Genomic DNA, 143,086 nt, shown 5'->3' with positions numbered 1-143,086 from the left:
GTGTATGCGGTCGAACAAGACGTAGTAAGAGGAAGAAGATACAGGCCATTCTCACTCTGGCCTTGACATAGGATCTGGTACGTCCGAGTGTCCTTGATCGAAAAGGAAGAAGAACAAAAATCAAACTAGACATTATTATCAGATGCAAAATGTGAGATGGACAAAAGGTTGCAATGAATGGCAAGAACACACAAAATAGTAGATAAAAGAAATTGATGACCAGCGGAGAGCAAAGTAGCAGAACCAACAGAGGAAATGTGTAAGGAACTACCATTACCTACAACCACATGTTCTGAGCCAGAGTATGGCTCACACAGGGCAAGATTTGATAAATCTACTATGATGTGGTTATTAGAACAACTATCAATAATCTATCGGCCAGGGCGAGAAAAGAAAGAAGAAATAGCAGAAGCACAAAAGGAATTAGCCAAGAAGGTGAGATTGAAACGCTGAGGGCACTGAGATGCAATGCGCCCCTTCAGACGATAAATTTGACAAGAATCACGTGGTGAGTTCATGAAGGATGGAGAAGCATTCGGCTGACCAGGGGGAGAAGACGGTTGACTAGAATAGCCAGAATTTCCACCACCACCACGGAAGCCAGAACTAGAGGAGCCACCACCACTACGATACCCAGAACCAGAAGAATGATCAGGATTCTGAGAGTAGCGACGATCAGAATTCTATGAATACCTACGATCAAAATACTGATATCTTCATGATTCCAGTTTAAAGATCGCCGATAGTTGCCATTCCGTGAACAGGAAGAGCGAGATCGATCAGAGCCTCAAGTAGCAGAGACATTGGCCGTCAAGATTCCACTCACAGTAGCAGTGGAAGATGACGACAGATACAATTCTTGACTTAACAGCAAACCAGAATGATCCAGAAAAGGAGATCGGCTCAGCTCAGATGCGAATCGATGTCGCAAAGTCCTGGTAGTCATCACCAAGGCCACGAAGAATAGCCAAGAAAGATCCTCATCAGGAACGGGATTGTCAATGGCAGTGAGAGCATTAGCCATCGATCGCACAGCAAGCAAGAACTCAACAACAGACGAAGATCCTTTCTGCACACAAAGAAGTCGATCTTTAAGATCCATAACCCTAGATCGAGAACTTGGGGTAAAGACGCGATTCAAAGTAATCCAGGCATCGAGAGATGTCCTGGCGCAGATCACATGCGGCAAAGTTTCCTCAGAAAGAGAGGAAATTAACCAGTTGAGGATCAACTGATCTTGACGCTCCCACAAAGCAGAGAGAGCAGGATCCGAAGGTTGGGGAAAACTCCCATCGACGTAGCCAAGTAAGTCATGGTCTCGTAGCAAAGGCAAGAACTGAGCTCGCCACAGAAGGAAGTTCGTGGAGGAGAGTTTAAGTGGTAGGGAAGGGTGGATATTCAGAGAAATCAAAGAAGAAGATGAGGAGGCAGAGGCGGTAGTAGAAGGCGAACAGTGAGATCGGAAGCCATTAAAGCACAAGGAAAGAAACTCGTAAGAGTAAAAAGAAGCTCTGTATACCATGAAGAAATTCTAAACTTCCAAATCACTTTATTGACTTTAGGTGTATTTATAATACAAGTAACAGAAGCTGCTAGAGCTTTAGATAGACAATGACGTGATGTGTAATTAACTAGAATACATAGCATACTATACACGATGACACACAGGATCACTTCTCCTTTACAGGAACTGCTTTATAACAAAACCCTAACTCGTTGAAGGTGTTTTCACGTTTGGAGGAGAAGAATGGGAATAAAGGGTAAAGTGGGACTTAAAATAAGTCACTAAACTATAAGGGTAAAATGATATTTTTACTTGAAAACTAACAAGTCACTAACACCATGAGCCATCAGGGATTTATACGAAAAATATGAAACTAGGGGGTGTTCTATTATTGTTACAAACACCAGGGGTGCATGTAATTTGCTCATAAATTTATGAACGCCCTTATCAGCTAATCTTGGTGTTCTGATGATGCACCAAGTGACTTTAGATAAATTCATAAAAGCAGGGGCTTTGCCTCAAGACCTGCATTTTTTAAAGAAACTAAATATAAGAAACCCTGGTACTGAGCAAGGATTGAGATATCGATATATCGATACCAATCTGATATCGATCTGGATTAGCTGGTATCAGCCTGGATCGGACAATTTTATCTTTACTTTTCATTAAAATTTGAGTTTTTGACAATTCTACCCCTGATTCGATACCAATTTTTGATTCATGATCAGTCCGGTATTGGATCGGCCTTGACCAATACTGATATGATCCGACCAATCCAACACTGATACCTCAATCCATGGTTTTGAATCTTTAAACCGAGCTTGTTTTGGGGAGTCCAGATCCTCTCCCCATGTAGGGAGAGGAGTTACCTTTTCCTTTACCTCTTTAAGCAACATGTGTTTGATTGTTAACAAGAAACTTTCATTTTCAAATCACCTTTGTGTTTTTTAAGGGTTGGTCGGCGTTCTCTATGAGAAGCGGTGCATGCACAAGGCCAATGAGAACGTACGTTTTGGCATTATGGAGGCATTTTGCTCCCCTTTGTGTCTGGACGTGGGTGGCGATACACTGTACGCTCTCTCTCATAAAGAATTTTTATTTTTTAAATGCCATAAATAGTAAGACCCACATCTTCTTCCACTTGAATCCATTCCGCTTTCCTTATCCAACTTTCTCATGCTGCACCACCGTGTCTTTTTCCTTTTCCATGTCTAGCTTTCATGAAGCGTTTGCTTCTCTGCTGAGCCCAACTAGTCCCTCAGAGTCCTGGTCATCGTTGACGAAGAAGCCATGGCTACAGCTAAGGCTTACGGAACTGGTCAATCAGTAGAGCTTTCTCCCCCACTATTTAATTATACGTTTCCCTTTTCTTTTCTTTTCTTCGGTAATTTCAAATTGTAAAAATTAATTAGAGCTTGAATTTCCCAATTAAACCCTAAATCGCACATATTGGGTTCTCCTCCAGCCGTGGTGTGAGTTGGAGGATACAACCCAACAAAAATAGGAGGGTTTTGGTCATTTCATAGGGAAGGCCCCCTAGCCCTATGAAATGATGCCTCCCCTATGAAATGACCAAATCCCCCCTGTTTTTGTTGGGTTGGATTCTCCAGCTGTTGGGTTGGATTCTCCAGCTCATGCCACGGTCGGAGGAGAGCCAAGTCCGAATCGCACTCTTTAGTCATCACACTTCACTCCTCAATGAAGGAATCAGGAATGAAAAAGCAAAGCAACCGAACGAGGCAATCAAGAAAGGAAAAGGAGAAACCTACTTCCAAGATTGAGATCAGCAACAAGAAGGGTTTGGACTCTAGAGCATGGAATGAGGTATCGGATTGGCCAGATTGTATCGATGTTGATGTCAATACCTAGCCGATTCTAGATCGGATATTAGATCAAGGGTAAAATTGGAAGAAAAACTTGATTTTTAATGAAAATTAAGGCTAAAATTGACCGATCCGCACTGATATCGGATCGGTGTCCATGGAGACCGATATCGTAATCACTGCTATGGAGTATTCTATACGCCAATGGTAGATGATGTAGGTCCTACCACTTGTGATATTAAAAGAAGGGATAGACATTCTCTATCCGGGAGTATGACCCCTACACTAGTGGGTTCAATGGGAATAAGGGTGTCATCCAGGTGCAGTTCTGGTTATTTGGTTCAGTTGCGGTGCGGTTTTGTAGACACTAATTTTTGTCACCACCTTTGGCAAGGATGACAACGGGACACGGATAATGGGCGATGAGTTTTCCCCTTTGTGGACCCCAAATTACCTAGCCCATAAGCCCAGACACCTCCTAGAACCCAAAATTGGCCCATTTGGGCCCAAAACTTGAAATGAGGGGGACCACACTATCCACGGTGCCGTGGATAGTGTCCCACGGCATTGTGGAGGGGTCCCACAACTAAGGTGTACTTTTTCACGCCGCCAGGAGGACTTTCGACGTCAGTAGGCTGACGTCGCCTATGGCGCCGTGGAGGGCTTTTCTGGCCCAAGGGTGGGGCAGCCCTCCCCTATAAATAGGAGGGTCCCCCTACCCTCTAGAGGCAGTTCTCTCGGGTAAGGAGACCCTCCAGAGTTGGTTTTCATCCCCTATTGCCTCCTTTTCCGCTGTTTTCTCACCGTAAGTGCATGTTCAAGTGAGGTTTCCATGCGTGGGTAGATCCTTCGATTACTCACCCCCTTCCCTTATTCAGTTTCGTTACTTTGGCCGTGCATGGGTTATGAGTAAAATCCCCTGTATCACAGTTATTCTGTCTGTTTGTCAGTAGTAAAAACCACCAAAGAGAGCCGTTATTCTGCCCAAGGAAATCGGCGTCAGCCCATTCGTCCATCTCCCCTGAGCCAAGGGAACATATTCACACAGGTATAATTATTGCATTTTTATCGATTCAAGGTAGTTTTTCATTATTTGGTCGTTTCAATGCACATATCATTTAACATATATATAATGTAGTCCCGTCGTAATAAAAGGGGAGTGAATATTTGTCATTTGGTAGCATCTATAACGGAGAGACCGGCTTCGGCCGGGCAAGGTGGGTGCCTAACACCTTCCCACACTTGTAACCTGACCCCTTATCTGAGTCTCTGGTCAGACTATATGGAGTCACGTAGCCCGATTCCGTTCACAACGGACAAGGCTACACTTAATGGGTCCTAGGCCCTAACCCTAGGTGGCGACTTCACACTTCTTTTAATACATTTTAATGTATGACCCCAAATCCCCTGATGTCATTCTCGTACATTGGCAATATTATCCATACTATCATATGTCGCCAAAGAGGTTGTGGAAAACCCTCGTCAACGGTGAGGACCACGGTACTTACAGGTTTACATTTTGATAAGGTGAAATCAAAACCGAACTGGATAGGAATTAGTCAAAATCAGAATTGTTTTACATACGGTTCGATTTTACCAGTTTACATGTGGTTTGTGTAGTGTCTGTTTTTGTGAAACAGTGACGAAGACCACCTCGGTTTTCAAAGCTGGTATATTCCTGTGTTTCCCCATTCTCTTCTCGTCTACCTCTCTCATCATATTTCCATGTCTATGTGATTGAAAAGAAAACTTCCCATCTTCACCAGTCCTTTTCCTTTCCACTTCTTTGTTTTTCCATTTTTTTTCTTCTCCACTCTCATATGATAAACAAACTATTTCTTCTATTAGCAAGTAGGTTTTGTTAATCCATTTTAACATCATCCAACATTTTCAATTCGTATTTGAACAAATATAATATATAGTTAACTCAAGATATTTTACTTATTTTATGTTTCAACTATAATGCAATAATCATTGCTTATTAAATTAAGGGGAAATATCATCCCCCTCCCCTCTATGTATTCATAATATCAAACCCCATCCCCAAGTTTTGAATAATGATAATGCCCTCCCCTACTTTTGAAAGATTCTATCAACCGTACCCTAATTGTTAAAAAGCGCCATTAAGTGATGACATGGAGATTTTCAAAATTTTTAAAACCCCATAATACCCTTAATGTATTTTTATTCCAATTTTGCCATTTTTAACTCAAAATGCCTTTTGCGTCTTCTTCCCCCAAAAAACCCCTTTTGCGTTTCTTTCATCTTCTTCCTCGCATGCCCCACCCCTTAATGTTTTTACTGGGTTGTTGTTAGCGTTATCATCTAGAACCATCGAATCTGTTGCAGTGGTGGTTGTCTTTTTAACAACGGCGATGATGTTTTCACCGTCGATGATGGCTCTGTAAACGATGCAATAGCTTCCTTTACCAAGAAAGATCGCAGGGAGAAGTTAATGAGTTGAAGGATAAAATTCGATGGGAGAGCGTCTCTCTTGGAGGTCTGAAAGCATAAAACAATGTCCACTCTCGCTCGTTGTTAGCTCGTCTCCAGGGAGGCGTGCGCCCATGGTGCTGCCACGGGGCATCCAACGGTTGAGCTGTGTTGCGCACATCTCGATGCATGCCTAGGGATGTGTGCGGCACAACCCAACAACTGGCAGTGCCCTGGGCGGTCCTACATTTTTTTCTCGTTCTGTCTGCGGGTTTTAAGCTTCTTTAATTACTGATTGATGACACACGTCCATTTACTTTCAGAAACCCTGGATTAAAGAATTAAAAATCCATCGAAGAAAATCTTGACAACGTCGTCGTTGGTTCTGACTTCTAAGTGGCAGGGAACGATCAGTTTTTTTTTTTTTAAATTTAAAATCAGTCTTCTTTTATTTGAACCTGAAGCTCCATTCATGGATTCACTGAGATGGTCATTCAAGTCACACAGCTTGTACCGGAAAATGTCCCCGGGAGGAATAGGGCCTGAATTGCCTTATGAAAAGCAACCAATCCTTTCAATTCCTGATCACGAAGATCAAATGTTAGATTTAAAATATATTTAATATATATTTTATTTTATTTTAAGTTTCAAAATATTTTGATTGTTTTGTTATGGTGTGGGACCCATGTGATGAAAGAAGTAATTCCAAAGGTTGTAACATTCTATGGGTACCCTAAAGTCTATTCATGATCACTATCATGAGTGGGAATGTGGGTCAAGGCTATTGAATGAGATTAATTTCTCAATTCATGGCCATAGGTGATGTCTCTCCCTTTATGGGGTATTAAGGTTTTTATGGTCCTTAGTGAAGAATGACCATTTATGGGATTTTAAGGCCTTTATGGTCTTAGTGGAGAATGAATGAATTTTAAGGTCATTCATGACCCTTAGTGGAGAATGACCATGAATTTGGAATTAACCTCCAATTCATGTCCATAAATCTTATTCTTCAATTTGATCATAAGTGGATGGTTATTCTTGGGAATTCCAAAGGGAGTGCAATGATTGGTCTTGGGCCTATATAAACCCAACCAATTGCATTGTAAGATATATCTTTGGATACATGTTCATGCCCATACTTAGCAATCACTAAGAGTATTATTCTCTTTGTCTCTCTTTTCTTCTAAGTGTGTTAGAAGGTTGTTGTGTTGAAGCTCTTGGCTCCTTCAAGGGACTAGAAGGACTACTTCATCTTATAGTTGGAGGTTGTTTTATCTTGGGGTAGTGGTGCAGAACATTCCTTGGCAGTAGGAGGCATCAATTACCTTAAAGGCATCACCACAAGTGTGACTCAACCTCAAGCTTGTTCAAGTTGTTGCGGGTGTGGTTCTACATCAAATCCAAGCTTTGGTCTTCTTGTTTTAGCCAAAGGTCAAGCCTAGTTTCTACTGCTTAATCTATTGTATTGCAATTCGTGTTGTTTCAATTATTTGTAAGGAATTGTAATACAATTACCCAACATCAAATCACCAAATTCGCCGACCATGGCCACCGGGGAGAGTTCGTCGTCAAGATCGATGGTAACAATGAGAGTGATAGCAAGAACAGCAATGTCGAGCAAGTTGTGGAGTCAAGCGAGAGTAAGATTTAGAGGGAATCCAGTTACTACTTCAGGATAGATGGCGGTGTGGTGGGCAGAGATGGAGGCAATGTGGCGCAAAATGGTGGTGGCAGCGTGTCTGGGAGTAGCCTCACTCAGTCCGGCGCTGCACATGCAGCCCGGGCAAAGTGCTGGACAGGATCCCCTACTTTTGAAAGATTCTATCTCCTTTCCTTTTCTTTGTTGTGCTTTTTCCTATTTTGCCATTAACCTTTGAACAAACTAAGCAAAGGTCTTCAATTCACGGTCATGGGAGTCTCGGTCGGTTGAGAGAGAGGAGGAGGAGAAGCAGAAGAAGAAGAAGAAGGGGTGGGTCCCACTCCAGAAGTCTTTTTTTAACTCCAATTAAAGGGTAATATCATCTTTTGAACTGTTGTTTTAACCCCGTTAGCCACATAGAATCTTTCAAAAGTAGGGGAAGGCATTATCATTATTCAAAACTTGGGGGTGGGGTTTGATATTATGGATACTTAGAGGGGAGGGGGATGATATTTCCACTTAAATTAATTATTATTTTATTAATTAATCCAATTAATGCATGGGCTCGCATTCGGGTAAGAGGTACTGGTTTCTGTTCGATTTTGCGATGCAAATCAAACCAAACCGGAAAGAGAACATATAAAACCAAAACCGGATTCGATCGTAAACGATCGGTTTCTATTCAAATATTCGATTTCGGTTCAATTTTGACACCCTTAAATGGGAACATGTGGAAGCATTTGTCTGGGCAGCATTTCTGTCTTTCTTGGGGTGGAGAGGTCATTTTGCCTCCTTTGTTTGGGCACGGGGCACACTATCAGGCAGAGGTTTTTTTTTCCCCCTAAAAAATGACACTTTGGAGGAAAAAATTACCGATGAATTATTAGACACATGTCACTTAAAGAGATAATGAGGAGGGTAACTCCTCTCCTTACATGGGGGAGGGAATCCATACTCATTTTTTGTAGCCTACTCCAAATTCCAAAACTCCCATTGCTATAGGCTAATCTTGGTGGAATTTAGCTCGTCTCTAGGGAGCCAAGCACACCCAGGATGCTGCCAGCCGTTGGGCTGTGCCACACACATCCCTAGGTCGTGCACCGAGATGTGTACGGCACAGCTCAACCGCTGAATGCCCCCTGGCAGCACCCTTGGCACTGGGCTCCCCGGTTCCGAATCTAACTTATACTACTTTTTCATAAGGGTGTCAATCGGTACGGTTTCGGTATGGTACAAAAAATAGGTACCTAATACCGTTATCATACCGTACCGTTTAGGAATCCTATTTTCAATACCGTTATCGTACCACTATGGTACGGTTTGTACGGTATATAAATGGTATACAAAACAGTATGAAATCGATTTTCACGAAAATGGTATTAAAAAAGGTCTAAATATGGGATCTTTAAAACAAATAATGCCATATTTTTTTAGTAAATCAAAGAATGCCATATTAGCATTAGTATTAATGTATCACCATATGGTGTATACTCTTTTATTTTTCATTTTTACATGTTTATACCCCAAAATGGTACGATTATGGTACAAATTCGATAAAATGTTACAGTTATGGTACAAATTCGATAAAACGGTACTATTTTGGTACATATCGATGCTATGAACGTAAAAACCATTACTATACCATGGTCAATACCATTTGACCATACCGTACCATACCGTGTCATTCCGTTTTTGCAATAGTGCGATTTGATATGGTTTTACGTGGGCGGTTTTAATTTCAGTATACGATTTCGGTTCCGGATTGATACCCTTACTTTTTCATATCACAGATTAAAGATAAAGTCTTGTTTGGGCGTTGAGCAAATTTCACACGGAATTTTCAATTTTCTAAAATAGTTTAACATTAGTATGGGTTGAACAGACCATCGACCTACTTCGTTTAATTAACGAGGTGGCAACTAGTTAGGTAGACAAACTAGTCAAAGGGTTTCGTACCGGAAGAAGAACAGAATTGGAAAGCAAGCTGGTCCAGCTGGATCTTGGTAGGAAAGGACCAAAAAGTGGACGTTCGTTCTATTTATAGTCTTTGCTCCACATGTAACTATGTAAGCGATGGAGTCAGCTTTCCTGTCTTTATCAGTATCATCATCTGTTCCTGTCTATATATATCGCTCTCTCTCTCCTCACCTTAAGAAAAGTCATCTTTATTCCTTATTGTGGGAGAAGAGATGGACATAAGAAAATGTTAGCATACAGAAACATGGTCGGACAATGAACGCATCCTTTTTTTTTTTTTTTTGGGAAAGACATCTTTGCCTCGGCATGTGACCAATGAGAGCACATGCAAAAACATTAACATAAATGAGATTTTTTATTTTAACGGATGGTAATTCTTTTGTGTGTTCTTGTATATGAGTGTAGGGACACGTAATTAGGTTTTTTTTTTTCTTTTGAGAAAAAATTCCCTCGAAGGTAGTGTGACTTGTGCCATCACTGAGGCCAGTGTAAGTGTCCACAAAAGCATCAACAAGTAAGGGTATCAATTTAGGATCAAAATCGAGAACCGAAAACCGAAACCAAACCACCCAATAGTTTATTCGGACGAATTTAATCCTAGTGATATACTATTGGTCTGGGTCTCCCAACGATTTTAAAACAAATTGAATGGGAAATTAAAAATCTAAAACCCTAAAAGTGTTTAAACCCTAACTTATTAATAGTATTACATTGCTTAGGACTTTTAACTAGCATTCTTTTTGGGCAGGCAGAGCACCTCTCCTGCTGAAAAATAACTAAAAAAACAGAGCATCGTGGTGTGAAGGAGATTTGAAACCACATGAAATATTCTTGTTGGATCGCCTTCAAACTTGTATCGAGTGGGTCCTCTGCAAATGCTTATACGAGCAAAATAATTGAAAATAAAAAAATGATTTATATTGAAACTTTCAAATTTGCTAGGGTTTTAACTTTAAGCCTTTTTAAGGTAAGTTCTTAATTTATTGCTTGTATTGAGAGTTTGAGATAAGTAATAATTGATGATCTTGTGAGAAATCTCTGAGATTCGATTGAACTGATTGGCCTCTGATGGATTTCTTAGATTCTTTGATCTGGAATTTGATGAATTTTGTACTGTTCATTAAATTTTCCTAAAAATTAGGAATTGGAATAGATTTAAAACAGAGAGAACGATGGGTTATTTAGTGAATTTGTAATTCCGCTTTAACAACATAAAACATAGTGAATGATGGTTTGTCACTTACTGTCGCTGAAATAAATAAAAACAAATCAGAGGCGGTTTTGGTTGTGCAGTGCAAGGATCGTCGGAGATTGACAGAGTCTGACGCATTATGGCTGATCGCCAACCTATCACCACCCTTTGCCGGGATTATTGGGCTGCCGTCACAGTGTTTTGGCCGCCATTCGTGGCTTTCCCTTGAGGCAAAACCCTAAGGGTTTTACTGTTTTTTGATTTGTCTTTCCGTTGATTTAGGGAAGAGGGAATATTCCCCTATGATTCCCCTCATCCTTGGATCCACATCCTCTACTTCAAAGGTTGTACTTCTATCCTACTTCTATGAGCTCCCAATGTGCCACTTAGGTTTGACATACATCTAACGGTTGAGATTAAAAAAATTCAAAATTTTTTGAAACCCTCGTGACATCCTGTTTGAATCACTTTAGACCCCAAAACAAACCCACCCACCGGTTCAAACTCACCCAACCCAAACCCATCAACACATCTGAGAACCCAACGTCCCAACCTCTCCATCGAACAGACCTTCCCTTCTTTCTTCTTCTCTACTTCCACCAGAACTGCCGACGACGATACACCGGCTCAGATGTTGGGTGTATACCCAGAAGCTTAAACTTAGAGTTTTGAGGTTGAATTGAGGGGACCCAGCTCATTAAAAGTTGGAAGAAAAAGAAGAAGACCCCTTAGATTGAAAATAAAACTTCTGGGTTTCTATCGTGGGAACGAAATAGTTAAAGGGTTTGAAGAAATTAAGCTTTTATGGGTTTTGAAGTGAAGTTTGTGGGTTTGTGGTTGAAGGTTCTTAGTTGCAGAAACCATTAGAGAGGGAGAGGAAAAAGGGGGGTTGTGGAAGAAATGGAGCAGTGAGACAGTATATAAGATCTAAGGTGCCTCCAAGAAGATTAACGATCCCCTTTTCATCTTTTCTTTTTATTTCTTTCCTCCTCTGCTTTCATATACAGAGAACCAGTTTTGGTGCCGAAAATTTCCATTGAGAAAGTGGATTTTGTAGATTAAAGTTTTAACAGGAATGGAAAATGGCAGATCTGTTTTCTATGGCAGATCTGTTTTCTGTGTAAATCTCTTTGCTTTTCTATTGGCATCAGTGAGGAAAGTGCAAGAACAACTTACAAATGGATCTCCTCATTAATGTCCCTCATTTCTGCAATTCTGCATATAAGCATGGGGTTCAACATTTGGTGAGTTATACGCTATTGGTGACAATTAAAAACTAATTTTGGTTTTTTAGGAGCAATTGATCATGGAATTTGAGACGTAACAGCTCAGATTGAATCACAAAACAGATTCAGGTATTACTCCCCATTTACTCTCTCTCTCTCTCTTACATCGAACCCCTCTGAACATCGAACCTCTCTGCCCTCTGAGCCGGTGTATCGTCGGCAGTTCTGTTGGAAATAAAGATTGGAAGTAGAGAAGAAGGGAACGATGGTTTTGGATTTGGGAATTTTCTAAACGATATGAAACCCTTAGGTAGATGAGAAGTTTGGGTTTAGTTTGAGTGAAATGGGTTTGGGTTGATTAATCGAACTGGTGGGTGGGTTTGTTTTGGGGTCTAAAGTGGTTCAAAGAGGATGTCATGAGGTTTTCAAAAAATTTTGAAATTTTTTAATCTCAACCATTAGATGCATGTCAGGCTGGGTGGCATAGTGGGACCTCATGGAAGTAGGATGGAAGTACAATCTTTGGAAGTAGAGGATGTGGATCCCTCATCTTTATATATTAAAAAAAAAATTGGGGTTTTTAAATCCAAGGGTAAAAAAATAACTCTACATTAGTCAAGTGTAGTTTAAAATTTTAAATTTATTCAATTGAATGACATCATCATTTAACAGCATAAAACTATCGATATGGACTAATTTATCATATTAGGATCTAATACAAGAGTGAGTTGAGTATATTCAAAAACCAGAGGTGACATATAATTTACCCACTTTTTTAATTCGTTAGGGGTTGAGTAGTGATTTCGTATGGTCGTACTTCTAAATTTTGAAGAACCTCAGTGAGCGGTTAGCGTTATTTTTCCTATTTATATTTTTTATCCATTTCTTATAGCCCGAATTTTTTATATCCAGGTGTCATCAAATTTGACCTTTTATTGGATCCCCCCGTTCGGATATGATTGGGAATTTGGGGGGCCTTTTGCTCTCTTTGGCTTCTCGGAAGCCCCATATAAAAAGTCACATGCGAATGACAATCATTTCCATTCCCGATGCGCCGAAAGAGAGCCTTCGTCCATGACGTAAGCGATGAAGTCAAGCGTACTTTCCCTTTGGATCGCTGGACCCCACTATCGCACTAAAACTACATATACAGACCCCACGTTTCATTTCTCACGTGCCAGACGAATCATTCAGAAAACCGCAAAATAACTTCCCCAACCCCGCGTTTGAACTGTGTTGACCTGGCTGCCACGTAGACCTATTCCGTACTCTCTCTATCCCTGCAATACGCGTAGCAAACTATAAAACGCCCAACCTAGACGCCACTCTTCCCTCCGTGCAGTCCACCTTCGACTCTTCGCAACAACAACACTCCATCTTCTCTCTCTCTTTCTCCCAATTTCTCCTGCAATTTAACGAACAGAGAATAATTGATGACTGAAGAAATGGAGCTAACATCGAAAAAGGTCAAACAGGAATTCGGACCTAAATTCTCTCTCTCATTGCCTTTCACCAGCGAATTAGAATCCTCCATCATCGTCTCCGCTCTCAAGCACGTCATCTCCGGTGGAACCTGCAGTGACGGCGAAGACATTGTTCAACAATTCCTTCTTCCACCATTGGTCAACTCATCCGCCACTACATCTTCTTCCCCTATCATCATTAAATCAAGCCTTGAACTTGATCAAGAACAGAGTATACCTCTGCCGCTCCCAGAATCTGATAAGTGTGGATTATGCAAGATAGACGGCTGCTTAGGTTGCAATCTCTTCGGAGTTTCACAACCTCAGAAGAAGACTCGCAAGAAGAATACGAAGAAGAACTATCGGGGTGTTCGACAGAGGCCATGGGGCAAATGGGCGGCGGAGATTAGAGACCCTCATCGCGCTGTTCGTGTTTGGCTTGGAACCTTCGATACTGCGGAAGAAGCTGCCATGGCTTACGATAAAGCCGCCATTAAGTTCCGCGGTGCCCGTGCGAAGCTCAATTTCTCATTCTCTGATTATCAGAACTCAGAACCCCAAAACCAATCGCCGCTGCATCAGCAGGAAGAACCCAGGTCAGTAGTGGAGGAACAGCAGAAGCCGGTGGCGGGAACTACAAGCGGGAGTAAAAGGGATAGGGATTTATGGGAAATGCTGGAATTTGAAGACGACAACGCATTACAGAGTTGGATGATGACGACGACGACCAATGTCTCCGGCGAATTGCCCACTTCAACTGAACCTTTACCGCCGGCGACGTTTGATTTTTCCAAATTAGCTTATTATCCTCCATGATTTTTACAATTCAATTTAGACTATTAATCTCTCTTTTTATATTTTCTTTAAAAGAGAGACAGAGACTGTATTATTAGTTGATTTAATCATTCTTTACTTTTCAAGTCTGTACTACACTTGATCTTAGCCAAAAGGCCCAGAAAGGTATTTTAAGTGAAATATAAATATTAATTCTACCACGTGTCACTGTTAGGTATAGCGTAATTTTGGATTGAAAAAAAGGCTTATTAAAAAAAAATTAGGAGCCGCGTTTTGCACGTGAGGATTTAAGGGTGTGACAGTTGGAGTAGTTTTATTAGTTAGTTATAGTGGATTTATGATTCCTTTCTTGCTTCAGTTTTAGTTCGTAACCAAGTCAGCAAGTAGATCGGTGAAGTAGACTGGTCTCACTCACCGCGTTTCAGTTTTGTGGGACCCATCTCTCGGTAGAATGGCGGCTTCCTCGTGAATTCCTCGGTGATTTAAAAAAACAAAAACGTAATTGTGTTCGTACACGTGGGCCGGTGATGCTGGATAAGCTGATAGCACTCTGGCAACACACACGACAGATGAGTGATAGACACATGGCATTGGATGTGGGACCTGTGAAAAGACCAAAAAGAGTCCAACGCGGCCCAAGCCCTCAGAATGAATATCCTGGTTAGTTTGGAAGATAGTGGAATAGAGTCAAGATTTTTATTTTTTTGATAAGAGCAAATTTTATTGAAGAGAAAGGCACCGGTTGATCCTAATTACACATGTCAAGGATCCAACTATTGGAAGGAGGTCAAACTATCTTCCTTGCCAAAGATAGCAATTTCTTGGTTAGAGAATGAGTGACCCTATTCGCCTCTCTAGGGATCCAATGAAAAGAAGTGACAATGACTGTCATGGACCAGCCTGGCGTCTGGAAGGACGGTCTGCTCTGGTCTGAGAAGTGGGAACTCGCTTCCAAATTGAACCATTGGTATCAAGGGCCCCACACGATTCACTCCTATTACTAGTCTCTCCATTTGTGATTACAGCTTGGATCCCCTTATTATTATATATATATATATATATATATTATTTTTTTTTGAATTTAAGACATTTAAATCACGTTTTCTGATTTAATACAAATTGTTAACTGTCTAATGTTGAATTGACATGTTTCAATAATTCTCCAAAACCCCGCGTAATGACAATGGCATAGTTTTTTTATAACTATGACAACCCTCAAACCAAGATATATAGTAGTATTAATAACCCTTTTTTATCCTAAAAGAGACACTAGTGTTGTTGTTGCTGTTGTTTACCCCCACACACACACACAAAAAAACATAAAAAACTAGTCTTATTGAAGTCAAACCCCTGGAGAAGGTCAAACAAAGATGTAATATTTATTATATTCTATTATACTTTTATAGAAAATGATTTACATACTGTGGGTAGTATATGCTCTCTCTCTCTCCTTTATTATGTGGACCCTTCTTATATATATATAGGGGTGTTGTTCTCTGTGTCAGAGCGCATGCTACACCCAGGCACATGGGCAGCCTGTGTAGGGAGGCAAGGTGATCATTGTTCTCACCTCCATGTGAATATGTATTTTCTTCCATATATGTATTGGTTTGGCATGAAAGATGCCAATATATGCGGTTCATTCCTATCATATCATATTTAGGAGAACTAGGAGTGCAGATCAGGTTCTCGTACAAGAACCATGAGAATTCTCTCCCAATTTTTAAACCCTTTTTTTTTGTTGGGTAAGAGTTTCAAATCATCATTCTTAAATTTATTATTTTCCCCAAACTTTTTCATGAGATTAGTTTTTCAAGGTAGTTTGGTAGGAGAGGTTCTCCACGTCATATCTATTTCTACAATGAGACAAGTTTAATGTAGATGAAATTTTGTTGTCATGTAAAAACTAAGGTCTTTTGTTCATATGTCAAGTTTCAATTCAATCGGAATTGATTATATTACAAAATATAAGCTTTTCAAAATCCAAATTTTCCATTACAAATCATGCCTTGGAGAGGGTCAAACGACTCAAACCATGATGTAGTATTACTATACCTTTTGAAAAATGATGTATAAGTCTGTCCTCTCTCTCCTCCCTAACTATGTGATCTCCTTGTAAACGAATCATTAGGCACTCCCCTCTCTTGTGCCTATCGGTTTGGTGTGGGAAATGCTAATACATGTGGGTAACATGTAGACCCTCTCCTATACCTATTATACTAAGAAGAACTAATGTCATTGAAATCACGATATGTGGATTCCTCCCTTAATTTTAGATCAATATTCTTATTCCCCCCCCCCCCCCCTTTCTTTTCAATAGATTAATTTTTCAGGGCAGCGTGTCACGAGAGGTTTCCTTCATAGTACCTCTATTTCTACCACATGAAATGTCCAATGTAGCTAGAATTTTGTGGACGGATAGAACCCAACATTCTTTGCTCATATGTCAAGTTTCAACCCAAGCAGAGTTGACCACATGGCAAAATAAACTTTCTAAAATACAATAAAAAAAAAAGGTGAATCAAAAGATAAGGGAATATACCCAATGAATGGAAAGATATATGGTTGAATTTGAGTCTGAAATGTTACATGGTTGATCCATACCATTTTCTAGATATTTGCCATATCACTCATCCATGTGGCAAAACTAGATGATTGGTCAAGAGAACAATCCAAAAGAAACTCTTTACATCCTTAATATTTTATTAATTTTTCAAAAATCTACAAGTTTATATAATATCTCACATTTAAATCTCGTCTACTTCTATTCCCTATCCCCACTCTATTGCATGACTTGAAGGAAGTATTGTTGAACATCCTCCATATATATATATATATTTTTTGCAATCATAAAAGTTATATAAAATCTTATGAAGAAAGAAGACTGACAAACTAACAACAGCTGCCTAGCACAATTGGTGAGCTATGGTGCACTTCATGCCCATGCTCACTAGGGGGTCTCGAGTTCGAGTCTCCTGGCTATTACCTTCCCCCTCCTCCCCCCCTTAAAAAAGAAGACTGAAAAACTACGGTGATTGCGCCCTATCACCCAGACAGGCAGACACAAGAAGGGCTTATTTAAGCATATCTGCATATGTTTAGTTATTTTAAGGTGTTGTTTGGTCATTTAAGATAAATGTTGTTCCAGTATTTAAAGTGTTATTTGGTTATTTGAAACCTTGTTTGGTTATTAATAATGGTTTTTTTTTGGCAGTTTATATAATGCTTGAAACATAAGTAATGCTTATTTTGTGTTCTTGTAATCATATTAAATGTCAATTAATTTATTTGGTTTTGAATCGTCACGAGGAACTCTATTATGTGGAATAAGGACCTTTGAATTCATGACAATACACAATGTCACGAGGCACTAATTTATTTATTTTTTTGATGAAAAACATAACCATATATTAAAGCCCATGGGAGGGGGGGGGGGGGAGGAGTTTGTACAGATGTTTGGGGGTATGACACCACTTAAAAGTTAGTACTAAAGTTCTTTGTGAGTTCAGCAAGTTCCAAAAAACTAGTTAAAGTATTTCAGAGGATTATGGGGAGGGGGGGGGGGGGGGTTAGTTGTAAGAAGGTCAAAAAGTTGTTTGTTACAGCACCATATCTCCTTTAAGATGATATGTTCCGCAACCGTTCTCTTCCATCCTTGAAGAATACCACATAGCTCTGCTTCCATTTCATCTGTGGATGCCGTCCGATCGGTTCTGGTTAATGTTCTTTGTCCATTAATGAACATGGAAAATGTCCACCTGGCTCTCTTCCATTTCACGAGGCACTATTTGTTTCCCTAATATTTGTAAGAATTCAAATTGTAACAGAATTCCACATATTGTTGCTTAATTTAGACTGATTCCGACATCTTTTATTTAAAAAAAATAAAAATCATGGAGTCTAAATGTCGTGTATTTACAAGATTGTCATGAGAGGGATTAAAATTGTCACATTATTATCATTAATTAAATCCCATAAAAGCTATATCACAAGTAATTCTCTAAATACGAGAAAAGACATCATAAAATTGCAACTAATGTATAATTAAAATGATACTATTCTCTACAGAGAAGTGGCTATTTTTGTGTTCATGTAAATTGAAATGAGATAAGAGTGATAAACACCAAGATAGATTTAAGCTCACATGCAAGTTTATCTTGACATGATGCATTCTAGTCTTATCATTAAAGTCTCAGACCATTGTTATTTATAACTTTAACCCACAAGGTAAGTTATAATAAACCTAGGTTTGACACTAGAATTAGACTTGACTATTTTTTCATTATAAAGTTTCAAACAATGGCAACTTGAAGCTTTTGCCCGCATGCAACTTTGTTTTGTCACGAAACAGTAACGTGGGATACTTTTATTATAAAGTTTTAGCATGTTATAGTAATTATGTTTATATTTATTTGTTTTTGCAGTCTTGTTAGATAATTAATTTTTATTCTCTATCTTGAATGGAAACAACTACTTGGAATGGAAGAAGAAGGTTTCCCTTACCCTTGGGGTGCATGAACCTCAACTAGGCAATCTATGGTGAAGAGCCTTATGCTCTTACAGACTCAAGTACACCAGCCGAAGTTTGTTATGAAAAATGGGAGCAATCTATCCGCATAAGCTCGGAAAATTATATGAGAAAGAGTATAAGATGAAAAAGATCCTGTCAATCCGGGCAGCGTGCAACCATGTGCAGCACTTGAGTAAGGCGGTGCACATTGACCGCCTTACCCTTGCTCGGGCAAGACGTTTGGGTAGGGGTAAGGCAGTAAATGTACACCACCTCATCTCAGGTGCTGCACATGCAGCACTGCTATCCGGATTGACAGGAGCCGAGTCTGAGTATAAGAGGGTCGATACAAAAAGTGATAGAAGTATGTCCAACATATAATTTAACATTGGGTATTAAACACCCCCCCCACCCCACCCCACCCCACCCACGGTTTTAGTGTATGGTATCAGAACGTGTATCAGTCAACCTAGAAACCAATATGGTTTAGGATCGGTCATATCGGACAAATTTGCCCTTGATTCTCTTTTAAAAACAGTTTTTTTAGATCATTTGACCCCTTGATTGTATTGTATCCATGATACGGTATCAAGATCGATCATTTGCAAAACCAATACATATCACCCGATATCATACTAATACCTCAAACCATGACCCAACCCAACCCAAAATATTATGTGGGCCAAGATCGGGCTCAGTTCATCTCATAGTTCGAGAAGAACTATGTACATAGCAAGCACCAGTATCGTGTCCTTGTACAAGTACCCTCGAGGGCCATTCACATGAAATCCACTCATCCTGTAGGTCGGAAACGTCAGTATGTCACCCTTAGTTAGTAAATACGCGTACCCGAATTTTTTAACGTATAATACTCCCATCCCTATATTTTCTCATATTTTTATAAAAAAAACGTGTTTTTTAATCGATCGAGTATTATACTCGTATAATACGTGTAGTATACGGTTTTTTTTTTTAAAAAAAAAATACCCAAAAGATTAGAATTTAGGAAAATGATTTCACTTTCCCTTTCGTCCCTTTCGATTTGCGTTGAACATCCAACCGTAGCAGGCAACACTGTTGCCGCAACAGTAGCCGCCCTCCATCGCCAATCATCCTCCCCATCTCCGTTCAACAAAGCGGCACTTAAGTCTTGTACTCTCCTCTTGTTTCTCTGGTCTTTGAACTTTGATGGTGGTAGTGAAGTAAATGAATCTGGTGTGATATTGGCGAGAACGGTTCAATCTCTATTCTATTTTATTCTTATTTTTCTGTCTCTTGTAGCTAATGTGTACATTGGAGATCCATATCTGGAACTCTCCCTCTTGTCTTGTGTTGGTTAATTAGTGGGAACTCATCCCCCTTCACAAGAACACATCTGGTTAAAAATATATGATTATCTCATTGTAGATAGAAAGAAATGTAATGTTGCAAGAATGATTTAATGATAAGGTAATCAACTTGCTCATCTCATTTTCAGACAATCTACATTCATTTCTTGTAGATTATTGATATTTTGGTATGTTAAATGATAATCTTAGAGATGTTATATAGCATATTATATTATTGTGTTTATTTTAATTCATAAAATCATGATATTATTTTGTTTATTAGGTGATGAATGTATGTTATATAATGAATATATGTCCGTTTTTTTAAAAATATTATTGCTGTCTATGTCGTATTATACCTGTTGCGTGTGAAAACCTCCGATGCTCGGTTTGCCCACGGATGAACCTACAAAAACCAAGCAATGAGCACAAGAGAACTGGTATGGCCCCGGCCTAGGACTCTCCGATGCTCAAGTCAGGTCTCCAATACAACAGCGTAACTGCGTAGTAAAAAGCCAGCTCCCCGATGGTGTTCCATACCTGGGTTTTTATAGAGTGAGGAGGAGATGAGGCGATTGGGAGAATCCTAGTATGGTAGGAGTCCTTCTTTCGGAAGGTTCTCCCGCGTATAGCGGAGTGGAGAGCTATTTTTGGGGTCGGACTCTTATTAAGGTAAGAGTCCATGTAGAGTGCGATTCCGTGTTGTGCTGGGATCGTGGCTCGATCCCTATCCCGTGATTCTCGGGATGTGCTGACGTGGCCCGGAGGTCCCCGGTGGGGTGCTATGGCAGCTTCAGTGGAGGAGGGCTTCATCCTCGGAGGTCGACCCTGGGGGTCAACAGAGGAGGTCGGCAAGGGAGGTCGGCCCGAGAGGTTGGTCTCGGCCGTAAGCTCGGCCAGGAGTCTATGGCTGACCTGTATGAGCTCGGCCTCAGTCACCGGCTGGCTCGCTGGAGTCTGGCTCTGTCGGGTGACTTATCGGAGATGGGGTCAGCCTGGTCTCCTGGTCGGCCCAACTAGGTTCTCGGACTGAGGTCGGGTTGGCCATGTGGCAGCCTTTGATAGGAGGGGTGTTTTATGCCTCATCACAGGCCCCCCCACTCATCAGGAGTTGGCTCAGCACTGATGAGTGAAATTTCCTGGTCTGCTTGTCTGAAAAATTTTTGTCGTCGAGCCAAGCTTACTTTTTACCGCGGATTTGACGTTACACGTTCCGACGGTTGGGTGTCAGTGCCACATCAGCAGAGTCATTATGGCAGGCTCGGGAATTCGAAACGTCCTTTCATCTGGGCCGTTGAACCATGCTGAGCTCTGATTGGCCGTGGGATCATTAAAACCCAAGGATTATGAATAGGCAACTCCTAACTATTCATTCCTCACTGCTCTAAGTTATTGACTTCTCGGCAAGCTTGGATTCTTCAGCTCGGTAGTGCTCGGTGTTTACTTGTTCGTGATCAGCTCGGCCTTTGCTTCGTTCGCGCTCAGCTCACCATTAGCTCATCTTCAACCAGTAAGTCTTCTGCGCTCAGTATGTCAGTTGGTAGTAGTCCTATGGGCGAGCTGTTCGCCGGGGCCGCAGAGGGCGTGAGTCTGAGCCGAGAGCTCCCCGCTCGCTCTCCCACCATAGACCTGTTGGGCTCGACCTCGGATGAGCTCGATATAATGGAGCTTCGTCAGGCCGAGGTGGCCGAGCCTCCGTTACTCTTGGAGTTTGACCACGCGGCCCACCCAATCACCACAAACCGAGCCGAGAACCCTGGGTCGTCCTCATCCGATGAGGAATCAAATGAGGGAGATTCGTCCGAGGTAGGGGTTGGCTGGGTCAGCTCGTCCGCTGATGCCCCTGAGCCCGAGGAAGTTAGTGTCGGCACCGTTCCGAGCACGATCACGGAGGCCGACCTCGACTATCTGAGGACGACCTATGCCATCCCTGAGAACATTCAGCTCCGAGTTCCCAACCCCGGGGAGATGGCCTGCTTCATCAGGCCCAGCGAGGTGGCTTTGTACGAGACGCCCTTCAAGTATGCGTTCAGGCTCCCTGTTCTCGACCTGGTGGACCAGATCTTGGACCACTTCCACCTGTCTCCTGGTCAGCTAGTGCCGAACTCTTGGCTGGCCATCTATGGCTTCTACGCCTTATTCTGCGAGATGGGCCGAGGTGCGACCGTGGCGCTTTTCTCGCGGCTCTTCTTCTTGAAGAAGTCTCCCGAGAAGGGGTGGTACTATTTCTGCCGCCGATCAGGGAAGAGTGCTGCTCTGGGCGGCCACAAATTTCTGGTCGGCACGCCGACTTTTAATAAGTATTGGAAGCCTCATTTTTTCTTTGCTTCCATTCCCAACAGCCCTCTCCCAACCGAGTGGAAGGAGATGAACCTGAATTACGTCAATAGGGTACTACCCCTGATAGAGAACGAGATGACCTCGCTTGACCTGATCCTCCAGCGTCCGCCCTTCGATGTCCTCCAGCTTCAGGACGAGGGGTTTCTTCAGAGGTGGCATATGACCCCTGGTAGGAGCCCGACCCGAGCCCGTCTCTGTGGTCCAAGCTGACCCCTTGACTTAGTCTTCTTTCCTGTTTCTACTAATTTTTTATGTTCTTGATTTCTCTTGCAGTGGTTGGCCACATTCCCCCTATGGATATAGCTCGGCTAAGGGCCGAGACCCTGGCAGATCGAAGGAAGAAGAATATTGAGAAGAAGTCCCGGGGCGAGTCTTCCAAGGCCCCCAAGGGCAAGGTCGTGATGCCGAGGCCATCGGACGCTGTGGTCTGCCTTGAGGCCGAGAAGAATACGGGCCAGCGGGGTCCCCGAGGAAGATGAAAGGCCGAAAAGGCGAGAGGAGCCCGCCGAGAGACATCAAGCGTCAGAAGCTCTCAGTCAATCTGACGACTGGTGGTCTTCCGTCCGTGGCTTCGCCCACCAACATCTCCCGATACGTCTTGGGGAGGGCCTCGGCCAGCAACGTTCCTGTGAGGCCGACCTGGCACCTCTTTCCTGGGGACTCGGCATTGACGTCGGCCGCACATGCCAAAGAATGGCTGGATGCAGGTCGGCTTCCAACCGACAAGGAGAAGCTCGAGGCGCTGTCTGACCCCGAGCTCCTCTCCACTCTGTTCCAAGATTTTAACATGGTAAGTTTCCTGGTTGGCTCTTGCGATTAGATATGATCTGTGTAGCCTGTCTTGATTTTTGTTCTCATGCTTTTTTGTAGGGCTTCGCCAAGGCGGTGGAGACCATGCTTCGCTTTAAGCGGCTCCTGACCGAGAACCATTCCTTGGGCGTTCAATGCAAGAAGGCCTATCAGGATGCCCAGGATGCCATTCAGAGGCGTCGAGAGACCCAAGAGAAGCTCACTGCTCCTGAGGCCGAGGTGGAGAGTTCTCAAGCCGAGGTGGTCAGGCAGAGAGAGAAGGTCCGAGCTCTGCAGGCTCAGCTTGCCGAGGTTAGGGAGAAGGCCAAGGAAGATCTGGCCACGGCTCGGGTTGAGGCGGTCAGCGACTATCTCCAATCAGAGGAGTATGCTGACGTGTGCCATGAGATCAGGAAGCCTCCCTACGCCGAAGGTTTTGAGGCAGGCCAAGCTGAGCTTTTTGGCCGAGATCAAGGCGACATACCCTGATCTCAATCTCTCCCGGTTTGATGATGACGCGACTACCTTCGCCGGGGAGTTGGGAGATGAAGAGGGAGCCAAGGTCACCCAGGCTCTGCCCTTTGAGGAGCCTATTCAGGCCGACATCTTCCCTCTGGATGCTGGATCAAAAGACCCTCCTGCCGAGCCTACTGCCGTGGACACCGCCGAGGTCGCCTCCAAGTCCAACGCCGAGGAGATTGAGATGTAAAAATTTTTTTTTTTTTTTTTTTTTTTTTTTTTTGGCCGGACTACCCATCTTGTAACCATGCCGATCAGTTGGCTTACAATGAATGAAAAAATTTATTTTTGCCAAAATTTGTCTAAGTGTTTTAGCTCGGCGCTCTTGACCTTCTTTTCCTTGTGTATTCTGTTCTATTTGTGGGCGAACTGCCGAGTCATTTTGCTAGCCGAGCTTAGGAACTTGTCTCTTTTTTGCCCATGCCTCACGTGGTCAGCGGCTCTGCCATGCCATGCCCGAGGTCAATGTGATCCTCGCCTTAGTTGGTTAATTCATCGTTCCCTTTGGTCCGATTGGACAGGCTATCATACAAACGAATGCGTGACCGAGCATCCTTCCTGGCCGAGCTTTATGCCTTAGCTTAGTTTTGAACTTTGTTAGGCTCGGCCAAAAAGGGGGATGTTTGCTCTTGAGAGGTCGGCCGGGTCTATGAGGGCCGGTCTTACAACTTAGCTGCCGACCTATGAGGGTCGGTCTTTGAGGTCGGCCAGGTTTATGAGAACCGGTCTTACGACTTGGCTGCCGACCTAGGAGGGTCGGTCTTTGAGGTCAGCCAAGTTTATGAGAACCGATCTTACGACTTGGCTGTCGACCTATGAGGGTCGATCTTTGAGGTAGGCCAGGTTTATGAGAACCGATCTTACGACTTTAATTTAGGAGCTTACAAGTACGTTAAGTGGTGGAGAAAGACTTTATTGAATCAAATGTCGGAGTTGAAGCCGAATATAAGCATTATCAGTTATTGGAAAAACTTCTTCAAATTTTCCGAGTTCCAAGATCTCGGTACCTTCTTGCCCCCTGGAGTCTGCAAGCGATACGTGCCAGGGCGAATTTGCTTAGAGACTATCTACGGGCCTTCCCAATTTGGTGCTAACTTTCCTTGCTGCCTCGGCTGGGATGCACTAAGCTTTCTGAGAACAAGGTCCCCTTGACGGAAGTGCCGCTCTTTTACTCTTGAGTTATAGTACTTTGCCGTCCTCTGTTGGTATGCCGCGTTCTGGAATAGGGCATTTTCTCAAACTTCATCGAGGAAGTCAAGGTTGGCTCTCAGTCCATCTTCATAGGTCTTCTCATCGAAGTTGAGCACTCGATATGATGAGGCCATAATTTCAACCGGGGCGAGGGCTTCGGTCCCATAAGCGAGGCGAAAAGGACTCTCCCCGATTGGAGTTCTTACTGTCGTCCGATATGCCCATAGGACACTTGGGAGTTCTTCCACCCATCTCCCTTTGGCCTCATCTAACCTTCTCTTAATGCCGGCGAGTAATGTTCGGTTGGACACTTCTACTTGTCCATTTGCTTGCGGATGAGCTACTAAGACGGGTCAGAAGTCAATGTAGAAGTGTTCGCAGAACTCTCGAAAGGCCGGGTTGTTGAATTGGGTGCCATTCTCAGTGATGAGCACTTTCGGTAATCCGAACTGGTAGATGACCTTGTCTTGGAAGAATTTCTTCATGTTCTTCTCGGTGATGGTGGCAAGGGGCTCAGCCTCGACCCACTTGATGAAGTAATCGATCGCCACTACCACATACTTTCTGTTCCCCGATGCCGGGGTGAAATCTCCGAGAATGTCCATTCCCCACATAGCGAATGGGATTGGGCTCAGCATTGAAGTCAACTTTGTTGCTGGTCGGCTTGGGATTGGTGCGAACAGTTGATAATTCTCGCACGTCTTCACATACCTCATGGCCTCTTCTTGCATTCTTGGCCAATAGAATCCCTGTCGAAGTATCTTATATGCAAGAGCTCGGCCACCCATGTGACTCCCGCATATTCCCTCATGCACCTCGGCCAATGCGTACTCGGCCCCCTTTGGTCCAAGGCATCGGAGAAGAGGGGCCGAGATTACTCTTTTGTAGAGCACTCCATCGATCATGGCGTACTTGGCAGCTCGGATCTTGACCTTTCTCGCTTCGTCTCGGTTCTCCGGGAGCAGGTTATTCTCCAAGTAGTTGATAATGGGGTCCAACCAGGTCGGCCCGTCCTCTTCAATGTGCTTTACGCTTTCTTCTTGTAAGGAGGGCTTCTCCGAGATTTCTATGTACACTGACCGGTTCAGATATTGGAGGTCGGCCTCGGCCAACCTGGAAAGGGAGTCAGCTACGGCATTTTCTTTTCTCGGTATTCGAGTCATCTCAAAGTGCTCGAGTTCGGAAATCAGATCTCGGGCTCGGCTCAGGTAAGTTATCATCCTTTCGTCTTTCGCTTCATAGTCTCCATTGACCTGGTTGACCACGAGTTGGGAGTCTCCTCACACCTTCAACCGCTTTATGCCCATTGCTTTGCTGACTAGAAGCCCAGCTAGAAGGGCTTCATACTCAGCCTCGTTGCTCGAGGCGGGAAACTTGAACCTTAGGGCATATTGGATCAGAAACCCTTCGGGGTTTACCAGTATCAGGCCGGCCCCGCTTCCTCCAGAGTTACTTGAGCCGTCGACATTCACGGTCCAAGTCGGGTCGGCTGTGGCCCCAACCTCTTCTACTGTCTTTTCCTCCCCAACCTCAAGGTCGGGCCCTGTGCATTCGGCGATGAAGTCGGCAAGGGCTTGTCCTTTTATCGCCGTCCTCGGACGATAGCTTATATCGTATTCACTTAGCTCGACCACCTAGGTAATCAACCGTCCCGAAACGTCGGGTTTGTGCAATACCTTCTTGAGTGGCTGGTCGGTCAGTACCGCGATCGGATGAGCTTGGAAGTACAGCCTTAGTTTCCTTGCGGCTGTAACAAGAGCAAACGGTACTTTCTCGAACCTGGAGTACCTTGTCTTGGCATCGACAAGAACGTGGCTGATGTAGTATATGGGTCTTTGAGTTCGACTCTCTTCCCTGATCAACACCGCGCTGACCGCTACAGGGGTAGTGGCTAAGTAGACTTGGAGCTCCTCTTTTGGTTCGGGTCGGCTGAGAAGAGGCGGGTTCTCCAAATATTCCTTCAGCTCTTCAAAAGCTTTCTGGCATTCGTCCGACCAAATGAAGTCCTTTGGGTTCCGGATATTCTTAAGGGCCTTAAAGAATGGTAGGCACTTGTCTCCCGATCTCGACATGAATCGTGCCAACGCCGCCACTCGTCCGTTTAGCCTCTGTACTTCTCGGATCGTCCTTGGCGGGCTCATCTCTTGGATGGCCCTAATTTTTGTTGGATTGGCTTCGATGCCTCTGACAGAGACCATAAAGCCGAGAAACTTTCCCGAAGTCACGCCGAATGCACATTTGGCGGGGTTCAGTTTCATTTGGTTCTTCCTCAATACGCCAAAGGCTTCTTCCAAGTCGGCCAAGTGGTGTTCGGTCTTCAAACTTTTTACCAACATGTCATCCACGTAGACTTCCATGTTCCTTCCGATCTGCCCGCGGAATATATAGCTCACGAGGCACTGGTATGTCGCTCCGACGTTCTTCAATCCAAACGACATGACCTTGTAGCAGAAATTTTCTTGGTCAGTTCGGAATGCCGTGTATGACTCGTCTTCCTCATGCATCATGATTTGGTTGTAGCCGGAGTACGCGTCCATGAAACTCAGCATCTCGTGACTTGTCGTGGTGTCGATCAAGAGGTCAATCCGAGGTAGTGGGTACTCATCTTTTGGACAAGCCTTGTTGAGATCGGTGTAGTCGACACACATTCTCCACTTCCCGTTCGGTTTGGGAACCATGACGACGTTAGCTAACCAGGTCAGGAATTTTTCTTCTCGGATGAACCCTGATTGGCGAAGCTTCTCCACCTCTTCTTTGATCGCGGTTTGTCGATCAAGTGCGTAGTTCCTTCTCTTCTGCCGGATTGGTTTTCGACCCGGATCTACGTGGAGTCGGTGCTCAGCTATATGTCTGGGTATGCCCGTCATGTCGGCAGTCGACTAGGCAAAGACATTAGTGTTCGCCTTCAAGAAAACTCTGAGCTGATTCCTTTGATTTTCATTTAGTAAAGATCCGAGCTGGAACGCCTTTGCCGGGTCATCTTCGCTGAGATGAAATGGGGTCAGGTCTTCCACGGGTCGTCCTCTCCTCTCGATAAGCTCATCCCGCTGATCCTCGGGGAGATGCTCGACGCACATTGTCATTCCTCGGACATTACCCTTATTTTGCTTGACGAAAGTAGCGTAGCACTCCCGGGCCTTCTTCTGGTCGCCTCGGATCTCACCGATACCGTTCTCAGTGGGGAACTTCATCTTCAAGTGTGTCGGGGAGATGATGGCTTGGAGAGCGGTCAATGAAGGACGGCTGAGTATGGCGTTGAAAGCCACTACCGACCGTACCACCATGAATTTGACTTGAATCGTCGCCTGGCATGGAGCTTGCCCCCTCGTGACCAGCAGGTCGATTGAGCCTTTGATGGTTGCGGCAGCTCCCGAGAACCCGTGAAGTGAGGTGCCTTCTGGCTTGAGCGCTTCGTCGCCGAAGCCAAATTGTCGGTACGCTTCTAGTGACATAAGGTCCACGGATGCGCCAGTATCAACCAATACACGGTGGACGGGTCTGTTTGCAATTTCTACCTACTCCACTAACGCATCATCATGAGGTAAACTTATACCTTCGAGGTCGGCTTCAGTGAAGGAGATCGTCGCCACTGATTTGAGTCTCTTGGTGGGCATCTCGGCTACTCCAATGAACCGCGCATTTGCCTTAGCCTTTCGAGTAGTCTCTTGCCCGGGCCCCCCGAGGATAGTGTATATGGGAGCCCCCTTGTCACTGCTCGGCCCGGATCCGTCCTCTTTCTTCTCGGCTCGGACTTTATCATCATCTCGTTCGACTCGCCTGTTTTCAGCCCTAGGCTCGGCTCTTCTTTGATCTCGTTCTTCAGGCCGCCGACCTCCACGCTCTTCTCGGCCTCCTTTGACATATCGTTTCAAATGGCCAGCTTTTATCAGCTCTTCGATTTCTCTTTTCAGCTGATAACAATCCTCGGTGTTGTGACCGGTGTCCTTGTGGAACTGATAATATTTGTTGGGATTCCGAGATGACCCCGTTTGCATCGGTCGGGGTCGGCGGATGTACCCCCCGTCCTGTATTTGCATCAAGATCTCCTTGCGCGAGGTGTTCAGTGGGGTGTAGTCGGGGCTCCGAGCTCGGTCCGACCTATCAGCTCGGCGATCCATCCTGGGCCATTTGTCTTTCCTACGATCTTCTGTTGTCGGCCTTTTCTTGTCGGGCCGGCCTTCGTTTCCCTTCTGGGCCTGGAGGACCTCGGCCATATTTGCAAATTCATTGCATCTTTCTAAGAGCTCGGCCAGGTTTCTGGTCGGCTTCCGGGCCAAGTCCTTGATGAGGTCCATGTCGGCCAATCCATTGCTCATAGCCATATGGGCCGTGGCCTCATCCAAATCCTTGATATCTAAGGATTCCTTGTTGAAGCGGGAGACGAATGCTCGGATCGATTCGTCGGGCCTTTGCTTCACGCTGAGGAGGTTGACCGTGGTCTTCTTGTGTTTCATACTGCTCTGGAAGCGCGTGAAGAATGCTCGACAGAGTTGAGCGAAGCTTTTTATTGAGTTCGGCGGCAACCAGGAGAACCATGAGGTCGCCGCACCCTTGAGGGATGCGGGGAAGGCTCGACAAGAAACGATCTCGGTTCCCCCGTACATGGTCATCATCGCATTAAAGTAGTTGATGTGATCAGTCGGGTCGGTCGTCCCGTCATATCGGTCGAATGGGGGAGGTTTGAACCCGTTTGGTAGCGGCACGGTCATGATCTCGGGAGGATATGGGTGTCGCCCGACCAACGAATAGGCGTCCGGGGTCGCTTGTTTCTTCAACCCCTCCACTTGCTCCGCCAAGTCTCGTAGCCGCCTCTCCAGCTCGATTTCAGGTGCTCGGCCAACTGGCTCCTCGGCCCGTGGTCGGTACGGTTTGCCATCCCGTTGTGGTCGGCCATTCTGGTTAGCTCGGTCCTCGCCGTCCTTTCTTGTTCTTCTTTCCTCCTAGAAGTTGGACCCACGAGGGCTCCCTTGCTGTTCTTCTCGGGTGGGCGAGCCTTGACGCCGGGGGTTATGACGAGATCCTTCTCCTTGTCTCTCAGCGCGTCGTTCATTCGGTTCTTTCCCTTGTTCTCGGACTTTTCTCGGCTGTTCGTCCTCTCCGAGCCGCCCAAAAAATACCGACCTCCTTGCTACCGAGCCGGCTGGTTCGATTTCCTGCCCTGCTCGCGGGCTTGGGCGATGCTCTTGCTCATCCCGCCAAGCGCCTCTGCTAGGGCATGGAGGTGGAGTCTTCTGACGAGACGGGTGTGAGGATGCGGCTCGGCTAGACTCGGCCCTATGCCGGCCACCATTTTGCTGCAAGTTCCTCTCTTCGCGGACCGGAGCTGGAGGGGGCGCGGCCAGCGGTTGGCCCATCAGCCCACCTCGGGCCATCTGGTTCATGAAGGTGCGTAGCATCTCGTTGGTGTGGAGCATCTGCAACTGCAAGTCCATAACCTATCGATTATTTGCCGGGGCTTCGGGGTCCAAACTCTCCGGCAAGGGTGGCGGCGCTGGTAGGCCCATCCCATCCAAGCTTGGCTCGGCCTATATCCGGCCAGCCGTGGCCGTGGTTAGCACCGCTCCCCCATTCCCGCCATCCGGTGGGGGAATGGTGCCCGTGATGGGCTGCGCATCCCCTACTCGAGGGGGTCTTCTGTTTATCCCCTGCCGAGAGGCTTCGGGGGGCGGGGATCGCCTCGTCTGCCCAACGGGTTGCGGCTCGTCCGTCCGGGAAGTCGAGCCATGCTGCCCTGACCTCGTGTGCACCATTATGATTGCTCTTGGAATTGGTAGGAATGACAATGCTTGCCGATGTCGTTCCCACAGACGGCGCCAAATCTGTTGCGTGTGAAAACCTCCGATGCTCGGTTCGTCCACGGATGAACCTGCAAAAACCAAGCGATGAGCACAAGAGAACCGGTATGGCCCCGGCCTAGGACTCTCCGATGCTCAAGTCAGGTCTCCAATACAACAGCGTAACTGCGTAGTAAAAAGCCAGTTCCCGATGGTGTTCCATACCTGGGTATTTATAGAGTGAGGAGGAGATGAGGCGATTGGGAGAATCCTAGTATGGTAGGAGTCCTTCTTTCGGAAGGTTCTCCCGCGTATAGCGGAGTGGAGAGCTATTTTCGGGGTCGGACTCTTATTAAGGTAAGAGTCCATGTAGAGTGCGATTCCGTGTTGTGCTGGGATCGTGGCTCGATCCCTATCCCGTGATTCTCGGGATGTGCTGACGTGGCCCGGAGGTCCCCAATGGGGTGCTATGGCAGCTTCAGTGGAGGAGGGCTTCATCCTCGGAGGTCGGCCCTGGGGGTCGGCAGAGGAGGTCGGCAAGGGAGGTCGGCCCGAGAGGTTGGTCTCGGCCACAAGCTCGGCCAGGAGTCTATGGTTGACCTGTATGAGCTCGGCCTCAGCCACCGGCTGGCTCGCTCCAGTTTAGCTCTGTCGGGTGACTTATCGGAGATGGGGTCGGCCCGGTCTCCTGCTCGGCCGAACTAGGTTCTCGGATTGAGGTCGGGTCGGCAATGTGGCAGCCTCTGATAGGAGGGGTGTTTTATGCCTCATCAATACCCATATTTAATACGTATCGTATTATTACCATATGCTTTTTATGAAATCGAATTTTTAAAAAATATTATTACCGTCTAGTCCATTTAATTGTCGTACGTATCTATTCCAATTCAATTGTCGTTCCCGAACTTAGTAACTAAGATGCCACCACCCGTTACTTCGAGAAGAAGCACACGCATCCCTGGAAACACGACGTCAGTGACGGTGATACCTAATATGAATACTTGAATAGGCGGCAAGTTCCGCATTTTAAAAACCTCTCCAAAACTACAAAAAGGAGAATATCTCTCACCTCAAAACTTCCGTTCCGACACCTTTTGAAACTCGAAACTCGAAGCATTCAACACTCCGTCCACCCGAATTCCCGCTTCCCGCTTCCCGCCTTCCGCCTTCCGCCTTCTTTCTCCGTATTTCCAAATCGCTGTAACAGACGATGGGCGGTTCTCATAGTCGCGAAGGTCAGATCTCCGACTCCGATGAGGAGGAAGAAGAAGAAGAGGAAGAGAATCCGAACCAGAAGCAGAGATCTTCAGCAAGCAAAAGCGAAACCCTAAGTTCTCTGGACGAGGTCGACTCGAAGCTCGAAGAATTAAAGCTCAAGTATCCCTATCAAAACCATATAGTTAGGCTCTATCTTCACACTGGCGGTAACACCTCTAACGCCAAATGGATCGTTTCGGAGAAACTTACCACCTTCTCCTTCGTCAATACCTCATGCGAGGACGACAACGACGACGATGATGTAGAATCCTACGGCGGTAGAAAGGGATGGTGGGTCTTGAAGGTTAGCTCCAAAGTTCGAGCAAAGGTCGGCAGAGAAATGAATTTGAGGCAGTTCGACAGCCAGCGTCGCGTTGATTTCGTCTCAAAGGGCGTCTGGGCCATGAAGTTCTTCACTGATGAAGACTATAAGAACTTCGTCTCCAAATATCAGGATTGCTTGTTTGAGAACACTTTTGGTCTTCAGGGGAACGACGAGAACAAGGTTAAGGTCGTTGGGAAGGATTTCATTGGCTGGATGAAACCGGAAGCTGCCGATGATTCGATGTGGGAGGATGCCAAAGATAGTTTCGCCAAAAGCCCTGTCTCGGTGACACCGATGCGCCCCAGCCAAGATCTGCTGGAGGAATTTGAGTAGGTGGCGGACGAGGGTGGAATTCAGAGCTTGGCTTTGGGTGCACTGGACAATAGTTTCCTAGTTGGTAATTCTGGTATACAGGTGGTCAAGAATTTGAGTCATGGAATCCATGGGAAAGGTGTTTCGGTCAGGTTTGACAAGGAGAATGCCAGGGGTGGTTCGAGTTTAGGATTCTCGACTCCGAAGAAAGCCCTTCTCATGAGGGCCGAGACTAATATGCTTCTCATGAGCCCAATGGATGACGGTAAAGCCGGCGGCCGGACGGGGCTTCATCAGCTTGACATTGAAACAGGGAAGATCGTTACAGAATGGAAGTTTGAAAAGGACGGGACCGATTTTGGCATGACAGACATCACCAATGATAGTAAGGGAGCCCAGTTGGATGCCTCTGAATCAACATTCTTTGGCTTGAACAAGAACACACTCTGTCGGTGGGATATGCGTGACCGGAAAGGGATGGTTCAGAATATTGCAAACTCAAGCACCCCTGTCTTACATTGGACCGAAGGGCATATGTTCCAGAAGCCAAATTTTGGTTGCTTTGCATCCACCGGTGATGGTTCAATTGTTGTTGGTTCTGAAGATGGGAAGATTCGGTTGTATTCAAAGACTTCCATGCGACAAGCAAAGACTGCTTTCCCAGGTCTTGGTTCTCCTATTACCCATGTGGATGTTACTTTTGATGGCAAGTGGATATTGGGTACAACGGGTAACTACCTGATTCTTATCTGCACGCTTTTCACCGACAAGGATGGACACACAAAGACTGGATTTACTGGTCGTATGGGGAACAGAGTCCCGGCTCCAAGATTGTTGAAGCTGACACCTTTGGATTTTCATTTGGCTGGGTCGGATAATACATTACATGGAGGACAGTTCTCATGGGTGAGTATACTGATTCTCTTGCTGGTAATTTTGTTGTCTCGCTAATTATTTTATTTATGTTGTTCTTACTTGCTTTTGTTAATAACTCTTTTTCCCCTATAATTAATGCTCATTTTATCTTGTCCTGTCATTACTTATTGAACTACATAATCGATGCTAGACGGGTAATGTTTCATCTTTCCTAGTGTTGGAGTAATATTCCTGGTCATTTTGTCTAGTTATTTACATGTCATGTTACCAGTTCCCGATTACAAAATCTTCTTGGCCCTGAAATTAGCTAGGCCGTGGCAGATTTCACTTGTTACTTCCATCTGCTTTAATGAGTTTCTTGTTTAACTCAGCAAACTTATAAATTCTATCTCTGTAGTAATCTTCTTTGTCCCAGTGTAGATGCATTTACTAAACCAATCTACAGATTGCAGTTTCTTGTTTTGGAAATGGTTCCATATGGGTTAATGTATTTTGCTTCACCCCACCACTTTTCTCTCCTGTGTGTGGGGTTTTTTAATTTTTTTTTAGGGGGGGGGAGGTATTGTTGTCTACATTTTGCAGTAATTGTATGTTATTTCCTGAATATTGAAAGAGTGGTATCCTTTGGATTTCTGTGAGACTTAATTTCCAACCATGTTAGAAGAAATAGCTTCATTTTATTATGTGGCTTTTATGCCCCCCCCCCAAAAGAAGATATATTGGATGGAAAGTGGATTTGATGATGCAGCCAGCCAGCCTAGATTAAGAATAAAAAAACAGATCGGCTGCTCCACAGGCCTGGATCTAGACTACTTTTTTCCTTGATCAAGCAAGGCTGAGAAGGTTTGCTGAATTGTTGATTTAAGCTGTATGTGAGGAGAAAGAGAGAATGAAGGAAAATAAGAAGTGATAAGAGGCTATTTTTTATTGTGAACAGTACCCGTGTACAGTAATTTGGAGAGAGAGAGAGAGAGAGGCTATTTGTGACTCTTATGCAACTGTGTAATCTGATAGATGGTTGCAATATCAAAATAAGACCAATTTTTGGACCGGGCTTTCCCCCCTCTTTTATAATTCAAGGATGTGTTGCATTTTCCATCAATGGATGTGTCAGGTCTTGTCAAGTTCATTTTGGGTTAAAAAATAGAATTCTTGGAACTTAGTGGTATCCACTCTTGGTGTTTGTTGCAATTCAAGTTTATATCTTAAAAGTATTTTTTCTGTATGTTGTGGTCAATGTTCGCTGGAGGTGAAGGAGACGACAACAGTGCTACTAGGTTGTTACTCTTTGTCGCAGCTATTTGTTGTCTTGATTATTTGACTGTTGTATGTTGTAGTTTCAAATTAGCCTGGGTTACAGGTTTCAACTTTCAGCCAAACGCATGATGTGCGGCACATGCATCGATGCTCGGCTGTATCGTGTTCGCATTTATATTTATATTATTCAAAAGGGCATACTCTTGTAGAGAAAGTTGGAATTAATATAAACTTCTATGGCTATTATGGTATATTAAAACATCAATAATATCTCTATATTCTCATATTACATGTCAGTTGTGTTGAAGATGGGCATGTTTCAGAGGGATTAGTGGCCTGGTTGGACCTAAAATTATGATTTTGCACTTTCCATCAATTGTTGTCTTTTCCCAAGACACATATTGATGCATATTCTCTAACCCAAGCTAGTTTGAGTTGCATGCTAAGTTGTTGCTAGGACAATGTACTAGGAAGGCCGAAGAGTTGAATATTTTTTCTTCCTTCTGGTGCAGCACAATTCCATCAGTTGGGTTTGAAGGCAGGCCCATATTTTGGGACTATTTAAGCCTAAGTTTATGGCCACAATTTTCCCCATCGATCCAGTGCTCCATATTTTGATATTATTTAAGCTCACAAACCAGGTCCTATTTTAGCCATCAAACAGCCTGTTCAGAGAGGGGATTTCTTTCCGATTTGGTGGGTCCCATGGCCAGATCGCATAGAAGAGATTAGGGAGAACTTGGAGGATATCTTCCAGATTCTTGTGTGCCCCATTCTGGGATAATCCAGGGTATAGTTGCACTTCAGATGGAGCTTAAACTGTGGAAGATTTGACATATTTTGTGGGTCCCCGCTAGCTGTTGCATGGAGAGATTTTAGGGTAGTTATTTATTTGCTTTGAGAAGATGTGGAGGACAGCTGTAATGGACTTTAGTTCATACGTGGAGGACTGTTATGGTTACTATAGTTAGTTTATTTATTTGTTAGTAGGCTGTCAAAGATTGTTATGTTAGTGGTTCCTATTTTTGTGCTACAGGTGACTAGTAGGTAGTTTCTATTTTAGTTACTTGCAACCAATAGAGGTTAGTTTCTATTTTTTATTTTCCTTGGTGTACAAGGCATCCACAACCATTCGTGGGCCTTTATTGGTTACTTTCTATTTTTCTTTCTTTCTTCTAGGGGTTACCATAGTCCTCTATATATGTAAGGGTCTCAATGTCTTAAAAAAATGATGTAGGAATGAAAATATTGGCTTAATGTTGGAATGCTGAGTGATTCAGTAGCTCTCTGAGAGAGTATGGTGAGATGCCATTGGTGATAGACCAAAATATGGTGAGAAGCCATGGGTGAGAGACCCTTCCCTATTTCCTTTTTTTACTTTCTTCCCTTTGATTCTTCTTGTTTATATTTTCAGTGAGAAGCCATGTGAGCTCGCCATGGATGTGCACAACACCAAGATTCCTAGACTTACCAAAACTCATGGACCAATTTTTTTAAAGTATTTGGGGTGGGGGACTGATGCAGCACAATTCCATCAGTTGGGTTCCAAAGCAGGCCCATATTTTTGGGACTATTTAAGCCCAGGTTTGTGGCCAGAATTTTCCCCATAGATCCAGTGTTTGTGGGCCATATTTTGATTTTTGATATTATTTAAGCCCACAAACCAGGACCTCAAACTCAAATGGGGACTCGCTCACCACTAGAGGTTACATTGGACTCAAATTCTTCTTCTTTTTTTATACTTCACAATACAAATGTATATATGGAAAGGGCGAACTAGCCGTTGGAAAAAAAAATTGTTCGTTGGAAACATCTTGGAAAGAGTGCATAGGAGAAAGTGTAGTGGGTGTTAAATGGTCATCATGATGACTACATCAAAATCATTGTAAGTATTTATTAGAATTTAAAAGAAAGGGCCAAGTGCGATGTCAACTGTGTGAAACAAAACTGTCATGAGGTCCTTATTAGCAAGAAAGGATTGTGAACTCCTTCCTCAAATTGCAGGCTAGATTATATGCTTTAAACTTCTTGAGGATGGGCTTATGTAATAATAAATGTTGAACTCAATAATCACTTTTTCAATGACTTTGCTTGTCCATGAAAACTTGGTTTTATTTCCTTCCAATGCTGTATTATATTGCATATGGATGCCTCTGCCAAAATATCTGTCCTTGAATGTAAAGGCGTCACCCATAGTTGTAAAGGCGGCAAGGCGACCCAAGGCGGTGGAGGGTTGCCTAAGCGATTAGGTGACAAGGCATCCGACCAGGTGATAAAGGCGCCTAAGTGTTATTTTTGTTTCCTCTCTTTTCTAACATTATTTAGTATGCTACAACATGTATCTTATATCATTAAAAATCAACATTAAGCCACATCAAGTCATCAAAAATCAAATTAGTCACATCAAGTCATAAAAAATCAATATTAAGCCACATCAAGTCATCAAAAATCAACATAGAAATAGAAGACACCAAAACTGAAGAAGTAAGCTATTGGAAGTTTTAAACAAACAAAACATACATTTGGGTTATATGTTCTTGGAATTGGTCATTTTCAGGTATACCTAGTCTCACATTTGGTTTATACTGTTCTTAGAAAATATGGTCTTATCAATAAGTAATTAATCTGCTCTCAATTTAGATAAATGTTCTTGTTTTCTAAGAAATTTGATTGAACAAATGATTTTATTTTTACATGAGATTTTTTGTATTAGATAGAGCACAAAACCAGCTTTCAAACAAATCCAAGATTGCTTAAATCTGATATATATTGAAGGAGTTATGTTCCGGTCAAACCTTATTTGGTGTGCGTGAATGCTGTCAAAATCGCTCTGAGTGAAAATATTATTTTAGATATCAAAACAAATGAATATTTTACCGCACTTTTGATTTTTATCATATTAAGATTTATGGATTTTTTAGATTTGAGAAAAAACCCAGCATTAGAAAGTTGAAAATTTCACCTACCGTAAAAAATCCAGTTTTTGTTCTTGAACTGGGAGGGGGGGGGTTGACTTTTTATCCTTTTGGAATTTTATTTTTTAACTATTTTTATTGGATTCAAATAGGGGGTGTATTTGCTTATTTATAAATAATATCTTAAGTAAATGAAATAACAAATATAAAAAGATTTAATTAAATGATATTGGGCATAAATAAGTGCCAATTAAACCAGTTCAAGGTGACCTACAATAAGGTGGCAGCCACCTAGGCGCCTAGAAAACCGCCTGGACGCCTAGGCAATGCCTTGACAACTATGGCATCACCAGCCAAGCTGCACAAAGCTGAATAGACTAGTGAGTAGTGACTGATAAGTAAAGACTCGATGGATTTGAGGAAGCCAAAGACATGGAATTCAAATCTTATGTTTAAAACCACAATGTAGAAGTAGGTAGTTAATGGACTTGGTACTCAATCGATGTGGGAAGAACTTGTTGTAGTCAATCTTTGTCCTTGTAGTAATTAGCTTATATCCCAGATTTTGTCAAGCATAGCAATCTGATGAAAGAACTCATTTAGGATCTCCTAGGCCGACTTGCAATAGGCCTTTAAAGTGGTTTTATAATAGGTTATAATATCTTCAATATATAAATATAATGCAATATTTTAAGGCTGGTCAGGTTAGGTCTGATTTGTGTGGCCCAAGTTACATCCTCATTTGAGCTTGACACAATTAGGCCTACCGTTTGATACACATTTTAAGCTTTCATGACAATACATGGAAGTTTTGGTGTTGAAAATTTCTAATTCTGTGAGATTTTTTTTTTTAAAGCTTATTTGTAAATTCTTCCTTCAAATCCCATATCATAATGGATTTTGAAATTGCTTGTTTTGGAAATTTAGGACTATGTCAAATGTAGTTAAACACTGGAATTAAGCAAGTCTGTTAGTGGTGCTGGTGAACCATGCTGTAGGATTTGAAGTTTCTGAGATGACCCACTCTGGCAAGGGTTAGTTGATATGGTGGCTTGTGAACATCTTAAGTAACCGGTGTTTGTAGAAAATGAACATCCTATGTAACTGGTGGGGTTGTCTTACTTTTGTTGGGTGTTACCTTTCTGTAAACAAGTTTGACAAGCATTTTGTTGCTTTCCTTGTCTTCAAAGATGGAGAAGCATGTTTTGGTAGGGAAATCAATATCATTGTTTATTGATCATGAGGCCAGTTGGCAGTTGCTTACATTTTTGGTATTGCCTTTCAAGTTTCAAACCTCTGTCAATCGTTTTTCTACTATTTCCATTTTTAACTTTTAGCATGGTTCAAGGTCTCGGTTTTGGACTTGGTTTTGGTCAGGCAGAAAATCAAATTGGGCGGCGAGTTGGTGCAATTATTTTTTTAACTCGAAGCCAGGTTTCAGTGGGTTTTTGACGTATTTAGGTCATGAAACTTAGTATACAGCCTATTTTGGGCCATTTAAACACAATGACACTATCAAATTGTGAAATATTAAAGTCCAAATAGGAGTTTGACTTTGGACCCTAGGTTGGAAAGCTACGACGTAATAATAGGCGTATTATACACAAAATGTAGTAGTAGAAAGCATACAATTAATGTAAAATACGAGATCTAGCCAAAATAATACCGAGATCTCGAGTTGATGTTGTTTCCTTAACTCGTCCTCTGTCTTGTCTCGGACCTTCAAAAAACGAGATATCTCGGATATCTCTCGGCGAGACCTTGTTCCATGACTTGAGACATCAGCTAATTTCAGGTAATATTACTTCTGATCTCCACAGAGCAATGAACGAGAAAAGCGATTTCTTTTTATTCATTCTTGTTTTTCAAAGGTTGGCCTATACTTGTTCTACATTTCTAAAGCAGAAGTTTGTTAGGAAATTGGATTGTCTATACATAACAGTTATGATACATTTTAACTAATAAAATTTCTTTACCTTGAACTTTTTGTTTGCAACATAGTTCTTATATTAGTTTGTGTGCGAAAGAGTAGTAATTATGGTTATTTTTATTTTTTATTGTTTTATAATTATTCATAATTCATATTGATAGAATGTTTTGACATAACATGGTTGTCTTTTTAGACATGGGAAGATCTTCTTGATGAAGCTAGTTGTTTGATACAAGAGTTCCCGACAGATAAATTGGAGAATTGAAGTGCTTCTTGACCTAATTATTTTTAAGAATGCAGTTATCTTATTTATTTATTTTTAGAGGGGTCATATTTTCGGGGTCAATTTCTTGTTATCCCTTATTTGAGGATGTAATGATTGCCGGCAGAGAATTAGTTGGCATCCTTTCTGTTTAGGTTGTTTTGAAGAACAGGATTACTTTTGGTAAAGGATTAATTTGAGTATTTAATTAAAGAAGGGAAAGTAGATTAATAAATACTGCTGAGATGTACATATTTTAAAATAGTTGTTATTAACTTTGAGTACTGATTAGTATTTACCAATTATTTATTGGATTCTTGAAAACTATTCTAAACTTTTGGCTTATCGTAGCTTCTGTAGATTAAGAGTTGATGTTTTTCTCTACAACATTTTGCCGGATTGTTTTTAACTGAAGGGTGTGTTTTTTGTTTGATATTTGCTTTCACAGGTCACTGAGAATGGCAAACAGGAGCGCCACATTGTTGCTACAGTGGGAAAATTCAGTGTGATATGGAACTTCCAGCATGTAAAGAATAGCGAACATGAATGCTGCCAGAACCAGGAAGGCCTTAAGAGCTGTTACTGCTACAATATTGTCTTGAAAGATGAGTCCATTGTTGATAGCCGCTTCATGCACGACAAATTTTCAGTTTGTGACTCACCTGAGGCTCCCCTGGTGGTTGCAACCCCAATGAAAGTCAGCTCCTTCAGCATGCCGAGCAGACAATGACACATTTGGACCAGTTGATTGTGTCAGATTTTCATTTTGTGTTTTTTTTTTTTTGTAGTTTGTCCATTCTTGTTTGTCTTGATGAGCTTCTCATTTCCATATCCCTGCTTGTTCTCAAGCGTAGAAGAAGTTGCAGATGCTGGATTCTAATTAGGAGGGTCAGATCTTTTGTAGGTCTCTCGAACAGTGAACTCTTTGAAAGTAACTTGTACCTTTGGTATCTATTTTCTCTGTTAATAGATGTAGATATTTATAGTCATTCACCTCTAACTGCTCAAATTGTCAGTTATGCTGATGCTTTGACCAGCATTTCTAATGCCCAACTGATTACATTTTTTTTTTAATAGCTGGAATAAGGGCATCGGCCCATCCATGTCAGTGGTCCTTTAATATAACTTCAATTGAACAGATCCACAGATTGGTCCTTCACAGATCACCTCTTCACACCACTTACTAAATCAGGTGTCCTTTCCATCAAGGCTGTGGCACTCCAATTTGGAGCCCACCATCAAGGATTTGGGCAACAGGTTCCTTAGATCTTAGAACTTAGAACCACCTTCATGGAACTGATATTCAGTATATGGTAAGATCCTTAAAAAAACAATCCAACCATCCAAAAATCAGACATCATCACACTACTTAGTGTTGGTTCCATCACCCTTTATTTTCTGTGGTTGGCTAGGAACAATGTAGTTTTCAATAAATTAAGGCTTATCCCCTTCAAATCCTCAACTTGATTAGCAAAAGGAAAAGAGACCTCAATTGCATTCACTCCAAAAGTAACTCTCTCAAACTCATCCACCATTTAACACCACCACCACCTTCCTTCTATTACCAACTGCCTGCATGCTGTCGCTTAATAATGCTAACAAATGGGAGCTTCAACCCAAGTACCATAGAAGCATTGTCGGTGCGATGTTGACTATATTTGGACTTTGGTTATACAGGTTGTGCTAACAAAAAAAGAGGCAAGTGGGAACAAACAGAGTCTTTGGAGCCCTATCTGTGGAATGTAAAAGGATACAACTTAGAAGTCCAGACGGATTTGGCGGACATTGTGAATTGGCTCATGTCACCAGATGAACACCCATGGCCATGGAGGATTTTCACCCATCTCTTTGATATTCGGGCATCACTGATGTTGATATATTCTTTGGTGTTTGTTAAAAGGGATGTACATTATTAACCCAGCTCACTTAATAGCTACTAAAGGTAGACGTAGTAAAGTCCGTGGATTTTATTAGAACAATATTGTTGATTTGCAGCTTTTGTTTTCAAAGACCAAGTTTCCCTCCACCCATAGAGGATGGTTCACTCACCATCCTAGGGTTCACAAACCCCTCCTACGGTTTTAGTATGTTCCCAACATACCCTCCTGATACCCTCTCCCGCCTCGTGGTGATCCATTCACCGGGGGAGGAGGAAAACTCAGTCCCAGTTTTAATATCAGTCTTATCATTAAAAAAAAGAAGAAAAAAGCCAAAAAAAATTTGTTATCTCTATTGAAAAACCCAGATGAATGTTCACCAATTGAAAGTACTGATAGTCCAAATATTCTTCTTAATACAATCAGCTCGGGTCATGGGGCCAAGATAAAAAAATAAAATTAAGGGGGAAAGAGAAACTAGACACAAAACAGAACCACTCTAGTCACTCTGATACAATACTTCGAAAAATTTGCTCACAATACAATCACTAACAAAATTAGCTGTCACCACTGATCTTCCCCTAACTCCACTGCTGCTGCTGATGCAAGCACGTAAATATTCAATCCAAAGGAGCATCCTTGATACCTCATCAAACCTCAAAAACACCCTGGACCTCAGTTCTCAAACTGCTCCTGAAGCTCCACTAGAAGCCGGTTTAGCGACATAAATTTGCTTCATTTTAGAGGCAAAGTTTTTATCTGTTCCTGATGATTGATTCCTTCCTTGGAACCCCATTCTCCGATGGGACCATTCATTCCCGGAATTTACCTTCTGAGAAATTCCACCAGTTCTCTGGTCCATATACCCAGTTGGATGAAGATACTGCTGTGTTGCTGAAGTCTGCTGCTGAGAAGACTGCGCCTTGAAAGCAGAGGTCATGCCCTGGCTGCTGCTAGTGCTCATATTGTTGTGAATACCACCACTCTCGCCAGCATTAGTTATAGCACATTTCAATGAGTTATTTGTGACAACATTCTGGGCAGCACCAAGTAAGCTGTTGGAAGCTGGCCTGCTGGTTGAAACCCGGGTGGTGGTGCTGGAACTTGAAGGGTCTACCAGTCCTAGTTCATTAGGCAACTGAGTAGCAGTGGCATCACCTGCCACAGGGAAGTTCCTGTTGTTGTCCGAAGGTCCTGAAGTATGAGGGTCATGGAACCTGTTAACAGTTAATGTTTGATCCCCAGACAATCCATGGCTGAACTGTGATGGCAATACACCCTCTGCCTGCTGCTGCAATGGCATTGATAAAGGGACGGAGTGCATTGGTGATGCTGGAATGTGAGACCAGCGAGCTTGGACTGGTATGTCGGCTGAGGACTGGAAGGAAGAGTTTCATTCAATGATAAGTCTTACTAAGTAAAATGGAATGTAGCATATTAGTATACTCGGTTCAAATGTGGAACATATTCCATCTAATCAATTTCAGTCAAAGCCAAAGTAGTATCGTGTAGTTTCCTAAACTTAGACAATACTGGTACATTCAAAAACTAATCAGGATAAGTGGGTAAACTATTTCATATTCCCATCCATGCTATCAGCACCTACAGTTTTGCAAGTAGTTTAGAAAATTCTACCTGGAAAGGGGACATGTCAAACATGGCCAAAGGAGAAGCCATAGGCAACAGTGATGACCCCGGGGCCAGATGCTGGATGGGAGCAGGCATGCTTGGGGTATTGCGCTGTGCAGAAACCATATTCATATTGTTGATGTCCCCCTCACCAATACCCATTGCTGAAGATGTCGGATTGTGCTTCCAATCAGGTTGCTTGCCAGAGGGAATATAAGTGGTGCCCATGAAACTCAAGCCGACTTGCCCAAACTGCCCTACTGGCGCAAAATGGTTGTACACAACCATGTGAGGGGGGCCTTGAACACCTGGAATTCCTCCAGGAGGACTAATAAAAGGTCCTGTAAATCCCGCTGAAGGACCGTAGAAAGAGTCTAAACCAGAATGGCATTGTTGCCAGCCTCCCAGTGTCCCTGGAGCTGGAGCACTACTCTTCTGCGACTGCGACTGAGTACCAGCAGACTCATCATGTGGGCCAAAGGCAAAAATAGGCCCCCCCAACATGGGATTAATCTCATAGCAAGGAAAATGGGAAGGCGGGGCCCCAGGAAAATGAGAAAGCATTTGACTAGAAGAATTTTGTGGGCTTGGCAAAGGTGGCCATAAGGAAAGTGATGGAGTCTCTACAGAGAGATCAGCTGGAAGAGTTACAGTCAGGGAGTCTTCACCCCTTGACTGACCTGCTAGTTGCTGGTCACCAGTGACACCTGCCAAAGATAAGTTGATGCTTCATTACCCTAACGAAAATATCGAGGAGGCAAGAAATATGTTTTACAGAATTGTTTTACCTTTGCCTGTAGTCAACCCATCCATGTCTGGACCTCCAAAGCTTTTGGCATCTGAAACAGAGACAGAGCATGCACCCAGGTCATTCCCAACTATCTCATCACTACTGATAGCAGCAACAGCAACTGCAGAAGCAGCTGCTTCAGCTTCAGCCTCGGGATCTTCCAGATGAATGCAAGACTCATCAGGCTGCTTCTCTTTTTCGAAAAACAACGTACAATCATTCTGAGCAGCAGACAGGTTGTGGTCAATTGGATCTGACCTACAAGCAGCAGGTGAGATAATCCCATTCGAAACGGCCCGGCTGCCTGGAGGTAGAATAGTGGGTGATGTAACCGCACCTGGAAGCCAAGCGAGGGCTCATTGATTCAGCAATAAGCTCACAGCTTGAAAGACGACAGTGTCCCGAGGTAAGAAAATCATCTCACTGAAACATACACTTACCAAATTGAATTTTTTCCCCTGCAAGCAGGGAGTTGAGCGGACTTCCTGCAGAAGAATATGATTTGTCCTGTGTCACGAGAGGTGGTGATGGCTTGCTGGGCTCGATAGCAGTGCTGGTGTGATCACCAATAGAAGCAACATGTGCTTCAAATCTTGATGGATTCATAGCCTCATCTAATTGGGTCTGAGTTAGGGCCATAACCTGGCAAATGTTAAGTGAGATCCAAATTGAGTAGATTTATGCAACATGAAGAACGAGAAGATGTATAAATTGAAGGTGCGCAAATAGGAGCATATTTCAACTAGTTCCCAACTCTGAGAGTAACATCAATGCATCACCCCATCAGCTTTACAAATTCCAGGTTTTAGGGCTAATATTTGGATGTGTTGTATATATTACATAGTTTAACTCACACCCTCCATTTCTTAAGTGTCATTGGCTAAAAGAAATACATGGGATTGACTACTCAAGGTATATGTAGATATTCATTTGCACGGGGGTTGGGGGGGCGTGGTGGTGCGTTAAAACAATACCATATACAAGGGTTTACATGCATATCGCCTCCAAAACATGGCTGAAAACCACACATCATTGAGATGTTACTACTACCAGATTATATTTCCAATACAATTCCAAACTAAGCCAGAGATAACTAACATAGCACTTGAGAGAAAAACCTAAAACACAACAGAAACAAAATCAAAACCTCACCTTGTTCAAATAACACGCAGGGTAGAAAGAACATCTTAACTTATTGATCTTGAGAACTAGAAGCCCATATTTTATTAGATCTCTATGTCAAGTTCAACTATTCAAGTGTAAAACAGAAAGAACTAAAACAAAACTCTCGGCACCTTAAAGCAAGGAGTTTACTGAAAATACAAAGAAAATATAAATCATGCAAATAAATAGGATATCAAATCACATACAGAATAAAATCAAACTAAAGCACCAAAGCAAAGAGAGAGGGGGGAAGGCTGGAAACAACATCAAAACAGAGTTGATCTGGGGAAAGATGCACATTAGAGTGCCTAAACATTACTAATACAGACAGTAAAAGGGACAACCGATACAGTCCATTCAATGGGATAGCCCAATTCCAATAATGATGCAAATTAAAAGCAGATTAAGTAAATTGTGACTGGTGAGATTCATTATTCAAAGGGCACTCTACAGTTTACATTGACCCACAGCTACTGGGGTTCATGTAGTGATGTAGTCCATAGTAGGATCGATGACAGGTTGCAGCAGAACATCAAATTAGAAACAAAATCAGAATTACTAACTTAGTAAATAAGAACCAAAACAGCCATGAGAAGGTCACCAAACTTCGGTCGAGTGGAGCAGGGGCTGGGTAGGTCTTGTGTTCCAAATCTCAGCCAGTTCTGATGGCTAACAAGGAAAGATATAAAGGGAATCCCAAAATAGAAGGTTATGACAGATCTCCCAAACCAATGGCATTTAGAACACCAAACTTGGGATCGAGTGTAGCCTTTGATTGTGTAATTCTGCTCTCTAAACCTATGCTAAATATGAGCCTTGGTTGTAGAGATATTAGCACTTGAAATTTGCTGGATAATCTGGGCAGAAACTGGAATTGCAGGACTGCAACCCTCTGTTGATGGGAGGCAGTTGCAGCAACTCACAGAGATGGTTAGTGGCTGATTAGGCCATCAAGAGTGTAGCACAATGGCAGGTTGGAGTGTCTCAGCAGCAGCAACAACTCCCACAGTAGTCTGGATCGATTTCTGGTCCTTATCAAGTATAGCAACAAAACTTGGTTGGTGACTCAAACAACTATAACAGCAGGGAATCGATTGATGATAGGAGAAGAGGATAGAAGAAGGGGGCAGGGGGATGGGCTCTCTCAGCCCTGGGTCTCTCACTCTCTCACCCACAGCTATCCCAGCTGTTGAACAGGGGTCTTACTCCCATAATCGAGTGCAACAATGCCTCAAACCTTCATTCATTAATTTTGTCAATCAATTACAATAGCTGCCTTTATGTAGACTGAGGCTAGGCTACAAAAATAGAAAGTAAAACTTAGCACCTGTTTGGAAAATAGAAACTAATGAAAATAGTAACTAATGGAAATAGAAACTGAATGAAATTAAAAACTACTAAAGGCTTTATAACTCAGCCTTCTAAACATGCAAAGATAACCAAACTAGAAACTAATATAAATTAGAAACTAAACTATGGCAGCATTAGGATAGAATCTTCCTCCACTCGATGGGTCCACAAGATCTTCTAAAAATCAATCCCAAACAAAGCAAATTTTGGCTTTGACCCTGTTCACATGAACAATGGCGAGAACAGTGTTTTAGTCTTTAACTTGGGTCTTTCAAAAGAATTTCCATCAAGGCAATATGGGCTGTGATACTGTTCACGTGAACAGTAATTCCTGACTGTTTTCTTCATGCTTCAATCTACGTCAGGGGTAGTTCTGTAAATGTTTTACCAAATCCAGCAAGGTTTTTGTCGAAGGGACAAAGGATTCAAGGTTCAGGTTTGGACTAAACTTATTTCTCAATTTGTCACAAATCACAATCCCATCTAATATGGAGATTTTATGCTTGTATGCATAAACATAAAACAATGATGCAAAAGCATGGTTCTTTGGACCAAATCAAACCTTAGAGACTTGCTTTTTAGCTCATCCTCTTCATTCTCTACCGAAGATTTCTACATGACAATGAGAGTTGGATACTTGGCTAGACAATTCAAGGGGAGAGATCAACCTTTCAAGGTGATGAGGAAGAATTCAACAATCCTGCCATAGACATTATTCAAAAATCTAATTTGCAAAGTAAAGCTAGTTCATGGTAGCAAGTTTTAGATCTTTTCACATCTTTAGGTGTTTGGTTTGAGATAAAGTTGCTGGCACATTTAGTCCAATGGAACTCTTCAGTTTCTCAAAAAACAGTGATTAGAGAAGCATCGTTTTTTATATAGGTTGTGTAGGGTCGTGCTTGCTAACGAGGGTCATACTGGCGAAAGGAAGTGACTTTCAGAAAATTAAGTAATGACCAGGACTGGAAGCCAAACTTCAAGCACAAGGCTAGCTTAAGTTTCTTCAATTCCATGCCGCAGCTGCTATAATCTAGGAGGTGTGCATAATGAGACTAGAGATCAAATAATCACAATCAACAAAAAGATCAAGGCCGTGGGGAATTCAAATAAACTCACAAGTCAATCCCATGCCTGTCATATTTTGCTGACAACAGAAACTAGGCTAATATTCCTAAACTAGGAAAAGTGTCACAGGCTTGCTTTACTAAGATACGTTATATATGAAAGCTAAACCATGTGAGAACATTAATTTGCATCCTAACAGGTATAGCCATAATGGCAGTGATAATATGATATTGCTATACCTGCTGATTAATCCGTGCATTGCCCCAGGGAGCCAGGGATATTTGAACATTATCCAGAACTGCATTCTTGTTTTCAAATGGTAATCCCAGGCCAAGGCCTGTTCCACCACTAGATATGACAGAAATGGAGCTTGTCTGGAGAGACCTGTTCACAGATTGACAATTACGGTATGCCTAAAAATGATCTTCTGCACCAATAAAATTAAATTCCGACAGAAGTAGTTGGCATACTTTATGTGATGGGATCTTTTGTCAGCCTGGGCATCAGTATTCACAGCAGGGGTGCCAATTGGAGGCAAGGGTTGCAATATCACAGCGGAAGTAAATCCAGCTCGCACTTCAACATTTGGCAATGCCCGTCCATCAGTGACAACAGATTCAGAACGCAAGTTTCTTGCTGCTTCACCTAATGATGTGGCAATTTTATTTGAATTGTTGGGAGTAACAGCATTTTGTGAGACAGAACGGAGTTTACGAGGTCCCTGGCATTGTGAAATCAAGAAACCTTTTATTCCTTTAAACAAAGATGGTGTGCAGCATCAGAAGACAAGACCATAAAAAGATAAGAAATTTTGACAAGGTATAGTACCTTTATTACCCTAGACTTAGCCTTAATTTCCTTTTCTCTCTGTTCTCGCCGATCATTCAGCATTTGCCTCTTAGACCTCACCTCGATAAAGTCATCTTCATCACTAGGGGCTTCTATGCCAGGTTGTTTGAAAACACGCACAATGCCACTTTGCAGGGGGGCATCAACATCCTCCTCAGAATTGATATTTCTCTTCAAGTTTCCCTCTCCAGAGGACGAGATGCCAAGTGAAGATGTAAACCTCTTTTTTGATGCTTCTTTCCCTTGTCCCTTTTCCATCTTGCTTTCATCAAGCATACGTGAACTAATTGAACCAGACTGTACACTTTCAGATTGAATTGACTGCTTGGATGGTTTGACCAAAACAGCATCCCTCTTGGCCCCACTTCTTGAAGAGACTCCAGACACCTTTCCATTGAAATTTGGCTTTCCATCCAGCCCACTGTTAGATGAAACTACAGTTTCCATTTGCCTCCTATCACCATTCTCTCGTACCCTAAATTCAGTACGCCGAACATTCTGTCGAGACTTCCCCTGAAATCCACTGGTATTTGAATGAGCAGAAGCCTCAGGAACTGAAACTGAAGATTTTGACCCAGAATTCTTCACGGTATAAATGAGTTTCTTTCCTTTTCCACCAGACATTTGGACTGGAGCCTTTGACCCACTCAAAGCTCTTTCATTTGAAAGAAACTGGGATAAATTTGATGTGGATTGCAACCGCCCCTGGGACTCTCCATTATTTGATATGGATATGTTGTTCTTCTTCACGGCAAGATCATGATTCCGTCGATCCAGGGAAACTGGATCAGGCTTAGGCTTCTCTTCACTAAGAATGGAGCTCTCTGCTTGACTCTTATATATCAGAACTACATTATCCAGACTTTCTCCAGCAGGTAAAATCACCTCTTTGCCCATATTCTCCTTAGATACATCCAAAGGCTTAGGCACAAAGCCAGGCTGGTTATCCATCAATACCAACGACACTTTATCTTTCACAGTGGGGATCTGACTAGAATTGTCGAGACCTATTTGATTATGCAGAGGACCTCCCTGATTCTGATTCAAAGTGTAATGGCCTGGAATAGTAGGTTGAACAAAAGACCTTGACTGAGGAGCCAGTGGCAAAATTCCCGGAGCGATGGGAGAAGGATACCTAAGCTGACCAAACTGGAAGAAAGTAGGTTGTGACGGGTGAATTTGAGATAGTGATGGCCCAACCTGGGGATGTAAATGGAGTGGCATCTGTATAGAACCAATCTGTATGGCCGGAACTGGAGATGGAATCAGAGAAGGGCCAGAGAACAGGCCAAACTGCAGCTTGACAGGTCCATCAGCTTGGCTTGGAACTGAAGAAACGGTTGACACCACAGATTGGACTGATGAAGGGAGGGTCATATTCACAGAAGATATTACTGGCTGCTGAACCGGAAAACTGGCACTATTAGACGCTTCCACAGTATCCAGAAGAAAACCAGAAGATGTTGTTCTGTTGTGGTCAGCATCCACAGACTGGATAACCAGATCTTGGAGTGCCTTCTTAGGTTCCTGAATTGTTTTAGAAGAGCTTCCCACACGCATATTAGGAGAGTAATTCTCAGGTTGAAGGCTTTGTCCATCAGCAACCAACCCATCAAAAGATCCAGGTTCTTCTGCAATGCCAACAGATTCCAGTTCTATCCACACTGCCTTCTCTCCATCCTTAGAGGTCCTTTCAAACATGTTACCACCAGACATTCCAACTTCAACACCTTCAATGAAGCCTACCAACTGGCTCATCTTATCTGATGCATCTTTCTCTTCCACATGCAAATCTTGGAACTCCTGAGCTAGATCAACATTCTCATCATCTCCTTCATGCACTTCGTCTTCTTCCTGGTAACCGTCATCCTCTTCATCATATTCTTCTTGCTGCTGCAGCTCTTCATTGTTCTCAATATCCCATTCTTCATCTTCAGGAGGAGCAATAGAATTTGAGGCTGTTATCCCACTGGCATTACCCATCTCTGATGCCGATGCAACATGTTCACTATCAGATAAAGCCATCTCTTTGCCTTCCGCAGAAGCTAACAAGACAGGAGAATCTCCAGACTCATCTAGGTCATCATGCGAAAGATGAATAGGTGAGTTGGGTGGACTTGAAACAGATAATGAGGATTGTGAGTCGCATCCTGGTGTGGCTGGCTTATCTAGTTTGTTCTTCTCAGGGACAGCATTTTCTTGTTGAGCTTCCATAATTCCTGTCTGTTCAAGCTTCTCCTGGTAACCACCATCATACCCTGTTGACAAGATTGGTTCGTTTCTTCGCGGCACATGTTGGTACCTCATCTCAGAGTCTAGAAAAGTTGAAGAATTAGGCCATTCAGACTCAACTCTATAGGAACTTTTCTGTACAGAAGCCATCGATGGAGGGGGAAGAACACGAGGCTGTCTCATTGAATGCCTAGATCTCCCATAAGAAGAAAATCCATCAGCTTCAGAGTTTTGATAAAGTCCATCTGGATAAGCCGCATGACTAAAGTGAGAACGAGCCTGCCCCCATCCCATATCACCAAACCCGTCATCGGCAGTATTATCATGAAATTCAGCATCGACTTCAGAGTTCCGGCCATAATGCTCTCCATCCCCATGAAGATTCCATCTCTGCCCTCTCAGGTGAGGGAAATCATCAACCACATACGCTTCTGCAACTCCTTTAGATGCTGCCCTTGCAGACACAACTCCAGAACCTCCATAGACATCTTTCCTAGGGAATGCCCTCCCTGCACCAAATGCATCTCTCCTTGGACTGCGATAAGCATTCTCATGATCCTGCGGAAGGAAGGTTGAGCTGTTAGAATTCTCAAACACATCCCTCCTCCATGAAGTTGCAAGTTTTCCTCTATCAAGAAAGGCAGAATTTCCATCTCTGGATGAGTGAGGTCTAGAACCCATCTCAAATGATCTATTCAGACTGGAGGAATCAGAAGAAGCAGAGTTTGTGATCCTTTCCACCATTCTCTCACCATCCTCCCAACCACCCACCTCTGCTTCCCTAGAAACATCTTTCTCTTGTGCCATCCTGGGCAAACTTCCAACCATAGCAGAAGCAGGAAGCTTATCATCTTTCATTACTTCAGCCTGCCTCCTTGCAATCCTAGCCTCTAACTCCTTAAGCTTCTGTCTGGCAGCCTCTTTCCTCCTTTCTTCCTCCATAAGAATCCTTCGTTTCTCCTCTTCTCTAGCAATCTTTTGTTCATCAGCTCTTCGCACAGCCTCTAATTGCTCCTGTTCTGCTCTCCACGCTGCCTCTCTGGCTTCTTCTTCAAGCCTTCTCTGATGTTCTTCCTCTTCCCTAGCTAGCCGCTCTCTCTCCTCCTCTTCTTTCCTAGCTAACTCCAATGCTCTCGTTTGTTGCTCAATGATACGTTGCCTTTCCTGCTCTTGCATCTTTTGTACCCTCTCAAGTTCTGCTTCAAAAGATTCTCTAACAGGGTCATGGAAATCAGTCTGTTTCAGCATATCCTTCTTCTTCTTGAACACCCCAACAAGACCACCAGAGAAAGAATCCCTTCCATCAAACCCCAGTCCAGTGCCAAAATCTTTCAAGAAAGAATCTTCATGACCAGGTTTTCTATTATTTGAGAATGAACGTTTTTCTCTACCAAAATCAAGCAATGGATCATTCACAGAGAGTCCCTTACCTCCAGAAGAAAATGATGTTTTAGGCACCAAGCTGTTTCGGAAGAAATCACCTCTGTATCGATTGGAGGTATCACCACGATCCCGCATATTCTGTTCAGTCCCTCTATTAGAAAATGATTCCACCATGTGGTTCCCATTCTGTCTGTTTCCCTGCACATAACCCCAATCCCTCCTTCCAAACCTTGAATCCTGAGTTCCCATGATTCCATTGCTATAATCCCGATAATTGTCTCCAAACGGTGGTTGATTGTATTTATTATCTCCGTTGATGTCACGATTGAGACTGAAAGGCCTTGCACTGGCACCATTTCTGTCAATCCCAACTTCACGAGCTCTATATCCATCTTTTGCAAGGGATGAAGCTCTCCATGAGCTCCCATCTTGACCTTCTCTACTAGGTGTTCTAAAATCCCTGCCATAAGAGTCTGTCCGTAGAAACTCCTTTGAAGAAACCTTCCCAACATCATCATCACGAAGACCCCGGCCATCAGAAAGATCAAAAGCATGTGAGCGTGGTAGCCCCCCACCAACCCTGGGACGATCAAAATCTCTGTCGTGAAAGGCTTCACTTCGGGACAACCCATGATCCTTGTCCCGACTTGGCAGACTATGACCCGTATCACGTTCATCATCAGCCCAATCAGAAGTGTGGTTAAGACGAACAAGTGGTAGTGGACCTGGAAAGTGATCATCCAACTTCCGGGACTGTTCCCCTCTAATAGAACCACCGGACCCATGATTCATGCCACCGTTCTCATACGAAAGAGAGCCAACACCATGACGGGATGACTGAACTTGCGGGCGCATGTGAAGGAATTGCCTTGAGCTGGAACCCTCTGTCTGCTCATCTGCTGCTTCCTCACTCACCTTCTGCTTCTGATGCAAAGTATCCTTCTGCTTTTGAGCAGGCCCAGGAGTGGCAGGCAAGGTAGCAAGCAGGGATGGGAAGTCTTCCCCTCTTAAAACCACAGCCTTCTCAACCAGCTGAAAAGAAGAAGCAGAACCAGTCACTGAGGTTGCGACAGTACCCGACCTTGCAGACGGGGGCATGTAAGCACTGCTTGCCCTCGACGCCCCATCGACAGAATTCAAGGGATGATCACCGCCATCAACTGCCTGAGCTCCACCTCCCGATCTCCCAAGCAAAGGGTGATGGCCACTACCATCCTTGTCTTGCAATGTAGAAGGAACGGGCTTCGTCCAGCCCACACCAGAAGAAGTCGGCCTTGACTCAGAACCAGAACTCCCAGGACGAGCAGAACCAATCCCTGTTGATGAGGAATCAAAACGTTCATGTTCCTTCCTCAACGACGGCAAATTCAAGGGGGGCGGAACGGAAAGCTTGGATCCAATTTTTTGCGGACCCACAATCGAACTCCTAGGTCTCGAAAGAACCACCATCCCACCGCCCACGCTGCTTCCATGGCTACCAGGCCGTACTCGGCTGGCTCCAGCATTTGACAACGAACTTGGAGGCTGCCCATAAGATCTATTCAGATTCACAGAAACAAACTTGGTCCCGACACCGGGATTGGCCATTGCCCGCGAAAACCAAACTGTTATCCCGTCCGGGCGATGCCGAGCTGAACCAAAGCATCAAACCCTAACCCAGATTTCTCCACCAAACAATAAGAAAGAATCAAAATTCCTCCAGTAGATATTCGAGCAGCAAAGACAGAGCACGGGATGGGTAAGAAGATCAATATCAAACCCTAGAAACCCGCTCGTGAACCTCAACAAGAACGAGAGTAGATGAACTCGATCACGACGACAAAGAACCAAACTGATTAATCTACAAACAGCAAAAAGACTACGAGAGGTTAGAAGGGTAACAAGGAGAGAGAGAGGAGGAAATGACCAGGTCACAGCCCATAGGTCTAAAAACAGTTCACAATCGAGCCAAGACTTCTGGGTCCATAAATTTTGAGCTGGGCCTATGCTCGTGTGCTTTTAAATGATCCAAGCCCAATAGGGGTAGAAAGGGGTGGAGGACGGGGTGTAAGTTTGGCCTTGTCGGCCCGACCCCGTCCTGAGCCCGAACAGGGCCTGGGCTGGATTTTTCAACCCTGAGGACGGGTTAGGGTTGAAATTTGCAGGCCCTGGGTCAGGGTCGAACTGGGTCAAGGTTGAGGCCTCGGGCTAATCCCAGCCCGATCCGACCTTGTGTTAGGTTATGTTTTACACTTTATTGTTTACGTTTTGTAATTTTTGTTTAGTAACTAATTATCTATTAAACGAAAATATTTATAATTTTAAGATTGGGCTAAGTTTGTTAACCCAAAGAAAAGTCTAATAGTCAATCGAGTTTGAACAAACCAATACCCAATCGCATGTGTCTCATCTTTCTAATGCATAAGACGACATAAATTGAAAAAAAGTAGAGCAAGTCAGGGCCAATAAGGCCCTAGAAAAAATCAGGGTCAACCAAGGCCAACCCGGCTTAGCCTGGCCCGATCAGGATCAATTAAGGCCAGGCTGGGCTGGGCTGGGCTGAACCCGACAGGATTGGGCCTGGGCTGAGATATCTCTACCTGACCTAAGGCCGGGTTGAGCTTGGGTTGAGCTAAGAGGACTCAAGGTTGGGCAAGGGTTTTAAAAAATCTGGCCCAACCTGGCCCTGTTTCACCCCTAGTGGAGGTTGAGTTTGCATGACCAAAATTATAATACTCTAGTTAATATTTCATCTGAATCTAAGGCAGTGTTTGGTATGCATTCTTGTAATGCATTTTAGGTCGATTTTTGTATTCTCAGATGATAAAATTAGTTGTTTTCATCACCCAAGAATGCGAAATCGACTTAGAATGCATACCAAACATAGTCTAAGTTTCTATCTTTTTCATTAAAAAAACCCTAAAGAAGGTGTGATACATAAAGTTTCTTTCATCGATCAATCAATTATGTTCAAAGCTATTCTTGTTACACTCGCCAGAAGCTATGCATGTATTTATTTACTCCTAAAAAGTCATTTTATGCGTGCCCTCCATGCCGTCTCAAATAACTTTCTCTCAACTTAACATATCAGAACTACTACTAAATTAACTGTAATTTGTTTAGTCCTTATCTTGAATGAAGTTAGTGCAATAGATTAGAAGTCCAGTAGTGACAAGAGGACAATCGGGGCGACAAATCCCTTGTCATGTATACATGATATGTGGCAGGTCAAAGTGCATGTAACCATGTCAATGGAAATCGTGGAAATTTTGTGGCATAATTTATTTACGGCATGGGATTCCTATGATGCCAAAGTGGAAAACCACATCAATGAGAGGGTGGGAGACAGATTTGTCTAGTATGGAGCCCACAATTTGGTTGAGGAGAATGTAATGTGGGTCCCTCTACTCACCATTTGAAAGGTCATGGAAGGAATTCCCACTCCAACGTCGTGGGAATCTTTTTCCCATTTATTTATTTTATAAAAGTACGAATGACATTGTAATTGTTTGGTCTACCTTTTCACTAGACGAAAACATCATACAATAAAATTATATTTTATTTTATGAGAAAATGATGCACACACTGCTGGTAGTACACACTCTCTCTCTCTCTCTCTCTCTCTCTCTCATGTCGACGTGAGAACAAAGGTCCAAAACTCTCCCTTTTTGAAAGGAAGAATATAGAGTCACCATCTAGATTGGGGTCTAGGGTCCATAAATAAAAAATGGACTCCAATTGAATCAATTCAATCGAGAGATCGGTTTGGATCAAGTTGCAAACCAACAAAGGGATTAAGCACTTCGGCCCATCCTGTTAAATCGATCTTTCGTATTCACTTGGTATTTTATTAAAGGATAAATTATACTTAGGATACCTGACATTTAGAGAAATTACGCCTAGAGTACCTCACGTTTGAAATATTATATTTAAAGTGTTGAGACATTGTACAATTATATAGGTTTTTGGTAATTCCTTAAGTGAAAAAGCCTTTTATAGTTCTAACCTCACCTTATAAGTTTCATAGTATGCCTGATGGTTTGTTTGCAGTGGTTCCTAGGATGTTCAAGCTTTAATTAATGAGCTAGGCCTTCCACCCATGGCAACAAGTGGGAACCTTAATGGTTATCTTAAGTCATTGGGTAAGATCACCCCAAAGCATGAAGTGTCCATACACTTCAATGTGTCCATATGTGGCATGTGGCAACATGGACTTCAAGACTCACATAAACAAAAAGCCTTTACTTGACCTCTTCGGTATACCAGATTTGGGATTTTTGGTAAAATGGCCTAGAAATTTATAGCCTAAGATGTTACCTACATCTAAGGGGATAGGATAGTTTATTAGCTAAGACTAGAGGTAGATTCCATCATGCAACCAAGACTATGGATGTTGTGGATTAGAACTCCATTAGTTGCCTTCATCACGTCCTCTAGGGTCTTTGGAAAGGTTTAAGACTTTAAGTAGGTTATTTGGTCGAAAAGCTTGGGCTCAAGAGTCCAATTTTCTACAACAATGAAAATTTACCGACATCGGCCACTAGTCGGCCGACAACGCCGACAGATGCGTTTTAAACGTCGACGCGCCTGAGCTAGTGCACTTGCTGACTTTGGTTGACATATAGGGTTTTGGGGGTAGGTTCAAGTGTGACCCTAAACCTAGGTAGACCTGGTTTTGGGTTCGTGCTAGGTATCACCTACATGAAAAGATCATATTACCATTACTTTTGAAACACCTTGATAGGGCACGAGAAACCCCCAGTGCTATAAAAGAGGTCCTGCAACATTTTGGAACACCTTGATCATCATTGCCTAGCCTGCTCTAGGGTGACAAATGAAATGTCTCAACATAAGAAGTTATAAATATTGAGCTACATGATCCCAACCAACTAAACATGATTTTGATTACCCTAAAGATCATTTTGGGGAGGCATTTCACCCTCTTCAATCAAACACTTTTTTGACTGGTCCTACACACACTTGTAGAGATTTATTAAATGAAATTGGAGCTGACAAACTAACACTCACCTTGGATTCATCAACCTCTACTTTCATCACTGAAGCAAATTGTTTCAAACATGGATCTGGTGGACTAAGCAAATCATCAAACAATGGTTGGATGAGATAAAAATCAACCCAGAAGTTGAATAGCTTTTACATACAATCAGATGTACGTTAGATTAGCTTCCCACAAGAATAACATGCAAAAAATACTCACAACAAATAGAAAGAATAAACCATGCTTCACCACTATTCTAGATCTTAGTGGTTGAGCAAAGAACACTTATTTTCTTAAATAATATTTGGGAAAAAGAACTTTGTCCGGGAGTGAGGCCTACTCCAGTACTCCTATGAGTCTATCTCCTTCCCATATGAAAAACAGTTCTAACGCATTGTTTTAAGGAGCAGAGAAACAGACACATGCGAGTGTGGTGGCGTAGGCCGCACTCCCAGATAGAAAACTCCTTCCCTATATTCACCCTCGCTGATCAAGGGGGAAGGCCCCAATGTTCCCAGTTCATCAAAACTAACAGGGGATGCCTAACGTAGGAAGTAACATTAAAAATTGCCTTCTCAGTAAAGCAGATTTTAGGGATTTGCAACAGTTGACCACAAAGGGTAACTCTTCAAGCTCAAAAGAACAACAACGGGGTATCTGAGTATCTCATCTCTAGTTCGATGATGCTGTTGCAGCTGAGTTAGAGGTAGTTTTGATAAGGATTCTTATGAAGCTGGAAGTACTTATTCTAGCTTTAATGGATTTTAGGTTTATTGGATGTGCTTAAGAGGCAGAGGCAGAGGCAAGGGGACTTCTCCAAGGATTGCAAAGAGCAAAGTCATTAGGAGCCACAATCATTGCCAAGAACTAATAAATTGATTGCACCGAAATAAAGAGTTTCAATGGCCATTGGAATTGTCATCTACAATGCAGATATTTCTACTGTCATTAAACAGTTTGGTTTTGCAAATATTGTGAAAAGGGAAAGAGACCTCAATTTCATTCACTATATAAGTAACTCTCTCAAACTCATCCACCATTTAACACCACCACCACCTTCCCTTCTATTACCAAACTGCCTGCATCCTAGCACTTAATAATGCTAACAAATGAGAGCTTCAACCCAAGTACCATAGAAGCATGTTCGGTGCGGTGTTGATTATATTTGGACTTTAGTTATACAGGTTCTGCTAAAAAAACAGAGGCAAGTGAGATCAAACAGGGAATCTTTGGAACCGTATCTGTGGAACCAGCTGAACACCCATGGCCATGGAGGATTTTCATCCATCTCTTTGATATTCAGGCATCACTGAGGTTGATATATTCTTCTGTGTTTTTATTGAAAGTTAAGACATTAATAACCCAGCTCACTTATTAGCTACTAAAGGTAAGACGTAGTAAAGTCCATGGATGTTAGTAGAACAATATTGTTGATTAGCAGCTTTTGTTTTCAAGGATCAAGTTTCCCTCCACGCGTAGAGGATGGTTCACCCATCATCCTAGGGTTCACAAACCCCTCCTAGGGTTTTAGTATGTTCCCAACAGGCCCTCATGATACCCTCTCCCATCTCGTGGTGATACATTCACTAGGGGGAGGAGGAAAACTCGGTCCTAGTTTTAATACCAGTCTTATCATAAAAAAATAAAAAAAGAAAAAAAACACCCAGATGAATGTTCATCAATTGAAAGTACTGATAGTCCAAAGAACAATATATGCCAAGAATACTCATTTTATCATTGATAATTAAATACAAAAAATGAACAGCCGGGGACTTCCAAATATTCTTCTTAATACAATCAGCTCCCAGCAACAGCTTGGGTCATGGGGCCAACACAAAAAAATAAAATTAAGGGGGACACAGAAACTTGACACAAACAGAACCACTCTAGTCACTCTGATAAACACTTGAAAAATCACTAACAAAATTAGCTGTCACCACTGATCTTCCCCTACCTCCACTGCTGCTGGCTGCTGATGCTGCTGATGATGAAAGCATGTAAATATTCAATCCAAAGGAGCATCCTTGATACCTCATCAAACCTCAAAAACACCCTGGACCTCAGTTCTCAAACTGCTCCTGAAGCTCCACTAGAAGCCGGTTTAGCGACATAAATTTGCTTCATTTTAGAGGCAAAGGTTTTATCTGTTCCTGATGATTGATTCCTTCCTTGGAACCCCATTCTCCGATGGGACCATTCATTCCCGGAATTTACCTTCTGAGAAATTCCACCAGTTCTCTGGTCCATATACCCAGTTGGATGAAGATACTGCTGTGTTGCTGAAGTCTGCTGCTGAGAAGACTGCGCCTTGAAAGCAGAGGTCATGCCCTGGCTGCTGCTAGTGCTCATATTGTTGTGAATACCACCACTCTCGCCAGCATTAGTTATAGCACATTTCGATGAGTTATTTGTGACAACATTCTGGACATTGCCATTTGCACCAAGTAAGCTGTTGGAAGCTGGCCTGCTGGTTGAAACCCGGGTGGTGGTGCTGGAACTTGAAGGGTGTACCAGTCCTAGTTCATTAGGCAACTGAGTAGCAGTGGCATCACCTACCACAGGGAAGTTCCTGTTGTTGTCCGAAGGTGCTGAAGCATGAGGGTCATGGAACCTGTTAACAGATAATGTTTGGTCCCCAGAAAATCCATGGCTGAACTGTGACGGCAATACACCCTCTGCCGGCTGCTGCAATGGCATTGATAAAGGGACTGAGTGCATTGGTGATGCAGGAATGTGAGACCAGCGAGCTTGGACTGGTATGTCGGCTGAGGACTGGAAGGAAGAGTTTCATTCAACGATAAGTCTTAAGTAAAATGGAATGTAGCATACTAGTATACTCAGTTCAAATGTGGAACATATTCCATCTAATCAATTTCAGTCACAGCCAAGGTTGTATCATGTAGTTTCCTAAAGTTAGACAATACTGGAACATTCAAAAACTAATCAGGATAAGTGGGAAAACTATTTCATATTTCCATCCATGCTATCAGCGCCTACAGTTTTGCAAGTAGTTTAGAAAATTCTACCTGGAAAGGGGACATGTCAAACATGGCCAAAGGAGAAGCCATAGGCAACAGTGATGATCCCGGGGCAAGATGCTGGATGGGAGCAGGCATACTTGGGGTATTGCGTTGTGCAGAAACCATATTCGTATTGTTGATGTCCCCCTCACCAATACCCATTGCTGAAGACGTTGGATTGTGCTTCCAATCAGGTTGCTTGCCAGAGGGAATATAAGTGGTGCCCATGAAACTCAAGCCGACTTGCCCAAACTGTCCTACTGGCGCAAAATGGTTGTACACAACCATGTGAGGGGGGCCTTGAACACCTGGAATTCCTCCAGGAGGACTGATAAAAGGTCCTGTAAATCCTGCTGGAGGACCGTAGAAAGAGTCTAAACCAGAATAGCATTGTTGCCAGCCTCCCAGTGTCCCTGAAGCTGGAGTACTACTCTTCTGCGACTGCGACTGCGACTGAGTACCAGCAGACTCATCATGTGGACCAAAGGCAAAAATAGGCCCTCCCAACATGGGATTAATCTCATAGCAAGGAAAATGGGAAGGCGGGGCCCCAGGAAAATGTGAAAGCATTTGACTAGAAGAATTTTGTGGGCTTGGCAAAGGTGGCCATAAGGAAAGTGATGGAGTCTCTACAGAGAGATCAGCTGGAAGAGTTACAGTCAGGGACTCTTCACCCCTTGACTGACCTGCTAATTGCTGGTCACCAGTGACACCTGCCAAAGATAAGTTGATGCTTCATTACAGTGGATCCAGGAGTAAACATTCATCCTAAAGAAAATATCAAGGAGGCAGGAAATATGTTTCACAGAATTGTTTTACCTTTGCCTGTAGTCAACCCATCCATGTCTGGACCTCCAAAGCTTTTGGTATCTGAAACAGAGACAGAGCATGCACCCAGGTCATTCCCGACTATCTCATCACTACTGATAGCAGCAACAGCAACTGCAGAAGCAGCTGCTTCAGCTTCAGCCTCAGGATCTTCCAGATGAATGCAAGACTCATCAGGCTGGTTCTCTTTTTCGAAAAACAACGTACAATCATTCTGAGCAGCAGACAGGTTGTGGTCAATTGGATCTGACCTACAAGCAGCAGGAGAGATAATCCCATTCGAAACGGCCCGGCTGCCTGGAGGTAGAATAGTGGGTGATGTAACCGCACCTGGAAGCCAAGCGAGGGATTATTGATTCAGCAATAAGCTCACAGCTTGAAAGACGACAGTATCCTGAGTTTAGAAAATCATCTCACTGAGACATACACTTACCAAATTGAATTTTTTCCCCTGCAAGCAGGGAGTTGAGTGGACTTCCTGCAGAAGAATATGATTTGTCCTGCGTCTTGAGAGGTGGTGATGGCTTGCTGGGCTCGATAGCAGTGCTGGTGTGATCACCAATAGAAGCAACATGTGCTTCAAATCTTGATGGATTCATAGCCTCATCTAATTGGGTCTGAGTTAGGGCCATAACCTGGCAAATGTTAAGTGAGATCCAAATTGAGTAGATTTATGCAACATGAAGAACGAGAAGATGTATAAATTGAAGGTGCGCAAATAGGAGCATATTTCAACTAGTTCCCAACTCTGAGAGTAACATCAATGCATCATCCCATCAGCTTTACAAATTCCAGGTTTTAGGGCTAATATTTGGATGTGTTGTATATATTACATAGTTTAATTCACACCCTCCATTTCTTAAGTGTCATTGGCTAAAAGAAATACATGGGATTGACTACTTAAGGTATATTTGCACGGGGGTTGGGGGGGGGGGGTGTGGCGGTGCGTTAAAACTATACCATACACAAGAGTTTACATGCATATCGCCTCCAAAACATGGCTGCAAACCACACATCATTGAGATATTACTACTACCAGATTATATTTCCAATACAATTCCAAACTAAGCCAGAGATAACTAACATGGCAATTGAGAGAAAAACCTAAAACACCACAGAAACAAAATCAGAACCTCACCTTGTGCAAATAACACGCAGGGTAGAAAGAACATCTTAACTTATTGATCTTGAGAACTAGAAGCCCATAATTTATGAGATCTCTATGTCAAGTTCCACTATTCAAGTGTAAAACAGAAAGAACTAAAACAAAAACTCTCAGCATCTTAAAGCAAGGAGTTTACTGAAAATACAAAGAAAATATAAATTCATGCAAATAAATAGGATATTAAATCACATATGGAATAAAATCAAACTAAAGCACCAAAGCAAAGAGAAGGGGGGGGGGGGGCTGGAAACAACATCAAAACAGAATTGATATGGGAAAGATGCACATTAGAGTGCCTAAACATTACTAATACAGGCACTAAATGGGACAACCGATACAGTCCATTCAATGGGATATCCCAATTCCAATAATGATGCAAATTGGAAGCAGATTTAAGTAAATTGTGACTGGTGAGATTCATTATTCAAAGGGCATTCTACAGTCTACACTGACCCACAGCTACTGGGGTTAATGTAGTGCTGTAGTCCACAGTAGGATCGATGATAGGTTTCCGCAGAACCTAAAATTAGAAACAAAATCAAAATTAGTAACTTAGGGTCTTTTTGGTATCATTTTTCATTTTGTGTTTGGCCTATTTTTAAAAAATCATTATTAAAAAACATTTTGATCAAAAAATAAAAACTGTTTGGTAACTACTAAACACAATAGATTGTAAAATGAAAAATAAGTTTGGTAACTACCTATGTGTAAATAATTTTAGGTTTCCCATGCTTATCCAACTTGCCATCAGCAATCCAGCTTCTTCTTCATCGAAGCCCTAGGACCAACACCCCATTTCCTTGGGCAAGTGTCCCTATCCATCACCACTCTCTTAATCTTTACAACCACACCATGATCACAAGTAGCCATCACGGAAGTGGTCATCTCTGCAATACCCAAAGCAATTGCCTCTCCCTTGGTGGTCATCAACACAATCTCCTCACCGACCATAATATCATTCTCAAACCTCAGCAACCCAGGAATCATAAATTTAGCACCATTACAAATAGCATTCACTGCAGAATCCTTAACGATCAAGCTCTTGTAACTCATTAGCACTACTTCAAGGGGCATTATAACCCTCCTCAGATAAGTCTCATCTCTATAATTTTCATAAACCCACTAAGCATCTATTTCGTCATGCATTGAAACCATGTTATCCTTGTCACCTAAAATCCCAGACCGAATACAGCAGAGCTCCTGCATATGCCCTCCAACACCCAAAAGTAGACCCAAATGGACACATAGCGTCCTGACATATGTACCTGCCTCGCAAGAATTCAAAAAAACTACTAAATGCTTATCTCCGTCATACTCAAGAAGCTTACTTTCATAAATGGTTCGAATCCTGAGTTGTCGTTTGACCGCGAAAATGAGCGGAGGCCACTGACAGCTCCAGTAAGTGTTTCAAGAGCTCTGGCGACCTTAGAAACATCGGGTACCGTCGAATGAAGCCTTGCAATGCAAACGTACTCTTTCCCAGCTCCTTGCTGCAATTTTACGAGGTGGGTCGCTCGATGGATGCAGACGATGAGATTCCCAGTGACTTTGGGAGCGAGGGTTCCGCTGTGACCGGTCTTCTCGGCATGGAGGATACATTTGATCCATGCAACGACTTTGTGAGAAAAAGGGTTTGTAGGTTTGTCAAGATTGAGGACTCTGTACTTGATGTACTCATGGAGGGCACGCTTCAGAGGAGAGTAACCAGAGGCGAGTGGAGTGTAGTGGCCTGTACGGATATTGAGGCGGTCATAGTTCTTGAGGAACATAAGCCATTGGGAGGTGTCTAAGGAAGGGGTGAAGCTCTGGGGTTTGACCAGGAAATCAACCTAGTCATTTGGGTTACTTTTATTGCTACGATCTTTCTTCTTCTTCTTTTCCAAGCGTGAGTGTTAAATCTCAGACATGGCAACCAATGCCGCTGCTGATGTCTCTGGATTTTAGTGAATACTGAACTTCTAGAGTTTTTGGTGAAGGTTGTTATTGTTTCCCCAGTTCTCCATCGAGCAGGATTTGTTCACAAAAGAAGCAGCAGCAGCTTTTCTAAAATAAAACCCAAATGTCTATTTCACCCTCACTTCTACTGCTTATGAGCACGTGCTTATTAAACTTGAGACACTTGAGCGCAAAAATGAAGGAAAAACATTTTTGGCCATAATCCATAATAGACTCTTGAGTCTATTGGGATTTTGGAAGTGTTTTCATTTATTTTAAATAAAAACAAGTTTAAAAAATGATACCAAACACATGAAAAAATGAAGAATTGTCAGAAAATGAAAATGAAAAATTTGGGCAGAAACTGCAATCGCAGGAGGACTGCAACCCTCTGTTGATGGGAGGCAGTAGCAGAAATTCACAGGGATGGTTAGTGGCTGATTAGTCTTCAAGAGTGTAGCACAGTCGCAGGTTGGAGTGTCTCAGCAGCAGCAACAACTCCAACAGTAGTCTGGATCGAGTTCTGGTCCTTCTCAGGTATAGCAACAGCACTTGGTTGGTGACTCCAACAACTACAACAGCAGGGAATCGATTGAAGATAGGAAAAGAGGATAGAAGAAGGGGGTAGGGGGATGGGCTCTCTCAGCCCTGGGTCTCTCACCCACAGGTATCCCAGCTGTTGAACAGGAGTCTTACTCCTATAATCGAGAGCCAGAATGCCTCAAACCTTCATTCATTAATTTTGTCAATCAATTACAATCATAGTTGTCATGGTGTCGCCAAGGCGATGCCATGGCGTCCTGGCGCTGGGAGAGGTGGCATATCGAGCTACGCCATGGTGGATGTAAATATATCGTTCGATATGGCTTCCATGGCGACGCCATACCACGATATGTTGGCATATCGGTCGATATTTGTACATATAAAAGTTAGATTTAAATTATTTTTTTTTAAACCATTTAATAGCTTAGATGCTTTGCTCCAAATCACACACACTGAAGAAAGACTATTGCTATCAAGCTTCAGTAAACAGGTTAGCCTATCATTTGATTTTTACTATTGCTTTCAATTATTTGACAGGTTAATCTATATTTTCAATTTTTCATACTTTCATATACACTAATGGATATTAGTTACACTTTCATGAATTAAACCATAGTGGTATAGTATATTAGTAGTAGTGTAGTACACTTTCATGTTGATTTTTGATGTTATAGGACATATATTATAGCATACTAAATGACATTAAAAATACAGAAAATAAAAAATTAAACATGGTCGACATGCTCGCCATGTCGATATATCGACGTGACACCCTTCCACCGACTTGGATCGCCATGACGCCGTGACAACTATGATTACAATAACTGCCTTTATATAGACTGAGGCTAGGCTACAAAAATAGAAAGTAAAACTTGGCAACTGTTTGAAAAATAGAAACTAATGAAAATAGTAACTAATGGAAATAGAAACTGAATGAAATTAAAAACTACTAAAGGCTTTATAACTCAGCCTTCGAAACATGCAAAGATAACCAAACTAGAAACTAATATAAATTAGAAACTACCTAATATAAACTGAAAATAGAAAATAAACTATGGCAGCATTAGGATAGAATCTTCCTCCACTTGACGGGTCCACACGATCTTCTAAAAATCAATCCCAAACAAAGCAAATTTTGGCTTTGACACTGTTCACATGAACAATGACGTGAACAGGGTTTTAGTCTTCAACTTGGGTCTTTCAGAAGGATTTCTTTCCATCAAGGCAATATGGGCTATGACACTGTTCACGTAAACAGTAATTCCTGACTATTTTCTTCATGCTTCGATCTACATCAGGGGCAGTTCTGTAAATGTTTTACCAAATCCAGCAAGGCTTTTGTCGAAGGGAGCAAGGATTCAAGGTTCAGGTTTGGACTAAACTTATTTTTCAATTTGTCACAATCTCATCTACTACAGGGATTTTATGCTTGTATGCATAAACATAAAACAATGATGCAAAAGCATGGTTCTTTGGACAAAATCAAACCTAAGAGACTCCCTTTTTAGCTCATCCTCTTCATTCTCTACAGAAGATTTCTATATGACAATGACAGTTGGATACTTGGATAGACAATTCAAGGGGAGAGATCAACCTTTCAAGGTGATGATGAAGAATTCAACAATCCTGCCATAAAGATTATTTAAAAATCTAATTTGCAAAGTAAAGCTAGTTCATAGTAGCAAGTTTTAGATCTTTTCACATCTTTAGGTGTTTGGTTTGAGATAAAGTTGCTGGCACATTTAGTCCAATGGAACTCTTCAGTTTCTCAAAAAAAAAAAGTGATCAGTGAAACATCGTTTTTTATATAGGTTGTGCAGGGTCTGGCTTGCTAACGAGGGACATACTGGCGAAAGGAAGTGATTTTCAGCAAATTCAGTAATGACCAGGACAGGAAGCCAAACTTCAAGTACAAGGCTAGCTTAAGTTTCTTCAATTCCATGCCGCAGCTGCTATAATCTAGGAGGTGTGCATAATGAGAATAGAGATCAAGTTATCACAATCAACAAAAAGATCAAGGCTGTGAGGAAATTCAAATAAACTCACAATTCAATCCCATGCCTGTCGTATTTTGCTGACAACAGAAACTAGGCCAATATTCCTAAACTAGGAAAAGTGTCACAAGCTTGCTGTACTCAGATACATTATAAATGAAAGCTAAACCATTTGAGAACATAATCGGCCTCGTAACCGGTAAAGCCATAATGGCAGTGATAATATGATATTGCTATACCTGTTGATTAATCCGTGCATTGCCCCAGGGAGCCAGGGATGTTTGAACATTACTCAGAACCGTATTCTTGTTTTCAAATGGTAAGCCCAGGCCAAGGCTTGTTCCACCACTAGATATGACAGAAATGGCGCTTGTCTGGAGAGACCTGTTGACAGATTGACAATTACTGTATGCCTAAAAATGATCTTCTGCACCAATAAAATTAAATTCCGAAAGAAGTAGCTGACATACTTTACGTGATGGGATCTTTTGTCAGCCTGGGCATCAGTATTCACAGCAGGGGTGCCAATTGGAGGCAAGGGTTGTAATATCACAGTGGAAGTAAATCCAGCTGGCACTTCAACATTTGGCAATGCCCGTCCATCAGTGACAACAGATTCAGAATGCAAGTTTCTTGCTGCTTCACCTAATGATGTGACAACTTTATTTGAATTGTTGGGAGTAACAGCATTTTGTGAGAAAGAACGGAGTTTACGAGGTCCCTGGCATTGTGAAATCAAGAAACCTTTTATTCCTTCCAACAAAGATAGTGTGCAGCATCAGAGGACAGACCATAAAAAGATAAGAAATTTTGACAAGGTATAGTACCTTTATTACCCTAGACTTGGCCTTAATTTCCTTTTCTCTCTGTTCTCGCCGATCATTCAGCATTTGCCTCTTAGACCTCACCTCGATGAAGTCATCTTCATCACTAGGGGCTTCAATGCCAGGTTGTTTGAAAACACGCACAACGCCCCTTTGCAGGGGGGCATCAACATCCTCCTCAGAATTGATATTTCTCTTCAAGTTTCCCTCTCCAGAGGGCGAGATGCCAAGTGAAGATGTAAACCTCTTTTTCAATGCTTCTTTCCCTTGTCCCTTTTCCATCTTGCTTTCATCAAGCATTCGTGAACTAATTGAACCAGACTGTACACTTTCAGAATGAATTGACTGCTTGGATGGTTTGGCCAAAACAGCATCCCTCTTGGCCCCACTTCTTGAAGAGACTCCAGACACCTTTCCATTGAAATTTGACTTTCCATCCAGCCCACTGTTAGATGAAACTACAGTTTCCATTTGCCTCCTATCACCATTCTCTCGCACTCTAAATTCAGTACGCCGAACGTTCTGTCGAGACTTCCTCTGAAATCCACTGGTATTTGAATGAGCAGAAGCCTCAGGAACTGGAACTGAGGATTTTAACCCAGAATTCTTCACGGTATAAATGAGGTTCTTTCCTTTTCCACTAGAGATTTGGACTGGAACCTTGGACCCACTCAAAGCTCTTTCATTTGAAGGAAACTGGGATAAATTTGATGTGGATTGCAACCGCCCCTGGGACTCTCCATTATTTGATATGGATATGTTGTTCTTCTTCACGGCAAGATCATGATTCCATCGATCCAGGGAACCTTGATCAGGCTTAGGCTTCTCTTCACTAAGAATGGAGCTCTCGGCTTGACTCTTATATGTCAGAACTACATTATCCAGACTTCCTCCAGCAGGTAAAATCACCTCTTTGCCCACATTCTCCTGAGATACATCCAAAGGCTTAGGGACAAAGCCATGGTTATCCATCAATACAAACGACACTTTATCTTTCACAGTGGGGATCTGACTAGAATTGTCGATAGGTTTTGATGGGTGAAATTGAGATAGTGATGGCCGAACCACAGTGGGGATCTGACTAGAATTGTTGACAGGTTTTGATGGGTGAATTTGAGATAGTGATGGCCGAACCTGGGGATGTAAATGGAGTGGCATCTGTATAGAACCAATCTGTATGGCCGTTACTGGAGATGGAATCAGAGAAGGGCCAGAGAACAGGCCAAACTGCACCTTGACAGGTCCATCAGCTTGGCTTGGAACCGAAGAAACAGTTGACACCACAGATTGGACTGATGAAGGGAGGGTCATATTCACAGAAGATAATACTGGCAGCTGAACTGGAAAACTGGGACTATTAGACGCTTCCACAGTATCCAGAAGAAAACCAGAAGATGTTGTTCTGTTGTGGTCAGCATCCACAGGCTGGATAACCAGACTTTGGAGTGCCTTCTTAGGTTCCTGGATTGTTTTAGAAGAACTTCCCACACGCATTTTAGGAGAGTAATTCTCAGGTTGAAGGCTATGTCCATCAGCAACCAACCCATCAAAAGATCCAGGTTCTTCTGCAATGCCAACAGATTTCTGTTCTATCCGAACTGCCTTCTCTCCATTCTTGGAGGTTCTTTCAAACTTGTTACCACTAGGCATTCCAACTTCAACACCTTCATTGAAGCCTATCAACTGGCTCATCTTGTCTGATGCATCTTTCTCTTCCACATGCAAATCTTGGAACTCCTGAGCTAGATCAACATTCTCATCATCTCCTTCATGCACTTCATCTTCTTCCTGGTAACCGTCATCCTCTTCATCATATTCTTCTTGCAGCTGCAGCTCTTCATTGTTCTCAATATCCCATTCTTCATCTTCAAGAGGAGCAATAGAATTTGAAGCTGTTATCCCACTGGTATTACCCATCTCTGATGCTGATGCAACATGTTCACTGTCAGATAAAGCCATCTCTTTGCCTTCAGCAGAAGCTGGCAAGACAGGAGAATCTCCAGACTCATCTAAGTCATCATCCGAAAGATGAATAGGTGAGTTGGGTGGACTTGAAACAGATAATGAGGATTGTGAGTCGCACCCTGGTGTGGCTGGCTTATCTAGTTTGTTCTTCTCAGGGACAGCATTTTCATGTTGAGCTTCCATAATTCCTGGCTGTTCAAGCTTCTCCTGGTAACCACCATCATACCCTGTCAACAAGATTGGTTTGCTTCTTCGCGGCACATGTTGGTACCTCATCTCAGAGTCTAGAAAAGTTGAGGAATTAGGCCATTCAGGCTCAACTCTATAGGAACTTTTCTGCACAGAAGCCATCAATGGAGGGGGGAGAACTCGAGGCTGTCTCATGGAATGCCTAGATCTCCCATAAGAAGAAAATCCATCAGCCTCAGAGTTTTGATAAAGTCCATCTGGATAAGCAGCATGACTAACGTGAGAACGAGCCTGCCCCCATCCCATATCACCAAACCTGTCATCGGCAGTATTATCATGAAGTTCAGTGTCGACTTCAGAGTTCTGGCCATAATGCTCTCCATCCCCATGAAGGTTCCATCTCTGCCCTCTCAGGTGAGGGAAATCATCAACCACATAAGCCTCTGCAACTCCTTTAGATGTTGCCCTTGCAGACACAACTCCAGAACCTCCATACACATCTTTCCTAGGGAATGCCCTCCCTGCACCAAATGCATCTCTCCTTGGACTGCGATAACCATTCTCATGATCTTGTGGAAGGAAGGTTGAGCTGTTAGAATTCTCAAAGACATCCCTCCTCCATGAAGTTGCAAGTTTTCCTTTATCAAGAAAGGCAGAATTTCCATCTCTGGAAGAGTGAGGCCTAGAACCCATCTCAAATGATCTATTCAGACTGGAGGAATCAGAAGAAGCAGAGTTTGTGATCCTTTCCACCATTCTCTCACCATCCTCCCAACCACCCACCTCTGCTTCCCTAGAAACAACTTTCTCTTTTACCATCCTGGGCAAACTTCCAGCTATAACAGAAGCAGGAAGCTTATCATCTTTCATTACTTCAGCCTGCCTCCTAGCAATCCTAGCCTCCAACTCCTTGAGCTTCTGTCTGGCAGCTTCTTTCCTCCTTTCTTCCTCCATAAGAATCCTTCGTTTCTCCTCTTCTCTAGCAATCTTTTGTTCATCAGCTTTTCGCACAGCCTCTAATCGCTCCTGTTCTGCTCTCCACGCTGCCTCTCTGGCTTCTTCTTCCAGCCTTCTCTGATGTTCTTCCTCTTCCCTAGCTAGCCGCTCTCTCTCCTCCTCTTCTTTCCTAGCTAACTCCAATGCTCTCGCTTGTTCCTCAATGATACGTTGCCTTTCCTGCTCTTGCATCTTTTGTACCCTCTCAAGTTCTGCTTCAAAAGATTCTCTAACAGGGTCATGGAAATCAGTCTGTTTTAGCACATCCTTCTTCTTCTTAAACACCCCAACAAGACCACCAGAGAAAGAATCCCTTCCATCAAACAACAGGCCAGTGCCAAAATCTTTCAAGAAAGAATCTTCATGACCTGGTTTTCTATTGTTTGAGAATGAACGTTTTTCTCTACCAAAATCAAGCAATGGATCATTCACAGAGTGTCCCTTACCTCCAGAAGAAAATGATGTTTTAGGCACCAAGCTGTTTGGGAAGAAATCACCTCTGTATTGATTGGAGGTATCACCACGATCCCGCATATTCTGTTCAGTCCCTCTATTAGAAAATGATTCCACCATGTGGCTCCCATTCTGTCTGTTTCCCTGCACATAACCCAAATCCCTCCTTCCAAACCTTGAATCCTGAGTTCCCATGATTCCATTGCTAAAATCCCGATAATTGTCTCCAAACGGTGGTTGATTGTATTTATTATCTCTGTTCATATCACGATTGAGACTAAAAGGACTTGCACTGGCACCATTTCTATCGCTCCCAACTTCACGAGCTCTATATCCATCTTTTGCAAGGGATGAAGCTCTCCATGAGCTCCCATCTTGACCTTCTCTACTAGGTGTTCTAAAATCTCTGCCATAAGAGTCTGTCCGTAGAAATCCCTTTGAAGAAACCTTTCCAACATCATCATCATGAAGACCCCGACCATCAGAAAGATCAAAAGCATGTGAGCGTGGTAGCCCCCCACCAACCCTGGGACGATCAAAATCTCTGTCGTGAAGGGCTTCACTTCTGGACAACCCATGATCCTTGTCCCAACTTGGCAGACTATGACCCGTATCACGTTCATCATCAGCCCAATCAGAAGTGTGGTTAAGACGAACAAGTGGCAGTGGACCTGGAAAGTGATCATCCAACTTACGGGACTGTTCCCCTCTGATAGAACCACCGGACCCATGATTCATGCCACCGTTCTCATTCGAAAGAGAGCCAACACCATGACGTGATGACTGGACTTGCGGGCGCATGTGGAGGAATTGCCTTGAGCTGGAACCCTCTGTCTGCTCATCTGCTGCTTCTTCACTCACCTTCTGCTTCTGATGGAAAGTATCCTTCCGCTTTTGAGCAGGCCCAGGAGTGGTAGGCAAGGTAGCCAGCAGGGATGGGAAGTCTTCCCCTCTTAAAACCACAGCCTTCTCAACCGGCTGAAAAGAAGAAGCAGAACCAGTCACTGGGGTTGTGACAGTACCCGACCTTGCAGACGGGGGCATGTAAGCACTGCTTGCCCTCGACGCCCCATCGATAGAATTCAAGGGATGATCACCGCCATCAACTGCCTGAGCTCCACCTCCCGATCTCCCAAGCAAAGGGTGATGGCCACTACCATCCTTGTCTTGCAATGTAGAAGGAACGGGCTTCGTCCAGCCCACACCAGAAGAAGTCGGCCTCGACCCAGAACCAGAACTCCCAGGACGAGCAGAACCAATCCCTGTTGATGAGGAATCAAAACGTTCATGTTCCTTCCTCAACGACGGCAAATTCAAGGGGGGCGGAACCGAAAGCTTGGATCCAATTTTTTGCGGACCGACAATCGAACTCCTAGGTCTCGAAAGAACCACCATCCCACCGCCCACGCTGCTTCCATGGCTACCAGACCGTACTCGGTTGGCTCCAGCATTTGACAACGAACTTGGAGGCTGCCCATAAGATCTATTCAGATTCACGGAAACAAACTTGGTCCCGACACCGGGATTGGCCATTGCCAACGAAAACCAAACTGTTATCTCGTCCGGCCGATGCCGAGCTCAACCAAAGCATCAAACCCTAACCCAGATTTCTCCACGAAACAGTAAGAAATAATCAAAATTCCTCCAGTAGATTTTCCAGCAAGAAAGACAGAGCACGGAATGGGGAAGAAGAACAATATCAAACCTTAGAAACCCGATCGTGAACCTCAACAAGAACGAGAGTATATGAACTCGATCACAACGACAAAGAATCAAACTGATTAACTATGATTAATCTACAAACAACAAAAAGACTAGGAGAGGTTAGAAGGGTAAGATTTCTTTCGTTTGATTAGGGTTTCGGTTCTTCTTCCCCAATTATGTTTTTCAGTTTTCACAGAGCAAAGCAACAGAGAAGAAATAAAACAAAACTCAAAACGAGACGGAAAAATCAAGGGTTAAATACACATACCCCTCAAAATGGACCTAATATTCCGTATGCACCCCTCAGGTTCTGATAATTCCATAGATAACCCTTAAAAATTCCACGTACACCCCTCCTTAAAATAGGTTTAAGTTGAAAAATAAGAGGTGTACGTAGAATTTTAAAGGATTGCGTGTAGAATTGTCATAACGGTAGAGGTGTATACGGAATATTGGGTCTAATTTAGAGGTATGTGTATTTAATCCAAAAATCAAACAATAACAGGAGCAGTGTAGGTTATGAGGCTTACCTCCCCGGCGTACGATATGGATAGCGACGATAAACTGCGCCGTGAGAGACGCGAGAACCTGAAAAGCCCTAACAAGCAGAGAGAGAGAGAGAGAGAGAGAGAGAGGAGGCGGAGGAAGACTGAACTCCTCCATACACTGAAAAGAATGAGAAGACGGCGACATTTTATGAATTTAAAAAAAAGGAGAAGGAAATCGTTGTCTTTCAGTTGGATTTTGTATTTAATTCGTGGTATTAATTTAACTGACGTAATATTTGCTTTAATTATTTAACGTAATGGCATGTTGTGCCTCTTAATCTATCTAGAGATAATAAAGTTTGATCATAATGATTAAAATAAAAGGTCTATGATTATTTAGAGAAAGAGAACGGCACCCGGGCAAGCGAAATGACCGCCATACCCCTTGAACTACGAAAATGATCAGATCGCAGCCCTTAGGTCCTAAAATAGTTCACAATCGAGCCAAGACTTTTGGGTCCATAAATTTTGAGTAGGGGCCTCAGTGGTGACAAACCCAATAGGGAGTAGGAAGGGGTGGAGGTTAGGGGTGTAAGTATTGGCCCTGTTGGCCCGAGTCCGCCCTTAGCCTGCCTTGCACCCGAACAGGGCCTGGGCTGGATTTTTCAACCCTGAGGGCAGGTTAGGATTGAAATTTTTAGGCCCTGGGTCAAGGTCGGGTTGAGCCAGGGTTTAGGCCTCGGGTTAAGCCCAACCCAACCCGACACTGTGTTAGGTTATGTTTTACAATTTATTGTTTATATTTTGCAATTCCTGTTTAGTCTAATTATCTATTAAACGAAAATTTTTACAATTTTAAGATTGGGCTAAAGTTTATAACCCAAAGAAATGTCTAATAGTGAATGAGTATGAACAAACCAATACCCAATCACATGTGTCTCATCTTTCTAATGCATAGGACAACATAAATGGCAAAAAAAGTAGGGCAAGTCAGGGTCAACTAGGGCCAACCCAGCCTAGTTTGGCCCGATCAGGGTCAATTAGAGTTGGGCTGGGTTGGGCCTGGGCTGAGATATCTCAACCCGACCTAGGATCGGGTTGGGCTTGGGTTGAGCTAAGAGGACTTAGGATTGGGCTAGGGTTTTAAAAAAACCTGGCCCTATTTCCCCCTAATGTAGGTTGAGTTTGCATGACCAAAATTATAACAATGTAGTTAATATTTCATTTTAATCTAAGGCAATATTTGGTATGCATTCTTGAAATGCATTTTAGGTCAATTTTGCATTCTCGGATGATAAAAAATAATTATTTTCATCGCCTGAGAATACGAAATCCACTTAGAATGCATACCATACACAACCTAAGTTTCTATCTTTTTCATTAAAAAAAAATAAATAAATAAATAAATACATAAGGTATATACATGAATTCTCTTTCATCAATCAATTCTATTCAAAGCTATTCTTGTGACACTCGTGAGAAGCTATGCATGTCTTTATTTACTTCTAAAACGTCCTTTTAGGCAGGTCAAAGTGCATATAACCATGCCAATGAAAATCGTGGAAATTTTGTGGCATAACTTATTTAGGGCAAAGGTTTCCTATGATACCAAAGTGGGAAACCACATCAATGAGAGGATGGGAGAAACATTAGTTTAGTATGGAACCCAAAATTTGGTTGAGGAGAGTGTAATGTGGATCCCACACGACTCACCATTTGGAAGGTCATGGAAGGAATCCTCACTCCAACGTTGTGGGAATCTTTTTCCCATTTATTTATTTTATAGAAGTACGAATGACATTGTAATTGTTTGGTCTACCTTTTCACCAGACGAAAACATCATACGATAAATTATATTTTATTTTATGAGAAAATGATGTTCACACTGCTCGCTCGTAGTACACACCCTCTCTCTCTCCTCCCTAACATGTGGACGTGAGAACAAAAGTCCAAAACTCTCCCTTTTGAAAAGGAAGAATATAAAATCACCATCTAGATTGGGGTCTAGGATCCATAAATAAAAAATGGACTCCATTTGAATCAGTCTGATCGAGAGATCGGTTCGGATCAAGTTGCAAACCAATGAAGGGATTAAGCACTTTGGTCCATCCTGTTAAATCGATCTTTCGTATTCACTTGATATTTTATTAAAGGATAAATTATACTTAGGATACCTGACATTTAGAGAAATTACACCTAGCGTACATCACGTTTGAAATATTATGTTTGAAGTGTTGAGACATTGTATAATCATATAGGTTTTTGGTGATTCCTGAAGGGAAAAAGCCTTTTATACTTCTAACCTCACCTTTTAAGCTTCATAGTATGCAGGATGGTTTGTCTGCAGTGGTTCCTAGGATGGTCAAGCTTCAATAAATGAATGAGCTTGGCCTTCCATCCATGGCAGCAAAAGGCAACCTTAATGGTTATCTTAAGCCATTGTGTAAGATCACCCCAAAGCATGAAGTGTCCATACACTTCAATTAGTCCATATGTAGCATGTGGCGACATTGTGCCATTGGTATCATTAAGAGCACCTCAGTAACTCCACTTTTGTGGCATGATGATGAGAAGTAGAATAAAAATGTCAAGCTTGCTTCAGGAAGACCATCTTAGAGATCATCAGAGCATCAAGTGGTTATACTTCAAAATGATGCTCTCTAGAATTAGGATTTAAGTTGTAATTTGTATTCAAGGTGATTCTCAATGCTAGGACTTTAAGACTCACTTAAATAAAAAGCCTTTACTTGACCTCTTCGGTATACCAGATTTGGGAGTTTTTGAAAAAATAGCCTAAAATAGCCTAAGATGTTACCCACATCTAAGGGGATAGGGTAGTTTATTAGCTAAGAATAGAGGTATAAATTCCATCATGCAACCAATTCAAAACTAAGGATATTGTGGATTAGAACTCCATTAGTTGCCTTCATCACGTCCTCTAGGGTCTTTGGAAAGGTTTAAGTAGGTTATTTGGTCGAAAAGCTTGGGCTCAAGAGTCCAATTTTCTACAACAATGAAAATTCACTGACGTCGCCCACTAGTCAGCCGACAGCCCCGACGAATGCCTTTTAAACGTCGGCCTGAGCTACTGCACATGCTGACTTCGGCTCACACATAGGGTTTTTGGGGTAGGATCAAGTGTGATAGTGAACTAGGGGTGTAAATGAATAATCAAAACCCGTATCCGTATCCGTATTCGTTTAGCACTATCTGAATCCGTCCGAAAGCTAAACGGATGCGGATACGGATAGACTATAGCTATCCGAAAAGCTATATTTACATGTAAATGGATAAAATATCCGATCCATATCCGTGTTCGTATCCGTTTAGCACTATCCAAATCCGTCCGATAGCTAATCGGATGCGGATGCGGATGCGGATATAGCACTATCTGAACCGAATCCGATCCATTTACGACCCTACCGTGAACCAATTGATTGCACTACTATTCCGCAAGAATAACATGCAAAAAATAACTCACAACGAATAGAAAGAATAAACCATGCTCCACTATTATTCTGGATCCTAGTGGTTGAGCAGAGAACACTTATTTTTCTTACATAATATTTTCACCCTGGCTGATCAAGCCCCAACGTTCCCAGTTCATCAAATCTAACAAGGGATGCCTAATGTGGAAATGTAACACTAAAAATTGCTTTCTCGGTAAAGTAGATTTTAGGGGTGTGCAAGTATGTAACAGTTGAACCCAAAGGGTAACTCAAGCTCAAAAGAACAACAATGGGGTATCTCTAATTCGATGATGCTGTTGCAGCTGAGTTAAGAGGTAGTTTTGATAAGATTCTTATGAAGCTGGATGTGCTTCTATCATTATACATTACCAAAAATTTATTCTAGCTTTAATGGATTTTAGGTGCAGAGGCAAGGGGACTTCTCCAAGGATTGCAAAGAGCAAATCATTAGGAGCTACAATCATTGCCAAGAACTAATAAATTGATTGCACCGAAATAAAGAGTTTTAATGGCCATGGGAATTATCATCTATAATGCAGATATTACTATTTTCATTAAACAGTTTGGTTTTGTAAATATTGTGAAGAGGTAAAGAGACAAAGCTAGATCTGATAGGCTTAGGGAACTAATATTTGTAGACTTGGCTTCTGTTCTTTTTCCTTAATGCTTTATCTTGTAGGGTGTTTTCTCCATCATCTCTCACCCTAGACTAGTCAGCCTAAATAGACAACCCTGATTTCTCAAAAAAGAGTAGCCCCCATACACGAGGCTACGGGATCTGAGGAGGATCATAACGTATAGAGTCTTACCCCTGTTTTAACAGAGAGGTGGTTTCCAGATTCAAACCTTACTGATCACAATAGGGCAACCTTTATTCCCAACCTCGGACAACCCTGATTTCTTGATTGATAAAAATATAAAAAGCATTGCACAAGTATTAAAAAATGATATATAAGAACATATTTGAGGGCAAATATATACAGTTAATGATTCTTAATTTCACAAGAAGAAACAAATCCTTAGCTTTTTCCACCTTTTAATTATGCAGAACTGTTCATCAAAGAAAAAAAAAAAACCATGCAGAACTGCATTCCCTCCAAGCATTTTAACTCCTTATATGTTTCAAAAGCATGGGCTGGATAGCTGCTTGCATTTTCCCACCTACTCTACATATAGCATTTGATATTTCTGGGTAAGTGAACTCCAAACTTACTAAATTAAAACACCCACAAAAACTACTACATTGACAAAAAGAAAATAAATTGGAGAAGGGAGGGGGTGAGAATTATTGTTCGTCAGTAATTTTTTATGAACCACATGGACCACCAAATACATGCTCTCTTTAGTATTTTCTCATCACAAGGCATCTCGAGCAGCAATCCGGCATGTGATGGCATTGGCGAGTGAGGATATCCCTAATTCCAGACCTGATATCTTGTAGTGCTGAAGAAAGTGAGACCATTAACCATTAGCACCCAAAAGGAGAATAAAGACATTACTTGGTAAGAATAATTCTGGAATTTATGCTATTTTTTTTTTTTTTCTGGAGCTGCTTTTTCTGTCTGGAAGGGAAATGATTTTTAACACAACTGAAATGGAAATTTTTGTAATCATTGTGTAACTAAGTCCAAAACAAAATCTGGTTATTAAATTTTACTTCACTTTGCAACCAAATCCTTGGATTGAGACAACTAAAAATTACAACTGAAATATAATTGCCAAATATGCAATGAGTTGTTGGGCAAACTTCGGGTTTGGTTTTGAACACTTAATCTAATCCAAACCTATCTAACAGTACAGTTGGGAAAGCCAAAATGAACCTGTCAAATACCAAGTGGGCTTCCTTTGTCTGTTTCACTAGGTCCTACTTGCATTAGGTCAGGTTCAGGTTGAAGAACCAACTACTAACCCAACCCAAACACGTTCGCTATTTGGTTAAGGTCCTAAGGAAGTAAGGATATGCAGAACATGTGGCAGTTGAGTCAATAACTGCCAGCTTTGGACTACATGATCCAGGAATCTCAACACAGCTTAGATCACAATGTGAGCCTTTCTCACGTGGAAAGTTTTGGTCCTATACAGTTCTTGGGGTCAACTCAATAACTTTGGGCTATACAATGACTGCAGTGAAAACAAGTGCATGTCATTTTACAACTTTCTCAGTTTTGAAGAATATTTACTTTGTTGGGGATTCAACATTGAATCAACACCCGAATTTTCATCATCATCATCTCCGCCCCGCCCCCCCTAGTTGTTGACAAACTAAATGCAGAATTCACAAACCTTCTGTATTTGGGCTTGATTTGCTCTTCCTTCCAACTCCTCCAAATCGATCTCTTTCCCATTAATAAGTTTCTCTATGCTTTTCATCTAGAAGAGAACAAAATATTAATCTATGTAATTCTTGATCCTTTTTGCAACTAAACCAAGGAAACAGATAAGTAAGATGCATACGTGACATCAGAGGAAGATAACCTCACCTCGTCAAGAGAAGCATCAAAACGAGCAACGAGAACATAAGTAGAGTCCTTAGAGATGCCGCATCTTTTCAATGATTCTGAAATCTAAGAAATTTGAAGCCCCAAAAATTACACCAGCACAAGAAAGAAACAAAGGGATAAAGCACATTGAGTGATAATGCAAAGGTAAATACATGCTTTGATCCAGAGTAGTTGTAGACAAGCTCAGAGTGGAGAGTCCTTGTTGTCAATGTCTCCCTTGACTTCGCTAAAAGTGTCTTATGTGCGGCAACTAAAACGGGGAAAACATCTGGTACCTGTTGACAGAGTCAATGTTAGAGCCATCTTGATGACGTTCACTCAACCAAAAGAAAATAAAGAGATACTTGATTCGTTTGCAGAACCATATGCAGTAGACATAAGCAAAAGAGGATGTGAAGAATCCTACAAGTGATGCATTGAGAAATGCTACTTCTGGTTCTAGGGTTGCACTTTGCATGGCGTCTAGAAGTTCACTGCAAAATAATGAAATAGTTAGTCACGTAAACTCCTTTCAAAACCAACCTTTTGAAGCACTTCATAACATTCAAAATCTGCCATAGGAGTTTACCACCGAAAAAAAAAAAAAAACCCACTGCCCTAGGTTAGTATCTTGACATAAGAAAAAAAAAAATCTGGTCATATTTGCGTTAATAACAGTCTAGGATGGTTAATTGGTTATTTTGTTCATTACGATGGCAAGCAAAAGTTTGGTATTCACCTACTATGGGTTGGATTTTAATGACTAGCACCTAATGAAAGAGTTTTCAGACTCTTACACCATGATGTACTCAATGAAGGGATATGAGATTCGTGTCCAGGACAGAGAAATGGTTCAAATCAGGCAGATCATAACTCAACATGGCTGAACCAAGAGAGATTAACAAACAAGGAGAACTAGGTGATCCACCCAAAAAATTCCAAGAGAGAGAGAGAGAGAGAGGGCAACCTAATACATAAAAAGTTTAAACAACTAACTTGCACAGCTCCAGCCACAGATACGAAGTTATTAGTGCATCCTTCAATTTTAGGAGCCATCTCTTAGTGCAATGGTAAAAAGGCTGCAGCACAATGACGCAAGTTCAAGTCTTGAGAGTGGCCACTTCATGCAAAAATGCCAAAGGTAAGGACCATCTCTATTCCACCCCTCCTGAGACCCTGCAAAAGAGGGACTTGCACCATGATATGGCCCTTCGTTATCCTTTCAGTTCTGGAGCTCAGGAAGATGTCATTGCAAATTTTAGGCCCATAAAAAATGTTCCATTGACTACTTCTGCTCCCTCATCACCAATATATTATATTTTTTTGGAAATTTTCGTCACATTTTGTAAGATTTCCTAAAGGACATTAATGGGGTTCTAATCTTCTAACAGGATATATTAACAGAAGATCAGAAAATCAGAACCGCAAGGTTAGGAAATAGGAACATAACCAGATCTGACACGTGTTCTTGATAGATAGAAGGATAAAACATGTTAGGAATCCACCTCAACCCCAGTCCCCAGGCAAGGAATCCACCGGATCCTATGAAGAGAATCCATTCTTACACTAAAGAATCCACCTTAGCTTCACTTGGAATCTACCAAGTACACCTAGGATTCGCTAGTAAGGATGTTAACGGATATTCGAAAATCTGTATTCGATCCACGTTCGTATCCGTTTAGGAGAATCTGAATCCGTCCGAAAACTAATTGGATACGAATATGATAATCCCCCTATCCGACCGATTATTATCCAATTCGTTTAGCAATCCGACGATAATAAAATGTCTGAAATATATCTTTGTGTCCATCCATCCGATTTTTAAATTTATAATTTTATAAGTTCAGATAATGTGATTCTTTTTCTAGATTTTCTATTGGTTTATATATATATTATTTTATGCATTGTGATACATGGAATCACATATCTATTAAAATAAATACAAGATAAAATCAAAAAGTAGAAAACGTAAGAAAATCAAATACTAAGAAGAGTAGAAGAAAGGGTAGTTGCTAAACTCTCAAGTCTCAACCCTAACCCTCATCAGCAAAACGATAAAGATGTCAATGGATAGGATATTATCCGAATCTGTCCGAATATAATCGGATACAAATATGATAATGGCACTATCCGACCGAATTTGATCCGTTTACATCCATACCCGCCAGGTAAACATCACTGAATCCACAAAACCAGGTTTCAAAAACTGCGCTTTATTCAAGTCGTGTGTGTGTTGTGGGGGGGGGGGGGGGGGGGGGGGGGGGCTATGGCTACTACATAAATGGTTTCTCCTAGAAACCTGTATTTGGATGATTAGAGCTTTTACATCATCCAACAAATAAGAAATAAGAGTTTCCATCATCCAACCAATAGGAAAGCTCCAACCTAACCAAATAAGTTAACAACCAATAGGAGCCAAGTTAGACTAGAATAAAATATTCCATCCAAGATAGGCTTTACAATAATTTAAAAACAAAAAAAAGAAGAAGAAGAAAGAAATGGACTTCTAGAAAATCCCATGATTGGACTAATTAACAAAGATAAAATCTAGAATCTTATCCAAAACAGAATCTGATCATGAACAGAAACCAATGTATAGTAACCCCAGGCTTTTCATGACAGCTAAGTGGCTGTCATGGTGGCTATCACGCTGGCTGTGATGGCTGTGATGTTTCTTTCTCTTTTGGTACTGCTTTTGAAACCTTGATTCTGCATCAATTCTCTCTGGCTTGAAGAAACTCATCCACGAGTTTTGATGCGACATAAAAAAAGAAACACATGATCAACCTTCAATCTGAAATAAAATTTTGGCTTCTGTGATATCTATGAATACTATTCTGAGTCAGTTACTGATATCACCATAATTTTCTATTCTGTTTACTTCCAAAATAGTACATTAGTTGCTGTTATTAATCTCTGGATTTCTGTTATGCAATTCAGGTTGGAAAGTACTTCTTGATCATTTTTGCCAACTTAAAGCTCCATTAGAATTCCTATTATGTAGTCCCAACTTACATTATCTCTATTACTAATCCTATTTGTACCTTGGTGTTCCTAACCACCCATTCTTTTTTGTTTGATCCTCACTATGGTAATACATGCAATAGCAAAAACTCCATATATTTGAACTTATGCACCTGCTTCAAGCACTGATGACTACTCAATCAATCTTGGGGTAATGTCTCCCTGCATAATATGGATTCCAAACATTCATGACCTGTATGTGAATGAGTCGAATTACTTATCCCTCGGTCTACGAGTGAACTATCTCCCTAGGGATTGTGAAAGATGTTCCACAAGAAATATTGTTGTTATTGTTTCGACTCATATTCCCCAAAAATGGATCCTACTCTAATAGCTCCAAATAAATCAAATAAATGCATTAAGATATGAAAACTTCTTATTCCACAACAAGGAAAGTAGGTTCGGCCTCAATGGAAAAATGAAGCACCTAACACAATGCATCTTCATGGACCAAGAACTACGAGATTACCCTTTTCATTCTGGGGTGAAGGAGGAATCGCACCACTCAAGATTTTCTTTTATGCCTTTCTGGAGGTCCAGAGAAAGCTGCAATCAATAGGTCTAAAATAAATTTTGGCTTCTGCGATATCTATGCTTACTATTCTGATTCAGTTACTGATATCTTTATATTTTTTTATTGATCTATGAATTTCTGTTGAGCAATTCAGTTTCTACTTTGGTTGATCATGTGGTTCTGTTTCGATCTCATGTCACGTTAAAACTTGTGGACAAATTTCCTCAAGCAGGAGAGAATTGATGCACAATCAAGGTTCCAGAAGTTGTACCAAAGGAGAAAAAGCCATGACAGCCAGCAAGACAACCTATGGTTACTGTTCATGTGCATATTCTGGTAGCATCATCTAATGAACACTGAAGTGTTCACTCGTATGGGTTGAATAGTTCAACTATGGTTCCCTAACCTCCAGGCATTATTGCATTAAGACCTTGAATAAATATAAAAGAGATTTCTTAAGGGCATAGGGGACGGGGATTTGTCCCATGCCCCTCCTGGATTCGTCCAAGCTAATGCAGTATGTGACCAGGGAAATGGCAAAAAAAGGGCCTTCTAATGCAGGACAGGTCCAAGAATTATTACTATTTCAGTATGTATGGGGCATGGGATTTTAATTCTTTGGATTTAATTGTAATGGCAGCATTTAGATCTTCCCGGGGGGAGAGTTCCAGTTGGACACAGGTGGGTCTACACAATCAAGTATCAGTCAGATGATGCGATTGAGAGGTACAAGGCAAGGTTGGTGGTCAAAAGGTACGATCAGGTATACGGGATTGACTATCAAGAGACATTTGCTCCTGTGGCTAAGCATAATTCTATAAGTGTTCTCATATCATTGGCAGCAAATAGAGATTGGCTATTGTATCAGTTGGATGTGAAAAATGCTTTCCTCCATGGTGACTTATAGGAGGAAATGTACATGCAACCCCCTCCTGGCTTCATGTTCCCTTCAGCTGAAGGGAAGGTGTGTCTCCTCAAGAAGATTTTATATGGTCTAAAACAGTCTCCAAAAGCTTGGTTTGAGAGGTTCAGGCAGGCTATTATGAAGAATGGGTATTCCCAGAGTCAAGCTGATCACACCTTATTTACCCTGCGAGGTAATGGTAATATTATAACCCTTATTGTCTATGTTGAAGACATTGTAGTGACTGGAGATGACAGAGCTGAGATAGCTAGGCTGAAGACCTACCTAACTCAACAATTTGAGAGTAAAGATTTGGGTCCCTTGAAGTATTTCTTAGTAATTGAAGTGTCAAGGTCCAAAAGAGGAATCAAAATATGTCAAAAAAAATTTGTTCTTAATTTGTTGAAAGAGACTGGGATGTTGGGCTACAAACCAGCAAGTTCTCCTATTGAGCAAAATCATAAACTAGGAGAAGATTGTGGTCCCTCTCTTGTTGATGCAGGGAAGTACCAGAGGCTAGTGGGGAAGCTCATCGATCTGTCAATGACTCGCCCAGAACTTTCTTATGCTATGGGAGTGGTGAGTCAGTTTATGCATGCTCCCAAGAGCGGGCATTTGGATGTTGTATATTGCATTCTTAGATACTTGAAGTCCTCTCCAGGGAGAGGACTATTGTATGCCAGGCACAATTACTTGAGAGTTGAAGGTTTCACAGATGCCGATTGGGTTGGATCCATCTCAGACAGAAGGTCTACATCTGGCTATTGCACATTTGTGGGTGGTAATTTGGCCACATGGAGAAGCAAAAAAACAACCTGTTGTAGCTAGATCTAGTGCAGAGGCAGAGTTTAGGGCATGGCTCATGGCATTTGTGAAATCATATGGTTGAGACGATTGGTTTAGGAGTTGGGGTTTGATACTGAACCTATGCGGCTCTACTGTGATAACAAGGCAGCTATAAGCATTGCTCACAATCAAGTGCAACACGATAGACTCTGGCTGCATTTGCACCCCTTTTGTGAAGACCGGTGATCAACTAGGGGACATCTTCACCAAAGGACTTACTTCTCTTCAGTTTGGTACTCTATTATGAAAACTGGGAATGCATGCCATTCATTCTCCGGTTTAAGGGGGAGTGTTAGAATTTGTGTAGTAAGGGTATTTTAGAAACTAGTTTTTTAACTAGTTGCCTTATATTGTAATTTACCTTTTTTACCTTTTACCTCTCTAGGGAGGTGTACATAATTCCTTTCATATTGTTAGATAAGTAATATAGGTGTGTTGGAGACAATACTCCAATACACATCATTGCACCAGCTTCTCTTCTTCTTCAACCTTCTACTTCCATATTTCTCCTTGTTTCCTTATACTTCCCAACTTCCAACTGTTTGGGGTCTTGCCCCTACCCCCTCTATAGATGGACTCATGGACATCAATACTTTGTGATTTTTTTGGATGACCACTAAGTATATTTTGTACTTTCCCCTAGTTCACTGCTCAGAAGTTTTTACTATTTTTCAAAAGTTTCAAAAACAATGGTTGAACTTCAATTTTCTAGGAAAAGTAAAGCCATTCAGACGGACAGGGGTGGTGAATACTGCTCTTTACCTAATTATTTTGAAAATATTAGCATTATTCACCTTTTTTCGTGTCCACACACTCGTGAACAAAAAAAGGTCTGTTGAACGTTGCCATTGTCATATTGTCGAAACCGGCCTCTCCCTTCTCGCTCATACCTCGGTTCCTCAGCAATACTGGCATTTCGCCTTTGAAACAGCCATCTATCTTATCAATAGAATTGCCTTTAAGGGTACTCAAGGTTTTTGTCCTTTCCAACTTGTCCACAACAAGCCCCTGTGTACTCTTAGGTCACAATTCTTCACACATTCGTTACCGTTGCTTGGACATAGCCACCAAGCCCATGTACATTGCACGTCATTTTCGCTTCAATGAATCCTACTTACCATTTGCTACCCCTTCCATCCTAGGACCCCTTCAGTCCATCCTCCATCTTCTACAATTCCATCCACATCAACTCTCCCATCCCCACCTCCAACTTCCCGGGGACCCTTACCATCCACCAACAGTTCCCCTATAGCACCACCAATCCCCTCACCACCCCAAAGCACTACCGATCCCATACCCTCCCCAATCCCCATCAGCTCTAGTAGGCTGTCCCAAAACCTGCACACTCCTTGACTTATGTAACATCCCTACTCCTCTACCCATGATCTCACCCTCTATAGCACCAACCCCTGCCGCCCCCCATCTCATCCTTGGCCCACCGCCTCCTACAGCCAACCCAACCCGTGTCCCCAAAATGATACTTCGCCATATGTCCAAGCCTCCACCAGACCCAAACTCCCCCTCACAAGCCCATTAATCTCAACTCAAACCTCACTCTCCCCCCTCTCTAGCCCTGCCAAACCCACTTGCTACTTGGACCCTTGTTCCCCGTCAATCCCACATGAACTTGGTTGGCTAAAAATGGGTCTACAGAGTCAAAAGAGAGGTGCATGGGTCATTAGAGCATTTTAAAGTTCGTCTAGTAGCCAAAGGATTCCACCAACAACATGGCATTGATTATACTGACACATTCAGCCTCGTTCTCAAACCAACCACCATCAAAACACTTCTCTCCTACGGTTTCTCAAGGGTGGCCCGTCAGATAATTGGACGCTCACAATGCATTTTGGCATGATGTTTAAATGAAGAGGTTTACATGGTGCAACCTCCGGGTTTTGAAAATCCCTCTCAACCGAAGTATGTCTGCAAGTTACATCGGTCTATTTATGGGCTGAAATAGGCCCCCCCATGCGTGGTTCCATCGACTTTCTCAGTTTCTTATTCATTTGGGTTCCGAGCTTCCAAAACAACTCTTTCCTTGTTCATCTACAAGCATTCTATGATCAAGATATATGTTTTGATAACTGATTTATGTGGACGACATTCTAATCACAAGTAATCATTCCAGTCATGTGGATATGTTACTTGCACAACTGGCCACTGAGTTCTCTATCAAGGATTTGGGGCCCCTTAGTTTCTTCCTGGGTATAAAGGCAGTCTCCCATTCCCAAGGTTTCTTGCTATCTCAGTACGCGGTACATCACTGATCTCTTACACAGGTCAGGCATGAATAACTGTAAATCAGCCCTCACACCAATAGCTACCAATGCTCAACTATCGACTTCAAGGGGTGCATTACTCTCTGATCCCACTCAGTAGCTCTCCATTGTTGGGGCTCTCCAATACATCACAATGACTCGTCCAGATGTCACCATTGTTATAAACAAAGACTGTCAGTTTGTGAATGCTCCAACTGAGGATCATTGGACCCTTGTTAAACGTATCCTTCGGTACTTGCAGCATACACAATCCCATGGCTTACTCATTGAGAGATCATCTAAGCTCATTCTTCAATCATTTTTTGACACAGACTGGGCCGGAAACACTGATGATAGCAAGTCCACTAGGGGTTATACCATTTTTCTTGGGACTAATCTTATCTCTTGGACTTCTGGAAAGCATAACAATTGCATGATCATCTACTGAGTCAGAATATAAAGTCCTTTTAGATGCATCTGCCGAGCTCACATGACAACAGTCCCTTTTTCAAGAACTTGGCCTAGTTCTCCCACAGCCTCCAGTTTTTTTATGTGATAATATTGGAGCAACATATCCTTCAGCCAATCCCGTCTTCCATGCCCGTACCAAACATATCAAAATTGACTTTCTTTTGTAAGAGACAAGGTGACCAAATCGGAATTATCTGTTCAGATTATTCTTACTCAGGATCAACTCGCAAACATCATGAGCAAAGGTCTGCCTACTGCACACTTTCAGTTTTGACGAGATCTGTTCTCTCACCCCTTCAACTTGAAGGGGTGTATTGACCAATATTGGGTTACCTTGTGTAGAAGGGAACCAATATTAAGTTACCTCATTAAGCTGGGATATGTTAGGATATGATTTATCTTTATTCTCATAGCAATCTTAACTTCCATCTATGTAAGGCCAGTTGGCAACCTCTTCTTGTATATATCCTCTTGCACTATACGGTTGTAGAGCAAGATAAATATTGCCATCACTTCTTGAACTTGGATTTTAATTGATTGGGTAGGCCCATAGCGAACCCAAAGCAGACTTTGTGACCTAGGTTCCACATCAAAGAGACACTAGAGAAAACAAAAACTAAATTGAATACAACTTAAGGTGATATTATCAAGGAGAAATTGCGTCCCTGGATGCTGGATCTAGTAAATGAAAGAGTATCACAAGCATACTGCCATGTCTAATGGAAAGAGGAGAAAGGGCATGCCTCCATGCAAAACTTGATTCAAGTTGTCCAAACAAAGTACTTTATCCCAGTAATGAATCACCCAACTAATAATGTAAAATTATGCATTGATCCATAAAAATTTGAAAATTCATCAAAATTGACTCAAGGAAAAAGAAATACCAAAAACCTACTGACCACCACAAACAATATTAAATAGATAATAAATTGCAATCAATATCATCCAGGTGGTATCAAAGTAAACACTCCAAATATGAATCTCCACCTCTCAATCCTAACAAACATCATCCCGGTGGCATCAAAGTAAACACTCCAAATATGAATCTCCACCTCTCAATCCTAACAAACACAGCAAACCATGATCATAGTCTCCACTTTCCCCCCTCCCTCCCACCCCCTACAAAAAAAAAAAAAAAAAGAAGGAAAAGAAGGCAGCTTATCATACCTTAAACAATGCTAACTAGGAAACCCACCAACTTTTCTTTATGCCTCCCATAGTACTAGCCCTTTCACCCAAAGGTATCTTCCTTAGAGAAAAATAATACGTATAAATTTCCCTCTAATTCTGAATCCCACCATAATCTCAATCTTTACAGTATGGATTGGTTGAATATGAAGATAATCTGAAAGGAGTGGTATATAGACAAGTTTATAGAAATGGACTAAATTTCAAAGCCCCCAACAGTAATTTGTGCTCCATTTCATTACATACATAAGCTAATTCTGAATTATCCAACAAATATCTCAACTTTTCCCTGCTACTAAAGAAAGTTCAGTTTCTCTTAACGAGAACATATGAGAAAGTTCAAGATTTCTTCTGAACCAAAGAGAGAGAGAGAGAGATTACTTGGAGTTCATGACATCTGTGAAGAGCGCCAGAGAGAGCGCGCTGCCATCAACTTCGAACACCTTCATACCTGCCCTGAACTCTACCTTTCTCTGAACTTCTTCTGTTCGAACTTCGGAAAGCGAACAACGATTTCTTCTGGCCCTGCAAGCTAAAGTAAGTAGTGACAGTTTGAGATGAAGACTGAAGACTTTGGAGCGAAGGCTGTTAGCAGAAACCATTTCTGATCTTTCTCAAGAAAAAGATTTCGGAATGGCTTCTGATCTGAAAGAAAAATGGTTCTGTAGTTCATTTGACACTGTGGTCCAGAAAGAGAGAAACTATTCGGATAATCCGTTCTGAAACCTTTTCCCTTTCTCTCTTTCTTTTGAAAATTCAACAAACACTAATGATGGTCTACAGTACAAGGTCAGAGCCAGAACCGAAAACCCACACAAGTTTGTTCATGCCGTCTCCAGTTTTCAGAAAGAAAAAAAAAAAAAAAGATACTTTATGGCTTGAAATCTAAACCCTGAAACGGAGCTACCGGAGTTGCATGTGTAAACATCTATGGATCAGTTAGAGGCTAAAAGATAAGATGAGTTTTATGCTGAAAATTACACAAACGCACGCACACGCACACGGTGAAGAAATAAAAACCCCGCCTCCAATGTTAACAATGGAACACAATCTCTCTACCCCTTCTGTCTGTTAAGGAAATCAGAGTGAAATTGAAAATAGAAAGTTTCCGGACATGAATCCTACCGGAGCGAAGGAACCAATCTGATAAAATCTCAGTTTCATGGCAGATTTGAGCCGGCGGCGAGCTGCGCAGCTGCTATCTTTTGCCCGAGTGAAGCGACCTAAGAACCTCAAACCTCAACAATTCGAGTTTTCACTTACATTTTTTCTCATCTGAGGATAGACTCAGAAAGACAATTTTAACCCCCCCCCCATTTTTTTTACGCCATTAAGGTGCCGTTTGGTAACACTTCCATTCTAGGAGAATGTTCTTTTCACAGAAGAATTCTTTTTCGATTCTATGCTGTGAGAATATTCTCACGGAATAAAACAACGTTTGGTAAAACTATTACATTTTTGTTCCACGAATAGAAAAAGAACAAAAACAGTGTTTGGCAGACATTTTACAAAATCACTTCTTTTATACAAAAAAATTACATAAATGGCATTATGTTCATTATTAATCCATAATAATTATGATTATATTACTCATTATCATAAATAATACTATAATACTTAAAATTATTTATACTTATGTTGATAAAAATCAACAAACAATGTATCCATGTCCTCAATGAACTACCATTAATCACTCAAACAAATAAATCCAACATAACTTGAGTATCCATGTCCTAAATAAACTACCATTAATAAAAAGAGTCAAGTAGCAACACACCCACTGCTAGCAAATTTTCTCTTGGGAACTCACAAAAGAAGAAAACGAGAGAGAGAGAGAGAGAGAGAGAGGGCTTCAACCTTCAAAGTTCAAACAATACAGACTCCAAAGTGTGTTGTCACAACACACAAAACATGCACTTACCTTCTAAAGCACACTCACAAGCATCACTTCTCTTTTGAACATGGGAACATCGGAAACTCTTTTTCTCATGTTCAGCTCTCTCCTTTCTTTTGTTCTTTTTTTTTTTTTTTTTTTTTTTTCTTTCTTATTCTAATATAAACACTCTATCCAAGACAAGATCATCCAACCACTCTTTTAATTAATGATTTTTAGTATGAGTAATTTACACCTTAAATTTTCATGACTCAGCTGGGTATGATCTAGAATTTGATTTATAATACCTGTTGCACAAAGAAAACTACTATTGAAAATGCAAGGTTTCCCTCTCTGCAACACCAAAACTTAACAATGGAGACAAAGAACTCTCTTGAAGTTTTCTTGATTTCTCAATTGATTGAATCCCCTTTCTCGGGATATCAGTACTTAAAAACAACTGCAAATCACCCACATGAGCATGTGGCCTAAGTGGAATCAAATTTATCAACACAACCCAAGGCCATGCCCCTATCCCACCCCTTCCCTCCCCGAAACACCCAATGCAGCCTATACCTTTGTTAGCAAATCAACCTTAGACAAGAAAGATCCCCTGGTAACCAAGGCAGCTGATTTCTGTAGGTACTATGTTGGGTGAACCTAACTATGTTCAAGTTCAGTAGGAATGGGACAACCCACTCAACAACTAGAAAACAGAGAAGATAGGTCACATTACCTATATTAATGTGGTGTGGTTCAGATTTTAGGATGGAATCTAGAATCACAATGAAGTTCTGAAACCACAATAGTAACCTGGATCAATTGGGTGGAATGATGAAGACTGAGAAGTTTAACAGATTCCATAAATTTAATGTAGTTTCCAGTAATTGGATTATTCTGGATTTACCAAACACAACCCCAAGGTTGTATTTATGAGTAAACACTTTCAGAAATTAAAAAGGATAACTGATGATGAACTAGAAGGCTGAAACAAGAGCTGTAACTTCCCAAAGATTAAGTAAACTGGTTAGGGACTTCAACAACAGTATAGTCCCACCCTGGTGACTTTTTCAAACCTAAAAATATTATGTTTCCTGTAACTCTAGTTGGTGCAATAGGTCTGCAACTGAATATTTCAAGTAATAGAGCAGTTGTTTGAACTTGTAATGTATGAAAGATTAACCTCAAGCTTAAGACCAGAAATCAATAGATATTATTTTAACTATGAAGTTCGAATGGAAACCAAGCAACATGAAAGAAGATAAGAAAAAAATGCACAAAGGTAAACACCAAAATGGACTCACTTTTTAGAGATTGCAGGTATGAACTAAACCTGGTTCACTGCTGATCCAACTTTCTCTCTAGTTTTTCTTGCAAAATCAAATCCCATAAGTTCAAGTTAGAAAAACAAATTGCAAGAAAACATATGACATTGTAAGGAATCGTATGGTATTTTTTGGGTTTTCAGGGTTCCCCTGCAACCCTGCGATCTTCTATTTTTTATGCAGAGAGGAAGAGAGATAGAACCAGAAAGTTTGGTTGGGTTTTCCTGTTCGTTTCTTTTCTTAGGTTTTGAATTTTCCAATTTCAACAGTTTTTTTTGGAAATTTCAGGCAGGGGTTTTCAAAGAGAAATAAAGAAAGAACGCAGGGGAGGGGATATTTCTTTTAGGGATTTCTTTTCCATGGAAAGAAACCCTAAACTCCCCGAAATCTCAGGGTTTAGAGATTCTGCTTGAGAGAGAGAGGGAGAGAGAGAGAGAGAGAGTCACCTTCGTTGTTGTCAAGTCTAGTTGCAGAGGGGATCGTGCTAGAGAGGAAAGCTGATGTAGCAGAGGCTTGTGCGGAGCTCGTGGAAGAGAGAACGGCGTGAGAGGAGAGACACCTTTTCAATCATGGAAGAGAGAATGGCTATCGGGAATAGCTTTTTATTTTTCTACCCTTTTGGTCTTTCATTTGGGCCGAAGAATCGAAGAAGCTCCAAACTAGTGTTTCTCAATTCCTGATCTTCTCATGACTTTTCAATCGCTCCAGTCTGTGAGAACAAAAGATTGGACCATGTGTGCCAAACGTGTTTTTATTCTATATGCACTCTCGTAGAACAAATGAACACCAGAAGTATTCTCCAGGAGTATTACCAAACAGGACCTAAATGCACATGCTAGCGTTGGACTGGTCATCTGAGAACAACCCAAGGGAGCAATTTGGATCCTCTACTGTCGAGCTGTCTAGCAGGACCGTGCTGCCAAGACAAGGTGAGGCACGCAATGTCCGTCTTACCCCTGCTCGGGCGCTTTGCCCGAGAAGGGGTAAGGCGGTCATTGTGTGCCTCACCGTGTCTTGGCAGCACAGTCCTGCTAAGCAGCTCAGCAGTAGAGGATCTGAATCCCCAAGAGAAGGGGGATCCAGCTCGTCTACTGTGCGGCTGCCCCAACTGCCTTGTTGCACAGACACAGCAAGGCATAAAATAACCACCTTACCCCCACCCGGCAGTCATTTGGTGCCTTGCTATGTCTGTGCAGCAAGGCAATTGGGGCAGCCGCCCAGCAGGGGACCCCAATTTGAGGGAGTGAGATATGTTTATGATACTTCGGCTTTGTTTGTTTAGAGGGGTTTTAATGGCTGAAAATTTGTATTACTTTTCCATTCCCATGGTAAAGTTGATGTGTTTGGTTCTTTTGGGCATGGAACAAAAACTCGAGCGAAACCTATCGAAACCACCGAGTTAACTCGGTTTCCCAGGGTTCCGAGATGAGTTGAAGGGGGATTTTATAAAATCCCTGGATTCAACCGGGTTTCGCTGGTTTCGATTGGTTTCGACCATATTTCGGTGGTTTCAACATATATGTCCATCAAAACTAGGAAAAATTTGGCTCGAAACTAGGACAGACAAGTATTTATGCAAGAAACCAGGACAGACACTTAGTTATGTCTAATATCAAATGTTTTCATTTACTTAAGATATTATTCATAAATAAGCAAATACCCCCCTATTTGAAACCAATAAAAATAGTTAAAAAATCAAATTCCAAAAGGAAAAAAAGTCAACCCCCTAGTTCAAGAACAAAAACTGGATTTTCGACGGTAAGTACAGTTTTCAACTTTCTAATGCTGGGGTTTTTCTCAAATCTAAAATTTCATAAATCTTAATATAGTAAAACATTGCTAAAAACCAAAAGTACAGTAAAATATTCATTTATTTTGATGTCCAAAAAAATATTTTCATTCGAAGCGATTTTGACAGCATTTGCGCACATTAAATTAAGTTTGACTGGTATATAACTCCTTTAATATAAATCAGATTTAAGTAATCTTGGACTTATTGGAAAACTATCAAAACAAAGCCTTCTAACAAATCCAAGATTGCTTAAATCTCATTTATATTGAAGTTATGTTCCAATCAAACCTTATTTGATACCATGTCCAAGAACAAACTTAGATCAAAACCACAAGTAATATTTTTAGTGTTCTCTATGTGAAACTAATGCATGGATTGAGTTTAAAATGTCAAAAATAGGCAACACAACATGAATCAGTGCAAAAAAAACAACTTTTGGGCCTTAAAACCAATGTTCGAGTTAACTTGGAGAAAGTCTCAAGTTTCGATCGAGATATGGTCGAAACCGAGACGAACTCGTTTTCTGGCTGGTCGAAACCAGAGTTTTAGAACCATGCTTTTGGGTGGAAAAGTTCCCAAACAGCATCGAGAGGAGAGTTTTCCCTACTTGCTGACATGGCCTCCACCCCATCTCCTTCCAAAGTCCCATTAAATTGGTGGGACTTTTGCACTTTTCATGGAATGGAAAAATGTTGCAACGGCTCACGCTTTGTACTACTTGTCGTGTTATACTACTTTTTCTTTTTCTTCCACCACTCGTAGGATTTTTTTGTGAAGGTTGGGTACTGGATGTGCGGAGGGAAGCAGTGATAGAAAGAGGGGTTGAGGGGTACATCTGGGTTGAAGAGGGTTGCAACGGCTAGATGATGAGGAGCTGGTGTGATGCATGGGCCGGGCTGAAGAGGGTTCTGGTCTAAAGCAACGCCATTTGTCGTGAAGAGGCTTATTGCTGGACACTGAGGCCAGCTCAGGTTCACATACAAGAATATCCCCTTATGCCTGGATGCCATCCAGATGGAATCCAGAGGAGGAGTGGATTCTTACTATTTTCCATAGAAATTTGTAAAGAATGAGATAAATTTTGGAAAGTTTCAACTGTAGTTAACATTGTTATTGTCACCTTCATCTGAGTTAATTTCATTTTTTAACAATAATCGATGATATACTACAATTTATATCATCTTCTTTGACAAAAATGGCTACCCTTTTATTTCTTCTTCAAATGTGATGTTCGTTGCTCTCGTTCTCTCTTCCCACCCAACTAAATGAGGTGGGGTGGGCAGCTATAGTATCATTTTCCCACTTTCCCATTCTGGTTTGTCACCCCCACTAATTCCTAAACCTCGGCAGTGCGGCAGTGCTAGGTGGAGAAGCCGACACATGCCAGCTTGGACATCCAATGATTTGAGGTCAACATGGCACACCGTTGGATGTCCGAGCTGCCATGTGTCGGCATCTCCGCCTAGCACTGCCGCACTTACAAGTTTTAGGGAATTGGAGAGGCTAATTTTCCGTGTTGTGTTAGACAATCCTATCCCATACTCCCCCCTAAATAAACGGGCCTTCAAGTTTAAAAAAATATGTTTTGGTATTATTTTCCATATTTTTTTAATTTTTCCCCAACCACTACCTGCCTCATATTCCAATGGAACCTCGTTACCTTCTTTCTAGGAATGTAAATAGATAGTCCAAAATCTGAATTCGAATAATCGAAAACATAATCTAATTCAAATAGGTATCAAACTAATTTTTTTTAAAGCTAATAATCTTGAGGGTTCTTGAAGATTCATCAAGTTCTAGAAAATGAGGAAAAAGGCTAAGGCAACTAAGAGACATGGATTGAGAGTAAATCGTATCCCCCAAAAGAGGAAGGTCTGGATAACACAAGTTGGGGAAGTAAATGGATAGTTGAAATAATGCTCTAGTGGTTTCAAAATGGAATGCTCAAGGAGAGGTGGAGGTTTCTAAGATGGAAGCGATTGATGATAGAGCTTGAGTTTTCAAATACATTACTATATGGATACAATTTCACGACGTTTCACATGAGTTACTATCTCTCGATTTAGAGAGTGTTGATACATTATTGTATGAGATTGAACTTGTGAGATTGGGCCTTTAATGCTGCTACAACTCCACCACCGGCCTTAACCACCGGCGCCATGAATAGTACTTGACAATTATAGGGTGGCTGAGCCGCCAACGTCGGTACAGTGAATCCTCATTATTGTTCCCCTCAGCCAGCCTTTGCGTTAAATGATTGTAACTCTAATCAAACGATTAAACATTTAAATGCTCAACGTCAACCGACGGTTACAATGAGGTTTTCAAACAGTGCTTGGCAATGGATAATACTCATCAACCTCCATAGTTGACTAGTGGTTACATGCCTTCAATTTCAACAACTCCACAACTGGCCAATAGTTACGTCTCATCAGTTTCAATATCTCATATAGGGAATAAGTTAGCTCAATTTCATCCATTTCATGCACTTAAGGACCATCAAGAGGCTCATCAATCCCTACTAGTAAAGAGTGGTTACACGTCTTCCATTAAAGGTGGCAATAATCCCTTAGTGGCAGTGAGCTTCTTCAATCATTTATAAGCATAATAGCCGTCAATTTCTTAAAAATCAAGCAACACTAACCATAATGGCACAACTGGTCAATGGAATGTCAAAAGTTGCAGCATTACAATTCACAAGGACTCTCTACAAGTAAATGCCCCAATGTATATGGTTGATACAACTCATTTGGCATCTAGTTTGGAATTATGTATTCGTTTTTATTTCAACGGAGGAAAATAGTGTGGCAAACTCCCTTGTCAGTGAGCCGGTAAATGACATGTGGAACTATTTGGCCCACTTCCATTCTATGGTTTCATGAAACTTGTAATTCAAAATCTACGTGTCTTACACATTCTTATCAGTAAAGCTTTGTTTACCAAAAAAATAAATAAATTATGAAATACTTGTTAAAACTTATTTAGAGAATAGACATTAATTAGCATATTGGCATATTACAAGCTTGACAATTTCTACTGATTACAAGACTTGTTTATGATGTAAAGTTTAAATGACATTAACACTGTTTAAGTTTGGCATTTTTTAATTGTCATACTCAAGAAATGGAAACCCAAAAAAAAGGAGGGAGTCGTGGAAAATGGACTGCTTTAGGTAAGATTTTTGGATATAATCTTGGTTGGGTATGATTCATTAATATAAAACATACCTAACATTGGAGATTGACTAATCAACGGGTGATTTGCTTTCTAAAGTTGAAATAAATAATGGGTAATTTACACATATCACCCCTGAGGTTTGACGAAAGGATAATTTTACCCCCCAGTTTTGAAAAATTCTGTGTACCCCTTTGAGGTTTGTAAACAGTAACAAATAAGTCCATTCCGTCAGTTCATGACTAATAGTGTTAAAATAAGGGGTGAACTGACAAAATTACCCTTGCAAGAAAAGAAAAGAAAAAAAAAACCTGCAACTCATCTTCCCCAGATCGATTGGGGAAGATGAGTTCCATCCTGAAACTCTTGTAATTTACTCACTGACTCAAAGCAAGGGAATGATGGTGATGTCGCCGGTGGACATCGGAAGACCTACCTTCGTTCAACATCATTCTTGCATAAACATCACCAGTGTAGAACCTATATACTCCTAAACCTAGAAATACTAGAAGATCAAATGTGTAAATTAATCAATAGATTTTAGCAAAAAGAAAGCACAAACCTTTGTTATCGTTGGGGTTTTCAAGAATGAGAACAGAATTCCTCCACGCCAAACGATTGGATTCAAATATTGCAGACTTTAAATCCGCAACAGATATGAAATTCCCTAATATGGGAATCCAAGAATAATCTCTTTCACTCTTAAACTTGTAATACACACTAGCCATAAGTTTCTCTAAATTCCTGTCATCAATTCTAAATACTCAAAAGAAGAAATCGCACAGAGAAAAGAATATTGCATTCAAATTTTGAGAGACAATTACAAGTACAAGTATTAACATCAATATTATTTATTTATTTATTTTTTCAATTTTCCAACAACGATTGAAGAAAAAAGTACAATGACGTCCAATACTTCTCGAGTTCTTGGAGACAGAAACCGAAGCAACACGTTGATATTGACTCCAGCGAACAGATCGAACAAAAATCGCCGGTGGAAAAAGATATATAATCAGAAAAACTCTCTTTGAAAAACTTCTAGGGTTGATTAGAGTTTGCAGACGACATAGAATCCCAAGAAACAAAGCTCATCCACGCCGAGATCTAGCCAAATCGATAAACTATCTCCTGTGCCGATCTCCTCTAAGCAAAAAAATCTTCTATGCAAAGAAAAGACGAACAGATTGATGGAGAAAACCGCTTCACGATCTCCTGTTTCCGATCTCTTCTTCGCAACAAAATCCGGAAAGATGAACGGGTTGACAAAGACAGTTTTCCTTTTCCACGGGGTGTTCATCGTACTATATTATGGCTCACAAACCCTTCTTTTACTTCAAAGCCATGAAAGGCGTTATGGATTTTAGGGCTTTTGGCATCTGGGTTATCTGGGATACCTGCTACTCATCTTCCCCAATCGATTTGGGGAAGATGAGTTGCAGGTTTTTTTTTTATCTTTTTTTTTCTTGCAAGGATAATTTTGTCAGTTCACCTCTTATTTTTAACACTATTAGTCATGAACTGACGGAATGGGCTTATTTGTTACTGTTTGCAAACCTCAAGGGGATACGCAAAATTTTTCAAAACTGGGGGATAAAATTATCCTTTCATCAAACCTCAGGGGTGGTATGTATAAATTACCCAAAATAATTGGTTCTGATTTATAAATTTAGTTTGTAGATCATAGATTAAAAATTACACAATAATGAGTGGTCACACCAGCCAGACGTGAAGGTTGGTGGCTTGTGGCGTGGGGCCTTGGTGCACCTAATAATTGGTTTGCTTAACTTCCTGATTAGTAGGTAATTTGCACCTATTTGCTTGCTTCAAGTTATGATTATCAACTTGATATAAAAAAGCTGTAATGATCTTGCTATAAACCTTGTCACCATTACTTGAGTTATTAGAGTCATAAGCATGTCATCATTAGATAAACAGTATAGCTGACTGTCTTGCTAAGGGAAGGTTGGTCTGTGATGTGTCGCGATTAGAGAGATAAACAATTTAACTCAATTATGGGTAAATTATACGTCACCCTGGTTTTCAAACGAAATTCAAATCACCCCTTGCTTTTTTAAAATACTCAAATCACCCCTTGTATTAGACCCCAATATGACAAATTAGTCCCTACCATGATGTTAAGTGATGATGTCAGCCAGTTAAATAAATTTAAATCTCTAAATTACCCTTGACATCTAAACATAGATTTTGAAGGATAGTATTGTAAATTTAATTCTAATGTTTTAATACAAGGGTAAAATAGTCCTTTCACACCAATAACTGACAGCAAACTAACACCGTCACTATAGAGAGGGACGGATGAGTATTATCAAAAACCAGGGGGTGATTTGAGTTTCGTTTGAAAACCAAGGGGTGACGTGTAATTTACCCTTGAGTTATTAATGCCATAAGTAGGGGTGCAAGTTTGCTCTGTCAGCCCGAACCTGCCCTGAGCCCAAACAGGGTCTGGGCTGAGATACCTGGCCCTGAGGGTGGGTCAGGGTTAGAAGTTTCTGACCGTGAGTCAAGGCTGGGTCTGGCCAGGGTTAAGGCCTCGGGCTAAGCCTGGCCCGACCTAACCCGATCCTATTTTAAGTTATACTATAAAATATATATTAATATACTATATATATTATAAACTTTAAATGTCATACATATTTTTTGTTATATAATACATTATATATGAAGATAATAAGTGATAACATATTTTATTATAGTATTATTTTATGTAAAATTGATAATTTTCTCCCCGACCCAGCCCAACTCAATCCAATCCATGCATCTCACCCTTCCCTACTCCATGATCAGAGCCAATCAGGGTCAGCCTGGCCCAACCCTGAGGGCGGGTTAGCGGGTTAGGGACTTAGGGTTGGATTTTCAAGGCATTGAGTCAGGGTTGGGCCGGGCTTGGGCCCAGCTTAGGGGACTCAGGGTTGAGCTGGGGTTTTAAACAGCCCGCCCAACCAGACCTTGTTGCAGCCCTAGCCATAAGCATGTCTTAGTTAGTGAGACAAACAGATTACAAACAAAAAAAAATAATCTCATAAATTAAGAGAGCCTCAGAGTACGTATTTCAGGGGAAGTAAGAATTTTTACAAAAATAGTATGAACAAACATAATTCTCAAGATCCAGACTCCTCACTATGATCTATACACGCAGAAGAACTTACAGTACAACAAAAAAATTGTTGTACAAAAAACAAATTAAAGAAAAGTATAGATTATTAAGCGAGAGCATTACAAATTATGCTTTCTTAATTCGTCTTCTTGGATCAGTAATATTGATTCTCCAATGCTCATCTTGTAAACCCATCTGTCTAGCCACTTTTCTATGCCAATCCAATTCAAGTTTCCTCTGATAAGTGAGTGCACAAAACTTCTGCAACCTCTCATCCATGGTATCATGCAATTTCCACCATCTTTGATTAGCAATGTCACTAGCATAGACATGTTGTTCACCTATATCCCAATTACAATCATAATCTCTATAACAATGCCAAGGTTTTAATCCAACGAAATGTATCGAATAAAGCTTCGGCGGATCGGCGGCGAATAACTGATTCTTCATGCTTGATTCTAATGTTGTATTTGCCCAAAAATTCTTCAAGTAATTCACTCTCCTTGGCCACCTATGCCACCACACAAACACTTCATTAAGGAAACCTTGATCACCTCCATTGTATGAAACAATCTCTTTCCTTAATTCCATTAAAGCTTTAAAGGTGCATTTTGATGGTTCAATTGCCATGATTCCAGAATTGAAGATTGATGCATCGTTTCCAGTTGCTGACATTTGTGGAAATTGGAATAAGATGTCCATGTTTCGAAGAATTATGATGTCGGCATCGATGAAGATGATCTTGTCATAATCAGTGAGTTGCCAAAGTCGGAACTTACTATAGTTATATTCATTGTAAGCATTTTTTTCTGCTTTAGGGTTTCGAATTCGTTTGATCATACGAATTTTCCATCCAGCAGCAGCGAGTGCTTCACGTTTGGGTTGAGAGATAGATTTGTCAAGTAACATAACAAGGTCACGCTGTGTTCCTGTTGCAATGATGCTTTGGGCAAGTGTTATGGCACCACAGACATAGGCTTCAGAGGAGTGAAGAACAGTGACGTATGCCTCTTTTCTTGTCAATTTGTTTGCTTGTGTTGTGATGATCTTGGATTGATTGTATACCTCATCAATGCTTCCTGCAAATTTTATTGTTTCTCTGTGTTAATTAATCAAACAGATTGTGGACAACCACACTCTCCCCCCCCCCCCCCGCGGCCGGTTTCTCTGTGTTAATTAATCAAACAGATTATGGAAAACCAGAGTCCCCCCCCCCCGGCCCTGTTTCTGTGTGTAAATTAATCGAACAGATTATGGAAATCCACACTCCCCCCACCCCACTCCAAATAAATTAAAAAAAAAGGAAAATGGATTCTCCTATGTACCTATGGTGTACTAGTGTTACAAAATGTAGAAAGCTCTACATGGTCTAACTATCAGTTTGATAAGGGTGTCAAAACCTAATCGAACCAATGAAATTGGTCTGATCTGAACTGATACAGCTCGAACCGAACTGAATTGATCTTTATTGAATGGGTTTTAATTGGGCTGGAGTATTGTACACGTAAAACCAAACCAAAACCAATTTAACCCGAAATCGAAACCAAAACCAGGTGAAATAACAAAACCAAACTGATATAAACCAATAAGAACCCGCAGCTCATTAAACACGGTATTTTTTTCCATAATTTTGCAGACATATATATTTCAAACCAAAACCAACCCAATAAGCAACCGATTAGAGAAACTGATAAGAACCTGAAACTCACTAAAGAACAAACCGCCATAACCCAATAAGAACACGAAACTCATTAAAGACTGTATTTTTCCCATAATTTGCCATACATATATATATCAAACTGAACCTAAACGGGACCAAAACCAATTCGATAAAAAGCCAATTAGAGAAACCAACAAGAACTTGAAGCAAAACTGAATCCAAAGCTTTTCTTATTGGTTTGGTTTTAAATTCACCCTAACCACACCGGAATTGATTCAACCCGGACTGAAACCGGCCTGAATCCACTGATTGACACCCGATTTCATGCCATAGTCACTGTAGAAAGCTCTACATGGCCTAACCATCAGTGTGGATTGGATATTACGCCACAGTCACTGTTTTGCTTTTTACCTTTTTACTCCAACCAAGACATCAATGGGCCTTGGTACCAGCAGGGCGGTTGGTGTAAGACTAATAATGAGTTCTACCTAGAGCAAGAAAAAGATTGCAATATTGCTTGTGGAGAAGATCAAAAGAATCAAATTACTTTACCAAACTTTTGATCCAATTATTCCTTAACTACAAAGCTACCTCTTAGTCTTCTAAGCTCCTACCAGTAGGTCCACTGTTGCATTCCTAACCATGAACACAATAGCAGCTATGCTAAGCGCCCAGGACTCGATTCTCCTCCAGCCGTGGTGGGAGTTGGAGGATCCAGCTCAGCAAAAATAGGGGTGTTTGGATCATTTTACAAGCGGGCCGAATCCAGTCTAACAAAAACAGGGGCCCTGTTTTTGCTGAACTGGATCCTGCAGCTCCCGCCACGGCTAGAGGAGAGCCGAATACAAGCGGCCATGCTTGTAAGAATTGCATGAGAGACTTAAACAAGCTTGTAAAAATATGCAAAAGCTCAAAACTAATAGCATTGATGTACACAGATGGAGCATACCTTCTTCCCAGAGTGGCAATGCCAATTTGCAAGACCCAATAGGCATTGAGACCTTGTGTTCCAATCTGCCCATCTCTGGCTCATACCACCACCAATCCCCCTCTCTCTTCACCATATCTTCACATCTAAACAGCTCCATCATAGGCCTGCATGGACTCAAGAACACCATCTTTGTTCTTATCCCACCAGCCCTTTTCCCTGTCTTCACTGCCAAATTAGCAGCAATGAGATGAACTTGAAGCCTAAATGCATCTCTACCCCACCCTTCTTTGGGGTACTCACATGGCAACTTGGCCAACACCATGTCCATTTCCTCATAGGCCAAGAAATCCGGCATGGGTATCTCAGGGCACGTCGATATGTCGGTCTCTTCCTCTTCATCAATCCACTCCGGGAACAAATCTTTCCATTCTAGGTACTTGGAGACGCGTTCAAAATCGACCGCTATAAATTTCCCAATTCCTTTCCATTCACTCATATCTTCTCCGTCCATGTTCACCATTCCTATCTTCTTTCCCCTCCCCATTTCACTCAAGAAGCTTGGCTTCTCTCTTTTCACTATTTTTCTCTTTCCTTGCAATGTTGGCTCTTCTAGGATGGCCTTCATCTTTACTACACCATCTTCAACCTGCATATTTAATTCAGAAGTCCAAGAAAAGATCAATTTTTTTGCTAAATGCGCATAAGCAAAAGATTATATTAAAAGAAAACAAAATATACAGAATTAACGTCCAAACATATCCAGACGACAAAATTCATTCATCCACTATTACTTTATTTGGATCAATGTAATACATAACTTCTCTCTAGTCTACTCACCTTACCTTCTGATGGCACTCACGCAATGAGCACCTAACAATGTTTGCCGGATACTCGAGATAGCCTGAAGAAGATGGTCCTAAGACAAGAAGGGTGATATAGATGACAAAGAAGAAGGCAAGGAAAATTAAATTGATTCTAATAACCAAAGATTTGGAAGGAATGGCCTTCATCATATTGAAGACCAAATCCTTCAATGCCTTTTGGAAGGAATGGGCTTCATATCTCTCTCTTTATATATCTATGTCAACTTTCTTCCATCATCTTTCCAAAAAGATATTTCAAGTACTCAAATACATCATGGAGGGTTTTGGTTGTGGTGGTTAAGAGGGATTAAGAGATGAGATTAGAGTTAAAATTAAAACATAAGCAATCCATTGAGAGAGTTCCATGTGTCCTCATTGCCCTTGTCATGGGTTTCCTTCCCTTAAAACAAAAGGGTAGGTAAAGAAAATAAATAAAACCTACTTTGCTTTTCCAACCCATTTTGTTTTTTAGGGTCTTAATTTTCAAGAGCTTTTCTATGAAATTCTTTATATTAACCTTCATTTGGCACCAAACAATGGACTTGCACCCCCTGATGTTACAGTTACATTACTATCTAAACTTGACCATTTTGGGTTAAAAAAACCCAATAAAAGGGATAAGCTCAACTTATTAATTACTATCATTATATGGAATCCTAAAACTTCTTCATTAAGAAAAGTTTCCTTTGAGGGTTGTGTGGCTTTTAGGATTATCCATGCAAAAGTAATTGAAATGAACCTTCTCAATGAGGTCCCAAAGTACTTAGTTAGTTCCAGTGTCCACTTCCCCTCAAAAAGATTGTAAATCTTGGTCTATTCCGAAATGGTTGGAAATGACAGATCCTCCATTAGTTTCTTATTATATTTTTGTTTAGTTTTGTTTTCTCTTTTCTTTTGGGTCATTGGTAGGAGATTGTAGGTTAGATTTTCACAGCTCACCAAATTGATTTGAAGCTAAATTTTTTTCACACCCTCCAAACCCAATTTTCAGGTAAACAGTAACCCATCAAAAATATTTCCAATCATTGCTGATTGTTCAATCTTTGGTGATGCCCCACAGATTAGGTTGTCTACCAAGGTGGCTGTTAAACTGGCTTTGCAAGGCAAGAGTTTCATTCACCATCTAATAAACGTGGTTAGTATTTCAATTTATTATAAACATAAAAATTTGAGAATGAGAGACTTTTTAAATGATTTGCATTTATCATTTTAAAATATGATAGGTTGTATGATACTATGATGAACTAATTCAGTATCCGTGAACCACATCTTGAGACCTTCAATTGGTGGGTGAAATTATAAGTTTTACTGTTAGCTTTAATGGTATATGAGGGCGTGCTAACTCATCAAAGCATGCTTAAGCGTCTTAGTAATAGGTTTGTGAGCTGATCTATGTACGAGCACCCTTGCTTCTTTGGTCGTAGATCGGTCTTACTCAAATAGGGGCTCATCCGTTGTTTGTTGGGAAATGTGAGCCTGTTTTGTCCACTTTCTCCATCCCCTCTATCAAAATTATCAAAAAGGTCAACCCTTGCTTTGCTCTAGGCCTTAATAGTATATGTTTTGGAGCATTAATCATGTTGCTTTCCTGGATGTAATTCCCCTTCCTTGGATTTGGGATTCTATTGGTCTCTCTCTCTCCTCTTGATTCTATATTTTAAGAGTTTTTTTTTTTTTATTTGAGTTCCATTTGTTTGGTTGATTGAGCACAACCTAAATGTATCCCAACATGACCTTGTAAGTGTGCACAACAACCACTGGAAGACCTAAGAGGTTGTTTCATCCTGAAGGTCGATTCGCAAGAACCCGTATTGCACCACAGCGCCGGAGCGACTACGATCTTAAAGAGAGTTACCGGTGGCATGACTCAGCCTAGCCCTGGATTTGGGATTCCATTGGTCTCTCTCTCTCCTCTTGATTCTATGTTTCAAGAGGGTTTTTTTTTTTTTTTTTTTTTTTTTGGGGAGTTCAGTAAGTGTGCACAACAACCACTGGAAGGCCTAAGAGGTTGTTTCGTCCTGAAGGTTGATTCGCAAAAACCTGTATTGCACCACAGGGCCGGGGTGACTCCAATCTTAAAGAGTCATTACTCAAATACTGCTTCTTAGTACTTGTAACATGATTCTAACGGAGAACCAAAACCTTCCCTAAAAATGTCAAATGTGTTTGATCGATGAGAAGTTTTTTTTTTTTACTCCATTTCTTAGACCTCTTCAGAATTTCATGCGCTTCCGTTCTATGATGCAAAAGTTCAAACTTTTTGTGTAATTGGCATCGAACACATTTAGCGTCAGGAAAATCTTTTTTAATGGTGTACGCGTCTTGGTAAAACATCGGAGTACATGAGAGAAGGCTTGGAGCATAACAATAGGACTTGGAGGTTTAATCACATTGAAGGCCTCCCTATAATTTCATTTATATATAATCAGACAACCATAGTCATAAGCTTGAAAATACAGTGTGAATTGCAATAGGACCATATTGTCAAATCCCCATTTACTAATAAAAAAAATTAGGGGTGCTGTTCTCTGTGCCGCAGCGCAGCCTGCGCCCAAGCACATGGGGGTGAGTGCAATGACCACCCTACCCCCTGCACAGGCTGCCCATGTGTCTGGAGGCAGGCTGCACCGCGGCACAGAGAACATTCTCCCAAAAATTATAGTCAATCCCCACCGGCCACTATCCCCCCTCCCCCCACCCCCCCCCCCCCCAAAAAAAAATCTTAAAATTTGGCATATCTTCATTTGTAGGAGAAAGTTTATTGATCTGATATTTTACATAAGGGGTCCAGAGAGGGAGGACGAAGTTTTCCTCCACCCATAGAGGACGGTTCACCCACCATCCTAAGGTTCATAAACCCCCTAGGCTTTTTGTATGTACCCGGTGATCGTGATACCATTCACCGTGGTTGGAGGGAAACTCGGTCCTATTTTTATGAAGTTCACATAACTCAAACTTATCACAGCAAAGTGGGGTTGTTTACACAAATTCTGTTTTGCCAATCAATTCCGGTTCTCCATTGTGACCTAGTAGTCACGGGTTCGAGTAAAAAAACAGCTTCTTCGCAAAGCGAGAGGGTAAGACTACGTGCCTAAGTACAACATGACCCTTCTCAGACCGCACAGTGGCAGCAGCCTCATGCGCTTGGTTCACCCTCGGAAGCTTTCCAAATAAAAAGGGTTGTATAACTTGGCACTATCATAATTTCTTGCTAAAAAAAGGGCCTCTACCTTATTTATTTATTTACTTTTTGTGAATAATCATCAGTTAAGGAAAAAATAAATTAAATCCTGCTCCTTCACAAACTGATACAACGAGTTTTTCGATCATTGGTTGTAGAGGTGGATTGTTTTTTTTTTGTGTGTGTGTGTGTTATTGTAACAGTCTTCTCCAATGATCCTACCCATTAAGGTTACTCTTTTCATATTTTTTTCCCAAACCCTAAGAAAAAAGGCTTACCAGCTAAAACAAGGGCAAGTGATTTGGTATTCCCCTATATTCAAATTAACAACCCACTTGACCCATTTTGCAATTAACGCTCACTCTGAATTCTCTCATTACCAAACACTATTGACCCATCCCTTTATGCCTTGAAGCACCACTGATTCAAAAGAACATGAACAGCTCTTTCTTAAGTATGTGATCGCCAAACTTTTCTTTTAGCCTCCCCACAAAAGAAAGGGAAGTTTGGCTCAGTACTCACGGATCCAAAGATTAAAGTTGTAAATGAAATTGAATAGTCAATAAAAAAGTTACAAAATTACAAGATTACAAGATGAAATATTTTCTAGAAATTACTTCGAAAGGGTAGGAACCATGTACTGGTCACAACTCACAAGATTGGGAAGGACAATAAGATGAATATCATATAGAGAATTGTATGGAAAACAAAAAGAGAGCAGACCTCTAAATAATAAGGCAGTTACTGATTGTACTGCGTATCAGTGAAGAAACCTCTTGATTCACTTCTTAACGGCAAAAAAAGGTTCAATCTAGAGCAATTGATCGAAGACACTGAAATTAATACTCAATGATACACTCATCATACAACAAACCCACTTTAGAAGGTATGAAACGGGCCTTCTAAGGGCGGGTCACAGGCTGAAATTTACTGACCTTGTAGCAGATCGAAGGGTAGCAGGGTATCTTTTTGCAGAATCTATTCAATATTCCAGTCAATGATCTGAATGTCAAGAAACCATTTGCTTGACAGAGGATAAAGCCTCAGGTTAATGTGTATCACATAGAGAGAGAGATTCTATTGTTATATTCAGTTGTCTTCATAGCTGACCTGCTTTCAAAGCCGGCAAACTGCAGTAACACTTTTTTGACCTTTCCAATAATCATAGAAGCTTGGTCTCCAATGTATCATGCTGCTACAACTTCCTGAAAGTGTTGGGAGTAGCTTTTACCAGGTGGGATGAATATAAGATCTTCCCAGCCAGAACCCTTATCATTTAACTGCATTAAACAAGATATACCTATTTTACAACCCCAGACCTGAATGAATACATATAAACAATAAACCGATCAGATACATCTTACCTCCATCTTTTTCAGAACATCTTCCAAACTTCCAACCTGCAGAAAGAAGTAATGCACATGATAAGTCCACTCCTAAACTTGAAAAATTGTTAAATGTGTCTGTTTGGACTTTGGAGATAGGGAGAGGGGGTGGGGGTGGGAACAATCTAACCTTCACTGTCTAGATAAATTTGCTCATGCTTCATTAGATATTATTGTCCAACTACTAAGATCAAATACCACCATTTATTGGGTACCAGTCCCCCTTGTAAGGTTTATTTTGGTAATATGCTCTAGGGATGTTAACTACAAAAAGATCTTGACCTTGAGAGCATTTTTAGACCATTACAAAACTACCAGGACTAACATGGTCACATATATAACTACCCAATAGATTGTCTCCAAACATGTTCTACAACTTAATGAAAGCCAATTACCTAAGAAGTGCAGAAAATTTGAGTATTATAAATGAATTGATTGAGCATCAACAGTCATACCATAATGTGTTGAGAGACACTGGATCCCCTTGATGCCCTTGAGACCTTTGACAGTTCTCGTTCTATGTCTTCCTGTGTAAGCAAGAAACAACCTCTTGTAAAATCTATCGTGGGATCTTACAGTATGCTGCAGTCTTAGCAACAGAACAATATCTAGGAAGTCAACCAGCTATCAAACCTTTTGGAAGTATATTGGGCAGTAACGCCTGTTCCTCTTCTTCACAACCAAGAGGTCAGACTGGTGATACAAAAAACTGATTAGACTGCATCACTAAGAGGATTACAAACCTAGGACAAACAAATATGAATCCAAATAAAATAAAATACAGCTATGAAGCAAAAAACTTTGAGGATCAGATGTAGATGACAGAGAGAGATGAAATAACTGGTCCGCATTTCAATTTAATGCTCCTAGGGATAGTAAGTGACCACAGCCCTACTAACTGTTGTTAGACTCTATTCAAATGAGTAGCATTACTGGAGATTGGCTACAAAAAATTTCTTATGCAATTCCACTCTATGGCCACATTTGCCATAAACTCACCAATGCTAATGTCTTTTCTCATCAATTCAACCTAAGTCATCCTTGACCTCCACATCCTTTTACCACATATAATATGCACTATAAACTCTTTACCACCTAAAATATGCGCTATACACTTCTTACGGATGCAGTAAAAGGTTTTCATTCCACCTCAGAACCAACTCAATTAAACTTTTCTGAACTTATAACTTATCGTACAACTTGTAAGTTCCTCGAAGATATTCATTTCTAAATCTATACTTCGCAGTCTTATCATTCATCTATCTCAATATCCTCATTTCAACTTTTGCATGTGTTTCTTTGGTTCCTATCATTCAGCTCTGGTATGGCATACTTACAAGTTTTACCGTTAGCTTTAATGATATATGCCAATCAAACAACACTCCAAAAGCTCTATTCCACTTTCATACACCCTCCTCTGATTCCATGAGCACCATCCTTTTCATTTCCTCATTTCTCATTTTAGATTAAACCAAGACAATGAAAACAGTCAAATATACCTCTTGATGATCAATGTTCACTAGTTGTACATGACTCTTCTTCTTTAGTCCCTGCACCAACACTAAATCATCTGCATCATGTATATGACTAGGCAATTAAATTATGATAAATGCAAAAAGCACAGTGCTCAATGCTGAACGTTTTGAGCCAACTGCAATTTGAAACTCAGTCATCTCCCCACAAGGTTCTGCCGACAGTTACAGCTCCATCAACCATAGCATCAATTACATCTATATCTTGGAACACATTTCCCCTCCTCCCTCCCCATCCAAAATTACCAAAACTGTCCATTAGTGTTTCCATCCACACTAATCTCGTTACCTAATATTAGTTTAATCTATGATCTATCATACTATCCCTCTTAAGATCATCAACTTTAATCTTCAAATCTCCATCTACTATTATACCACCTCATTTTTATTACTGCCTTACCCTATGTACCGACATTTGTAGCTACCAATCCATAGTTATCAAGATGTCACCTAGGAGTCCAGGCTCTTTCTTGGATCCAAGGCGATAGCACGCCTTTTTGACACTTCACAAGTTTACGTTGATTTATGTTTATTGCTTTGTTTCCTAGGAGTCCAGGCTCTTTCTTGGTTCCAAGGGATAACACACACTGTTGACACTTCACGAGTTTACGTTGATTTATGTTTATTGCTTCTTTTTTTTGTTCTTTTAATATGAGTATATTATATCCTATGTTTGGTTTATTATATGTTGGTTTTCTCATATTAAGCCATTACTAACATAATTATTATTCGCTACCATTTCCCCTAAAAGCTCGAACTGTTAGGGAACACCAACACTGCCCCACACGTGCAGGCCAAGATCCCATGGTCCTTGCACGTGACCCCATGGTCCTTGCACGTGGAGCTCATGCGGCATTTCCTTCGCACGTCACTGCGGGAGAAGAAATTTTGGGAAATCTCTTCCGATGCACATCCCAGGAGTTGAACACTCGACCTCTCTGCTCTGCTACCATGTTCGCTACCATTTCACCTAAAAGCTCGAACTTTTAGGGAAGGGCAGCGTCAATGTATACACCAACACTTATATCATATTGCATTGATATGGCTTCAATGTTGCATATAAACATAAATACATAAAATTATTATTGCCATATTACATATACAAATACTGCACGCCTAGGGCACTTAGGTGACACCTAGACAAGCGCCTTGTCAAGCCGGCATCCCTCCAACGCCTTTGGGTCGCTTAGTTGCCGTGACAACTATGTGCCGATCTTCTTAGCATTTCCCCTCCACCCCCACCCCCCTCTTTCTACCTGGTCTCTTATATGCATTTTTATTTCCCTTCTCATTGCATTTATCAGCTCCATGCTTCAAGGCTCTTACATTCCAGGATGCTAAGCAAGACCATACTTTCTTGGACAGCTTCTTTCCACTAAGTCATCCATGGTGTAAGAACCCTAGCCTATTTTTACTGCAACCAAGCACCAATCCTGCATGTAACTCTGAGGGGACTTGAGAAGTCCTCACTCATTTATCAATGATCCAAGTTACAGAGTGGTATGTCACTTCGAGTGTGCCCAAGCAAAAGGTTGAAATAGATGATTTCCACGATTCACACTGTAAGGTTTGGGTATAAGGTTCCTTCCTATTTTTTCACCTCCTTTTGTATGAAAAGTCAGCTACCAACCTGAACTTGATGTACCCAAACCTCCTTTCTGCACTTGTACAGGGCAACTCATGGCACCAACAGAGTTCCATATAGATGTAGCTAAAATTTATAAATAAACTACAAGCATGGAAAACATCACTAAACAAGTAATACCAGAGGTTTACCAAATCGAAAACCTTAATCTGGTTGGGATCACAAAATACATAATTGCCATCCCCCCTCGTATGAACAGCTCATTCAAACTTCTTTCCCTGACAATTCAAAGATGATACAATAGATGTCTGCCGTTATTTAAGTAACAGGGGCACTCATCTTCTTAAATTTTAGAGTATCCCCCCCCCCCCCCCAAAAAAAATAAAAAAACACACACACACACACACACACAAAATAAAACCCCTCTCTGATTCGGTTTCTTAGATATACTCTGCTATGTAGAACATTCACCATATCATTTTCCACCATTAAATTGCGTTCTGCTTTTTTGACCCTATAGTTAATCCTCCCTCCACAGACTCCAAGTGCACAAGCATGGGGAACAAATGGTCCCATTACTATTTCCACTAATATAAGTTGAGAAACTATCTATAGCTTGTTGGATTTTTCTGAATAAGAGGAGATTGTCGAGGATGTTACAGTTATAACATGGCTAATAGACACCTTCGACCATTCTCAGCACTAACGTATAAACCAAATAAACAATTTATTCCCAAAATTTCACCAATTAAAAAAAAAATCCCAAATTCAGTTGAGGAAAAACAAAATCAAATGGTGGATTATTTGGATCATATTAAACCTTGCGGATGGGACCTAAGACAGCTATCTTATTACCCGAATAAATATCCAACATTACCATCAAGATTCATTAGATACACCCATTTCTAGAATTAAAGATATTAGAAAACAATATTCTTTCTTTTATTCACCCATCGCATAAAAAACTAAGCCGACACAAAGTCTTGAAAAGAAATCCCACAACAAATATCTTTAAACCATCTCCTATAAGCAAGACCAGGCCAACTCACTTTGAAAGTACACATTTCCAATGCTTTTCACCAAAAAAAAAGGGTACAGATTTCCAACAGCCCAAAACTTTCCTTTCTAGTTCCTAAAATAGATGACCATTAAATTTGAAAAACCAAGGCAACAAAAAAATAACAAGTAAAACAAGGGGGTGTTATGGGCCACATTAGTTGGTGATGTTTCTTCATCACCAGTTCATACTTCATATTGCAAAGAGGGTGGGTCCATTTTATAGAGGACTACACGCATATTTCACTATTAATTTTCAGCCGAAAACAACTAGTGGAAAAGGCTTCCAAGTAGGTTTAAAGTGACCAAAAATTACAGATGCCACTGGATTACAGTGAAATGGCATTATTGTAATCTTTTTGAAACTTTAAACTTTCTTTTTACCATTTCCATGCCTGTTTTAGGTTGCAATTTGACATGTGAGACGGGTAATAGGTCCTTTATGGACCTACCATCATCTGTCCATTATGCAGCATGGCACGGGAACTTGAGTTGGTAAGGATGACAAAGTATCAACAACCCTTGTTACATTTGTTTTCCCCATAAACAAAGGAATGGGGGACAGTAAACACAGAAACATAGGAAGCAGGGTAATTCTTTATAACAGAAATTCTTATTATGAAAAACCAACGCAAACAAATATTACAAGCTATAGCTAAAATGAAAAGGTAATATACTAAAGATACATGACCTTACAAAATTGAATTTAAATAAAAGATGGACCCTTACTTTCAATAGTAACAATTTACACCAATAGACATAATTATTGCACTCATTAGAACCTAAAATCAAGCATAATCTTACCAAGGGGATGAAGCACAGAAAAAGAGTATCAATTACAAATCTTTTTGCACAAAGATATAATAAATCCTGAAAAACAAACACTAACAACATCTCTCTTTGTTCATACAATCTCACAATTAAACAAACGTACACATAACACCCCCTTCAAATATCCACGCATTCCATCTGAAAACTGTTCTACATGGGTGTGCAGTACCCAAAAAACAAAAACACCAAAATAATCACAAAGCATTCTTATCAATCCCCTAGAGAGAATAGCACTTGCACACAAGTCAGAACACAGTTTGAACTAGTAAACCAGACTAATTCACAATCAGCAACTCCAAGTAGCCACCAACATAATCCTAACAAACATACAACAATGCTCCACAACGTGAATCACACCAAACCAAAAGAACTCCAATGATACACCATGAATCACATCTAAACAGAAACATACCTGAAAAACAGGAACTCCATCAAACCCACTCCTGAGATCTGAAGCTTTTAACTAGAAATCAGGAACATTATGAGTTATCCCTCTAAATGTAACCAAGCAATACATAGCCTAGTAAAAGTCCAGAACCAATTATATATCTAAATTTCATGGAACTGAAGTGAGAAAAATACAGAGATAACAACTGATAAAGCCATGCAAATTAGAGTATCATGGTAATTCCAACTAGAATGTGATGCTATAGTTGTGCTTTCCGAATACCAAAGCAATTCAGTTAAATTGTCGTGATTTGTGATACAACCTATGCCTGGTTCATGAATCCCAGATATTCCATCTCAAATCTTACCAGTGGATCCCTCTATAAATAACAAAACCAGGAAAGTCACCGGATGGAACCCTTGTTTCGAAACCAATCCTATGTCAGATAGGTTTGGTCGTGTTAGCTGCATATGTTACATTGGTTTGGTTGCATTACATGGGTTTAATACAGGAGTTGGATATTATGGATCTGCCAATGTGTACAGGTCCACGGACACTTCTTTCATAACAATTACATCCAATTCCCAAGGAAGTAAGTATATGCATTCATTGTTCCCCGCCCCCCTTTTTCCTTTGGCATCTGAAAATAAAACATTTAGCACGAAAACTATGTCGTTTTGAATGTAAAATTTCTACTATCAGCTAAGTTAAAAGGCAAGGACTTGGAACAATACAAGTCTACAGTTTATGGTATGTGAATGTAGAAGTAATGGGCACAAACCCCTATAGAAAAAACAAAAACAAAAAGCCATGGCCCTTGCAGTGCAACATTGTGATACAATCTTTGGTGAGTATTTTGACAATATTGATCAGTTTGATCCTTGGATATTATTTCCGTTATCTAACTATGCAGTCTGGTTGCATTGCAGATTGTGTTATGCCATATACGAGAGGTAAAATTGATCACTATAGTATGTGTAGATATCTAACCTCTAAAGCATTCCTTATTTGAGCAGGATCAGGCAAAAATCGGAATGCAATTCCTTCAACCTTCAACATATAGACCTGCAATATTTATTAAAAAAAAAAAGAATCTGTAATCAAGCACGTAAGTTTAAAATGTCATATATATGCGAAAAACTGAATGATTATACTAGAAAAAGAGTAACATAACAATATTCTTCACTTTCAATAACAACAAATGAGAAGTACAGCTTATGTTTTTCCCAATTTCCAGCCACAGTTGTCCTATAAGTTCTTACTTTGCATTACTTTAATGTCAACATTAAATCTATTGACCGCATCTAGTGAAGACTTTGAAATATTACACTGATTGATCCGCTCCTGATGAGAAGATAACCCATCCTGAACATTCAATTCAATCAGGATCGAGGATTTAGTTCAAAATGGAGGGTGATGTTGTGCCTGAGACTCCACAATTTTAAGCCTTCATTTCTTTTTACTTTTTTAAGGGTGATAATTAGCATTTTTAAGCTTACTTAAGGAACTGATTATGGATCACCAAATAGTTTCATGTATAATTGCCAAAGATTCTTTTCCTTTTACATCTTTCTCCACATTGTCTCTCTTCTCCCCAAAAAAGTAATATAGTAATAACATTTCAGTTCACTACCAACCTCAGGACCATGATAATAACCTCCATAAATTAATTCACTGTCATCATAGTTGGAATATTCTTCAAGAGCATAAGCATCTATATTTCAAACTGAATGTCCTATTTCATCTACCAAGTAATTTCTAGTAAGTGCTGTACAAGTGTTCTGGTAGAGACTACAAATTGGACAGGTAAAAAAATTTCTCGTTCAGTTACGTACCCACTAAAAAATCAATAAACCTCAGTTTCTATCCATTCGAGTGACTTACTTCTAGCACAAATTTTAAAGCATTTTCCTTTGTTGATATGAAAAAAGAAACAAAATTTAAAAACTTTCCCTTTTCATGATACAGATTATTCACGATTCAACCGAACTTTGGAATTGGATGAATTACCAATAAATTTCGTGAGCAAACAGAAACCAAAATGAAACGCCACTGGATTTGAGACAAAGCACAAAACTTCTTCCCAAATACTAGATAAATCAAATACACTAAACATGGTAAGGGGGTAACCCCACGAAAGAAAAAATACAAGATACCTGATCAAGGGTGATAGGGACAACCCGAGCACCTCTTCCTAAAACAGGTTGTCGCAATTGAACCTGAAAATCACCACAACCATAAGATGCATCAACCAAATTACATAAGTTTAAAACAGAACCAGAACCACAAACCGAAAACACCAAACCTAAAAGAGAAAGAGAAAGAGATAAAGAGTAGGAAGGGATGAAAGAAACTAACTTGGGCGAGAAGCGATTCGGCGTCCTCTTGACGAAAACAAAGGAGACCGAGGGATTTGAGGCTATTGGGATCAGAAATAAGAACGAACTCGTTCTTAGAATTACTGACGGTATACACAGAGGTTCCTGAGAGCGTCTTGGCGATGTAGTCGGTGTTTAGAGCAATATCGAAGGCATGCTTTGGCTGCCACATTTCATGCGTCACCGAGGCAAAGAGAGAAGGCACCAGGCGATCACGTCTGCGCTGCGGCAAATTGGTGACCACATTACCGACGAAACGTTTACCTTCATCAATCCGAGTCGTTATTTCAGAGGCGAATTGCAGCCAGTTCTTATGGATAAATGCGGAAACTGAGAGCAGTGGATGAGTGGCCTGTGGTGTCGATTTCGGAGTTTCCATCGCTGAAAGTGAGACTGAAAACTTCCCGTAGTCGACTTAGTTTGGTTTATGATACGTACAATACGGAGACTAGAGTAAATTTTATTTGGGAAATTTACACATACCACCCCTAAGGTTTGACGAAATGATATTTTCAGCCCCAGTTTTGAAAAATTCTGCATACGCCCCTGAGGTTTGCAAACGGTAACAAGCCCATTCCGTCAGTTTATGACTAACATTGTTAAAAATTAGGCTTGAACTGACGGAATTGCCCTTACAAGAAGAATAAAAAATAAAAAAAAACACCTGCAACTCATCTTCCCCAATCGATTTGGGGAAGATAAGTTGCAGGTATCCTTGTAGGGAACACCATGGAACCGATCCTGATTCACTCTCTTTCCTTTCCGTCTTCCATTTGCTTTAGGTTTTAACCCATTTGTATCTGTGTTTCTAGCTTTTGCTTTTAACTCTACAATCAGCTTTGCTTTTAACTCTACGATCAGCTTTATTTCTGTTCAGAATCTAGGGTCTGTTAATTGTTACCGTCTTCAGAACTGCAGTTTAAGTTCAAAGAGTAATAACTAATGGGATTTTATGCTGTTTTGATAAGGTTAAAAACTTTTGGATTCGTGAGCTGGAGTTGTCATTCACGCAAGGTCGTTGGAACTACGAACGATGGGGGTGGATTTGATCTTGTATCGAGCGCAAATGCAACACCTCCCAGAGTTGAGTTGTGGGCTGTCTTCGATGTCCCCAAGATCAGGTCGATTCAACCTGGAAAAATCTGACCCACACCTTCTCGGGTCTCTTCTGTGCTTCGATTAACTTCTATGTCTGCACAATTTCCTCCCCATCTCCTTCTTCTCCGCCCGGGTTTCCTAATCTTCTTCTATTTTTTTTGCTCCACATTTCTTTGCACCACAGTCGACAATGGATTCCAAAGAGCTTGAAAAAAATGATGGCAGCCAATGGATTCTGATTCTGTGTTGGGTTTGGAAAAATGGGAATAAAAGAAAAGAAATAGGGATCCGATGGTTATTGGGAGGGAAAATGGAAAAGGAAATCAAAGACATGATGGGATCAGAAATGATAAATTAGTTGAGGATGGGTGTGGTCATGGTTGAATTCAGATTGGGGTTTTGTTTAGACAAGGATGTGGGTTAGATTAGAAGTGAAAAGTAATGGAGAGGAGAATCGGTGACGGTGGGATGAGGGTTTTTAGAATGAAAATGATAAAAAAATAAAGAGAAAAGAATAGGGATGAAAGGAGAAATAGGGGTTAGTGGAGATGATGGCGGTTTTAGCAGAGATGGGTTTTGAGAGAGGGTCGGTGATGGGGTTTCGAAAATGGAAGATGTATTTGCTTTTGGGCTTGGAATCATCTACTGCTTATGCTTCTCCACATTGGAGCTTTCGACCATTCTCGAGTACCCTTAGATATGGTGCTCTACCACGGGAGGTTGTTTTTACTGAGAACCTAACTCCCTGGTTGAAGTTGCTTCCTTATCAAGATAAAGCTGGGCTTGCTGTTCTAATGGACAGACCTTCTATCTATAGCCTGCAACTCATCTTCCCCAAAATCGATTGATGAAGATGAGTTGCAGGTGTTTTTTCTTTTCTTGTAAGGGCAATTCTGTCAGTTCAAGTCTAATTTTTAACAGTGTTAGTCATAAACTGACGGAATGGGCTTATTTGTTACCGTTTGCAAACCTCAGGGGGGTACGCAGAATTTTCCAAAACTGGGGGGTGAAAATATCCTTTAGTCAAACCTCAGGGGTGGTATGTATAAATTTCTCATTTTATTTTAGGAATGAGTCTCCCTCCTCGGAGGGACATCACGAGGGTGTTTTGGAAAAAATACTAAAACCCAGGGGTTTGTGAACCTTAGGTAAGATTAAGGCTGCGTGTGGTAACAGTCTGAACAAAGAACGCTCATTCTTGACTAGAAACGTTCTTTGGCATTTCTGGCCTGGAATAGCGTTCTGTGACCGAAAATGACCGTTTGATAACGGTCTCAAGAACGTGTTCAGAACGAAAATGATGTTTGGTACAAATATTAGCCATTGATAGTTAACAAATTAGATATGAACAACTGGGATGAGAATGTAGGGAACTTCTTGGCACTGAAGAGGAAGGAAGCCACAACGGACCAGTCCAAGGTTAAAGCCTGCTATATCAAGACCCTTCATGCCTGAACCAATCTATTGTGTTGTGACGGAGTTTTTGAATGCCCAGCAAACCCATGAGATGCTTGTCAATGTAGGGAAGAGGTAGCCAGGGATGACATACAAGCAAAAGCTGCAAACGAATGCAATCAAGAAGAACTTTGCTTTTGACATTTCGCATTCAAGAATCAGGGAGGGGAAAGGGTTTTCAGCATTCAAAAATCAAGGGAGGGGAGAAGGTTTCAAGCAAAGACCTTAAAGAGAACAAAGAAAACAGAACTGGATACTGGAACTTCCGACGCAATCAAATCCCTAAACCAGGCTTCTAATCCCAGCATCGTAAAAATGCAAAAATGAATTGAGAAAAATGAGATAAGCAGGTGAAGGAGGCTGAGCTCTTCCGATATTGGATTGCTAGGGTTTCTTGAGCTTCCGACATGAGTTTATCATCAGACAACAGAAGCTTGAAGTGCACGAGAGAATCACATAAAATTAGGGTTCGAACAATGACAGTAATGGATAACCAACTTCCAATACTGGATTGCTAGGGTTCCCTCCCTTCCCTCTCCTCCGAACCCCTGTAACGGAGAATGGACACCCTGAGATTAAGCTATGCAATTTCAAATAAAAAACTGTAATTGAAATCGTCTTTGATGAGGAAGAAATTGTGAAGGGTTTCAAAGGATTTGAAGAAAAAATATGTGAATCAAGGAACAGAGAGAGAGAGAGAGAGAGAGAGAGAGAGAGTTGCAGAGACTACGAGAGAGAGAGAGAGGGAGAGAGAGAGAGAGCCAGAGAGACACAGAGCGAGACAGAGAGCGAGAGAGAGATGAGAGAATGAGTTGCATGTAGAGGTCTCCTCCTCTGCTCCTTCTCTTCCCCTCCAGATCGCAAGGATGCCTCCTCAAAACAATGGGAAATCACGGGTATTTGCTCGATTTTTCACTTGACTTTGTCATTCTCGTTCTTTAGATGAAATTTCCCTCTAGTTCGTTCTGAAAGACCAATAAAACGAACCGGAAAACCAAACACGATTTTCATGTTTTTGTGTTCTCAAAGAACGGAAGAACGGCAAAGAACGCCGTTCCGACCATTACCAAACGCAGCCTAAGGGGGTCAATTGGGCGGTTCGGTTTTTTCCGTTGTGGTGTGAGTTTTAAGGAAATCGAAACCGAACCAATAAGGAATTTTCGATTTTGGTTCAGTTTGGACTCAGGTTTGGTTTGGTTTGTGATGTCGGTTCAATCTATATCGTTTCGGTTTGAAAACTAGGTATAGACTGTATTGGGTAGGAATTAGGTAGGGTTTGGGGTCGGTTTCAGTGTTCGGGTTTGGGTTCAGTCCCATCGGTGGCTTGTCGGTTTAGCTTGAACCAAACCAAAACTAATGGTGTTTCAACCCGCAAACCAATAAGGTCTCGGTTTTGTTTGGATTGGGCTCAATCGGGCGAGACCAATTTGACCGGTTCTTTTAGGTTTTGACACTCTTACCTAAATGATGGGTGAACCATCACTATGGGTGGAGGAAAACCGAAAACATTCTTCTCTATTTTATTTTATGTGAATAAGGGATCTTTTGGGTATAAATTTTGGGCTCCTCCCACATTGCATCTACTTAGGCTACGTGCCTAGGAAACCTCCTTTCCAGTTGGGATTGAGCTTGTCTGCAGCCTGGGGTTGAGCGGCCATCATGCTGTACTCAACTCCTAGACCGCCATGTGGATTCCATGCTGATCCAATGGTTGGTAGACGAAGTCCTCGGCGGCCTAGCATTTTTGAATTTTAAGCGGCAATTTTGAATTTTAAATTGAGCTCGTCTAACAACCATTGGATCAACATGAAATCCAAGTGGCAGGCTAGGAGTTGAGTGCAACATGATGGTCGCTCAACCTCAAGCCACAAATGAGCTCGATCCTTCCAGTTGTGTAACTTGTGTCACTTAGAAAAACTTTTCCACTCATTAATATGAGATCCATAGTTTTACAAAAAAAAAAAAAAAAAAGGGTTTGAGTTTTGGGATAATTTCGTAGATTTACTAGATAAAAACGAAAATTACAAGATAAGTAGGTTTTAAATTTATTTTACATCCACTACTTTTCATTTTGAAAAGATTTACTTAATCCTTAAAGTCAGATATTACTCATCCAAAATAAAAGCAAACTTCCGAAATTACCCTAACCTCATTTATCGAAAAGTAAAAAACTGTTTAAACTGCATTGAAGAAAACAACCGTGAAGTCCACAAAAATAGGAAAGGATTGTGATAAAGTGGGATGAGAAGATTATGAGAAGTAGTAATACCTATTATGGTATTATGGTGATGGAGGATTTTAAAATTTATAGTGGTAATACCTATTACGGTATTACCCAAAAAAGATGAAAACATATTTTATAGCGTCATAGTCCAAAGGGAATGAAATTAAAAACAAAGAAAACGGAATACCAAAATTCGAGATCATAAAAAAAAATAAAAAAAATCTAACGTCAAGTCCAAAGGGCATGTGATGGTCAATGTCTCTATACGATGGTTAATGTGATCCCAATTCACTGCAAGCGGAAAAGGGTATCGGAAGGGTATTTTGGAACATATTAAAACCCTAGGAGGGGTTTGTGAACCCTACGATGGTAGGTGAACTGTCCTCTATGGGTAGATGGAAACTTCATCCTAAAAGGAAAGCTTAATTTTTATCCAAAAAAAAAAAAAAAAAGAAAGAAAGAAAGCTTAATTTCAATTATTATATTACTATTTTTTAGAATACCTTTACAAAAATCATTGGGTGAAACGTGAAGAGACACTTTGCAAACATTTTAAAACAGTTTTTTATTTTCGATAAATGAGGTTGGGGCAATTTTGAAAGTTTGTTTTTATTTTTTCCTTGCATGACAAGAGTACTAACCAACTTTGTGGATTAAGTAAATCTTTTTGAAATGGTAAGTAGGGGATGTAAAACTAATTTGAAGCCTATTTATTTTATAATTTTCGTTCTTATCTAGTGGATCTAAGAAATTTTCCCTTGATTTTTTGAATTTTGGATTCAATAAACATTGAGACTTTACTATAATAGGTAAATCTTAACGTCTCATTGATATTTGTTAATTTAATTAAGAAAAAGAAGGAAAAAATGATAAAAACAAAAGGATAAAGTTCCAGCTACAAGGCTGGCAGCCAAGGAGATGGGATCTTAAAGGGTAGTTTAGAAAATACTAAAACCTAAGAGTGTATTTATGAATCCAAAGGAGAAGTGAATTATTCCATTTCCTTGGTTGCCAGCCTCATTCCTGCTACAAGTGTAGCAACAAATTTTTTTCCTCTTCGTCCACCCATGACCCATCATCCTAGGATTCACAAACTCCTTCAAGGTTTTAGTATGTTCGTAAAATACCCTCTTGATGCCTTTCCCCCCCTTTCCTGTCCCACGGTGAATGAGATCCCACTCATCGTGGGTGGAAGAAACCTTGATCCAAAAAAAAAACATAAATAAAGCACATTGATAAAAAATTTTCTAATTTACAAGGTTCCCTTCATTGATGGAGTATAGTTTCAGGTGAATGAGAGAACTCCTTTGCAATTTGACAATAAAGGAAAAGACATATATGACATATCAGCCCCTCACATCACTGGTGTGCAATTTCATTCTTGAACTAACGTTGTGCACAACTTTTATCATTTTATTTGTGGTTTTTTTGGTAGAAATTTGGAGTCCAGATCTGTTCCCCACTTGGGGACGGTGGGGACCAATCTGAACCCTCCATGGGGCGTGAGTCCCATAGCCCATGGAGGGTTGGGATCTATCCCCACTACTCCTCATGTGAGTAGCTGATCCCAAGGACCTTTATCCCTTGAGGTTCGTTGACTGGTAAGGTTGTGCAGTTCCTCTCATACGGTGGGCTGAAATGATTATTCTACCCCCTAATCGAACACACTATCCGAATGGGGTCCACACCCTTTTATTAAAGACACTAGGAACCGTAACGGGCAGAGGAGCCGCATAAGATAAAAATTCCTGATTCCCAACTCGAAATTTGTGGGGGTAGGGATTTGAAACTTCTAGAACTTTGAATGGTCAAGTAATACACCGGGTTCTCTTAATATGTGTTGAAGAAAGAATCTCTTCTTCCACAACAAGACATTTGGAGGCAGGAGAGCAGGATTCCAGGAGGAGGTGATAATCACTTTCTTTCGTGAACAAGTGCAAATTCGCGCGAGTTATGCATTTCCAATTTTGTGGTTACGATAGTTGAACTTGTTCGTCTTGGACGTTGCCAGTTGCCACCACTGTCCTTGTCGCTTTCATATCCAAATTCGAAAGACGCTTCTTCATCACATTCCATTCCAGAACAAAGACACTCTTCGAGTTTCGAATCCAATCTCTGGAGCTCTCAAACTTACAAGCAAAAAATCCAAAAATTGTTTTGTAGCAGCTGCGGCCTTCGTTGACAATCAGTCTCAGTAGAACGGAAGAAGCAGAAGAAAAAGAAGTGGAAGCTGCCTGAGGAAGGGAGAGAATGCTCATTCTGGTTTCCGTTGGAATTCACAGTAGACGTAAGTAATTGGCTAATGTTGCTGTCAAACCCTAGCTTCCTTCCCTCTCCCTCCATTTCTTCGTATCGTTTCTCTCGCAAGCTATCCCCAAATACTACAGTGCGCTGCCAAGCCGCAGACCTCCCTCTCCGTGGAGGTTCTACCCCTCCTCGTTGGTTCCAAATCTCTGGAGCCGTCGATGTCCCCAATGGCGCAGGTCTCCCTCAGGACTCGGAGGCAAGTGTCGTGGACGGATCGCGAAGGAGAACTGTTATTAGGAATAATACGACGAAAGCGAATGCGAGAGAGAAGCGATGGTCTCGCGACAAGGAAAGCTACCTCGCTGATGATGGCGATGCACTTCCCCTTCCCATGACTTATCCCGACTCCTCTCCTGTCCACCCCGAAGAGATCGATCGTCGTCTTCGTTGTGATCCCGTATCTCAGGTATTTTCTTATCTCTCTCTCTCTCTCTCTCCCCCCCCCCCCCCAAGACTAAATCCAGTCTTCATGAATTACATTAAATTATGACGATAACTATTTGTTTTCTTTGGAGTTTATTAAGCGTCACTTGATTTTGGGTTTAGGACTGTAAAGAAGTGGTTTACGAATGGACTGGAAAGTGTAGAAGTTGCCAAGGTACTGGTTTTTTCAGTTATTACAACAAAAGGGGGAAGGAGATCACTTGCAAATGCATACCTTGCCTCGGAATTGGTACGTACTCTTCTTCCCATGCTTCTTATTTGATCCTGTTGCCTACTGTTTTATGGAATGCGACACGCTCCCCACCCCCACTTTTAATGGCTTAAATTGGTACAAGCAATCGGACTAAACTAGTGAGTTGGACTTATTTGGTTGATTAGCGTGGGCAATCTTTATGTATTGCGCCCGATTTTCTCCACATGTTGATTGAATACAAGCTTGAGGCCTTCTAGAAGATGGACTGAAGTATAATGGGATTGGGGATGACTTGCATTTGAGTGGAAAGTCTCTCTCTCTCTCTCTCATAGTAAATTTTGATCCCCCAACCTCCCCTCCTCCCACACCACTATTGTGGAGGCACATGCAATTAATCATCTAGATTTAGATAGCTTGGACCTTCTTTGGGGTTTATGATGTCCTATGTATGAAGTTGCCAGCTATTGGTTGGTTGGATTTCCACCTGCTGTTAGTATTGTCCACCAATTTCAAATATACTCATCGATTGGCCTTGTTCTGGAAACAGTGCATTACTGTTGATTGTTGTAAATATTCTATTACCTATTTCCTGTTATTTATAGAACTGTAAATGGAATTTTTATCTTGAATGTTGAGATAGAACCCAAACTTGCTTCAAATAAATCTATTGTTGAATCTGATGTAGTCCTCTGACTCCATCATGGTAGCTCATGCAAGTTTTTATCTGTTTATGAAACTAATAAACCTATTGTTGAATCTGTTGCAGTCAATGTTAGATATGACAACCTAACAGGGCTACAAGAATCATATGAGAAAGAATGAGAAAAATAAAATTCATATTGTTCAGTCTTCTATCTGAACTAAAAAAAGGAAACTTATGAGAAATGTACGGTGGTGGGGAGAAAAAGCTCATAGAAATGGGAAATTAGGAGCCCTCCAGAGGAGCAGAGGAAAGAAAATGGATGAGCTGAGGCTATGTGACTGTAGCTGCTCACTGGCATTAAAGGTTGCTTCTTACTTCATCCCAAAGGCTTAGAGGCATTGAGTTATTTTCCTTGGAGTTTAGCTCAAGTTGTGTTTAGGATTTTGCTCATAGCTAACTTTCGAGGGATCTTCGACTTAATATTCTCATATGGATATTACATATAATCTATTTGCGGACTTGTAAGGACAAGCCAAGCAGTTACCTTATGTTGTTGTAATAATACTGTTAGAGTATGTATATAGCGGTTGGAGGTCCATGGACACCTATAGACCTCTATACCGTGGGATGGTGTTTGTCTAAGTACTTTATAGTTTCCTATTGTAATTAGATATGGTTTCCTATTGTGATTAGGATTAGCTAGTCAAGAAGTTTATTTATTTTCTGTTGTGTACTCTCAATCTAGTATAAATAATATTGGCTGGCTGGCGGTAGGATTATTCAACCTATCTCACAGCCTCCTCCATTCTCTCGGTCTCCCATCTTCCTCCTCTCATCTCTCCTTATCTGGTTCTGGTATCTGTGTGTTTTACTTCTGATCCAATTACATGGTATCAGAGTATACTCAATAAACATCCTCTTCAATCGATTGTGGTTTTGAAAGTCTCTTCTTTAGAGGGTTGCAGCACCCTTTGTTGCTAACTATCTTTATCTGGCCCTAGTTGGTGATGATGATAAACTGAGGGCTATTCTTCCAAATCAGCACTTTCTATGGAGTGAAAGATCGATTGCAGTCAAGAGGATTGCAAATTGAAGCTTGTGACTTGGATTCTGGACTTTATTTTCTCCCTATCAAGATATTAAATTACTTCTCATCCAGCCAGTGGATTATTCTTAAAGTTTGAGGGCAGTTTGGCCCTTCTTAAGTTCTTGGAGATCAACTCGATCAGGTTTTGCAGCTGATCAACCTTTCTGATCATGGTTAATTGAGGTTTTCTTTCACTCCAGGTGGTACCCTGTTTTTGGGTTGTTTCTCAGATTTTTTCATTCTGTTTACTTTCTATTTATCCAGCACATATTCTTGATTTTTTAAATTACTTTCTATTTCTCCAGCACATACTCTTGATTTTTTTATGGCATTGATGCTCATGTTTAACAGTACCTCCAATCTTGTTTTGGAGGTTTTCTGGGCTGCTGGTGATTGTTAATTTAAGTACTCAGTCTCAGCTTGCAGTATCCTGTTTTTAGGGCACTTTTTTGTCCTCCTGTTTTTTGCAGTACTTATTATCTGTTCTCAGTTTGAATCTGAGATTTTAGGGTTATATTCCCTAGCTGTTGAGGGTCATTTGATCCTTAATTGGTGGTTTTCTGACACCACCAAGTTGGGGTTGTTTTGATGGATTTCTGGATTTTTGTGCATAATGGCTGATCCCAAATCCACCACTGACCATGGACCTCCAATTGATACATACATACTCTAACAGTTGGGATTCTCAGTTCCTCAACCAATAAAGATGTATTGTGATAATCAAGCTGCAATTTTTATTGCTAGCAGTCTAGTCTTTCATGAGCAGACCAAGCATATTGTGGTTGACTGTCATTTTGAGAAATGCGGTTATGCAGAAGCTTATTTTAATTCCGTTCGTCAACTTGGTGATATGTATACAAAGGCATGAGCGAACTTTTTAAGGGCTCCTCCATTCTGTCTTTATAATCTTTTTAATTTCATCTCATAAATGTGTTTTAAATTCCTGGAGAGACATTTTTCCCTAGTGGTGTATGAAGAATTTCTTGTCTTGTAACATTGTCATCACTTGTCAGAACTTTGCTTGGGTTCAACCCTTATCTTTCGAGAGATGCCACTTGGCATCCTTGAGAGGAGTTGACTCCTGGTTTATTAGCTACTTAGCCCCCCTAAAAGCAAGTAATGTGATGCAATTTCAATTACCCTACAGCTTGTGAAATAATGTAATTGCACATTAATCAAGGGTAATTCATTCAACTTACCCTTATCCTTTATGCTAAACTATGAAAGAATGGTTTATGCAAGTATGCAACAACTACAAACATACCAGTGATTAGGTTTTGCTACTACATGAACTACAAACTGTCTTAATATACAACCAAAGCAAGAGTGAGATAGTTAGGACAGAAGCAGGTTATATGTATCATAATTGTCATGGCATCTAGGGGCGTTTGGACGAGGGGAAAAAAAAGAAGCAAGGCGACACCAACAAGGAGCCCTTCCAGAAAAGGGCGTCTAGACGCCTTGACAAAGATGATATGTATTGATGAGGAGGAAGAAAACAAATGTAACCTTCTTTTCTTTTCGTTTGATTTGGAACGATGAAATTTTAAGGAATGTGAAAAAGAATGTCTGTGAAAGTACAGTGATGAAGGCCAAGCTGCCCCTGGGGTAAGGCTTTCCATCATGTCACACTGAAAGCAAGCACACTGAGAGGAGTGAGAAGTAGAAGAAGAATGAATAGAGTGCAAGCATGGAAAATACCCTTCGGGTCTGCTACTATTACATTCTGTGCATTTTTAGGGCCCCAGGAGGGGGTGGACTAGAGTTGGTCCCAACATTCAGCATTATTATGTGACATACTGCTCTTGGATTCACATTTGCATCTTCATTTTACTGGCAGCCCAAGTTTCACCATCTCACCAAGCAATGGCTCCTACGAAGAAACCTCTCTCTCTCTCTCTCTCTATATATATATATATATATATATATATATATATAGCAAAAAGAATGGAAAGAGAGCAAACACATAAGCAGAGAGAGGTTTGGTCCTGCTTATAGGCTCAAAGGAATGCTCCAATGCACTAAAGTTGATTTTAGTTAAGAAAAAGAGGTATTCTGAGTTTGGAAAGACAGATTGGAGAAAACACTTCCCTCCCTCTTATTCTTATGTGTGGAGAAGGAATAGACCTAAAGGAGGATGGTTGGAAAACAGGCATGCTGAAAAGAACAATAAGCTTTGGCTGGCTTCTAAGCTCTTATTTCTGCTTACTCTTTGGTTAAAATGTATCTAGTCCCCTATTCTCTCTCTTCAGTACAGATGCTTGTTAATTATTAAATGAAAAGGAAAGGAAACAAGATGGTTTTCTCTCCCTGAAAATAGTTTGGTGCAAACAAAATCTTATTTTCTTGGTTAAAACTCTATTGAACATCGCCAGGAAGTAGTCTCGCCAACTGCCAAGTGTAAGTTTATCAGTGAAGGAATATACAAAGAAGATCAATGGATTAATTGTTGGGTTCTTAGTCATTGAAAAATATTGGTTGTGTCTTGCAACAATGTAAGGTTTGAAATTTGGAATCTGGAAAACAACTCTGGCAGGAGATTTTATCAGGTCAATGAAGCATATCAGATGGCCTTGAAGATTGAGTTACAACTCAACACTCATCAACCTAAAGTAGATCATTGTGCCACAGGTTTGGGAGTTTTCCTCGAGGGCTCTGTGTGGTTATCTGGATAGTGGGGGAAAGGGAAAGGAAGTTATCTGGGAGTCTGAGGGAAAGGAAAGTGAAGTAAAGTGATGCAGAAGCCGAAACCATGATTTAATTGGCTGTTCTTTGATTTTCGTTGGAGCCTTTTTACTTTTCTTATGATAGGGTTAAAACAGTCTTTTTATATTTATTTTCTTAAGTTCTCCCTCCACGATTTTAGAGGGATAGGTGTTTTTTTTATTTTATTTGTTTAAGCTTATACTCCTATTTAGAGTATAAGTCTATTATGTTTTATGTTTGTGATTAGGATTCAGATTAGGAATTCCCACTCCTAATCTGACTAGGATTTGCTTTTAGATTGATTATTTGTAAGGCCTTTTGGCCCCCCCCTTTTATTATAAATAGATATTTCGTGAGAGGCGCCCCCACCTAGTATGTCTTAAAATTTTCGTTTCTCTATGCTGCTGCTATGACTGCCGGCTGTTGCTCTTTGCGAGTGTTCCTTGTGGGTAATATCAAGGATCCCCTTGTGAGTAATATCAAGGGCTAGGGCTGGAGGAATCCGGCGACTCCTTGCATCTCGCAGATCGGGAGGTCCATCTTCTCCTTCAATCAAGCTCTTCAAGGTTGCTGCCATTGAAGTTCTGCAATTCCAGTAAGTTTACAAATTTCTACAACTGTATTCTTCCTTTCTTCTTCCTCCATCTAACCTATTCGATTTCCCCGAACCCTAGTTTCTCTAATTACATTCCAGCATTCATCCCTCATCCATATTCATCACAAATTAGACCATAGCCTCCCCATATCAGTTCCTCCACTCGACCCAACCAGCAGCCACAACTGTCCATTAAAATCCCTAATTCCCTCCCTCACCATTAAGACCTAAAATCCTAAAACCTATCTAGACCTAACCAGCCAGCCAAACCTCACCAAACTCCAACCGAATCACCTTCCCCACATTTGTGACACTCGGCCAGAAGCCCTTTACCTGTTTCCCCCTAGAAACCCTAAATCCCTTCATTCCTTTCATTCCCAAAACCCGAAACCCTAACCCTAGAATTCCAAAATTTTAATTTCTTATTCAATCCTAATTAAACCTTTACCATTAGCTTCCTAAAAACCTGCATGTCATTACTACATAAAGCCCTAACTCAAACCCCTAGTTTTAACCCTAATTCTGCCCTAACTTAGCCTATGCTGTCCCAATCGGCCAGCCCTAGTGTGTGACCCCATTCCCTGGCTCTTAGTGGGACTATTCCTACCTAGGACTACATTAATTGGTATCAAAGCTATGGAAGGACATGGCAGCCCTGCTGTGTATCCTACACAACCACCCCCACCCGATTCTCTTGCTGCAATCATGACTATGCTGCAGAAGATCTCCACAGACCAGCAAGCTCTTGGTGATCGAATGACAGTCATGGAACAAAGGCAAGCTGTGCCTATTGTAAACAACCCTCTATACGTAGAGGAGGATAGACTCCAAGTCCGTTCGGAAGTTCATGGAACTCTGGGAAGGGATGAACATCACAGAGATCATCCCAGACGTCACAGGGACCACAGAGATCAGTCTAGACATGACCGAGACTACAGGGATCGACGTAGGTATGACAGAGATGACTACATAGTAGTGCATATAAGCCACTAATATTCTGTACTTTCCAAATGTATGTTTGGTTGACTTTGGAAAATGAAATAAAGAAAACTATTGGAACTGATAAGATGGTGTGACCGTCTGGCCATATCTTACGTGTTATATGATCTATCTGATAGAAGACTCCAATTAACAATGGTTACTGATTATACACAGATTAGTACTCTTGCTATAATTGAAAGAGATTACAGTTCTAATGCAGAAGCGACCTTGAACCGGGGACACCAGCGGGGGATCGATTGCAACAGAATCGATACAATGAAAAGAACAAATTAAAAACTGCAACTCTGTTTTTTGTATTGCTACTTTTTCTGTTCCATATGAAGAAGAAGAAGAAGAAGAAGAAGGATATAGAAGGGGGGGGGGGGATAGGGTTTTGGCTCTCTCAGCCCTAGGGATTTGGCTCTCTCAGGCTTCCATCCTCACATAAGGATAAGAAACTTTGCCAAAGCAACATCAAATCAACTTCATTAAATTGTGGGGTGCCTCTATGGGCAGGTTACAATATATAAATAGACTCAAGGGGATGAGTCAAAAATAGAAAGAAATAAAATAGTAGTCTCTTATATGGCTGAGACTTACTTTACAAGTAATGGGACTAAAATAGAAAGTAACTCAGCTAAGCAACTAAAATAGAAACTCTAATTTAGAAACAAATAACTAACAAAATAGAAACTAGATCTATGCTAAAATAGAAACTAAATTATGACCACATTAGAATAGATCTTCCTCCACTTGATGGGCCCACAAGATCTTCTAAAAATCAATCCCAAACAAGGCAAATTTTGGGTTTGACACCGTTCATGTGAACAGTGTTTTAGTCTTCAACTTGGGTCTTCTAGAAAGATTCCCATCAAGGCAATATGGGTTGTGACATTGTTCACGTGGACAGTAATTCCTGACTCTTCTCTTCTTCATGCTTCGATCTACATCAAGCTGTTAATTGAATGGCACCTTTCCCCCCTTCCCTCCCCCTCCTCCGTTTTGATAGTATAGTGCTTGCTTTCATATTATTTGAGATGGTGTCTATTTGGTATTTTAGTTTGGGAAAGTGGGAAGGCAAGTCACTGATGTAAGTTGGGAATATTCTGCTATGACACAGTGTGATAACAAGAAAAAGGTGTAGCTATTGTATTGCATGAACAGAAATTCTATTTTTTTTTCTTTTATTGCATTTTGTGTATTATTTCATATTTTTTATTATTGTACTTTGGAGTCTTACAATTTTAACAATTTAAGTTTGTTTCACCCCTTAATTATTTTAAAATATATTAAATTTAAAAGGTGTGGGGAGCCAACACCAACATGGTGGGAACTTCTCCCACTCTGTCGTCATCCCATCCTTTGAATGGAGGAGGATTTAATTGTGGCTGTTGTTCTCCAAGTATGTCAACCCCCTTCTTGACTGTTCCTCCAATTGTCGTTCCATCCTCTTTGCTGGAATGCTGGTCACTGGCTGTGAGACCTATTCAACAGTTGTCCCCAGCTTCAGCATTTCTCTGGCTCTCTTGTTTCTTCTTTCTGTGCAGCAATTAGCTGGAAAGTGAAACCTGAAACCCCAGAGAACTTAAACTAACTGATGTTACCTGAAATTTTAACCCTTAAACCCATGAAACCCCAAAGCCCACTTTGAATGTAGGCGGTCATCACTGCTTCTGTACGGTGAACAGAAGTGGTGGTTGCTGCCACCACGAATGTGCTTGTCCTGTATTGGTTTAGGCCATAGTGAACAATGGCCATGATAAGTTACTCTGGAATGGATGGTTGGGATAATGACAGAGTGGGAAGGGCTGCCCGCTATGTTGGTGCTGGTTCTATTCTCCCAATTTTAAATACACTTCGGTGGATATAAAATTGTTGAATGCCTACACCACAGAAGGCAGCACAAGAAGTGTCATAGCAGCATAACTTGTAGCGACTTATGTCTTAGTTTGTTGGTATCCTTCATTTGAATCTTGTTCCTGTGGGAAAGGTTAAGTTAGGCTGAACTGCTTAAACTTTGCTGACGTCAAAAGATTGTGTTGCTATTCTGTATTTTATAGAGATCCACACAATGGGACCATTCCCACCCCAAAAGGAGTCTGGGTGCTTACATAATTGCAACCATGGGAGCATGTAGCAGAATATTTTTGACAGGAGGCCATGGATTGCAAAATAAATCACTTGTTGATATGGGGATACCATGTCTCTACCCATCTGAAATTTACCCCCTCCCGCCTGATTCAGTTTCATGCTTATCAAGCTGACCACCATATTCATTTTTTATTTGATCCATTTGCTTGCCTACTTATCCTATCTTCTCTTTGCTAGTGTCAAAGAGAAGATATCTTTTATGTTGATGAGGGGTTGTCACCAAAAGTTGTGGGTTCTCATCTCCATTGGGGATGGGTTATACCGGCCCTCTAAATAACTGACGCATCGCCTTATAAGGGTAAAAATTGTATGGTTACAAAGTTCTGTTTGTAATCTTCTTGGTTACAAATAGACGCACCCTTGAACTTTTATGCTGTATTTGTTTGCTTTCTTGGGAATATGTCTGAGAAGTGGGTTGGTGAGTTAAGGAAAAGTGTGGGAAGGGGCTTCCTTCACAAGGTTGTTTGTGTGCATATGGAAACACTTTCCTTGAATTTCATTTCCTAGTTGAGTCCCTCCTTTTTCATGGGAAATGTTTTAGCGGATAAACTTTCCCAAGGATGGCTTTTCCCTAGGAAAACAATTAAACACACATTCTACAATTTTTGGGAACAGCTTTCCCTTCCCAAGTTTTCCTGGGAAAGCATCTGAATGCAGCTTTAGTGAAATTCTCTTATGAGAACACTCCATTGTATTTCATGCGGGGAACCCTCTGCTTACTATGGAAATGGATGTGTATAAGTGGGCCCTAGCACATATTCAACTCTTACTATGATACAGAGATCCACAAAATAGGAGGATTCCCACCCCAAAAGGAGTCTGGGTGCTTACATAATAACAACCATTGGAACATGTAGCCGAGTATTTTTGAAAGGAGGCCATGGATTGCGAAAATAAATCACTTGTTGATATGTAGATACCATGTGTCTACCCATCCGAAATCCCCCCCCCATCTGATTAGGTAGGTTTCATAGTTATCAAGCTGACCACCATATTCATTTTTTATTTGACACATTTGCTTGCCTACTTATTCTGTCTATATAGATACTGTTTGTGACTCTATGATATGGGGCAAAACTATGGATGAATGCAATTCCAAAACCACTGTGAATTGTGTTCTAGATGGTTGTTTTAGTGAATAGATGATTCTTTTATGTCCCAACCCCCATTTCTGATATTGGGATTAGTGGATTGCTAATTAATAACAAGATCTTCTTTCCACGTTCTATCAACATGAAGGACCTAACATATGTACTTATTGCTTAAATGAATGCAGGTTATGTTCAGAAAATTACAGCTCGCAAAGACATTGAAGTGATGGAGGACTTGGATAATGGAAAGCCTCCTTGACCACGTGCACAATTATTATCTTCCCTTTATCCATTTGTTTCAATTTTGATGAGCTCCCAATGGTTTTTTGTAATGCAATATGCTTTCTTCCTTCTTTGGTTTTATTGTACTCCATACTAATTATGAAGAGGAGTTTCCATCACAAGGAGGGTGGAAGAGATAAGGGGAATGAATGCATATTCCCTTCTTTATTATAACAGGAATATCTTCCTTTACTTTTTCCCAAAGAATACTTTACTTTGAGATTATATTCTTTTCTTTGCTTCTCTGACCTACTCATCTTTCCTTTTCCATCTCTGAGATTATAATCTTTTGCCACCTAGTTGTAAAAAAGTGATCAAGGAATAGGCATAATGGAGTTAGAATTGATTATTTTCCTCACTTTTGAAGAGAATCTCTCTAGTTCCACGTGCTTATTATAGAATAAGATCCCAAAACATTTTTATTTAAAGGACAAGTACAAGTTGGGAAGTCATAGTTTTCTTGAATTTTCACTCTCTTATCACCAACAGTACGGTTAGAGAATGTCCAGAATAAGCTTCCTTGATTTCCAATATGGCCTTTCAAAGAGGTCGCAACCAAATCTCAACCACTTGGGGTCCTTCAACTGCAGACAATACTCTGGACTGTCATCTTCTTTCGATCCAAATGATGATGAGATGAAGCGAGTTTTTGATAAATTTGATGCCAACAAGGATGGGAAGATCTCTTTGCAGGAGTATTGCTCATTTTTTAAGGCACTGGGGAGGCCAAAGGTGGATCGTGAAGTGGAGAAGATATTTGAGGTTGCTGATTTGGATAGAGATGGTTTCATTGATTTCGAAGAATTCATGGATGTTCAGTGGAAGGGAGGTGGGATACGGACGATGGACATACGCAATGCATTTCGTATGTTTGATTTTGATGGAAAAGGGAAGATAGGTGCAGAGGAAGTACAGAAGATGCTTGGGAAGCTGGGGGAAAGCTGCAGCCACAAGGATTGCATGAAGATGGTGAGAGGAGTTGATGCAAATGGGGATGGCTTTATTGACATGGATGAGTTCATTACCATGATGACACATACCATGAAGCCAATTTGAAATGAACCATTAGTTGTTGACTTCCTTGTAGCATTAGACTAAAACCCATTAATTTCCTCAAACTATTAGTTAGTGTGTTACTGTGTTCCTAAATAGTTAGAGAGGAACAAATCTGTACTAGTGTTTCCACCAAAAGAAGTTTTGAATCTAAGCTGTGGTGGATTGTTGATCAATAGGTGATTTGTGTATTTGAAACTTTGTGGAACCAACCTGATCAATCAAAACTCTGTTATGTGTCTGATGGGGTCCATTCTAGTGTATGGGCACTAGATTGCGTCAGCCTAGTATGAGATAGGTTAAAAGGTTTGATTTAACGCGTTCCATTAGTTCTGGAGCTTTTGGTGTACCGATCAAATATCTAACAAAATTTCAATCAAATGACAGTTAGATATACAAAGAACCCACCCACATCAAAGGATTCACATCCTCCATATGACAAGTTTCTCTATAAATTATAAATGAAATGTAGTAGCTTACTAGCTTCCCCCAACACCCCCAAGTCCCAACCCCTCCTAATATTTGTTCCAAATTGGAGATGTGTAATACATCCCAGTTTTCAATGGTTTAGATCAATTCATGTTTCTCATGGGAGAAAAAATATGTTTCGAGGCTCTCAAAATGAAGGTGCTATTATTATTTTTTGATGGAAAAAAAAGAAATATTATTAAAACTGAACAAAACTAGAAGAGGTTAGACTTGATATAGTTCTGCTAATCAAACCAGGTGAAAGGGATACTAGAGAAGTTATCAGTGGCTTTTGCTAATTCTAAGAAAGATCTAAGAAGATCCCACGGAAGGCTAAGATAGTTTGTTGGTGTAAAGTATGCACATAGGTCTCTATTACAAACCACACTTGATTGATCGGAATTCTTGCTTCTGCTTCCCGTTCATCATGAGTAGAAAGTTCACCTGCATCTGTTAGCTTACTCTGTCTATCTATCAAAATGTTAAAATTCCAACTGATTATTTTAAGGGCTGGTTCATATATGCCTACGCCAATTAAATTAGAGAAATTTATTTTGATATTAGCAGATAATTTCGGGAAAAAAGAGAGTGTGTATTGTGTATAAGTCAAACTAGATGAACCTCTAGTAGGATGGTGAATATTCATATCAGATAACCATTTTAAAACGTCCTGGATTACCAATATAGGGTCAGCCATAGAAATACCTAAAATTATTTTGTTCCTTACATTCCAAATGAAATAGCAAGTTATAATAAAAACAGAGAAGAACCAACTCATAGATTGCTTATCAGATGCATGGGCTTCAAGGATAGAAGCACAGAGGTCAATAAGAGTGGGGGCTGTGAGATGCTTAGTTCTCAGTCCAATAGGATCAGAAACCCAGATACGCTTAGTCCAATCATATGATAGAAAAAGATGCCATATGGATTCATTGACGAAACACAATGTTTTTCAAATCTGATAAAATAGAAGCAATGTTGTTCCAAGTCCACAAGCCTCATTTTGCAATTGTATTGATATAAAAACTAGAGGTCATTGGAAAGTATTTGACTTGTAAAACTTTAGCCCAAATGGAATTAGTTTCTGTAATAAATTTCCATCCCAGTTTTAAGATCAAAACTCTATGATGTACAATTGATTTTCTAATTCCAAAACCACCGACTTTAGGATGTTGACACACTTTGTCCCAACTAATTAAATGACATTTCTTCTTATCACTATTTTTATTATTCCAGAAAACGGTAATAGATAGACTTCAGTTCTTTGCACACTTTTTTGGAGAAAAGAAACCAAGACATTAAATTTGAAGGAGTAAAAGAGAGCACATATTGAATTAACGACAACCAAATTTGACTTCCAGAAAGAAAGTTTATACTTAACCCTATCAACAATAAATTTTAAATCTCTCCATTTAGAACGAAAGTAAAATAGAGCACAGCACAGATTGAATTAACGCACACCGACCTTCCTGAGAAAGAAAATTTGACTTCCATAAAGAAAGTTTATATCTAACCCTATCAACGATAAATTTTAAATCTCTACATTTAGAACGACTTCCACACTTGCACTACAAAATAGAGTCTATTCTACACCCTAGTTCTCTGTAAAGCAAAAGTTTACGCAGTTTTGATTTTTGAGCGTCAGATTCCGGCCGGCCATGGATTCCGTCGAAGCAGATACAAGTAAAATCCGTAGGTCATGTCACGTTGTGGCGATGCCGTATCCTGGTCGAGGCCACGTCAACCCTATGATGAACCTCTGCAAGCTTCTCGCGTCGAGAGGAGAAGGAAGCGGTGATGATATTCTCATCACCTTCGTGGTGACGGAAGAGTGGCTGAGCTTCATTGGATCCGATCCTAAGCCAGCAAACATTCGTTTCCGCTCTATCCCCAACGTCATACCCTCTGAGAAGGGCCGCGCTGGCGATTTCGCCGGATTCATTGAAGCCGTCATGGCAGAGATTGAAAGTCCCTTCGAGCAGCTGCTGGACCAGTGAGAGATAGAATCTCCGGCAACGGCCATCATAGCCTCTACTGACTTGGTTTGGGCCGGAGTAGTAGGGAACAGAAGGAATATTCAGGTACTCCGTCTTCTCGGTGTTCCATCATTTTGACCTCCTTGTCCAAAACGGACATTTCCCTGCCAACTTATCAGGTACGTCGTCCCTGCAAAGCCTTATCTTTAGAAAAATATTTTGCTGGCAGTTGCAGGAACTTCTCCCTTTTTGGAGATTTCTTGGGAAAATCCATTTTTTCTTGCCATCCTGGTGAGATTTCAATTTTACAACATTAAAAAATTGAAATTTCTACCAACAACTGCGTAGCTCAATTGGTGAGCCATGGTGTGCTTCATGCCCAAGCTCACCAAGAGGCTGAACTCGAGACCTCTTGGCTGGCATCTTATCCCCTCCCCGGTTTGATCCCCCTTCTATCAAATATATATGTAAAGCTCCCAATTACCAAATTAAAAAAAAAAGAAAAATTGAAATTTCAAAAAACAGGATTTTTTATCCGTGGAAGGGACAATCAAATGCAAAGAAAATTTTGGAGAAAAGAAAATCGTACCGAATCTTTTATTTTTAATTTTGTAGTAACAACCAAACACAGCCTTAGATTTTAATATTTTTCAAAATACCTAGTAAATGCAGGGTGTTTAAATAATTGTTTGAAAAATTGGGGATAGTATACAAAATGATCATAGTTTAGGGGATGTCCAAGTAATTTTTTAATAAAAAAAAAAAAAACCGTGAAATGAACCCAAGGGCCATTCTATCAGAGCCTTTATCATATCTGATTGACTGATTCTATCACCAAAGCTTGAGACAAGAACGTCATTACCTCTATTCATCTTTTAGTTGGTTCAACTACATCTTCAAGGTAGACTAAGTACCGCTAACCCGAATGAATCGATGACCGGTATTGACAATGGCTATTCTCACTAGCCAGATGTGCTGATGAAAATGTTGACTTCAATGCCCTTATGATTTGCTTCTTCCAAATAGAATCTCTCTTGAGAAATTTATGATAGATCCACTAGATCCATAAACCTTCTTTCCTCTCTGCAAGCCTCCAAAGAAGTTTTAGAAGTACCTGCCTTTTAGAGCAAACACCAACCAAAACATGAAAAAAAATAAAAACAGAGCAAGACGACACAGAGATTTAGCTTGGTTCACATACCAGTATGATGTGCTACATCCATGGGCGAAGACGAAGCTGTTTCATTATGTAAATCGGAGAAAGTTACCATGGAGATCCCTCAAAAACACCTAAAACGGCGTTGCTACTCTCTCCCAAAAAACCCCAAATCTCACTCTCTTTATAGTAAAGCGGGTAAAGAATATAAATACTCTTCCATTGGATCGGACTGTACTTCACCCCCGCACCCCCAACGAGATCAGTGATGGGCTTCGGGCTTGGGCCTTTCGCTATCGGCACAAGCCCTCTGCTACCATCACAGATCTTAGAAAAAGCTCCATTCGAGACACCATCAAAAATGTCGGAGCGGGTTTTTTCCGAAATGGATTCAAGAATTCGAGACATACATAACATTGCCTTGTTCTTATTCTTCACTCTCTTCAGCTCAAGACCACCCTCTTCTTAGGGAGACAGGTAGATCTCTATCCCAACGAATGTGTGAAGAAACTTACTATTATCACTCCTTTTCCACAGAAAATGCACATAAGGGTCTCAATCAGTCTTAATCACACAGCTTGGGAGGTCAAAAATTCCAAACCAATAAAGATATGAAGCTTGCATAAATATACAAGAACAGAGATTTGAGTGTCTATCTTAGTTACCTATTTGGACATAAATCAAGTTTAATGGATTCCTATAAAAAAAGGGGGGAAAAAGTTCTTTGTCTGGGAGTGTGGCCTATGCCAGTACTCCCATGAGTCTATCTCTCTCCTCCCCATGTGAAAAGACACCTCTGCCCACTTGTTTTAATGAGGAGAGAGATAGACACATGGGAGTGCTGAAGAGAGAGAGAAAGAAAAAAAAATAGGGCAACGGAGTGAACTCTCCGTGAATTGATATATACACGTGGCATTAAGAGAGGGTCATTGAAAAGGAGTCCTCTTCAATGTCGTTGGAAAGGATCCGGACTCTGGATTCGATTACTCTACTTCGGATAGAAATCTAACGGTCAATATTGCAGGATTTCAAATTAAAATTAAAACCACATGGGATTTGTTTGAACCACCTTAAACCAAAAACCAAACCCACTTGACCGATTCAAAAATTTCAAAGGAACCAATTTCACTCATCGTTTCCCAAAATTCCCAAAACCCCTTCTTCATCACCTCGTTCCCTTCTCCTCTTCTTCCACTAAGCTGCCGGACTTGGCACAAAAAATAGTGCACATTCCTCTTCTTCCACCAAGCTCCCTTCTCCTCTTTTTCCATGGGTCGATGCCAATGTAAGTCCTAAGAAGACCCTAGTTTTCTTTGGGGGCTATTCTACCTCACCTTTTAGGTAAATTTGATATTCTGAGCAAATAGTAAAAATATAATTCCATGATCATTGTCATTAAAAATAATAAACTAAAAAGGGCCGATACCGATACAATATCAATCTAGATCGGACAGCTTTTTCTCTTAATTTCAATAAAATCAGTTTTATTTATATTTTTACCGTTGATAATACCCATGGATCGATATCAGTTTCAATCAATACCAATACCAATACCAATACCAATACCATTACGGCCAATCCAACACCCATTCCTTGAACCATGTGAATCCTGCATTCCTGCCTACTCGGTGGTCCTCCTTGTCCCATGACCTGTGCAGCTGTGCAGCTGTGCTGCTGTGCTCTGTGTTTAATCATTAAATATTATTGTGTTTCATACTTTCACTTACTCCAATTCGACCAACCAAGTGGTTGATTTGGTAGATTCATCGAAGAATTAGGGTTATTTCGGTCCTTTGGATCTTACCCTTACCCAGTTTCACCACAATAAAGACTCTGTGTTTTCTCGCTTTTAAAACAACAAGGAGAGAGTTTCCGCAGTTTTGATTTTTGAGCGTCAGATTCCTCCGGCCATGGGTTCCGTTGAAGCAGAAACAAGTAAAAACCGTAGGTCATGCCACGTTGTGGCGATGCCATATCCTGGTCGAGGCCACATCAACCCTATGATGAACCTCTGCAACCTTCTCGCGTCGAGAGGAAGAGAAAGCGGCCGTGATGACATTCTCATCACCTTCGTGGTGACGGAAGAGTGGCTGAGTTTCATTGGTTCCGATCCCAAGCCAGCAAACATACAGCTCCGCTCAATCCCTAACGTCATACCATCGGAGAAAGGCCGTGCCGGCAACTTCGCCGGGTTCCTTGAAGACGTTATGACAAAGATGGAAGGTCCCTTCGAGCAGCTGCTGGACCAGCTGGAGGTAGAGACTCCGGCAACGGCTATCATAGCCGATACTTACTTGGTGTGGGTCGTAGGGGTAGGGAACCGAAGGAATATTCCGGTGGCATCACTGTGGCCCATGTCGCCGTCCGTTTTCTCGATGTTCCATCATTTTGATCTCCTTGTCCAAAACGGACATTTCCCTGCCAACTTATCAGGTACGCCGTCCGGCCTTGCACAGCCTTACCACCACACCATTATTCCAATAAACGAGGATTAAAGTATTGTATTCATTCAATTAACGTGGCAGTTACGTATTTACCCAGAAAAAAAAAAATCCTGGCTAAGTACAATTCTTTCCACGTGTTCAGTTGTCAGATTTGTCTGTCTTGTTTGGCTAATCGGTCTGTCTTGTTTGGCTAATCGGAATCTCACGATTGTGACATCAGGAAAGTGGGGGGAAAAAAATAAAAATAAAAATTATGCTGACACTAGAATCATGAATAAATGTGACTATATATTTTTTTAGGGAAAAAGTTCTTTGTCTGGGAGTGTGGCCTACGCCAGCACTCCCATGAGTCTATCTCTCTACTCTTCATGTGAAAAGACACCTCTACCCATTTGTTTTAAGGAGGAGAGAGACAGACACATGGGAGTGTTGGCATAAGCCACACTCTCGGACTGAGAACTGCTTTCCTTTTTTTTTATTAAAAAAATTTAAATTTTATTAGCTTCTAAACTTTTAGATTCTTATATTTACATTTACAATGCTTGGATATTTTAATAGAGTTCGGTTTTGTGCATGTGCACATAACATACATGTGAGAGGCAACCACCTGTCATATTTTTTCTATTTATAAGGGGAGGAGGAGTATTTATGGAAACAAAATTATCATGTGATTGGCTTTGAGATGTACTTGCCCGGCACACCCTCATCCTTTCCATGGGGGTGTGCCGATCATTTTGCGCCCAACTGGTTTTTAAGATAGGGATATAAATTATAAAATGGGAAGTAGTTTTTTGTCCCGAAGTATGGCGTACACCAACGCTCCCATGAATCTATCTCTCTTCTCCCATATGAGAAGACACCTCTGTGCCCCTAGTTTTGAGGAGGAGAGATGTAGACACATGAGAGTGCTAGCATAGGCCACACTCCTGGACAAAATTATTTTTCCTGTATAACATATTCTTTGAGAATAAGTTAAAAATTTTATAAAAAAAACGGTGATAGAGAAAGCCACCTGATTGTGTAGTGCACGGTGCACGGTGCCCCTGCACCTAGACATAGGGGTGTACGAAATGATTGTCGCACCCTGATCATTTCCATCTTTCTAGGGAGTGGAAATGGACTCCACTGTGAACTTCACTAATTTATATACAATTTCTTGTTATTATTCTCCATCTGTTTCATGTTCTTTATGATTACTTGACCTTGGCTTTATGGTGTGCTAGAGAGGGGTGGTGAACACATCGATTACATACCAGGGATCTCTTCTATTTGCTTATCAGACCTGCCAACAATCTTCTATGGGCCAGGTAAAGAAGTGTTGGGTCGCGTCTCGGAAGCCATCTCTTGGGTACCTAAAGCACAATGCCTTCTTTTCACTTCCTTCTACGAGCTCGATTCCCATTCCACAGATGCTTTAAGGGCAGCACTCTCTCTCCCAGTATACCCTATTGGCCCCTCCATACCTCACATGATTGATCACAATACCCTTAACAAAGACTACTATTTCAATTGGTTAGATTCTCAATCTGAAGGATCTGTCTTGTATGTATCATTGGGTAGTTTTCTATCAGTTTCAAGTGATCAGATGGAGGAGATTGCAGCAGGGTTACATGACAGTGGAGTTCCATACTTGTGGATTGCTCGGCAAGACACTTCACACTTACAGAAGGCCAGTGGTGAGAAGGGGATAGTGATACCTTGGTGTGACCAATTGAGGGTACTTTGCCATTCTTCCATAGGAGGGTTTTGGAGTCATTGTGGGTGGAATTCAACCTTAGAAAGTGTGTTTGCAGGTACTCCTATGCTTACTTTTCCTATCTTTTGGGATCAAATGCCCAATAGTAAATTAATTGCAGATGATTTGAGAATTGGATGGAGGGTGAGGGAGGGTGAAAATAAGGTTGTGAAAAGAGAGGACATTGCCAGGACTGTGCAGAGGTTTATGGATAGTAGTGGAGAAGAAACTAAAGAGATGAGAAGAAGAGCCAGAGAACTCCAATGTGTTTGTAAAAATGCCATTGAGAAGGGTGGATCTTCTGAGACTAATTTGGATGCTTTTGTTAGGGACATTCTTCAATATCCCTAATATGATTGTAGGTTTTAAATTATATCAATTTAGCTCTCTATAATAAGAACTTACGGATACTCGGTAATTAGGACTGTCATGAGATGGTTGACTGATCTTAACATTTACCCCCTGATCAAACCCCACCCAAGGACCACAACTTCCAATGCACACACACTGTCACGAACACTTTATTACCTGCTAAAGTTAATCTCCAATTCCCTGGTTTACTAATCGCAAGAATTTTTGAACCCGAACTTAATCTAGCTCAGTGGACTTTTTACATTTTGTTAGATGCACATCATATGCTAACAGATGCAGGTAGATTACAGACTACTGATGTCACAGAAGCAGAACTTTTTGGGCTCTTTCAAAGATGGCAAGCAGCGATGCAGGAAAATATTCACCTGATGAGCCTTTGGACCACCAACAAGACAATCTATGACATGCTTAAAATATCCATTCTCAGTCCCCATCTCCTGGACATCCATTAGTATCTACAGTGAATTCCTGGAACAGTCTCAGAACTTTGCTAGTTTAGGTCTTTTTCAACTATACTCCTAACTCTCAAAACGATGGTAACATAGGACTGTAGACTCTCTACGTTATATATATATCCCTTTTTTCATAAAAAAAAAAAAAGAACTTACGGATAAAGCTAGCTAAATTGAGTTTCTTATTCATTTTTTTTAAGGGAAAAAAATATAATAATAAAAAACGAATGTCTATTTTGGGGAATAAGATAGACTTAGGTGGTTTAGTAGATCGTTCCCTTGAAAAATTATATATGTGGATTGCAACTTATTAGTGGTCGTCATTTTTTTGAGAGGCAATTTTCGTGCATGGCTGCATAAGGTGGAGAAGGGTTACGATGCGTCAAATAAGGGGGGAATTTGGTCATTTTGACCCACTATTGTGAGAGAGGGCACAATCGTGCATATAATTTTATTTTATTTTTAAGAAAGGTTATCTGAACATGATGTGTTTTTTGGAGACAGTTTTCATGCATGGCCATATAAGGTGGAGAAGAGTGTTACGATGCGTCAAATAAAGGGGGCATTTGGTCATTTCGACCCTCTATTGTGACGGAAAATTATCCGCTCCATTTCCCCAAATGCCTCTAATAGGGCAGGGGTTGGACCCCACCCGGGTAGTGTGGTCGGGCAGGGGTAGGGCGATCATTTTCGCCCTCCTATTTGAGGAACTTGAGGAAATAGACCTGCCTGGTAAATGGAGCAGATAATAAGGGGGGCACGATCGTGCACAGAACTCCCCCTCCCCTCCTTTTTTAATTTTTTTTAATTTTTATTATTTTATAAAGAAAAGGTAATTTGAACATGAGGCGTCCGTGTTTCCTACATCTATACACATGAATATTTTTTAGG

At 41.1% G+C, this 143,086-nt stretch overlaps 9 protein-coding genes and 2 pseudogenes across 15 annotated transcripts; 5 read left to right on the top strand and 6 right to left on the bottom strand.

Moving 5' to 3' along the window:
* Positions 1 to 13,227: 13,227 nt before the first annotated feature.
* Positions 13,228 to 14,073, top strand: LOC122659045 (ethylene-responsive transcription factor ERF109). The gene has a single exon (XM_043854203.1). It carries the CDS (start codon positions 13,228 to 13,230, stop codon positions 14,071 to 14,073), a length of 846 nt encoding a protein of 281 aa, XP_043710138.1.
* A 17,625-nt stretch (positions 14,074 to 31,698) lies between these two features.
* Positions 31,699 to 40,463, top strand: LOC122660267 (annotated as a pseudogene).
* A 1,537-nt stretch (positions 40,464 to 42,000) lies between these two features.
* Positions 42,001 to 53,679, bottom strand: LOC122658211. Of its 2 annotated transcripts, none has more exons than XM_043853123.1 (7): positions 48,341 to 53,679; positions 47,983 to 48,233; positions 47,752 to 47,899; positions 44,374 to 44,575; positions 43,932 to 44,270; positions 43,150 to 43,850; positions 42,001 to 42,892 (listed from the first exon to the last, which is right to left on the bottom strand). In XM_043853123.1, the coding sequence occupies exons 1-7, from the start codon at positions 53,561 to 53,563 to the stop codon at positions 42,197 to 42,199; spliced, it is 7,560 nt and encodes a 2,519-aa protein (XP_043709058.1). In that variant the 5' UTR covers positions 53,564 to 53,679; the 3' UTR covers positions 42,001 to 42,196. The 2 variants fall into 2 exon arrangements, with proteins under 2 accessions (XP_043709058.1, XP_043709059.1); XM_043853124.1 differs by having other exon boundaries at positions 47,752 to 47,896; positions 48,341 to 53,676.
* Positions 53,680 to 58,984: 5,305 nt separating this feature from the next.
* Positions 58,985 to 73,207, bottom strand: LOC122659044. The gene is made up of 8 exons (XM_043854202.1): positions 73,101 to 73,207; positions 67,267 to 72,651; positions 66,910 to 67,160; positions 66,679 to 66,826; positions 61,236 to 61,437; positions 60,794 to 61,132; positions 59,981 to 60,687; positions 58,985 to 59,726 (listed from the first exon to the last, which is right to left on the bottom strand). The coding sequence occupies exons 2-8, from the start codon at positions 72,397 to 72,399 to the stop codon at positions 59,022 to 59,024; spliced, it is 7,485 nt and encodes a 2,494-aa protein (XP_043710137.1). The 5' UTR covers positions 72,400 to 72,651; positions 73,101 to 73,207; the 3' UTR covers positions 58,985 to 59,021.
* LOC122658118 lies at positions 62,669 to 63,874 on the bottom strand (annotated as a pseudogene).
* Positions 73,208 to 77,873: 4,666 nt separating the features above from the next.
* On the bottom strand, positions 77,874 to 88,753 carry LOC122657547 (EKC/KEOPS complex subunit Tprkb). Its single transcript, XM_043852281.1, has 6 exons — positions 88,595 to 88,753; positions 79,436 to 79,502; positions 79,182 to 79,304; positions 79,009 to 79,092; positions 78,812 to 78,898; positions 77,874 to 77,971 (listed from the first exon to the last, which is right to left on the bottom strand). The coding sequence occupies exons 1-6, from the start codon at positions 88,660 to 88,662 to the stop codon at positions 77,885 to 77,887; spliced, it is 516 nt and encodes a 171-aa protein (XP_043708216.1). The 5' UTR covers positions 88,663 to 88,753; the 3' UTR covers positions 77,874 to 77,884.
* A 10,838-nt stretch (positions 88,754 to 99,591) lies between these two features.
* Positions 99,592 to 103,123, bottom strand: LOC122657361 (UDP-glucuronate:xylan alpha-glucuronosyltransferase 2). Of its 4 annotated transcripts, none has more exons than XM_043852040.1 (4): positions 102,926 to 103,123; positions 102,700 to 102,729; positions 102,102 to 102,663; positions 99,592 to 100,571 (listed from the first exon to the last, which is right to left on the bottom strand). In XM_043852040.1, the coding sequence occupies exons 1-4, from the start codon at positions 103,094 to 103,096 to the stop codon at positions 99,619 to 99,621; spliced, it is 1,716 nt and encodes a 571-aa protein (XP_043707975.1). In that variant the 5' UTR covers positions 103,097 to 103,123; the 3' UTR covers positions 99,592 to 99,618. The 4 variants fall into 4 exon arrangements, with proteins under 4 accessions (XP_043707975.1, XP_043707974.1, XP_043707977.1 ...); XM_043852042.1 differs by having other exon boundaries at positions 99,593 to 100,571; positions 102,921 to 103,063; XM_043852039.1 differs by having other exon boundaries at positions 102,102 to 102,729.
* Positions 103,124 to 106,786: 3,663 nt separating this feature from the next.
* LOC122659925 (protein TIC 22, chloroplastic) lies at positions 106,787 to 115,726 on the bottom strand. Its single transcript, XM_043855084.1, has 8 exons — positions 115,263 to 115,726; positions 115,061 to 115,123; positions 113,895 to 113,969; positions 112,929 to 112,979; positions 108,146 to 108,205; positions 107,968 to 108,039; positions 107,492 to 107,527; positions 106,787 to 107,407 (listed from the first exon to the last, which is right to left on the bottom strand). The coding sequence occupies exons 1-8, from the start codon at positions 115,659 to 115,661 to the stop codon at positions 107,315 to 107,317; spliced, it is 849 nt and encodes a 282-aa protein (XP_043711019.1). The 5' UTR covers positions 115,662 to 115,726; the 3' UTR covers positions 106,787 to 107,314.
* Positions 115,727 to 122,265: 6,539 nt separating this feature from the next.
* On the top strand, positions 122,266 to 132,798 carry LOC122660314 (protein disulfide-isomerase SCO2). The gene is made up of 3 exons (XM_043855562.1): positions 122,266 to 122,772; positions 122,913 to 123,039; positions 132,443 to 132,798. Exons 1-3 carry the CDS (start codon positions 122,362 to 122,364, stop codon positions 132,514 to 132,516), a joined length of 612 nt encoding a protein of 203 aa, XP_043711497.1. The 5' UTR covers positions 122,266 to 122,361; the 3' UTR covers positions 132,517 to 132,798.
* A 30-nt stretch (positions 132,799 to 132,828) lies between these two features.
* Positions 132,829 to 133,668, top strand: LOC122660315 (calmodulin-like protein 30). Its single transcript, XM_043855563.1, has one exon. The coding sequence runs from the start codon at positions 133,041 to 133,043 to the stop codon at positions 133,593 to 133,595; it is 555 nt and encodes a 184-aa protein (XP_043711498.1). The 5' UTR covers positions 132,829 to 133,040; the 3' UTR covers positions 133,596 to 133,668.
* A 2,015-nt stretch (positions 133,669 to 135,683) lies between these two features.
* On the top strand, positions 135,684 to 141,775 carry LOC122657487 (UDP-glycosyltransferase 87A1-like). Of its 3 annotated transcripts, none has more exons than XM_043852202.1 (3): positions 135,684 to 135,844; positions 139,223 to 139,625; positions 140,860 to 141,775. In XM_043852202.1, exons 1-3 carry the CDS (start codon positions 135,719 to 135,721, stop codon positions 141,720 to 141,722), a joined length of 1,392 nt encoding a protein of 463 aa, XP_043708137.1. In that variant the 5' UTR covers positions 135,684 to 135,718; the 3' UTR covers positions 141,723 to 141,775. The 3 variants fall into 3 exon arrangements, with proteins under 3 accessions (XP_043708137.1, XP_043708140.1, XP_043708139.1); XM_043852205.1 differs by having other exon boundaries at positions 135,684 to 135,974; positions 139,362 to 139,625; XM_043852204.1 differs by lacking the exon at positions 135,684 to 135,844 and having other exon boundaries at positions 139,074 to 139,625.
* Positions 141,776 to 143,086: the final 1,311 nt, after the last annotated feature.

Source organism: Telopea speciosissima, chromosome 4 (assembly GCF_018873765.1).
Source record: "Telopea speciosissima isolate NSW1024214 ecotype Mountain lineage chromosome 4, Tspe_v1, whole genome shotgun sequence".
Taxonomy (NCBI): Eukaryota; Viridiplantae; Streptophyta; class Magnoliopsida; order Proteales; family Proteaceae; genus Telopea; species Telopea speciosissima.
The sequence above is the reverse complement of the archived record's forward strand: the minus strand, read 5'-3'. Positions and strand labels throughout refer to the sequence as shown.

Coding starts and splice junctions, on each gene's coding strand:
- LOC122659045 (XM_043854203.1), top strand. CDS start 13,228: ATGACTGAAGAAATGGAGCTAACATCGAAAAAGGTCAAACAGGAATTC.
- LOC122658211 (XM_043853123.1), bottom strand. CDS start 53,563: ATGGCCAATCCCGGTGTCGGGACCAAGTTTGTTTCTGTGAATCTGAAT. Junction 44,576..47,751: donor ATGCACGGATTAATCAGCAG/GTATAGCAATAT, acceptor AACATTTGCCAG/GTTATGGCCCTAACTCAGAC. Junction 44,271..44,373: donor AGGGGAAAAAATTCAATTTG/GTAAGTGTATGT, acceptor CTTGGCTTCCAG/GTGCGGTTACATCACCCACT.
- LOC122659044 (XM_043854202.1), bottom strand. CDS start 72,399: ATGGCCAATCCCGGTGTCGGGACCAAGTTTGTTTCCGTGAATCTGAAT. Junction 61,438..66,678: donor ATGCACGGATTAATCAACAG/GTATAGCAATAT, acceptor AACATTTGCCAG/GTTATGGCCCTAACTCAGAC. Junction 61,133..61,235: donor AGGGGAAAAAATTCAATTTG/GTAAGTGTATGT, acceptor CTTGGCTTCCAG/GTGCGGTTACATCACCCACT.
- LOC122657547 (XM_043852281.1), bottom strand. CDS start 88,662: ATGAAGGTGTTCGAAGTTGATGGCAGCGCGCTCTCTCTGGCGCTCTTC. Junction 79,503..88,594: donor ACAGATGTCATGAACTCCAA/GTAATCTCTCTC, acceptor ATTATTTTGCAG/TGAACTTCTAGACGCCATGC. Junction 78,899..79,008: donor TTGATGCTTCTCTTGACGAG/GTGAGGTTATCT, acceptor GTTCTCTTCTAG/ATGAAAAGCATAGAGAAACT.
- LOC122657361 (XM_043852039.1), bottom strand. CDS start 103,096: ATGATGAAGGCCATTCCTTCCAAATCTTTGGTTATTAGAATCAATTTA. Junction 102,730..102,925: donor TGCGTGAGTGCCATCAGAAG/GTAAGGTGAGTA, acceptor TTAAATATGCAG/GTTGAAGATGGTGTAGTAAA. Junction 100,572..102,101: donor ATTGCCACTCTGGGAAGAAG/GTATGCTCCATC, acceptor TAAAATTTGCAG/GAAGCATTGATGAGGTATAC.
- LOC122659925 (XM_043855084.1), bottom strand. CDS start 115,661: ATGGAAACTCCGAAATCGACACCACAGGCCACTCATCCACTGCTCTCA. Junction 108,206..112,928: donor ATGGAGTTCCTGTTTTTCAG/GTATGTTTCTGT, acceptor TTGTATCACCAG/TCTGACCTCTTGGTTGTGAA. Junction 107,408..107,491: donor ATGTTCTGAAAAAGATGGAG/GTAAGATGTATC, acceptor TGTTTAATGCAG/TTAAATGATAAGGGTTCTGG.
- LOC122660314 (XM_043855562.1), top strand. CDS start 122,362: ATGTTGCTGTCAAACCCTAGCTTCCTTCCCTCTCCCTCCATTTCTTCG. Junction 122,773..122,912: donor GTTGTGATCCCGTATCTCAG/GTATTTTCTTAT, acceptor TTTTGGGTTTAG/GACTGTAAAGAAGTGGTTTA. Junction 123,040..132,442: donor CATACCTTGCCTCGGAATTG/GTACGTACTCTT, acceptor AAATGAATGCAG/GTTATGTTCAGAAAATTACA.
- LOC122660315 (XM_043855563.1), top strand. CDS start 133,041: ATGTCCAGAATAAGCTTCCTTGATTTCCAATATGGCCTTTCAAAGAGG.
- LOC122657487 (XM_043852202.1), top strand. CDS start 135,719: ATGGATTCCGTCGAAGCAGATACAAGTAAAATCCGTAGGTCATGTCAC. Junction 135,845..139,222: donor AGCTTCTCGCGTCGAGAGGA/GAAGGAAGCGGT, acceptor CTTCTCGCGTCG/AGAGGAAGAGAAAGCGGCCG. Junction 139,626..140,859: donor TTTCCCTGCCAACTTATCAG/GTACGCCGTCCG, acceptor ATGGTGTGCTAG/AGAGGGGTGGTGAACACATC.